The sequence below is a fragment of the Benincasa hispida genome, chromosome 5 (genome assembly GCF_009727055.1).
Source record: "Benincasa hispida cultivar B227 chromosome 5, ASM972705v1, whole genome shotgun sequence".
NCBI lineage: Eukaryota > Viridiplantae > Streptophyta > Magnoliopsida > Cucurbitales > Cucurbitaceae > Benincasa > Benincasa hispida.
This window is the reverse complement of record NC_052353.1, coordinates 46,681,502-46,825,680: the sequence shown is the minus strand read 5'-3', so window position 1 is coordinate 46,825,680 and position 144,179 is coordinate 46,681,502. Positions and strand designations below refer to the sequence as shown.

At 35.5% G+C, this 144,179-nt stretch overlaps 2 protein-coding genes and 2 long non-coding RNA genes across 14 annotated transcripts in view; 1 reads left to right on the top strand and 3 right to left on the bottom strand.

Annotated features, from left to right (window-relative positions):
* The window catches only part of LOC120077790 (protein RRP6-like 3), a 15,919-nt gene extending 12,519 nt beyond the window's left edge, over positions 1 to 3,400 (bottom strand). For all 10 annotated transcript variants that reach the window (XM_039031817.1, XM_039031820.1, XM_039031819.1 and 7 more), the window contains exons 1-8: positions 3,030 to 3,400; positions 2,390 to 2,631; positions 2,196 to 2,294; positions 1,889 to 1,972; positions 1,668 to 1,754; positions 1,285 to 1,402; positions 372 to 556; positions 231 to 275 (exon numbers count right to left, since the gene is read on the bottom strand). In XM_039031817.1, coding sequence (XP_038887745.1) covers positions 231 to 275; positions 372 to 556; positions 1,285 to 1,402; positions 1,668 to 1,754; positions 1,889 to 1,972; positions 2,196 to 2,294; positions 2,390 to 2,631; positions 3,030 to 3,243 — 1,074 coding nt within the window. In that variant the 5' untranslated portion in view covers positions 3,244 to 3,400. The remainder of the gene's footprint in view (positions 1 to 230; positions 276 to 371; positions 557 to 1,284; positions 1,403 to 1,667; positions 1,755 to 1,888; positions 1,973 to 2,195; positions 2,295 to 2,389; positions 2,632 to 3,029) is intronic.
* A 37,673-nt stretch (positions 3,401 to 41,073) lies between these two features.
* On the top strand, positions 41,074 to 67,074 carry LOC120078770. 2 transcript variants are annotated; one of them, XR_005482090.1, is made up of 4 exons: positions 41,074 to 41,521; positions 41,627 to 41,694; positions 41,978 to 42,047; positions 65,842 to 67,074. It is a non-coding gene; the product is annotated as an uncharacterized LOC120078770 (long non-coding RNA). The 2 variants fall into 2 exon arrangements; XR_005482089.1 differs by lacking the exon at positions 65,842 to 67,074 and having other exon boundaries at positions 41,075 to 41,521; positions 41,978 to 42,339.
* Positions 67,075 to 77,454: 10,380 nt separating this feature from the next.
* On the bottom strand, positions 77,455 to 89,744 carry LOC120077565. Its single transcript, XR_005481781.1, has 2 exons — positions 89,296 to 89,744; positions 77,455 to 77,743 (listed from the first exon to the last, which is right to left on the bottom strand). It is a non-coding gene; the product is annotated as an uncharacterized LOC120077565 (long non-coding RNA).
* Positions 89,745 to 96,834: 7,090 nt separating this feature from the next.
* Positions 96,835 to 97,520, bottom strand: LOC120078321. The gene has a single exon (XM_039032560.1). It carries the CDS (start codon positions 97,380 to 97,382, stop codon positions 97,014 to 97,016), a length of 369 nt encoding a protein of 122 aa, XP_038888488.1. The 5' UTR covers positions 97,383 to 97,520; the 3' UTR covers positions 96,835 to 97,013.
* Between the last annotated feature and the right edge of the window lie 46,659 nt (positions 97,521 to 144,179).

Sequence of the window (144,179 nt, the reverse complement as noted above, 5' to 3'; positions counted from 1 at the left end):
TACTTAAAATTTTTAATCGAAGATAACAAATTAGGAATAATTCAAAACAAAATAATAATAATTATTTTTTTTTGAAAGGGAAACAAGCCTTTTTATTTATTTATAAAAAGAAAATACAGGAGTTGGGTACTTGAAGCAAAAAGACAAAGGATCAGGAGGCGCACAAAATAATTATAAAAATTTTAAAGAATAATTATGTTTCTTGATTCTTTTTCGATAAAACTACTAACCATTAAGTCTCGCCAAGCACATAATCTCCTCACATGATCCTGAAACTGAAAGTTCAAAGTTTGGTGATAAAATATCATAAATTTGTATCGTGATACTGCTTCAAATGTTACAGCATCAAAGTTGTCAAGGAAACGGCTTACCTGAGTTTTACAGGAAACTAACATACTACCACCTTGACTGTTTAAATGACGGGAAGATATTGATGATGCAGCAGACTCTCCAGGAGAACCTTCAGTCTCTTTTGAATAGAGTTGCAAACAAGTCATGTTTGATCGCCGACTAGCCTCGAGAAGAAAATTGAATTTATCATCGGTGGAAGTGTTTTCTGATACATTAATGCATTTAGATATCTGATGATATGGAAGAAGGTATAATTTGAAGTTAACCAACTAAAATTGTTAACTACTTCAGCTCTGGCCAAAAAAAGTAAGCCTACATATGGAAAGTAAACATTTTCCCCCGAATGTTTGGAGTAATTGAAGATGACAATGTCAAAGTCATCACACGACATATGGAATAGTAGGAGTATAAGCATAAAGTCAACGTCAACAAAATATCAGGCCCTCAAAATTAAGAAAATATCAACAGAGATGTTGAATATCGAAGAACGTTCCTTAATTGAAAGTGTATAATTGGGGAAAAAAAATATAAAGAAAAGACGAACATAGTAAATAAAATTTTAATACCAATTGATAATTTATACAAACTTTATCCTAATCCTACAATCTATCTAACGACTATAAAAACAAATCCGTAGAATTAATTTCTAAAACCACTTTTGGATTAAACTTTTCACACTTTTACAAGATGAAAGAGAAATATAGTTCTCACCAAAATTCATGGGTAATAATTTCATCATCGAGTTTATTATGCAAATTGCACAAGGTTGAGTAAATAAAATCTTTCTGCACATTACTCGTGTACAATCCTATTTGCTTCCTTATTCTTTGAAATCAATAGTATTCACCTTTTCTCCACATTTGCATGTTACATGTAAACAGGTCATACAGCAAATGAATGACACCAAACACAAAGGCAAGATCCAAGACATACCATTAACCTGTTTCAGCTCAGAGAGTAAACAGTTTGCAATATATAGGAGATAGTGGGCATCTGTCCTAGCATATTGCACCATATCTGCAGGTAAGGGTCGTTGTCTCCAATCTTCTCGCTGACCATTAATGAGTAACCACAAATAAGCGAGACTGAAAATGTTATATGTACAACAAGATTGGATATGAATCAATTCTTACCTTATTCAAGTTGACGCCAAAAGTAGAATGGGTTTAATTAAAATATTAATCATTAAAACATGCTCTACCACCACTAGTGTAACTAGATAATAATGATTGAGTTATATCTGAAATTAGATTGTCAAGATGTTGATTTTGATACCACATCGGCAATTCAGTAAATTATAAGACAAGATGTCTAACCTGCAACATTTTGTTCGTAGCTACACCACAATAAGTTTCAAGTAAATAGGCCAATGATTTCTGAGGTTTTGATAACACTTCACATGCCTACATGTAACAACAAGCACAAGATGAAAAAAACAAAAAATGACCCCCACTCTTTCCATATCAGAAGTGCATGTTTCCTTTTTCCCCCTTTCTACAAAGGTAACATTTGTTTCCTTTGACCAGCATATGTTCACCTTTGCAGTATCAAATAAATTGACTACATATATATGAAAGTCCCTTTGTAGCCATAGAATGTCATTATCAGCACCGTGAAACACCTATAAACAAAAAATGATTTCATTAACCCAAGTATGCTAATACTAAATAAAATATTAATCCAAATAAGAGAATCAATAGATTTCCACAGAAGGAGTAATTGCTGCACTTTTTTCATCGATACCGAATCGATAGTGTTCTTAAACCTTTCTTGTTTTCAATTTAGATATCATGCTTTTCTGAAATCAAACCCTTAAACCAGCACCCAAGCATATATTTTGATACCTTGCAAATACGACTATTAGCAAAGATAGGACGTAGAAGACTCATTGAATCGTGTAGAGCTATAGTGTCAACCAAATAATCTTCCTTGGGTGTAGAAATCTGCTTCAAACAAAATAAAAAGGCAAACAATGTCCTTAACAATTAAAGAAACGGGGGTTGCATGGAAAGACTCATCGATTTATGCGTGAAAGTACCTGTATTAAAGCAGTGAAACCCAGAAAGGATCTTAGACTGTGCTGCTCGGTATCAACAGCGAACACCGTTTCTTTATTCAACACATCCAGGAGTTCTTCCAATTGGGACTCGGTTTCAACCCAAACATAAGTGTCACTCAAAGTTAAATCTGTTCTTTCACTAATAAAATCGAATTCAGGCTTCGAATTTTCTAGCAATGATAGTATTTCTGACTCGTAGGGATGCGAGTTTACATCAAGATCTGCAAAATAACCCATTTCACTCAGTCAACCTCCTTATAACAACATGACAACTCCCATTGCAAAATCTTTTACAAAAGTAGTACATGAAGATTGACGAGAAGACAAACAATAGCCATTGATGAAGACTTGTAACCAACAATCCTTACAGAATCCACTAACTATTTAATAATATATATATATATATATACAGAATCTTTCAGATTTCCATTTCCCTACATCCTGTTGCTCCATGGAAAATATTCAGCTTAAAAAGAACTTCAACCATCTTTTCCCAAACAAAAAATGAAAAACAACATTCCTTCAATAAATAGCCCATTTGCTACTAAAAACAGCACAGTCTCTGCAAGCTAAACACAATATCAAATTTGAAATAGAGTAACTAACAGACTATCTAGACCTTTATTCGGATTGAGCTTCAAGTGCTTGAACTGTGAATAAGAATTGTCAGCCAAGACACATTTAAATGCGTACTGAGGCTTCTGATCATCTCGTAAATAACACGAAGTACGAACGCTCCTTCGCTTCCGGCGCCGTCCGGCAGTAAATAAGATCGTAAGCGCTGCGAAAGACGCTACAACTAGAGCGATTTTGAGCTTGTGTTGAAGTTCCATTTGAATCAATGGCCTCCGTTTTCGTCTGGCCTGTGTTTCTTTGATTTGGAGGGAGGGAGTTCCTCTATACGGCGGCGGCGACGGTTTCGACTCCGGAACAAGATGTTACGCTGTCCCGGAACGGTGTCGTATCGAAATAGTTACTGACCTTTTCGGCGTGTTGCCCACGTCAGCGATATGATTTCTCATTTTCTTTGTATTATCTTATCTGCATTTTGACGACAAGTCGTTCCTGTGAACTCCTTTGCACGGCCTCAAGATGTAGAACCGATATGTCGTATTAAATCCCATTGTTCCTAGATTGTTCTCAATTTCAAGGTAGAGGTGTACATATGAGTTGGGTTGAAAGTATTTTTGGACCAACCCAAAAAATCAATTTGGTTAGGTTGACAACCAAAGAACTCAAATAAAGTTCTAACTCAATTCTTAAAAATTGGGTTGGGTTGTCAGATTATAACTTGTTTTTTTCTTTTTAATTAAAAATATGTAAATTTGTATACAATATATGACTAATAACTAAAATCTCATAAAATTCAAATGCTAAATATCAAATACCTAAAATATTTATTGCAAACTTCAAATAGAGACAAATATCATAACAATTTTTTTTAAAAATATATTTAAAATTTACAAAGTAATTAATACAAAGTAATCAAATTTTAAATAAAGAAAAATATATATAATATATTATATTTACATATATATAATTCGGAGTGGGCTGGGTCAACCCAATTTTTTTAGTCAAGGACCCAACCCAACCCAACAAAAATAGGAAAAGTTTAATCCAACCAAACCCATAAACAAAACTAACCCAACCCAACCCTTATAATTTAGGTTGGGTAGTCCGGATTGTTCGGGATATCAGGTTATTTGAACGCCCTTACCGCGAAGAATGAATCAAGCGTAGAAACAATGAGATAAACGATGGTTTTTAATTCATTAAAATATTTATATTCAAAATTTAAGATCATAAATTTTCGGTTTAATTTGTTTGTTAGGGTTGGTTTCGTAATTATTTTGTTTTTTTATTTTTGTTTGTCAGAATTAAGTTCATAAACACTACTTTCACCTCCAAATTTCTTCATTTGTTATCATTTTTTATGAATGATTTAAAAATTTAGGCCAAAATTTAAAAACTAAAAAAATGTAGCTTTTAAAAAGTTATTATTGTTTTTAAAATTTGGCTAAGAATTTAACCATGGTACTTAAGAAAGATGCAAATTATGATAAGAAATAAAGAGAAAATAGATTTAATTTTTAAAATTTAAAACAAAAAATGAAATGGTTACCAAGTAGGATCTCAATGTTTTCGAATCAAAATCTTATACATATGAAATAAAATAAAAAAGAAAATCTTTGGCTCTTAGAAAAAAAAAAGTTATGATTTCATAAAAAAACCTCCATTAAGAAATAGCTTCTCCTTTTCTAAAATAAATAACAAAAAGTTCTCACAAAAATCAAATTAAACAAAGGTGTTCCACTACTCTATATCCAACTTCCAATGCTGTAAACGTACCCAAAAGAAAAACTATTCACATGTTCCTCAAAATTCATCTCAAATGTATTCTATTCTCGATGTTTAATTCTAAACATCCTAGAAATTAGATGTTTCCACTCATTAGAGTATAACTAAGTAAAGCATATCTTATCTTTTTTAGATCAAACGTTGTATATTATCTCCCATTTTCAATCCTTGAAAATTTTACTCTCGAGTCATTTGATTTGATGTGCATGCTTTTTTTTCCATGAATGAAATTATCTATGTATACACTTTTTCAATAACTTTTCTTGATGTACTGAATAAATTGATAATGAAATAACCTAAAAGATCTTTTTGTCTGTTATTGAACAAAATTAGAAATATGGTCCCCATTGTCTTTTAACAATATAAATCAACATAATAGAGAGAGGAAAGGATTTGCAAGAGAAAACCCTAGCTTTTGTTATATATAATTGACGAGTAGAGTCCAACTACATATAGGAAAGCTTGGGACAAAAAACTCTTGCCCTACACACACTAAATTAAACCTCAGATAATAGAATTAAGAACTTCTGGAAAAGGAATCAGGCTTATTAACAACAGACATTTATAATATGGGTTTTTTACATAACACAATGGACTGAAAAAAAATGGGCTCAATGGGTTGCCTTAAGACCCCTGCAAACTGCATTAGCAGCAACAACATGAAGTTTCTTTTTTAGCTTCATAAAACTGGTAGCGGACAAAGGTTTGGTTAGGAAATAAGCGATCTGCTCCAAGGTTGGAAGATGTCGCACTATTATCTTCTTTTTAGATACAAGATCACAAACATCGTATATATCTAGTTCAATACAAGATCGCAAACATAGTATATATCTAGTTCTACATGTTTCATTTTCTAATGAAGAATGGGATTCACGCTTAAGTGGACAACACTAAGATTGACACACCACAAAATACGAAGGTGAGTTAAATCAATATAAAGTTCATTTAGAAGGGAACGAATCCATACCGTTTCAGTAGCCCCAAGCGCAAGGCATCGATATTCTACTTCAGTACCGAAATGAGATATAATGCATTGCTATTTGGAACCCCAAGCAACCAAATTCCCACAAAAAAAAAAAAAAATACACACACACAAATCATAGATAGATTTTCTATCATTCGAGTTAGAAGCCCAATTAACATTAGCAAATCTATACAAATTTAGCTCACCTGGAGCTTGAAGAAGCATACCATGAGATAAAGTTCCTTTTAACTAATTGCAAATGTAAAAGAGTAAGTGAGTGCATGAATTGACAAGTTGTTCACACTAGAAGAAATTTTTGGTCGTGTAGTAGTAGCATATTGAGGTGCTCCACCAATACTTCTATACAAATAGGGATCAGAAAAAGATTCACCTTGATGAGTAGACTTAATAAGACCACTTATCATAGGAGTGGCTATTGGTTTAGCCTCAACCATTTTTGTGCAATTCAATAGGTCCAATATATATTTGGACTGAGAAGGAAAAAGATCCCAATTGTAAGGTCGAACACTTCAATTCCTAAAAAGAAACTGAGACGTCCAAGGTCTTTTAGAGCAAAATTATTATTCGAAGAGTGAATCAAATCATTTATACCAGATGAAAACTGCCTAGAACAATGATATCATCAACATATATTAAAATATAAGAACAAGTAGCATAAGTGACATGCATTAGTAAAGAAGTGTCAGCTTGTGAAATCTTGAACCCAAGTTGATGTAAGCATGAACTCAGTCTCCATACCAAGCTCCTGAGGCCTATTTTAGCCCATTACGACTTTCTTAAGATAACAGACAAGAGATGTAGAACCAAAAACTTGGAAGCTAGGGAGTTGGTCTAGATAGACAGATTCATGAAGAAAATCAAGAACAAATGAATTATTAACATCAGGTTGATGAATAGTCCATCATTTCATTAATGCAAAAGTAAGAAATATATGAATAGAAACAATTTTCATGACTGGACTAAAAGTTTCAGTATAATCAATATTAGGTGTTTGATGAAAACCTAACTTAGCCTTATATTGCACAATGGAGCCACCTGAGATTCTTTTTATTTTGAAAACTCATTTACACCCTATAATTTTCTTATCAAAGGGTTTGGGAACCAAGACCCATGTATTATTCTTCATCAATGCATTATATTCTGCCTCCATGGCTTTCTTCTAATGATAATATTTTAAAGTCTCTTTAACATCACAAGGTTCATGCTGAGTGTAATCTATTGGGGTTGGTGCATTAAATCTCATTGTTCTCGTAGTTTATAAATTTTGTACACAAATTATTTATTTAATAAAATAAGGAGTTGTTTTATTTGACATTTAGTTTGCATTAACCTAATCTAATAAACTAAAATCTGAGGTTATTTTATGTAACTTAAATATGTATGTGATTGACATACAAGTGGATTATCTTTAACTAATAACCTAAATGGTCTATAGTATATAGATAAGGTTTGGTGCCTTATCCTGACGACACTATAAATATGGCCCACTTTGTAATTCTTACAATAGTTGTAAAGTGTTATAAACGATGTGATCCTAATCGTTTATGTGGAGATATGTGATATGAGAGATTACAAACTATATATTATATTATATGTGATATAATAAACTATAGGTTATACATTATGGTTTGAATTGTTTTAAGTTTGTTAATATTAATTTGAATTTTGAATTCAAAATAATTCTTTGGGATTTTTTTTTTAATTGTGAAGGGAGTTATTAACTCTCCCATTTATTCATCTCTCATAAGTGTGGCAGAGGAATTGATGGTGGGAAAAAAGATTCACTTTTAACGTGAAATCAATTTTGACAGAAAAAATTCTCTGTGTTTTCATCTTTTTCTCCTCTGTATTTTCTCTCAAAGAGAAGACTTCTTCCTTACACCAAAATTAACCTACAGAAGCCCACCAGACTTTTTGTGATCCTCACTTTGAGAATAACAAGGAAGTTCTAATGGTAGTATTTGAGAACTAATGTTTGTTCAATTATTATGTTTGTAGTGTTTGGGATCAAGAAGAATGAGTCTTGTTTGTGATCTCTTGCTATGGAGAGGATGTGTGAAGAAAGTGTTTCTTCAAGGGCATATTTTTCCTTATCCCTTTCCTCTCTATTTTTCCAGTAGAAAGCATGCTTAAGGGTGTATGTTTATCCTCTTATTTCCATCTCTCTGTTTTATTGAGTTTTACAAACAAAATTTAAGACACAAGGCATTCGTAAGCTTCCGCTATGGGAATTCCAGCCCCTTCATTAAGTGCATACCTTTGTCACTTATTAGTGCTCTTGGAGTACCAAATCGCATGAAGATATTCTTCAAGATAAATTTTGAGACGATTACAACATCATTCTTTGCACAAGAGATAGCTTCAACCCATTTTGAAACATAGTCAACCTCTACAAGAATGTATTGATGTTCGCATGAGAGAATGGTCCCATGAAATCCATCCCCCAAACATCAAACAATTCACTTTCATGAATAGATGTTAAAGGCATTTCATTGCGAGAAGAAATGTTATCAATTCGTTGACAGCGATCACATTTAAGAATAAACTATCTTGTATCCTTGAATAATGTAAGCCAAAAATACCCACATTACAACACTTTCACCGCAGTCCACTATCCTCCAAAATGACACTATATGGTGCTTCATGGTATTGGGAAATGATGTGCTGAAAGGCAATTTCAGGGACACATTGTCGTAAAATGTGATTAGGTCTGCATTTATAAAAATGAGGTTCATCCCAAAAATAAATTTACAATCATGTATCAATTTCTTCTTTTGCTGCAAGTTGAATTCTTCTAGGATCCGTTTGCATACTAAATAATTCACGATATCTGTATACCACGGGCCAAATTGTTGGGTTGTATGTCCTAAAACTCATGGTTTATAAACAATAAGCCTATTCTATTTTACAACAAAGTTGTTATTGAGGTTATTGATGGCGGGAAATTAGAAGTCAATTTTACTCGACAACTAAAATCCCATGGATGCGGTATGCGATGCATGTTCCTAAGATATGTGTTGATAGTCATGCGTCGATGGTCATACGTTGGACTGATAATGTGTTAATGAATGTATGCGATGACCATGCATCCTGTCACAAGTTTTCTTGCGCTGGAACCAAGTATAATTCCAACGCAAGTTTCTCGGGTAATCCAAGGTCGAACACAGGGACTTGTAGCTATATGTATGCGGTGATGTGCATGCGGCGGTTTAAATAAACGAATGGAAGAGAGGTTGCTAAGTTAATCCTACTCTTACTCTTATCTAACAGACAACGCAATGAGAATATGCATGAAAGGTAGAGATACGACATACCTTAACATGAAATAAATGTATGGGAAAATAGATAAAATGCAAAGATGATTTCATTGCAACCCTTAAGAGTGATCGCAAGGGCAACCTTAGTCAACGCAAGCTATGCGATTATGCAACACACATACAATAGTAAACCACCTCTCGGTGCGAATGCTATGGCTTCTAATGCTAGAACGCATGCGATATATGCGATAAGTCTATAGAACCTACACATAAGCCTCTATTCTCATTTATGCGATGACAAAGTGACACATACACAAATAAGGTGACCACATAATATCATACCTATCCTTAGGGTGCATGCGATGTAGTGTTGACAAACAGAGCTTATCTCTAAGTCCCTATCTCTTGCTTATGCCGATCTAATTTTGCTCTCTTGAGTCTAGATTCTAACCTAGCTCTCTCGAGTCATTAGGTTCTTTCTTTAGACTCTCTCTCTCGAGTAGTTCTAAAGGGGTGTTAGGCACAACATTAAACAAGACAAATGTATGAACTTGGTTGACGTAAGATTATTCCTATCTCTAGTGAAAAATGCATGCATTGCTTAATGTGTCCAATTACTTACCCTCCCGGGCAGTTGATTGTTGTTGACTTTACTCATAGACAAGTAATGCGTTAGCCTATAGACAGGCGTTGCAGCAGCTTCACACTAAGCAAATAAGATTACTCACACATTCACACAACGCACACCTCTCGGTGGGTTGCTACATGCTTCATATCCCTAATCCACATGACTAAGTATGCGATACCCAAGCAATCCCACTAAGTGTTGCAATGAAAATAAGATACTAAGCAAAGAAGATGGAGATGGAGTCAAAGGAACAGAGAAATGCATTGGAAACAAATTGTATTAATTCCTTAATCACAAAATGTCATACAACACAATATAAGAAAGAAAGGAAAAGGAAATGACCGACTGGAAGCAAAGACTTGCTCCCAGCAGATGTGCGTCAAGGCTGCCGGTAGTACCATGGATGGGCGAAGGAACTGACTCTCTCGAGATCTAGCTCCGGTCATCACTCAGAATGGATGAAGGAGGTGAAGAACTCTCAAACTTCTTCTCACGCGTTTTTCTGGATTGCAAGGATCCGCCTTAGGCGAACCTCAGGCGAAAACCTTGGATGACTTGAATTTCTACTCATGGGCTTCTATTTATAGATCTTGGGTTGCCGACAACATTAATTGGACTGCTCTGAGTCTGACATTCAGCGCGTTAGTCCTTTCTGAACCTCTGCCACTAACGAGATGGTAGGTGAAATGTCATCATCATCTTTTGGTTTTTCTCGAGGTAGATGCGTTGATGTGTTCATTCCTCCAACCTTGCATTGATTCCATTAATATGCGTTGTCGCGTAGCCGCAATCATTCAATGGCTGCATTCACTTAATACCACAACTCTACATGATGACCACAATCGCTTGACGAGTGCAACTCCCATACGATGGACGCATACGGCTGATTACCACAACATCCATGAGTTGATCGATGCGTTTACCTTTGCGATGGAGTGTTTCTCCGCATGCAGTTGTCTATGTGGTGGTCCAGTTTCCATGTTTGCATCCATTTCCTGTTTTAGCTACAAAAAAAGAACATTGAACGCATAATAACGCAAGATAACGAGTTAGCCAAGATTCAACATGCTGATTGACACAAGCTCACTTTTTCGTGAATTCCTATCATGATTGTCGCATATTCTGCCTAAAAACCTTCGTAATTGTAAGTAAAAGGCCTAAGATGACATGCATTTTTGCATGTCGTCACACCCCAAACTTAAAATCATGTTTGTCCTCAAGCATGCGTTATACTCAAGAAATTCTAACTCACCTTCATGCTTTTCTTTACGATGACCAGCTTCTCATAATATATTTGCACACACCTCTGACAATCACCGTAATGCTCTCCTCCATTTTGGCTACTTCTTCAAAAAGATCTCTTCTAAGTTTAAATCTGACAAGTCTTTTCTCAAAAACTTTTTCTTTATTCACCGCAATTTTGTGTTTAGCTTTTGAGAATGCGTTCATTCAAAAATACTTCAAAACTTTGCGATGGCTTATTCAAATGCGGCGTTGAACCTAGTTACGCCATTTGTTTTGGCTTACCCCCATGTGTGTCATGCGGGCATCCAACTTCGGTTGCATTCCATATTCAACTCAACTCTTGTCTCGTTTGATTTGGCTTGCACCAGACAGAGGAGCTATGCTTTTACGCTGATCCTGGCGACTTGCCTTCGTTTTGGCTTGTCCCCCTTTGTGTCATGCGGACATCCAACTTTGAGCAAGTGCCTTTCACAGCTTAACTCTTATCAACATGGGTTTCCTCATTGCATTGACAGTGGAGTTATTATTCCAAAAATCTCACTTCAATTTTTTTTTCAAATGATCGCAATATAATGAACGCAATTCTCCAAGACCGCTACCACCCCCAAACTTAGAGGTTGGCAGCGTTCTCACCGCAAAGCTAAAAACAAAACTACAAGAATGCGATAATAAATGTTTGAACACAGGTTTGTGCAAATAAAATATAAGACTTTAAANAAGTGCCTTTCACAGCTTAACTCTTATCAACATGGGTTTCCTCATTGCATTGACAGTGGAGTTATTATTCCAAAAATCTCACTTCATTTTTTTTAAATGACCGCAGTGCAATGAACGCAATTCTCCGAGACTACTGCCACCCCCAAACTTAGAGGTTGTCAGCGTTCTCACCACAAAGCTAAAAACAAAATTACAAGAATGCGATAATAAATATTTGAACAAAGGTTTGCACAAAATAAAACTTAAGACTTTCAAAATTTGAAGAAGGTAATAAAAGTAAAGAATATCTTGCGTTGATTAGTTAGAAGATGCAGCGAACTTATACGTACCATCATAGAAACATCGCAAAACAACGCAATCGGGAAAAAGAGAATTTCAAAAGAATAAGGCATACAAGATAACAGGAAAAGACCTTAGGTGGAACAACGCATGCGCTCATGCGTTGGAATCCACGTGATTGAGGTCATGCGTTAAAGGGTGAAAGGAATTCTTTCGTTGAACTACGAACCGAGGAGACTTATTGTTGCACTTACAAGAGCAAACGTACCACACCCAAGGAAACAACCATATATCCAAAATAACAATAAAAATAAAAAATAACCTATACTAAGAAACCAAAGTAAGGATAGAGTAGAAGACGTCCCTGGAAAATTAAGAGTGTTGTCACCGTAAGGAGCCTTCCATGCAGGAGATTGCTCTCAACTGCTTGGGTCAAGTTGCCTTGACCATTGGAACTTCCAGTAATTGTTGGGCACATGTTGGCCACCACGAGCTTAGAACTACCTTCAGCTCTTTTGCGACTAATTGCCCTTCTACCTTGGGGTCAACATTGGCTTTCAGCGCATCACCTACACTTCAATATTGTTTGCAACCTGAACGCACAAGCTGCAATACTCCTAAGATAAAAATTTTGCTCGTAGAGACATAAAAATTAACAAACATTTAGCTACCAAGTCTATGGCAACGGCGCCAAAAACTTGATGGCAGGAAATTAGAAGTCAATTTTACTCGACAACTAAAATCCCGTGGACGCGATATGCGATGCATGTTCCTAAGATATGCATTGATAGTCATGCATCGATGGTCATGCGTTGGACTGATAATGCGTTAATGAATGTATGCGATGACCATGCGTCCTGTCACAAGTTTTCTTGCGTTGGAACCAAGTATAATTCCAATGCAAGTTTCTCAGGTAATCCGAGGTCGAACACAGGGACTGGTAGCTATATGTATGCAATGATGTGCATGCGGCAGTTTAAATAAACGAATGGAAGGGAGGTTGCTAAGTTAATCCTACTCCTACTCTTATCTAACAAACAACGCAATGAGAATATGCATGAAAGGTAGAGATACGACAAACCTTGGCATGAAATAAATGTATGGGAAAATAGATAAAATGCGAAGATGATTTCATTGCAACCCTTAAGAGTGACCGCAAGGGCAACCTTAGTCAACGCAAGCCATGCGATCATGCAACACACATATAATAGTAAACCACCTCTCGGTGTGAATGCTATGGCTTCTAATGCTAGAATGCATGCGATATATGCGATAAGTCTATAGGACCTACACATAAGCCTCTATTCTCATTTATGTGATGACAAAGGGACACACACACACAAATAAGGCGACCACATAATATTATACCTATCCCTAAGGTGCATGCGATGCAGTGTTGACAAATAGAGCTTATCTCTAAGTCCCTTTCTCTTGCTTATGCCAATCTAATCTCACTTTTCGAGTCTAGATTCTAACTTAGCTCTCTCCGAGTCATTAGGTTCTTTCTTTAAACTCTCTCTCAAGTAGCACTAAAGGGGTGTTAGGCACAACATTAAACAAGACAAACACATGAACTTGGTTGACACAAGATTATTTCTATCTGTAGTAAACGATGCATACATTGCTTAATGTGTCCAACCACTTACCCTCCCGGGTAGTTGATTGTTGCTGACTTACTCATAGACAAGCAATGCGTTAGCCTATAGACAGGCATTGCAGCAGTTTCACACTAAGCAAATAAGATTATTCGCACACTCACACAACGCACACCTCTCGGTGGGTTGCTACATGTTTCATATCCCTAATCCACATGACTAAGTATGCGATACCCAAGCAATCCCACTAAGTGTTGCAATGAAAGTAAAGATGCTAAGCAAAGAAGATGGAGATGGAGTCGAAGGAATAGAGAAATGCATTGGAAATAAATTGTATTAATTCCTTAAATCACAAAATGTCATACAATACAAAAGAAAGGAAAAAGAAATGACTGGCTGGAAGCAAAAACTTGCTCCCAGCGGATGTGCGTTGTCTGCCAGTGGTGCCATGGATGGGCGAAGGAACTGACTCTCTCGAGATCTAGCTCCGGTCGAAGGCTTCGATCGTCACTCAGAATGGATGAATGAAGTGAAGAACTCTCAACTTTCTTCTTATACGTTTGTCTGGATTGCAAGGATCCGCCCTAGGCGAACCTCAGGCGAAAACCTTGGATGACTTGAATTTCTACTCATCATCTTCTATTTATAGAGCTTGGGTCGCCGACAGCATTAATTGGATTTCTCTGGGTCTGACATTCAGCGCATTAGTCCTTTCTGAACCTCTGCCACTAATGGCGTGGTAGGTGAAATGTCAGCATCATCTTTTGGTTTTTCTCGAGGTAGATTCATTGATGCGTTCATTCCACCAACCTTGTGTTGATCCCATTAGTATGCGTTGTCGCATAGCCGCAATCATTCAATGGCCGCATTCGCTTAATACCACAATTCTACATGATGACCGCAATCGCTTGACGAGCTCAACTCCCATGCGATGGACGCATACGGCTGATTATCGCAACATCCATGCGTTATCGATGCGTTTGCCTTTGAGATGGAGTGTTTCTCGGCATGCGGTGATCTGGTTTCCGCATTTGCGTCCATTTCCTATTTTAGCTACAAAAATAGAACATTGAACGCATAATAACGCAAGATAACGAGTTAGCTGAGATTTAACATGCTGATCGACTCAAGCTCATTTTTTCGCGAATTCCTATCATGATTTGTGCATATTCTGCTTAATAACCTTCATAATTCTAAGTAAAAGGCCTAAGATGACATGCAGTCAATTATTCAGTAAAAATGTCATTGAATATGTGAATTGCACCTATTTTAACCCTGAATCCAATAAACTAAAGAACCTCTAGCTATAGCATGAATACTTGAAGCATATGTGGAGACATAAAAGTGGATCAAGTTTGAGTATATAGCCAGAACGGTCTATAGTATAGGGATAAGGTCGGGTACCTTAACCTGGGGATACTATGGATGTGGCTCACTTTGCATTTGATACAAACAATGTGATCCTAAATCGTTCATGTGAAGACATGCAAGTGTGGCATCTTATATAATGAGTTTGCATAAGACCAGACCACGAAATAGTCAGTTTTACTTTATAAGACTGTTTACTGATAAGACTGACTATTTCAATTCAATGACCTAGATAACTTGATTTAAATCTTGATCTAACTATGAACTCCTGTTTATTCGGGATTATTCTTTAATCTACATGGGTGATAGTGGTTCAACAACTTAATGAGCCTCCTATTTTAGGGGTAAGAGCGGGTAGATAGCTGAGGACATAGTCCTGCAAGATATAATTCACTCCTATCCGATTCTAGGGATAATAGATAGGTTATTGTCTTAAGTGCTAACTCCGAGTCTTGAACAAGGGGCCTCGTCCTCTCATTAGCCCGAGAGGGACTCGATTTGATGGTTGGACCACAAACTAATTGTTCATTAGAGGATTAGTGGTACTTAAGGAGCAAGATATAATTACAGGGGTAAAACAATAATTTTGACTTAGTTGTAATTACGAACAACCTGTGAAGGATCGACTTACTAATTATGGTTAAATCAAGTGGGCAGAAATATATCTATAGTGAGGAGAGTGCAACTATTGGGTTTTAGTGGAGTATCCCGGTAGTTAACAAATGTTTGTTAATTAGGTTAAAAAGTTTAGTCGGTTAATCTCGAATTGTTAGAGCTCATGATCTATAGGTCCATTAGATCTCTCTACTAGCTCATATCAGACTAAACCTTAGGACGGTATGATGAGAGAATCTGAAACGTTCAAATTCGACTTAGGGAATTATAGTTAATTATATGTGATATGATAACATAATATATAGTTGAATTGTTGAATTAAACGAAATTGAAGAGTTGTAAATATTTAAATTTGATTAAATATTGTACGCGTGAATAAAGTTTCACGTTTGGGATTGGTCTTTTATTAATTTAACATATGATATTAAATTATTTTGTTTAATTAATTATTTAATGTTAATTTTATTTAAATTAATTATTAGAACTAATTTTATTTAAATTAGTTTTAATAAATGAATTTTATTTTAAATTAAATTTCATTTTAATTTGAATTTATGAAACTCTATTTTAAATTAAAATTAGAGTTAAGTGGGATTTTCCCATTTTCTCCACTATCTAAGAACACCTAACAATTCCACTCATTTTGCATGTTGATTTGGTGTCAACTTGAGATACAATTCATTTTGCATGGTTTCTTCTATAAATAGAAGAAAAATGAATAAGGAAAAGGTTCCTTTCTGCTTGCAGTTTGAAGGAGCATTGTTCTCCCAACGTTTTCAATAATAATAATAATAAAAAAAAACTATGACCTCATTCTAAGTTCCCTTCAATCTAATCACAATTTGGATCCCACAATCTGTTTTAAGGCCGGAGAATAATGGAGAAGACTTTAATGGTGGTCCATTCTCCTAGCGTAGATCTTCTTCTTGTTAATAGATCAATAAGAGTATCGTTCCGATAGATAATGATGAGTTCATGATCAAAATTAAGCAAGGGATTGCATTAATTTAGAAATCTACAAAGGTTGTATTTTTGAAACCTTAATTACTTGTTATGAACATGCATACTTTAATTCTAAAATTAATGTATTTAGAGTACTTAGAATCTTGTTTGCTTCCACATATGCATTGTATACTCTTTCAATTGGTATCGGAGCATGACTTAAGCACTCAATTTGCATTAATTTTAGCTTGGTGTGTATTAATTCATGTGATGAACATAATAGTTGCCGAAGTGGATATCTTACGATTTTGGTATCAAAATTTACCTTCAATTTTGTTGTAATTGGCCCCTTGTTTATGGGCTTTAATGAGTGAAGAAGGGCCTGTAAATTTGCTAGAGTCATTAAAGTTGATATTAGGTTAATTGGAAGAAACCGAAGCAAAGCACAACAAGAAAGCATCATGTTGCTGCTTCTGTCAAGTGGTGTCGTGGCGCTCCTTTAACAGCATCGTGACGTTGTTCTTCATTTTTTCTAAAAATGCGTGCACAGGCGAGGGAGTCGGTCCAACTGAACCAATCCGCCCTGGTTCAACTTTTTCTGGTCTGTTTCAGGCTGGTTTGGTGCATGGGAGGCGGTTCAAGGGTTTTTCAGCTTGTTTGGATTGTTCGAAGTGTTTGGGAGTGGTTCAGAGCAGTATCGATTTATTATTGTAATAATTTAGCCATTTGCTTACTTAGGATACCAAAATCGGTCCACTTCAGTATGTGTTTAATTAATAATGCATTATGAATGTACGTGTAATTAAATTAAATCATGTTTTTGCATAAAATATGTCATGTAGGTTTAAAATCCCACCATAGGAAAGCGTGTTACATGCATAGAAAGTATGTTTTAAGTGTTATAATATATAGTATGCATGTGTAGTTTTTCATGAGATTTAATATAAGTTGTTATGTTAAATTATGAAATGTATGATGTATGTTATGGATAATGTCTAAGTTATAATTGTTACAAAATTTGATATTTAAAATCTATAACAAAGATAAATACATGTTTACCTAGGGTTGACAAATGACGACTTGTTTTAATAGTTAAGATAGGTCGTTATCTTGTAAAACTTCGGTTACAAACTCACTCGACAAGATCTTATTTAAGGCTGGAGGTACTTAAGTTGATGGGTTACAAAACACCTACTATCTGGGGATTGAACTGGTTCTTGAGTTATGTTAACCCAATTTTATGAGCATGCGTGGGCGTTATGAGGTAATAAAAGGTTTATCCCTTAGACATCATAGATTAAATCTAGTATAAGAGTTATGCTCTGATAAACACTAAACTTAGGTTGTATTTAACTAACCGAAATATACCTAAGTAAAAGTTTACCCAAACCGTCTAGAACACTTCAACAGGAGATATATATGATATATTATTTTTAGCTCTCATGTCCCTGAGAGTTCACAACGTGAGATTCATGCTCAGCTTCGTGTCATTTTTATGCAACCGCTTCATTCAAAAAGTGTTTGCATGGATCAATAGCAAGGTGAATAAGGGAAGTTGTTCATGTAAACACATCACACGGTTTCCTTCATTAAATTGCACCATGAGATACCCATATTCCGCATGTGTGTCGTTTTTAGGAAACCACCCATTCGAAAGGTTATGACATGGGGATCAAAACAATGCAAACTCCAGAAATGGATAGGGTCTCTTAGATCCATCTTTAGCATTGTCTGCCCCTCGATAGCTAATTGATACCGATTATTGGGATCTGAAAATGACGTGTTACATTTACAAGAATTAAGTGTTATAAGTTCTTGACCAAAAAAGCGATAACTAAATGCTATAGGAATAAGAGTTATTCTGCTATTAGTATTTAGTCAAACGTTTCTTGGTTCAATGAAGGAACAATTGACCCACCCCTGGTAATGATTATACTGACTCATTGAAGTATCGTTGCAAATTAATAATGAGTTACTGGGGTACATTATTACTTTTTCTAAAACTTGATTGGATTTAATATCATTCATTAATAGAATTTGTTTATATTTTTCAGCATGTCTAATTCAATCAACTACTCACTTCGGATAAGTTTAATGGAAAAATTACTCAACATGGAAAACAAATATAAACACAATACTAGTACTTGATGATCTGAGAAATAGAGGAATGTCCTCCAAGTCTCGGCTCATCAGCAAACAAAAATGTTTGGGATGCCTATGACAAATGGATAAGGGAAAATGAAAAGGCACGTGCCTATATTTTAGCAAGCATATCTGATGTTTTGACTAAAAAACATGAGAGCATGATCACCGCTAAGGTGATCATGGATTCGTTGCAAGTGATGTTCGGACAACCATCCACATCTATCAGACACGATGCTCTTAAGTACGTTTACAACTCCTGCATGAAGGAAGGAACCTCTATTAGAGAACATGTTCTAAATATGATGGTCCACTTTAATGTGGCGAAGGCAAACGATGTTGTCATAAATGAAAAAAGTCAAGTCAGTTTCATTATGGAATTTCTTTCGAATAGTTTCCTGCAATTCTACAAATGTAATGATGAATAAAATTGAATATAATCTGACAACTCTTTTAAACGAGCTCCAAACTTACCAGACTCTTATGAAGAGTAAGGGACAAGAAGAATAAGCTAATGTTGTTATCTCCAAAAAGTTCCAAAAGGGATCGTGCTCAGAAACAAAGTTTGGACCTTCCACTTCACAAAATAAGAGTATTCCAATGAAGAATAAGAGCAAAGGGAAAAGAAAGGCTCCCACAAGAAGTAAAGGCAAAGGAAAAGTTGCAGATAAAGGAAAATGTTTCTACTAAACGAAGACGGGCACTAGAAAAGGAGTTACCCCAAATACCTTATTGGGAAGAAAGCTAAAAAGGTAAAATAAGGTAAATATAATTTACTCGTTGTTGAAACATATTTAATGGAGAATAATAACTCTACCTGGATACTTGATTCAAGGGCCACTAACCATATTTGTACTTTTATTAAAAAAGTAGTTCCTAGACACAGATTGTAGAGGGCGAGATAACTTTCAGGGTTGGAACAGGAGAAGTCATCTCAGTGAAAGCAGTGGGAGACCTAAAGTTTTTTTCGGAGATAGATTCATTTTACTTGAAAATGTATACTATGTTTATGATATGAGAAAGAATTTAATATCTATCTCTTATTTTTTAGAACAATTGTATAAAGTCTTTTTGTTGGGGTTGATGTCTCAAATCTCGTAGGGTCTTGTAGTTTATAATTGTATTGTACAAATATTTTATTTATTTAATAAAATATGAGATGTTTTATTTGACATTTAGTAGCATTAAACCCACAAACCAATAAACTAACATCTAAGGTTATCATATGTAGCTTAAACATGTATGTAGAGACATACAGGTGGATCATGTTTAAGTGATAACCTAAATGGTCTGTAATAGATGGATAAGACTGTATACCTTATCCTAGTGAAACTACGGATACAACCCACTTTGTAGATGTTACAATTGTTGTAAAGTGCTACAAATGATCTAATCCTGATCATTCATGTGAAGACATGTGAACGGGGGAGTTCTATGCAAAGGAATTTGTATAAGTCCAGACCATGAAATTACTAGTCTCGTTATATAATGTCGTTCATAATAGAGACTTACATTTCACCAAGATGACCATAGGTGAAATGACCTGAATCTTGAGTGAATTGTGAACTCCTGCCTATGAAGGCGATCCTTTGATTTGTATGGGTGAGAGTGGTTAAATTTCCGACTCAATAAGCCTAACATTTTGGGGATTCATTTAATTGGGGAGTTGGGTGTTGGGGTTGATACCCTAAACTCTCGTTAGGTACTGTAGTTTGTAAACACTTGTATTGAACAAATGCTTATGATATAATAATATATGATATTTTCTTCATTGTTGTCTATGAAACATGAGATGTTTTATTTGCTTTACCACAAACTAATAAGCTAAGATCTCCAGTTGTCGTTGTAACTTAAGTATGTATGTGGAGGCATATAGGTTGATCATGCCTTAAATGATAACTAAAATGGTTTGTAGTATATGGATATAGGAGGGAAACTTTATCCTAGTGACACTACAGATGCACCCGCTTTATGGATAGTTATAAGTGTTGTAACCTGCTACAGATGGTCTAATCTCGATCATTCATGTGGAGACATGCGAGTGAAGGTGTCCTATACAAAGGAGTTTGTATAAGATTGGACCACGAAGTGTTGTCACTAGGATGACCATAGGTAAAATGACCTTAATCCTGAGTGAGTTGGGAACTTCTACCTTTGAGGGCGATCCTTTGATTTGCATGGTACAAGAGGCCAGATTGCCGACTCAAAACTACCACTTTGTGGATTCGTCTGATTGGGGAGATGGAAACTCAGCTACACAAGATGGAATTCACTCCTTCCCCGAAATAGGTGTAAGTAGATAGATTGCTCCCTTAAGGGCTAATTCCAAGGCTTGAACGATGTAGTGCCACACACCTTCTCATGGCCTGAGAGGTGTCCACTCATAGTAGGACTATGATGTATTGTTCATTAGAAGGGCCAGTAGTACTTAAGGAGTTAGATGTAACTACAGGGGCAAAACGGTAAGTTGGCCCAGCTGTACTTACGAGCATCATTGAAGGGTTATCGTACTATTGACTGGTTATATCCGATGGACACAGAAATATATCTGTGGTGAGAAGAGTGCAGCTGTCGGTCTTTAGTGGAGTGCTCGGCAGTTAACAGATGGTGGATCTCGTGGCTAAAGAGTTTAATTAGCTATTCACGTACTGTTGGACCTTTAAACTACAGGTCCATAAAGTCCCCTTGGTAGCTCAATGGATTCAAGTTGAGAATCAGTTTTTGGGTCAGTTTGAAGTATTCAAATTGACAAGAGGAAGTTTGATTATATATGATATGATTAAACTAGTTCAATTATATATGATATAGTTGACATGATGTATGAGATACATTAATTGAAGAAAAAGGATATAAATATAATTTATATCAAGTAAAGGAGAAAAAGACTATGGTTTAAGTGTTGTATATGATGTGATATTAAAACTATAGGTTATAAATATAATATGATAAGTTAGTTATTATATTTATTTGTAATTAAAACAATTATAAGATAATTGTTGGCTGTTTTTTCCATAATCGTGCGTCAAAGTGGGAGGTTGCATTCAATTTTCATAACTGAAAGGATAAAATGAAAAATGTTTTCATTTTGCAAGAGAATCGTTGTATTGCTTGATAATTGCATATCATTTAGCTAACGAAAGCCTACATGACAGCTCAACGTGTTGTTTAAATGATTGTGTACACACGCATCTACCTAAACGATCGTATAGCTTTTACTAAACGATTGCGCGCCTGAGCAAGATTTACTTAATGATCAAACCTGTTTCCTAAACGATCGTGTACCTTTTACTAAATGATCAAGCACCAGTCTATATGATAGACTCTAAACTCTCCCACTTGCTTGGTCGTTGAATACGATCGTGTTTCCTTTTTCCCTCTACCAAATCCAACAGAGCCCACACCTCCTGGATTCTCACTCCGAGAATACCAAGGTCAATGAGTGGTAGTGTCCAAATTACTGCTTGTTTGTGTAGAATACTGTTCGTTTGCTGAGCGACAATGAGATTTGGTAAACGATTGGCTTGGCGTTGCAGCAACAGTGAGAGGTGCTATTCTTGACCAGAGCGAGAGATAAATAGAGGAAAAGTTCTTCAAATGTGAGTCTTTTGTTCCTTTGTATTTAATTTGTTGAAAGCATGCCGTAATTTGTTCTAAAATGCATAACGTGTATGTATATTTGTGAATGCTTGTATTTCTGTCATAATAAATTTGGAACGATCTTGCTTCTGCTCATAGGTACTCTTTGATAAGAGTTCCTTCAATTGGTATCAGAGTCAGTTTTTGATATTCCAAATCCATTGTTGTATAGAATAACATTTACACTCTTGGTAGATAAAGCATGTCTGCATTCTGTTTAAGTGTTAAATAGTTTTGTGGATTAATGGAGGTTTATGGGATGATGCCTCTGGTTATTTAATTATTTTACATTCAAAGTTAATGATGATGGGTAGAAATGCACGTCATTATAGGCCTTTTATTTATAATTATGAGGGTTGTTAAGTAGAAGATGCGGCGATTATACTTAGAATTCATGAGAAAATGAGTTTGCATCTATCGACATTAAGAATCTCGGCTAACCCACTATTATGCGTTATTATGCATTCAATTGTTTATTTTTGTAGCTAACGTAGGAATCGATCGCATGCGTGGGAGCTAGGCTATCGCACGGACGACCGCATGCGGGGAATCTCTCCATCGCAAAGGCAAACGCATACGTTCGATACATGAATATTGCGTCCATTAATCGTATACGGTGATCGCATACGTCATCGTAGGGAGATTGTAGCTACAAAGTAATAACCATAATAGAGGGATGAACGCAAGGTTGGTGGAATGCAAGCATGAACGCATACACTGGGATTATAAAAAAGATGATGTTGACATTTCACCTACCACGCCATTAGCAGCAGAGATTCAGAAACGACCATCATGTCGTGAGTGTCAGATTCAGAGCAGGTCCATTAATGCTGTCGGCTATCAAGCTCTATAAATAGAAGCCGATGAGCAGAACTTCAAATCATCCAAGGTCCCCTGCCTGAAGGGCATCCAGGGTTTTCTGCCTGAGGGTAGATCCTTGTGATCCGAACAAAGCGTGAGAAGATAGCTTGAGAGTTCTTCATCCCTTCAATCATTTTGAGTAACGACCGGAGCCTTCGCCGGAGTTAGAGCTCGAGAGAGTCTACTCCACCACCCATCCATGGTACCATCGGTAGCTTTGACACATATCTAATGGAAGCAAGACATTGCTTCCATCCGCCCCTCCATATCTCTTCTATCCCTGTATTGTATTGCATTTTGGCTTAAGAGATTAATACATTTTATGATCAATGCATTTCTATATTTCCTTCGATTCCATCTCCATATTCATTTACTTAGTATCCTTTACTTTCATTGTATCACTAAGTAAGACTGCATGAGTATCGCATACTTAATCATGGGACATAGGAATATGAAGCATGTAGCAAACCACTGGGATGTATGCGTTACGCGAGTGTTGTGAGAAAACCTTATTTGCTTAGTGTGAAGTTGTAGCAATGCTTTTCTATAAGCGGACACAATTCTTGTCTATGAGTAGAATCAGTAGAAACTAACTGCTCGGGAGGATAAGTGGTTGGTCGTATTAAGCAATGTAAGCAAGTGTTCACTAGAGATAGGAATAATCTTACGTCAGCCAGGTTTATGCGATTACCTTGTCTTATAAGCGCATCATTCATCATTTAGACATACTTGGGAGAGTAGTCTAAAAACAAAATCTAAGGCTTGGGAGAGCGGATTGGATCGCATAGGTAAGAATGGAGAACTTAGGAATAAGCCCCATTTGCTACTACACAGTGTATGCACCCTTTAAATAGGATATGGTGGTATGCGGTCATCTTGCTTATGTGTGAGACCCTTTAAGTAGGATATGGTGGTATGCGGTCATCTTGCTTATGTGTGAGAGCACGTGAGCGGGAATATAGAGGCTTAGAAATAGGCTTCTCGACACTATCGCATATACATCGCATGCGTCTACGTCAAGTGTGTATAGCATGATCGCATAGCTTTCATTGGCTGGGGTTACCCTTACGGTCAAGCTTAGTGTTGCAGTGAAGACATCCTTGCCTTTTCATCTATTTTTCCATGCATTTTACTACGCGTTAACAGTTGTTGCGTCTCTACCTCTTAATCATACTTCCATTGCTTTATCTGTTAGTTTGTAGTAGGAGTAGTGCTTAGCCCATAACCCTCATCATTCTTTTATTTCTTCGTTGCAAACACACTACCACATAACATTTAGCTATAAGCCCCTAAGTTCGACCTCGGATCATCCGAGAAACTTACAATCTTGTTATACTTGGCGAGAGCGCAAGAAAACTTGTGACAGGAATGCATGGTCATTGCATATGAGATTAACACATATTTCCCATTCCAACGCATGACCATTGATGCATGAGAACAAACGCATAACCTAAGACATGCATCGCATAATTGTGCTTCCAAATTTACGTCACCAGTTAATTGTAAGGGCCCCTGTGTTTTTAGGCGTATTAACTTGCTATCGAGTCTATAATTTAAAGTGTTTGAGTCACTGATAACGGGCAGAAATGCATGTTATTACAATACTAAGTTATTAAACAATGCAGGTTTGCATTGATAAAATATATAAGATTGCGTCCAAAAAGCATTAAGTTCATGTCATTGCGGTCTCATTTGTTCATCGCATGGAAACAATTAACTTTTGTATTTTTATGCAGAATATGCGTTGATGCAAGGCGGAAAATTTGATCACAAGAAATCAACGGTCGAGCGCAGCGCTACCACAAGGCTTTGCGGTGATTTGTGCTCGCAAATATCTGCTCAAGAAGGATTGCCGCATAGAGCCGGCGTAACTTGGTGGGCGCATCTGGGTGAAAAGTATAATAAATCACGATGGGACAAAAAGCTGATGTTGTTCGAGTCCGAATTAAGTTGACAAGCCGCTAACGAACTACTGTAGCAAGTACACTCAACTTTTTGGTGACAAATATTCAACGCATTAGACAGAAAATTAATGTCATCCCATTAGTGCAATCATAAGAGAGAAAAAGCCTTTCACCCCGAAGCTCTATAAATACCAAAGGCAACCTTCAGAGAAGGGGTTCAGTTCGTCTAGTTCGACAGTTAGATAATTTTCTCCATAGTTAGAAGTAGCCTTGTTCTTAGTTTTTCTTTTATTTAAGGCAGAAGCAAGAGAAGCGAGATTGTGCCAAGAGATCGTGTCGGTGAACTTGGAAGAGTTTCGGAAGCATCAAGATCATAGAGAGGGCCAACTCTTGCAGAAGCAGGAATATCTTTTGAACAGAATAAAGTTAATAGTGTAAAAGCCTTGGAAAGTAAGGGATTACTACCAGACTATCTATCCTCATTTTGCATTGTCATTTTATACTCAAACTTATCTATAGAAATGGAATTTACTTCTTTATATCTGTTCACTCTTTGTTTATTATGTATGAGTAGCTAAATCTGTCGAATGGGTTCAGAAGCACTTAGCTAGCATAACTGGGGATCTTCACTCTATGCGATTATCTTGTATTATGTATGCATCATTCATCCATTAGAGATACTCGGGAGGGTAGTCTAAGGACAGAATCTAGGCTTTGAAAAGTTAGGTTAGAACCTAGGCTCAGGAGAGTCAGATTATAACACATAATCAAGATATATCTCGTAGAAATAAGCACTGTTTACTATTAACGCATCGTATGCATCCTAGAGATAGGTTAAGATTATGTGCGATCAACTTGTTGTTGTGTGCATCTTGCATCATTGCATAGGAAAAAAGTAGAGAATTAGGAATGGCCTCTATGGAAATTATCGCATTCATCACATGCGTCCTAAAACTAGGAGCACCACATTTGCATTGGAAAATGATTTGCTGTCGCATGAGTGAAGCATGATCGCATAGTTTGAACGTATTCCCGAGAAACGCTAGCTAAAGGCCTTTTCAACCTGTTCCTCCGCATACTCAGTGTATCTATCGCATAATCAATCTTTTCTCAAATCCGCTGCATACTTTTTATACAATAAACAACAACCCAAAACAACTCTTTGATTTATTGGTTACCACAAAGTCTTCTTAAAAATTATCACCGCATACCGTTTTCCCTAGTCCCTGAGTTCAACCCTGGACTTACCAGAAAACTCGGTGGAATTTATACCTGGATTCTGCTGAGAAAACTTGTTGCTCAACGCATTCCAATCACCACAATTCCTTTCATAATTTCACCACATAAAATAATGCATCAGTCGCCCGTAATGAGGCTTCAAGGCAAGGAATTGCACTATACTTCAAGGATGAAGGCGACCAAGTGTTAGTCAGATCGTGTAAACGATGGGGTAAGTGATTGTTGAGTATGGAAAAATCGGTAGCAACGTGAACGCGTGCGCACTAAACGATCGTGTAGCTCAGCAAGCTTCACCCTTATTCACTGACTACACGATGAGGAAGTAAATGTTACTTAAGCGTCTGCTCTATCATCATCTACACGATCGTGCTTCACAGCTATGTAGTCATCTAAACGATCGTTTAGACTTGCGTGTTTAAATTTAGTGTGCTAAATGATTTGAGTGCCTCATGCTTCATCACATTGTAAATGGCACTCGATCGTAGCTAAACGATCATGGATACTCGGCCAGTTTACTAAATAATCAGGGAGGCTGCGCCTGGGCGGTTCAAGACCCGGTTCGCCTGTGAACCGATTCGCCTGTGAACCAGTTTGCTCGATGGATCTATGTAATAGATAGAATTTTATTTCTAGTTTTGAGGCTGATCATCTCGATCCATTAGTCTTTGGTGAATGTACATAGGATGTATGTTTGATTATATGTCATATGGTATGCCATATAGTTGAAATCCCACCTTATGTTATTAATTGGTCATGCATCATCTCTATATTGTAAATGTTATGATATAGTAGTTTGTATGACTTAAATTACATAAAAGCATGCTCATGCATCATATAATATAAGAGTTATATTTATGCATGCATTAAGGATAGACATGCATCTAATTGTTATAGTATAAGGGTGTATCGAAGCATGTTTGCTTAGTTCATTACAAAATATATAAGTGTTATATATAGTAATGAATGGACATTGCATGAAGCATGACACATAGGTTAAATTTATAAGAGTTATAAATACCTAGTTATGCATGGCAATGTGAATGGGTTTTGGTTGTTTCTTTTATAAGTGTTATAAGGAAAATTAGAACTAAAATCAATAAGAAAGACATGCATACGAACTTAGGCTTGAATCATGGTTTTAAAAAATTTTTAAAACTTGGTGGAGATAGACCTAAGATCATGGTTCTAATGAGATTAGCAACCTAAGGTTTAATCTTTTAATCAATATAAAAGGATTAAATTGACTAATAAAAGATTAAATATGTAGCAAATCTATGTATAAGGGTCCTTTTGTCAAAGGCGGGTTCTGTCTAGGCTGGGGTATTTAAGCTGACGAAAACAGAACACCCTTACTTGGGAACCTATCTGGAAAGGTGAATTAGATAGATTTGATGCATGCATGCAAATTTGAGGACAGTTCATTAAAGAGTTTAATGAGACTACTTGAACTTGTTTAATTTCAAAGACAAAACTTGTCTTTGAACAAATTAAACTGACTTACATAAAATCAGTAGTCGGATGGTCTAAGTTAATGAACCCCTAGGTAGAACATTCAGTGGGAGGTACTTGGGTATATGATACTTCATTTAAACCTCTTTGCGTTTATCCCTTTATGTTCACACTGTGAGATTTATCCTTGGCCCCGTGGCACCCTGGAGTGTCCCCCTAAAGGATGGTGTTTGGGTAAGTCAATATCAAGGTGAATGGAGAGAATGTTCATAGTAAGTGGGAGCAGGACGTGCGACAGCATATCCCACGATCTCTCTCATAAGGTTGGACAACGTTTTTATGCATCGTCTCGAGGCACCCTGGGAATGTCCCCCCTATAGGATGGCAGTTTTGCATGACTCTTTATCTGATCTTCTGTATAGGATAAGGTCGCTTTAGTCTTTTGTCCTAATCTGATTTTTCCCTATGGTGGGCGCATTAGGGCGAGACTCTAGAGCCGAAAATGAGGGGTTACATTTATGCGAAATTGTTAAAGGTTAACAGTTTTAGACTGAAAAATGGTGACTGTTAGAGTCAGTTACAAGAGTTGTTTCTGCCCAATAGTTGAGAGTGTCTCATCCCATTGAAGGGGCATCTGAACACTCCACCGGTGACGTTTGTCCTACCTCACTAGGGTATCATTGCGAAATAGATGTCGTTTCACTTAGAGTACATAGAAACTATTTTGCTAAAACTAAAATTGGTGTAATATTTGGTATTGCATAGACTTATTAAGTTTGTTCGTTTTTCAACAACGTAAATATGGCTACAACCACATTAGCTCTATTAAGTGCTGACAAACTGACTGGCGAAAACTATGCTAGTTGGAAACACACGATCACAACCATTTTAATCATTGATGATTTATGGTTCTTCCTTATGGAGGAGTGTCCTTCTATTCCACCCCAAAACGCCACTCAAAACGTTCGAGAGGCTTATGAGCGTTGGACATGAGCGAATGAGAAGGCTCGAGCTTACATCTCGGCCAGTCATAACGATGTTTTAGCCAAGAAGCATGGGCCTATGGTCTCAGCATGTGAGATCATGGAGTCCCAGCGAGGGATGTTCGGATAATCGTTTGGATAGCTCAAGCATGAAGCTCTCAAATGCATCTTCAACTCCAAAATGGAGGAAGGCACTTTTGTTCGTGAACATGTGCTTAACATGATGATCCACTTAAATGTGCTGGAGATGAATGGGTCATGAATTGTTGAGGGTAGCCAGATTAGCATCATCTTGCATTCGTTGTCGGATAGCTTCCTACACTTTGTTAGTAATGCGATACTAAACAAAGTGGACTATACCTTTACAACTCTCCTCAACGAGTTGCAGATATTCCAATCCTTGCTGAAAAGTAAGGAGAAGAAGGTTGGTGAGGCAAATATTGCCTCATCATCAAAGAATTTCCATAAGGGTTTGACCTCAGGAACAAAGTCTACACATTCTACTTCTAACACTTCCAAGTGAAAGAAGAAGAATGGTGTTAAGGGGAAGGGGAAGATACCTGCTAACCCATAACCTGTCGCGCAATGGGGTAGGCGACTAGCACCGGTTGACGATGAAGAATGTTTCATTGTAATCAAAATGGGCACTGGAAGCGAAACTGTCCTCGTTGGATCAAGAAGAAGAAGAAAGCTAAGCCCAAGGCAAAACAAGGTAAATATGATTTACTATTTTTGGAAACTTATTTAGTGGAGAATGATGATTTTGCCTAGATTATTGACTCTGGGGCCACTGATCACGTTTGTTCTTCGTTTCAGGAGGATTAGATCCTGATGGCAGCTTGAGGCTGGAGAGATGACAATGTGAGTAGGCACTGGGCACGTCGTCTCAGCTGTGGCAGTGGGAGGACTCCAGTTGACTTTATAGAAGAAGTTTATCATTTTGAATGATGTTTATGTAGTTCCCGAGTTAAAGCGGAACTTAATTTCTGTAAGATGTCTGATACAGTGTAAATATACTCTTAATTTTGAATTGAAAAAAGTGTTTACTCATAAATATGGATTTGAGACATGTTCAACAAAACTGGAAAAAAACTTGTACATGCTAAGACCGTTAGCAACGAGTTCCCTCCATAACATAGAGATTCTTAAAACTGTCGTAACTCAAAATAAACAACAAAATATTTCTCCAAAAGAAAATGTCAAACTTTGGCAACTTCGATTAGGACACATCAATCTCAATAAGATTGAGAGGTTGGTAAAGAATGGACTTTTAAGCGAGTTAGAGAAAAATTCTTTACCGGTGTGCGAATTTTGCGTTGAAGGTAAGATACTAAAAGACCTTTTACTAGAAAAGTTATCGAGCCAAAGAGCCTCTAGAGTTAGTGCATTCTGACCTTTATGGTCCGATGAATGTGCGAGCCAGGGGAGGCTATGAGTATTTCATCACTTTTATTAATGATTACTCTTGGTATAGGTATGTTTATTTGATGCAACGAAAGTCTGAATCTTTTGAAAAGTTTAGAAGTTCAAGGCTGAAGTTGAAAACGCATTGGATAGACGAATTAAGACACTTCGATCAGATCGGGGTGGAAAGTTTTTGGATTCGGTGTTCCAGAACTATTTGATAGAACATGGAGTCGTTTCCCAACTCTCAGCACCGGGTACACCTCAGCAGAATGGTGTAGCAGAGAGGAGAAACAGAACCTTGTTAGACATGTTTCGGTCAATAATGAGTTATGCTTCCTTACTAGACTTGTTTTGGTTTTGCAGTGGAGACTGCAATGTATATTCTCAACTGTGTTCCTTTCAAGAGTGTTGCAAGAACACCTTTAGAGTTGTGGAATGGGTGTAAAGCTAGTTTGCTTCACTTCCGCATATGGGGTTTCCCCACACATGTGCTTGGGCTAATCCAAAGAAATTGGAACCATGTTTGAGGTTGTGGCTCTTTGTAGGTTACCCCAAAGGTACACGAGGGGGTTACTTTTATGATCCTATGAAAAACAGAGTGTTTGTGTCGACGAAACTACTAAAACTTCAACAAGATTTGTTGAAGGGCCTGCTAACAATCAGTAAAGAGTTGTGATGACAATTCATCTGGTTAGGTCAATTCCACCTCAAGAGTTGAGGAACCTCGACGTAGTAGGAGGGTTGTGAACCCACCTATTCGCTATCTCTGGTTCTCACGGAAATGAGGGATGTTGACCGGGATGAATGGGTCAAAAGTCATTGATCTTGAGATGGAGTTGATGTACTTCAACTCAATCATAGGATGTAGATCAACCTGATAGGGGTAAAACCTATAGGTTATAAATGGATGTATAAGAGCGAAAGGGTGTTCGATAAGGAAGGTGTGCAAACCTTTCTAATGGCTTAGACTTGTGGCTAAGGGTATAACCCAGGTGGAGGATGTCAATTATCGGAACTTTCTCGCCTGTTGCTATGTTAAAGGTTCTATTCTGCATCCTCCTGTCCATTGCTGCTTATTATGAACTATGAATGATGGCGAAATGTGACCGTCTAAGACTTTCCTTCCTAAATGTAAATCTTCAGAGACCATTTATATGGTACAGCTCGAGGATTCATTGCCCAAGGCCAAGAGCAACAAAGTTCGCAAACTGAATCATCCATTTATGGTGTAACTAGGCGTCTCGATCTTGGAATCATCTTCGGTTTCGTATACTGGGATCAAATCGTATGACTTTGACAAAATGTTTGAGGACCTTGTGTCTACAAGAAATTCATCAACAGTTAAGTATTTTTCCTAGGTGTTGTATGTAGACGATATCTGCTCATCATTGGGAATGATGTAGGTCTACTAACATTAGTATAAAACTAGCTAACGACCAATTCCAAATGAAAGATTTGGGAGAGGCTCAGTTGTTTCTTGGTATTCAGCATCTTTCAAGATTGGAAGAACAAGTGCAAGCGCTAATCTCAGGCATCGTACATTGACAAGATTTGCTCAAGTACTCGATGCAAAACTCCAAAAGGTGCCTACTTCCTTCAGACATAGAGTTACATTATCTAAGGAAATGTTTCTAAGACACCTCAAGAGGTTGAGGAATGAAGAACGGGTCCCCTATGCATCTGTCGTTGGCAGTCTATTGATGTGAATGCTGTGCACTAGACCAGACATTTGCTACACTGTGGGGATAGTCAATAGGTATCAGTCTAATCCAGACAGTGTCACTTGACCGCAATCAAGAAACATCCTCAAGTATCTTTGGAGAATGAGGAACTACATGCTCCTTTATGGATCTAAGGATTTGATCCTTATTGGATACACGGACTCTGACTTTCAAACTGATAAGGATTCTCAGAAATCCATTTCAGGTCAGTGTTCACTCTTAACGGAAGAGCTATAGGTGTGGCAAAGTTAGCAACAGGTGTATCATCGACTCCTACGATGGAGGCCGATGTTGTAGCGGCTTGTTGAAGCTGCTAAGGAGCCGTTTGGCTTTGAAAGTTCCTGACTGATCTGGAAGTTGTTCTAAACCGATGAGCATCATATTGCTCCACTATGATCGTCTACCTCTAGTGTTTACACGATCGGGCAACCAACGCTATGCAATAGAGTAAACGATTTACCCCATCATTTAGCATTAGCTAAACGATCGTTTAGTAAATATTACACGATCTTATAGAAAAATCTACATGATCGATTAGATAAATCCCAACGGTCATTTATCTGAGGCTATACAAAACGACCAACTCTTGGTCTTCTTCTTCACTGAGAACCGCATCTCCATGCTTCAAAACTTCATCGCGAATGACTCAATTAACTCAAACACTTTGAATTACAGACTCGATAACATGTTAATTATGCCCAAAAACACAGGGGCCTTTACAAATTAATACTTTGTAATTTAAAGAAAGCTTTAAACAGAGGCAATCAAACTCGTAAACATCCATCAACGCCATCCATAAACGCATTTAACAATTAAACGCAATGCAGTAAACCCACCACGACTGTAAAAGAAGTTCAAAACAGAAGTGAAATTTAGAATATCAGAATAACCTGGCTTTGATACCAATTGAAGGAAATCGGACATGAGGATTTCCATGAGCAATGGAAGAATCGTTCCAAATTTTAATCGTATATGAACATACACAATTACAGTTACAAATAGAAACAATAGGCTATGCACAAAATGGAAATTATAGCATGCTTTATTAAACGATCAAGGGAAAGAACTAACATACCTTTGAAGAAGAACACGAACGCTTGAACAACCCGCAAGTCTGCAACACTCGAACGCTCGTACACCATGACTGCTACACTGCACGATCACAACGAACTCGAACAGAATGATCTCCAAGATTACGAACACCCCAAACTCCATGAACGGCCTCTATAGAACCTCGACGATGTCGAGTTGAGTATGACACCACCATAAAGGTTACCTTAGTATTCTCGGTGTGAGAATCTAAAGTGTGGGCTTTGTGTGGACTTGGTTAGAGACCATAGGAAGAATAATCATGTAAATGATTGAGTAAGTGGGAGATATCAAAGCCTATCGTATAGCACGATGCCTAATCATTTAACAAAAGCTATGCGATCATCTAGCAAAAGTTATGCAATCATTTAGCTCATCGACCAGCTGAGTGTCTATCATATAGAAACACTCTATGACCGTCTAGTCTCTCCAAGCTGTCGTTTAGTAAATCTAATTTACTTGACAACCTTTCCGTGAGAACTTTCCGAGAATGGAAATCTCAAATCAACAACTACTAAATTTAGGAAAACGTTTTTCCTTTTATCTCATGATTACTATGAAACCACTAATAACCTCCCACTCAATTGGTTATTAGAGAGAAAGAGATAATTATCCAATAATTAATATTATTATAAATATAAATGATAACCAACTTACCATACTATATATATAACCTATAGTTTTAATATTTCATCTCATGAAACATATAAACCATAGCTCTTTTTCTATTTCATGGTCCTTAATGTAAATCTCATTTACATTAATCCTCCACTAGATGTATCTCATACATCACACCGATCATATCATATATAATCTAGTTACCTCTTATCAATTTGAACATTTCAAATAACACCAAGAACTGATCCTCAACTTGAATCCATTGAGCTACCAAGGGGACCTTATGGACCTATAGCTCGAAGCTCTAACGGTACGTGAATAACTGACTAAACTCTTTAGTCCCGAGATTTACCATCCATTAACTGTCAGGCACTCCACTAAAGACTGACAGCTGAACTCTATTTACTACAGATATATTATGTGTCCATCTTAACTAATCAACAGTGCGATAACCCTTCACAGATCTCTCGTAAGTACAGCTCGACCAATAACTGTTATGCCCCTGTAGTTTCATCTAACTTCTTAAGTACCACTGATCCCTCTAATGAACATAAATCATAGTCCTACTATAACTGAGTCCTCTCTTCCAAAGAGAAGCTGTGACCACTATGTTCAAGCCCTGGAATCAGCCCTTAAGAGAGCAATCTATCTACTTACCCCTACTTCCAGGGAGGAGTGAATTTCATCTTATGTAACTGGGTTTCCAGCTCCTAAATAAGACAAGTCCCTAAAAAGGTAGGCATGTTGAGGTTGCAATCTGACCTCTCTCACCCATAATAATCAAAGAACCACCCTCAAAGGTAGGAGTTCCCAAAACATTCAGGATTGAGGTCATGTCACCTATGGTCGTTTAGGTGAGATGTAAGTCTCCAGTATCAACGACGTTATATAATGAGACTAATCATCTCATGGTCCGGTCGTATAAAATATCTTTGTATAGGACACCCCCGCTCGCATGTCTTCACATGAATGGTCAGGATCTACCATCTGTAGTAGTTTACAACACTTGCAACCTCTACAAAGTGGGTCGTATCCGTAGTGTCACAAGGATCAAGAATCCCTCCTTAATCCTTATACTACAGACCTATTTAGGTTATCACTTAAGGCATGATCCACTTGTATATCTCATATACATGCTTAAGTTTGATAATCATGAAGCTTTGTTTATTGGATATAAGTAAATGTCAGAATGAAATAACTCTTATTTTATTCATAAACAATGTGTATAAATTACAAACAACGAGACTCTGGGAGAATTAGGACACCAATCCCAATAGTAAACACTTGTTTTGAACAAATGCTTGTGATATAATAATATATGATATTTTTTTCACTGTTGTTTATGAAACATGAGATGTTTTGTTTGCTTTACCACAAACCAATAAACTAAGCTCCCTGGTTGTCGTTGTAACTTAAGCATGTATGTGGAGACATACAGGTAGATCATGCCTTAAATGATAACCAAAATGGTTTGTAGTATATGGATATATAAGGGAAACCTTATCCTGGTGACACTACGGATGCGGCCCGTTGTATAGATAATTACAAATGTTGTGACGTACTACAGATGTTCTGATCCTGATCATTCATGTTGAGACATGCGAGCGGGGGTGTCCTATACAAAGGAGTTTGTATAAGACCGGACCACGAAGTGTTATAGTCTCGTTATATAACATCGTTTATGATAGAAACTTCATTTCACTAGGATGACCATAGGTAACATGACCTTAATCCTAAGTGAGTTGGGAACTCCTGCTTTTGAAGGCGGTCTTTTGATTTGCATGGGTGCGAGTGCCCAGATTGCCAACTCAAACCTACCACTTTAGGGATTCATCTGATTGGAGAGCTGGAACTCAGTTACACGAGATCGAATTCATTCCTTCCTTAAAGTAGGGGTAAGTAGATAGACTACTCCCTTAAGGGTTGATTCTTAGGCTTGAACAATGTGGCGCTACACACCTTCTCATGGCTCGAGAGGTGTCCACTCATAGTAGGACTATGATGTATTGTTCATTAGAGGGATCAGTGGTACTTAAGAAGTTAGATGTAATTACAGGGGCAAAACGGTAAGTTGGTTCAGCTGTACTTACGATCATTTGTGAAGGGTTATTGTATTATTGACTATTTATCCAATGGACACAAAAATATATCTATGGTGAAAAGAGTATAGTTGTCGGTCTTTAGTGGAGTGCCCGACAATTAATAGCTGGTGGATCTCGTGGCTAAAGAGTTTAATAAGCTATTCACGTACTGTTAAAGCTTCAAGTTACAGATCCATAAGGTCCCCTTGGTAGCTCAATGGATCCAATTTGATAATCAATTTTTGGGTCAGTTTGAAGTGTTCAAATTGATAAGAGGGAGTTTGATTATGTATGATATGATTAAACTGGTTCAATGATATATGATATAGTTGACACGATGTATGAGATATCTTAATTGAAGGAAAAAGATATAAATATGATTTATATCAAGCAAAGGAGAAAAAGACTATGGTTTAAGTGTTACATATGATGTGATATTAAAACTATAGGTTACAAATATAATATGATAAGTTAGTTTTATATTTATTTATAATTAAAACAATTATAAGATAATTATTGGCGGTTTTCTCCATAACCGTGCGTCAAAGTGGGAGGTTGCATTCAGTTTTCATAACTGAAATGATAAAATGAAAAATGTTTTCATTTTGCAAGAGAATCATTGTATCACTTTATAATTGTACGCTGCCTATCGTTTAGCTAACGAGAGCCTACACGACAGCTCAACGTGTTTTCTAAACGATCGTGTACACACGCATCTACCTAAACGATCATATAACTTAGACTAAACGATGCGCTTAAGCGAGATTTACTAAACGATCAAACCTATTTCCTAAACGATCATGTACCTTTTACAAAACGATCAAACACCAGTCTATACGACAGACTTTAAACTCTCTCACTTGCTTGGTCGTTGAATACGATCATGTTTACTTCTTCCCTCTACCAAATCCAACAGAGCCCACACCTCCTAGATTCTCACTCTGAGAATACCAAGGTCACTGAGTGGTGGTGTCCAAGTTGTTGCTTGTTCGTGTAGAAGATTGTTCATTTGCTGAGCAACAGTGAGATTTAGTAGGCGATTGGCTTAGCATTGCAACGACAGCGAGAGGTGTTGTTCCTGACGAAAGTGAGAGATAAATAGAAGAAAAGTTCTTCAAAGGCGAGTCTCTTGTTCCTTTGTATTTAATTTGTTGAAAGCATATCGTAATTTGTTCTTAAATGCATAAGTGTATGTATATTTGTGAATGCTTGTATTTCTGTCACAATGAATTTGGAACGATCTTGCTTCTGCTCATAGGTACTCTTTGATAAGAGCTTCTTCACTGGGAACACAAGTACACAAGAATGCTCATTCTCTGATGTCGAGGTAAGTAGATAAATCGGTCTCTTAAGGACTGATTCTGGGGGCTTGAACAATGTGGTGTCATACCCTCTCCTGGCCCGAGAGGGGTTTGTTCATAGTCGAACTATGATTTATTGTTCATTAGAAGGATTGATGGTACTTAAGGAGTTAAATGTAACAACAGGGGCAAAACGGTAATTTTAGCCTAACTGTACTTACGAGCAATTTGTGAAGGGTCATCGCACTATCGACTGGTTATATCCAATGGACACAAAAATATATCTATAGTGCGAAGAGGCAGCTGTTGGTCTTTAGTGGAGTGCCCGACAATTAATGAATGGTGAATAATTTAATTAATTTAATTAAAGGAGTTTAATTAATTATTCAAGTGCCATAGAAGCTTCAATCTACAAGTCCATGAGGTCCCCTCTGTTGCTCAACAGGGATTTATTGAGAATCAATTTTGGATTAATTTGGATTGTTTAAATTAAATGAGGGAATTAATTATATGTGATATAATTAATTTAATTTAATTATATATGATATAATTACTATAATGTATCTGATACATTATAATATAAAATTTAACCGAGAGCAAATAAATATTGGAATATGATTCAAATATTAATTATGTGGATTGGATTCATATAATTGAATTTAATATAAATGGGATTTATATTAAATATCATTTATGAGAGAATTAAAATTATAGGTTATATTATATATGATACAATATTAAACCAGGTTATATGTTATATATGATATAACATATAGTAGTTATACATATATATGATAAGTTAGTTATTATATATGTGTATATAATGGTTTAATTTTTAAATTAAAATTAATTTGTTAATTATATGAATTTTGATTTTGATTTTGAATTTTAAGGAGGGAAATAACTTCCCTCCCCTAATCTCTCTCAACTCACATAACTAGTGGGAGGTTACGTGAGATTTCGTGTGGGGTTTTTTTTTATAGGAGAATATACAGTTTCTTCTTCTTCTACGTTTTTACAAAAAACAGAGAAGTGTTCTCTAAGAAAAAAAATCCCAAATTACTCTCCCTCGCCTCTCAATTTCCTCTCCCTCTCTTCCAAAACTAAGAGTCCACATAGTCCTTAGTGATTCTCATCCCATTAGAAAATACAGGAGGCTTCAATTGGTGGTGGTCATTTTAGATCGTTCGTGAATTGTTCGTGACAATTTGGAAGAGGAAGTTCGTGAAGAAGATCGGATCTTCAAGAGTAAGGTTTCTTAAACCCTATTTTTCCTTTTCTTAATTTATTAAGCATGTTGTGAATTTTATTGTTTATTGCATAATTTTATTTTGTAATTTTGCATTCTGTTAAATATTAAAAATTGGGACGATCCACATTTCCGCTCAGGGCCTTCACAGGTTCTTTCACTTTTGATATTAATGAAGAGTTCATTAGCTCAAGAGGTGTTCAAATATGTTCTGAAAAACTTCGAAACAACTTATATATATCAAAATCAACTGAGGCTAAATCTATTTTGAATACTTAAATGTTTGAAACAACTGAAACTCAAAATAAAAGGCGAAAAGATTCTCCTAATACCTATCTTTGGCACTTAAGATTTGGACACATAAATCTCAACAGGATTGGGAGATTGGTAAAGAGTGGACTCCCAAGTCAGTTAGAATACAACTTTTTACCTCCATATGAGTCTTGTCTTGAGGGTAAGATGTCCAAAAGATCATTTATAAGAAAAGGTCTTAGAGCCAAAGAACCTTTAGAACTCGCGCATTTGGACATCTGTAGCCCAATGAATGTTAAAGCACGAGGAGAGTATGAATATTTCATTAGTTTTATTGATGATTATTCAAGATATGACTATGTTTACCAAATGCATCATAAGTCCAAAACCCTTGAAAAGTTCAAGGAGTATAAGTCTGAGGTTAAGGACCTACTAGTTAAAACAATTAAAACACTTTGATCAGATCGAAGTAGTGAGTATATGAACTTTAGATTCCAGGACTATTTGATAGAGGATGTGTTCGAGATAAAATCGATGTCGTTAATTCACTTTAACCCAAAGCAAATGAAATTTATGATGCTCAAAGAACAACTAAAACTAACACGTAGTTATAGCGGAGTAAGAGGTCGATCCACAAGGAACCTCTATTAATTGGTAAGATTTTGATTATTGAACTCCAAAATATAACAAATGGAGGGTTTGTTTGTTTTAAAGAAACTAAGTACGATCAAAGTAAAAGCAATTGTAATAAAAACTTTCTCTTTTTTAAAATAAAGAACTGATAGAGAGAGATTCTTGAGAAATCTTTATTAACTAGGTTAATTCTATCATTGATCTTGAACAAATAGCCCTAATCTAACTAATTAACATGTACCATACCAATTAGCCCTAATCTAAGTAAAAAACACTTCACTTTAACAAATTCATGTTCTTTTCTTAGATTGCTTTAGAAACTAGGGTTCTTGTGATTATGACATTCAAGAAACATATTAGAGTAAATTTCAAGAACGATTATTTGAATGCTTCAAATTAAGAAGTTCAAGAATTAATTTTAGAAAAAAATTCCTAACTAAAACAAGAAATCTTAATTTTTGCAACCTATCTTACTATTATGCAACAGTGCCAAGTAATATTTGCATACAAGAAATTAATAGAATCAATGCATCAACTATTTTTCATTAATTTCTATTCAAATTCAACATAAGAACATTCAAGAATGCCGAAAATTCAAGAAAATACATAAAAGATCTCAAGAAATTAAACCTGGACTAAAGATTTCCCAAGAAATTTACTTACCTCACCATAAATTGGAGAAATCTTAAAGGAATTCGTTGAAAAATTGATGAAATACATGAAGAAATTCACAAAAATACTTATGAATTTACAAGAAAGCTCTCAAGAAAAAAGTAAATTTGTGGTTTTCTCTTTAACTTTCAATTTGAAATTTCCCTCTCTATCAAAAAAATGAATTTTGTCTCGTTGAAATCTGGAAAATCTGAAGCATTTAACTGATGAGGGTCACAGCATCGCGACCCTAGCTTGACGCTGGCTCCAACATTTGGTTGCGCAAAGGAGCACGCATGTTTTATTTTTTTCGTCAACTTCCAGAGCGTTACAATGTTGGGTATAGCGTTGCAATGCTATCCTGTTTTTGTAGCGATTTGGTGTTTTCTGTCTTATAGCATTGGACTTAGTATTGTTGGGAGTGTTACGACACTTTGAGTGTTGCATGTGACGTGAAAATTTGAATTCGTTGAGGGATAGAATGGTAATTTGCCATTGCCTCTTCTTCTTAGTTAATTATTTGGTTTAATTTGGCTCCATTTAGCTCCAAACTTCTTGTGATGACTCCAAAAGTGGATTAGATTTTACATACAAAATGGACAATTTAATCAAATAAATAACATAGAATTAGGAAATTAACATAGAGAACATAGATCTTTTCAAGACCTACCAAAATACCCCTAGCTTAGCTATTGGCCGTCTCAATCAAGTTAAAAACTAAAAATATGCATGCATTCAAGCAAAATGTGAATTTGTTTATTGTTTATTGAGACTGTTCAAACTTTCATTCACGTATTCAAATTGTTCATATGCTCAATTGACTTACAGAAAAGTTGATTCTCATCTCTTTTCTCAACAATCAAGGAAGTAATGATACAAACATATATTTAGAAATTTAAAATTTGCTAACAAAGAGTTGAAATTTATTTTTGAAGAGAAAAGGTATGTTTCTTGAAAAGTCATAAAAGAAAATACTACAAAGTTTTAGTTTGTTTAAAGGCCAAAACTAATGGAAGGTGATATCTAACTCTCAATTCCTGTTCGCCCTACACTAGCCCATTTATCAGTCAAAGATGTATCTAACTTGCATTTGAGAGAGGAAATTCTAAGACAAGGGTGCCTTTTTAAAACTCACGCACATAAAACTTAATTGACATTTCTTTTACCTAGAGAGGTAGCTTCCACACTCACATCGTTGAGAACCTATCACTCTCTTCTCGCGGACCCTAACAAGACACGATGGAGGTAGCTCTTTTCACCTCTTTTCACCCCAGATTTTGGAAGGGGATTGGTGAAATTCTTTTGAATTGAAAATGTTAAGGTAGAAGGGATTAAAAGTTTGGAGAAAGAAAATAAAAATAAAATAAGGTAAAACATAATAGAATAAAATAAGATAAGATATTTATTTTATTTTATTCCTTTATTATTTTTTTATTATTATTATTTTCTTTTTCTTTTATTTCCTTTTTTTTCTCTTCCTCTCCCCCCTTCCTTCTTCCAGCTGCCAGATCCCCCCATCTCCATCTCTCTTTCTCTCGCGTCTCTCCCTCTCTACAACCCATGTCGTGCGTCTCCCAGTCAAAACCACCACCTGCCCAGCGCTGCTCCTCCACGCGCTGCACGTTGTTCACTAGCCATCTAGCACCGCTACAATAGTTGTTCCCTTCGCCAAGTCATCTGCAACTGAGCCGCCACGTTAAATCCGTTCGTCCAGAGTTCACCCAGCCACATCCCAATCGCCCGCTCCCTTACACCACACCGGACGCCGCCCCAACCGCTTGTGTCACCTCCTTCAGTCTCTATTCATCGCAGCCATTGATTTAGATCGACCCTCGACGTCAGCTTTAAAGCCTGCAGCTATTCACCGTCCCCAACACAGAGGGTTGTCGAAATCTCTATGATTTTGGTGAGGTTTCTTGAGTATTTTAAGATTTGGGGTAGTCAAATTCAGATTCTATCTAGTGGGGGCTGTAATCTTTTTTTTTTTTTTTTTTTGGATGTTTGATTGAAGGAATTTTGGAGCTTTGGAAGGTGCGAGGTACTGTCCAGTAATTGTTGTGGTCATATGACAATTTATTGGTAAGTTTTGGGATTTTAACCCTTTGGGCTCTTTTAGATTAAGGGAGATTGTTGATAATGTAGTTATTAAACTTTGGTTTTGATTTATGATCAAATTGGACAAATAAATTAGACTTTGGGACCGACTTTAAACAAAACCATGATTTTGGTAAGATAAATTGTGGACATTTTTATTTATTTAATTGGTCAATTGGATTTAGACCCCAATGGACAAGTTTAAAAATTTAGGGATGCATGATTTTAGGCCATGGTTGCTAAATTAAATTTGGCAATGTTTGTTTAGGATTGATTCAAGTTTTCCAAAGATTTCAAAGGAGAATAATTTGTGGACTAATATTTTTACCAAATTTGAGGTAAGTAATCTTACTATTGGAATTGCCCACGGGCCAGGCACTAGATGTATGCTAGAATGACAGAGTGATATTATGACAGAACGATAGCATGATAGACTGATAGTATAGTATAACCGATGTATGTTCTCGTATGAGGATCTGAAGGATTTATTTGTGCACATAGATATTTGATTCCATGTGGTTGTATTTGATCTTAGGATGTTGAGATGTATATGTATGTTGTAGAGCCATGATGTTGAGATGTATATGTATGTTATAGAACCATGTTGTGATACTTGTGATGTTAAGATTGTGATAATGTCCTCACTGATTAGTTAGATGTTCACTAGATGTTATGTTTCCTCTGGGATTCACTAAAGGTAGTGTTATCCTTTAGGGTTCACCAGAGGTTGTGTTTCCTTCGGGATTCACAAGATGTTTTGTCCCATGAGGACTAGAGAAGATTATATGTTCCACCAGAGGTAGGCATCTAAAGAACATAGATGCCTAACCTGACCCCAGGGCTCTCAAGTTGTGGCTGTCAAGGAAGATAAACCGATCTGTACTACTTGTGGTAAGCGACACTAAGCCGTTGCCTAGCCGACTCTGGGGTTTGTTTTCGATGTGGGCAGAAAGGGCATATGTCAGAGAAATGCCAACGAAGAAACGTGCCTGAACCCAGGGGCCAGCCTGTAATCTCGTTTCAGGGAGGCTCGAGTCGTCAGCAGCAGCAGGGTAGAGTGTTTTCTACCACTCGATGCGAGGCCGAGAAGTTAGGCATAGTTGTGACATGTACGCTTCCCATTTTGGGGCACGATGCTTTAGTTTTGTTTGACTCTGGCTCTTCGCACTTGTTTATATCCTCCGTATTTGTAAGGCATGCCATGTTAGAGTTAGAACCTTTGCTTTTTGCACTGTCTATTTCCACTCCATCAGGAGAGATCATGTTAGTTACTAAAAAGATAAAGGCATATCAGGTAGAGATAGCAAATCATACATTAGATGCGACCTTGATAATTCTAGATATGCATGATTTTGATGTAATACTGGGCATGGATTGGTTAGCTACTAATCATGCTGCTAATCCTGTAGGAAGTCATCTTTAACCCTTCTACATGATCCTGTTTTAAGTTTAAAGGGGTTGAAACCGTGGTCTTACCTAAAGTGATTTTAGCATTAAAGGTCAGTAGACTGTTTGACCAAGCCTGAGGCTTTATGGCCAGTGTGGTTGACACTAGAGAGGCTGAAGTCATCTTGACTTTAGAACCAGTAGTAAGATTTTCCAGATGTTTTTTAGAGGATCTTCCCAGACTGCCCCTGTAGCGAGAGATAGATTTTGCTATTGAGTTGGAGCCAGGCACAACCCCCATTTCGAAGGCTCCATATAGGATGGCACCAGCAGAGTTGAGGGAACTTAAGGTCCAATTGCAGGAGTTATTAGAAAAGGGTTTCATATGCCCTAGTGTGTCATTATGGGGTGCACCTGTTTTGTTTGTGAAAAAGTAGGATGGATTGTTACGTCTGTGCATTGATTATAGAGAGTCGAACAAGATGACCGTCAAAATTAAATATCCACTCCCCAGGATTGATGACTTATTTGACCAGTTGCCAGGAGCTACGGTGTTCTCAAAGATTGATCTTCGGTCAAGATACCATCAGCTGAGAATAAACAGCAGTGACATACCCAAGAAAACTTTTCGTTCAAGGTATGGGCATTATGAGTTCATAGTGATGTCGTTCGGTTTGATGAATGCCCCATCAGTGTTCATGGATTTGATGAATAGGGTGTTCAAGGAATTCCTCGACACCTTTTTATTGTTTTTATTGATGACATCTTGGTTTATTCCAAGACGGAGGCCAAATATGAGGAGCATTTGCAAAAAGTTTTGAAGACGTTGAGGGCCAATAAGCTATATGCTAAGTTTTCTAAATGTGAGTTTTGGTTGAGGCATGTGTCTTTTCTAGGGTATGTAGTATCGAAGGAAGGAGTCTCTGTGGATCCTGTAAAAATTGAGGCAGTCACGAGTTGGGCTCATCCAACCACAGTCAGTGAGGTGCGTAGTTTCCTAGGGTTAGCAGGCTACTATAGACGATTTCTAAAGGGCATCTCTCGCATAGCCGGCCCATTGACTCAGTTGACCCAGAAGGGAGCCCTTTTCGTTTAGAATGAGGCTTGTGAGAGCAGTTCTCAAGATCTCAAGCAGAGGCTGGTTTCAGCCCCAATTCTAATAGTACCAAATGGATCAGGTGGTTTTGTCATTTATAGTGACGCGTCCAAAAAGGGGTTGGGATGCGTATTGATGCAACAGGGCAGAGTAGTTGCTTATGCTTTACGTTAGTTAAAGAAGCATGAACAGAATTATCCCATACATGACTTGGAATTAGCAGCAGTGGTTTTCGCTCTCAAGATCTGAAGGCACTACTTATATGGAGAGAAGATACCGATCTTCACCGACCACAAAAGTTTAAAGTAGTTTTTCACTCAAAAGGAGTTGAACATGAGGCAAAGAAGGTGGTTAGAGCTGGTGAAAGATTACGACTGCGAAATTTTGTACCACCCAGGAAAGGCAAATGTAGTGGCAAATGCCCTAAGAAGAAAGGTGGCTCATTCAGCAGCCCTCATTACTAGATAGATTCATTTGTGCAAGGAGCTAGAGCAGGCAAAGATTGTAGTGACAGTGTGGAAGGTCACGATACAATTAACGCAGTTGTCAGTGCAACCGAGTCTAAGGCAGAGAATTATAGATTCACAGTGGTGTGACCCTTATCTGGAGGAGAGAGTTTGTAGGGTGGAGTCAGGCCAGGATGGCAAATTTGCTGGGGTTGATGCCTTAAAGTCTCATGTCTTGTAGTTTGTAAACAATTTGTACGAACGCTTATGATGTATAATATATGATATTTTACTTCACTTCTTGATTTTGCTCAGTTGTTTGTTTTATTTTCTTTACCACAAACCAATAAACCAAAAATTCCTGGTTATCTGTATGTAACTTAAGCATGTATGTAGTGACATACAAGTGGATCATGTCTTAAGTGATAACCAAAATGGTCTGTAGTACAAGTAGATAGATAGCTCCATTAAAGGCTGATTCCAGGGCTTGAACGATGTAACACCACACATCTTCTCTTGTGCCGAGAGATGTTCACACATAGTTGGGCTATGTTGTATTGTTCATTAGAGGAATCAGTGGTACTTAAGGAGTGAGATGTAACTACAAGGACAATATGGTAAATTGGCCCAGTTGTACTTACGAGCATCTGTGAAGGGTCATCGTACTCATGATTGGTTATATCCGATGGACACAGAAATATATCTATGGTAAGAAGAGTTCAGCTATTGGTCTTTAGTGGAATGCCTGACAGTTAACGAATGGTGGATCTTGTGGCTAAAGAGTTTAGTCAACTATTCACGTATTGCTGGAGCTTCAAGCCACAAGTCCATAAGGTCCCCTAGGTAGCTTAGACAAAGTCGAGAATAAGTTTTTGGGTCAGTTTGAAATATTCAAATTGACAAGAGGGAGTTTGATTATATATGATATAATTAAACTTGTTAATTATATATAATATAACTGACTAAATGTATGAGATACATTATTTTGGAAAAAATTAGATATAAATATGATTTATATCAAGTAGAGGAGAAATTACTATAGTAGATATACGATATCAAACTATAGGTTAGGAATATAATATGATTATATTCATTTATTAATTAATTAAGGCGGTTATGTGATAATTGGTCGGGAATTTCTCCTAAATCGTGCATAAGTAAGAAAATCAATTTTGGTTATTGTAACTGAAGAATAAAATGAAAATTGTTTTCATTTTTGCAAAGAGTTCGAAAAAAAATCACTCACGGTGTGGAAACATCACGATCGCTTAGTTGAGAGCCTATACGATAGGGTGGAGAGTAGTCTAAAATCCAAATCAAAGACTCAAGAGAGCGGATTAGAACGCATAAGCAAGAATGAGGAACTTAGGAATAAGCTCAATTTGCGATCACAAAGCGTATGCACCCTACGAAGAGGATATTGCATGCGTCCAAGAAGTAGGATATGGTGGCTGTATGCGGTCATCTTGACCCTTTTGCATACACATCGCATGTGTGCCTGAATTAGGCTCTAGTGTGTGTAGCATGATCGCATAGCTTGCATTGGCTGAGGTTGCCCTTGCGGTCACTCTTAAGGATTGCGATGAGACACCTTCACATTTTATCTATTTTCCCATCATTTATTTCACAGTCAACAGTTGTCGTGTCTCTTACCTCTCATTCATACTTCTCATTGTGTTGTCTGTTAGTTAGGAGTAGGAGTAGTGTTAGCATAAAAAAACCCTCCATCATTCTTTTATTTAACGCCCGCATACACATTACCGCATACGTCTAGCTACAAGTCCCTGAATCGACCTCGGATCACCCGAGAAACTTGCTTTCACATTTAACTTGGCGTGAGTGCAAGAAAACTTGTGACAGGAAAGCATGGTCATCGCATACATTCATTAATGCATAGTTCATTCCAAGCATGCCACCGACGAATGAAATCAACGCATACATTAATAACATGCATCGCATATTGCGTTCACTTAATTTTGTCTCAAGTCCTTGACGACTTGTAACCTAATTTTTCGTCATCACTATTCATTCGGTCTTATCCCCAAAATGGTAAGCTTATTGAGCAGAGGTAGTTGGTTATTCTCACCGTTTGTAGATCAAAGGATAATCCGAACAAACAGGAGTTCATAGTTAGCTCAGGATTAAGGTCAAGTTTCCTAAGTAATCACTTTTAAATAATCAATCTTAAACAGTAAACAGCATTATAAAGTAAGAATGACTTAGTTTCGTGGTCTAATCTTGCATAAAACTCATTTGCACAGGTTACCCCCACTCCTCATGTCCCAAACATGCACGAAATTAGGATCACTTCGTATGTAGCACCTTTATGGACTCTTTGTAACAACTACAGAGTAGGCCGCATTCTAATAGTATTACTAGAATAAGTACCCAACCTTATTCATATGCTATAGAATCCATTTTGACTATTTACTCGAACCTGATCCACTTGTATGTCTCCACATAAACTTCAAGTACTCATATAATAGTTCAAGGACTTAGGTTATTGGATTTATAAAAAACAATATATTCAATAAAACTTTATTGAATTTTCATAATAAGTTCTATTGTTTACAAACCACGAGTTTTAGGACATAAAACCCAATAAAATCCCACTTGACTAAAACTCCAGTGGTAAATTATATATCCGATATATAAGACTAAGTTTCTGAGTTTTTATAGAGAAATACAATAAACTAGGGCATCACATACCCAATATTTTACCATTCGGTATCTCATACCCGATATTTCTCCCACTTGCCCTAGGTTATTAGCCTCTGGTATTTCTAGGTCTTACTAGATGATTCTCAAAACACTTTAGCGAGAGAATCATTGTAAACATATTAGGTGTCACAATAGGCTTTTTATTAAACTATGTCGGGAATGCATCTAATTCTCAATAATGGCCAGGAAGCCAACTTTCTCCCACTTACATTGAAGTACTCTCAATTCTTTGATAAGATGCGTTGACCTGCCCTTAACAACTCTTGTTAACAGTCAGATCTTAGGATATTTTTAAACTTATTATACTTCGACTTTAGCCGTTAAAATGCTGAATATTTATAAATGGCTTTTAACAAATTTGGATTCTTAACAGGAATTATATTAGATGCGAAACATATTTTTCTGAATGAACATTTCATTCAAAACAAAAAATATGGCCAGTTAATATGTTCATTTCATGATACAAAAGTTAGGTAATAACTCTTCAATCAACAACTTCTCCCACTAGATGAGTGAGCAAATTGGTCTCTTAGGAACTAAATAGCCTTTTATACCGTTCTCTGCTCTTTCTGCAGCATATTAGGGCAATTTCTCTTCATGCCCTTCTTCAATGCAGTGGAACAATTCCCTTTCTCTTTTAGCGCATTTTCTTGCTTTTCTTGCCAACAGGGCTTCTTGCTTCTTTTCCCCTGTTGTCTTTTCTTCGCTGGAATACTCTTACTCTGCGAAGAGGAAGCGCAACATGAGGCTTGGGGAATTCCTTCTTTTCTTAACAAAAGCAACATTTACTTCTAGTTCCAAACCCATAATTTCTAACATGGTCTGGAAAGCTTGAGCTCATTTAGTAAGTGGTCAAGTTGTATTCAATTTTATTCATCAAGCAGTTTCGTATAGAATTTCATATAAAACTCTTTGAGAGTATTCTAGAATCAAAACCAACTTGGCTCTCTCATCATTCATAGCGCTGCTGTTTACTTCAACCACATTAAAGTGAACCATCATGGTTCCAGGATATATTCGACTAACATTGGTCCATTTTTCATTCGGACTATTGTAAACGTTATTTGATTAGCAATCATACACTCAGGGTGAAGGACGGTTGTCCAAACATCCCTCTCAGAGATTCCCATAATTCACTTTGGCAATACTTCATATCCTTTGTTTTTTTCGTCAAACCGTCAGACAAGCTGGCGAGAATATAAGCACAGTACTTATATCCATTTCGCCCCTGATCGCATCAATCAATACTTTGTGGAACAGTTTTGGTTGGAATTAGAGCAAGGAATGGAGAACATCCGTATGTGTAAGACAAATTCTCAAATCTTATTTATAGATATCGTGTCCAAATTCGATTTCATGTGGACATTGGTTATCCCCAATCAGTTTTTTTTTTTTTTTTATTTCTTTTTCGAAAGCCAAAATTGTATACTTGAACTTTCATTTCTAAAATTATTAAACGAATTCTCTATAAGTGAATTACTTTATTAATCCAATTAAAAGGTTTTTAGCAAAAGGTGATAATTGTACTCATAATCATTATTTTATGCAACGATACTTAAAGTGATTTACGAACAAATGCTACGTGGGAGGCAGTCAAGGAATTCCTTTCACAAAAACAAGTTAGTTCTTGACCAAATACTATCTCCCAGAATAACTATATTCGATAGTCATTTAGCTTATCATTTTTGGTTCAAGATCATTACTAACACTTAGTTAAGTTTTGTAAGTGTAATCACACCATTTCCAGATCTTATGGGAATGATATGAGTATGCCTCTGAAATAAGAGAGCAATACTCAAGACAAAACTATAAGACCCTATTATTTTTACTAAAGCCTGGATTGTTCCGAATCTATGTTACAACCCTCCGAGGGGATCGCGCGATTAACAACTAAGCTATGTGCACCCTAAAAACGATAGTAGGCCAACATAGGGAAATCTCACTGGTTCAAACTAATAGAGGAAACCATAGGACAATGTTTGAACACATTTCCATTCACCACTTACTATGAAGACTTCCCCCCATACATCTTGTTATTGACCCCATGGCAAACACTTTCCGTATTGGAGCAGGCGAGGTGAAATCGACAAGAAGCGCGAGGTGGATCTCACGGTTGTGAACTCTTGAGGACATGAAGAGCTTAATAATTTGTATTCCCACTGAAGTGTTTCTAAATGTTTGGGTATATTATACTTAGGTTCTTTTCGGCTAATAAAAAGCAACCCCTAAGTTTAGGTGGTTTAATCCAAGTATTAACATTTATAAAATGGATTTATAAACCTACGATGTCTAGGTGCATAAACTTTTTATTACCTCACATGCTCACAAATGCTTCTAAAACTGTTTACCAACACTCGAACTTATGTCGGCTATTAATCCCCAGGTGAGGTGTTCCCATAGACCATCACTTAATACCCCTAGCCTTCCATCAGAATTATATTCCGGTTGAGTTCTCGTAACCTAGTTTTACAGTTTTAACGACCTATTCTTAACTATTAAACAAGTGGTTAACCTAGAGTGAGGCATGCAACTATTCTTTGTTTATGAATTTTAAACGTCTAAACCAATTTATTAACAGTATAAATTTTAGTTATGCTAAACATCCACAACAACAACAAAGGAATTTAATATCTAACTATACTATTATATAAATAATAAGAAACAACTAACATGCATACTTATATAATAAAGGAAACCCTAACATGCATACGATCTGTTATTAGAGGTAAATGATCGCGTATGCTATCACTTAGCATTCCACGCATCGTTTTAGCTCCGCGATCAAAGGTAAACGATTCATGGTAAGCGATCAGTACATGCAGCGATTATGTGTAGTGTTATTAAATCTGAACAAACAGAAGTCATTAGGTTTAGCTCAGGATTTAAAGTCAAGTTACCTAGGTCATCGATTTGAATAGTCAGTCTTTAAACAGTAAATAGTTTATAAAAGTAAGAATGATGGTTTTGTGGTCCAATCTTGCACAAAACTCATTGACAGGACACCTCACTTCTTATGTCTCAACATGCACGAACTTTAGGAATCACTTCGTACGTAACACTTTACACTCTTTTGTAACTGTTGGGATTGGTACCCTAATTCTGTGTTCTGTAGTTTGTAAACTGTTATATATGAATGCTTGTGTATGTATAATATAATGATATTTACTTTCACATCTTGATTTTGCTCAGTTTTTGTTTTTATTACTTTATCACAAAACCAATAAACTTAAAAAATCTCTGGTTAACTTGTATGTAACTTAAGCATGTATGTGTGACTATCAAGTGGATATAGTCTTAAGTGATTAACCAAAAATGGTCTGTAGTATAATGATATATGAGGGGAAAACCTTGTTTGGATAACGCTATGATTGCAGCCGTTTTGTGGGAATTGGTCACAAAGTGTTTGTACTTATCATAGATGGTTTTGACTTCATTCGTGTAAGGCAGACATGGCGAAGACGGAGAGGTCCTTATACAAAGAGTTTGTATTAGACACTGACCCGAAGTGTTAACGTCTCGTTATATAACCACCATTTCATGACAGAAGACTTCCACTTCATAGGATGACCATAGTAACATGCCTTAATCCTTAGTGAGTTGGTGAATCCTCCATTGAAGCGGTCCTTTTTGATTTTTATGGGTGCAAGTGGCCAGTCGTCGATTTCAAACCTATGCATTTTGGGGGATTCGTGCTTTGATTTGGGAGCTGGAACTCAGTCTACACAGATGGAATATTCACTCATTCCTGAGGCAGGGAGAAGTAGATAGATAGCTCCCTTAAGGCGATTCCAGTTGGCTTGAACAATGTTGGCGCCACACACCTTCTGCTTGGCCCGAGAGGTGGTTCACCAATAGTGGACTATGTTGTATTGTTCATTCGAGGAATCAATGGTACTAAGAGTGGAGATATAATCAGGGCAAATAATAATTGGCTTTAGCTGTATTACGAAACATCTATGAAGGGTTCATCTGTACTCATGCTTGTATATCTCGAGGGCACAGAAATATATCTGTGGTAAGAAGAAGTTTCAGCTGTTCTGTCTTTAGTAGAATGTCTGGCAAGTTATTCTGTGGAGGAGAATTACTATAGTGTATTATGTGATATTCAAAACTAGAGGGTCAGAATATAATATGATATATATTCATTATTATGTAAATTGCGTTAAATTATTATGATAAATTGACAAAAACCTCTCTCGTCGTGCGTTATGGATGAGATCCGGAAGAGCGGTTTTTTCGGTAACCCGATAAGATAAAAATGAAAATTATTTGAATTCATTTTTGACAAATTAAATAAAAGTTTAGAAATTATTTCGCATAGTGAGTGTGTTCGAAAACGAAAATGATTGCCTACTTGATGAGCTAATATACAATATATGTACATATTCTATTATCAACCATGCACATCTCGTGAAGTCGCCTAAAAAACAGTTGACAGATGTTGTCATACTATCGCTTAGCTTTGTACATATATACTATTCTGACTAACTAGTTGTTCGCGTTTTACATCATCAATCTAATACGGTACTACCTGTTTATCTAATCCATGAAACCGATCGGCCATTTGTCGAGACTACTTATACCCTCGAGTGAAATTGTGCATCCTTTTTCTGAATACGGACCTCGACTAAATACACACAATCTACTTCTTTTTTACACTATGCTATAACACTAAAATGACGTTACGATGCTGTCTTTTTTACTTGCTACCCTCTATACTAAATTCACGAAGACCAACCAAACAATTTAGATATATCTACATACCACAGTGGACATACTATCCAGGACATCTGACAACATAAAGGAAAAGTTTCTACATATCAGGTTCCAAAGACTTGCTGTCCTTTCAAGAGTGTCGAGTCTCATTCTGCTTCCGTTATTCGTGAAGTCATGTAAATGTATCATCTCGTCGTCTACGTGCTGTGTAGGTCACGCAATACGTAGCTCGGCTGCCTCGCGCGATGGTCTGGCCGATTACAACGTTTGTTAGAGGTTCTTCTGGCTGCTTTGAGTCGACCTTTTTGAAGGAGTCTTCAACTATATGAGAAACTCTTTACCTTTATTGTTTCATTGTTTTCAAGCATGCCAGTAATTACTGTTAATTTGCATAAACTACCTGTTTGAAATGTAGTGTTGTATATTTCGGGTCACAATGAAATCGAGAAAGATCGAACGGTCATGGATGCTCTTCGTAAGAGTTCCTGATCAATGTTATCAGATTATATTCATGGAGTTACTCTTCGTTAAGATTAATTTTGGCAGAAAAGAAAATATGTTTCAGCAGAAATAAATGGGTTTCAAGACATACCTTTGAAGAACTTTCTCTAAGCTTGAAATTAGCTGCAAATCTCCTCTCAATCTTGTTGTAGACCACCCCAAGATCTTCCCTACTATTCTCTTGGTGCTCTAGATTGAGTAGTGGGACTCAAGATAAGCTGGAATTAAGGGAATTTTGAGAAACTTACAGCAGTAACCTAGCAGAAGAACAACTTCTTCTCTCGAATTTTTCTCAAAAATTTGTTCGGTTGCATTAACTTAAAAACACTCCAATCTCTTCCATATATTGCAGACATTCAAGCAAAGAGATTTGCTGCATAAGATGCAGCTCATGCTTGGAGTTAATGAAGACTTAAAGTGGGTTGTTTAGTGAGCTACTTGGAAGAAGACAATGGAAAAACCATTTTTCCAACTTTGTGATTTTTCCACTTTTTCAATTTTAATAAATTGATTTCATAAATCAATTTTATTTAATAAAACTGAAAATATTATTAATTTTACATAATAAATAATTATTTAAACAATTTAAATAATTCTAATTAATTTAATATCAAATATTAAATTAATTTTTACGCAATTCCATCTTCAAATATTTAAATCATATTTAAATACTATTTCTCCAATTTCATTTAATTCTAATTTGAACACTTCAAATTAACTTATCACGTTATTCTAGAGTTAAGCTATTTACGTGCTAGTAAAGGGACCTCACGGATCTATAGATCATGGGCTCCAACGATCAAGATTAATCGGCTAAACTCATTAGACCGATCTAAGCTGAACTACCCTCACTGTAGATATATTATATCCATTCGATATAACCATGATTAGTAAGTTAACCCTTAACAGATTGCTCGTAATAATGGTTGGGTCGAATCTCTATTTTACCCCCGAAATTACCTTTTGTTCCTTAAGTCCCACTGATTCCCTAATGAACAATTGATTTGTGATCCAATCAACAAATCGAATCCCTCTTGAGCCAATGAGAGGGTGAGGCCTCTTGTTCAAGACCCAAAATCAGCACTTGAAGGGAACAACCTCTCTATTAACCCTAACCGGGTAGGATTGAATTCCATCTTGCACCCTATGTTTCCAACTATTTGATGACATGCAGAAATGCATGTTGTCTTAGGTCTTTTATTTAGAATTATGAAGGATGTTAAGCAGAATATGCGGCAATTATATTAGGAATTCATGAGAAAATGAGTTTACGACGTTCAACATTGAGAATCTCGGCTAACCCATTATTATGCGTTATTATGCATTCAATTGTCTATTTTTGTAGCTAAGTGGACGCAAATGCGGAAGTTGGACTACCGCATAGACAACTGCATGCGGAGAAACTCTCCATCGCAAAGGTGAACGTATACGATCAACGCATAGGTGTTGCGGTGATCAGCCGCATGCATCCATCACATAGAAGTTGCGATCGTTAAGCGATTGCGGTCATCGAGAATGCGGTCATTGCATGATTGTGGCTACACGATAATACATAATAGAGGAATCAACGCAAGGTTGGTGGAATGAACGAATCAACGCATATTTTGGGAAAATCAAAAGATGATGTTGACATTTCACCTACCACGCCGTTACCAATAGAGATTCAGAAAAGGACTAATGCGCCGCGAATGTCAGAATCAGAGCAGTCCATAAATGTTGTCGACGATCCAAGCTCTATAAATAGAAGCCGCCGAGCATAATTTCAAAGCATCAAGGGTTTTCGACTGAGGTTCGCTTTAGGGCGGATCCCTGTGATCTAGACTAACACATGAGAAAGAAGCTTGAGAGTTCTTCATCTCCTTCATCCATTCCGAGTGACGACCGGAGCTTCGTCGGAGTTATATCTTGAGAGAGTCAGCTCCACCGCCCTTCCATGGCACCACCGGCAGTCTTGACACACATCTGCTTGAAGTAAGACATTGTTTCCAGCTGGTCTTTTCATTTTCTCTTCTTTTCTTATATTGTATTATATTACATTTTGGATTAAGGAATTAATACATTATGTGTTCAATGCATTTCTGTGTTTCCTTCAATTCCATCTCCTTCTTTCTTTACTTAGCATCCTTAACTTTCATTGCATCACTTAGTGAGATTGCTAGAGTATAGCATACTTAGTCATGCGGATTAGAGATATGAAGCATGTAGCAAACCATCGAGAGGTGTGCGTTGCGTGAGTGTGTGAGAAAATCTTATTTTCTTGGTGTGAAGCTGTAGCAACGCCTATCTATAGGCGGACGCAACGCCTGTCTATGAGTAAAGTCAGCAACAACTAACTGCTTGGGAGGGTAAGTGGTTGGTCGCATTAAGCAATGTAAGCTAGTGTTCACTAGAGATGGGAATAATCTTACGTCAACCAAGTTCATGCAGTTACCTTGTCTTATGAGCGCATCATTCATCATTTAGGCGTACTTGGAAGAGTAGTCTAAAATCCAAATCTAAGACTCAAGAGAGCGGATTAGAACGCATAAGCAAGAATGAGGAACTTAGGAATAAGCTCAATTTGCGATCACAAAGCGTATGCACCCTACGAAGAGGATATTGCATGCGTCCAAGAAGTAGGATATGGTGGCTGTATGCGGTCATCTTGACCCTTTTGCATACACATCGCATGTGTCCTGAATTAGGCTCTAGTGTGTGTAGCATGATCGCATAGCTTGCATTGGCTGAGGTTGCCCTTGCGGTCACTCTTAAGGATTGCGATGAAGACACCTTCACATTTTATCTATTTTCCCATCATTTATTTCACGTCAACAGTTGTCGTGTCTCTACCTCTCATTCATACTTCTCATTGTGTTGTCTGTTAGTTAGGAGTAGGAGTAGTGTTAGCATAAAAACCCCTCCATCATTCTTTTATTTAACCGCCGCATACACATTACCGCATACGTCTAGCTACAAGTCCCTGAATTCGACCTCGGATCACCCGAGAAACTTGCTTTCACATTATACTTGGCGTGAGTGCAAGAAAACTTGTGACAGGAAAGCATGGTCATCGCATACATTCATTAATGCATAGTTCATTCCAACGCATGACCACCGACGAATGATAATCAACGCATACATTAATAACATGCATCGCATATTGCGTTCACTTAATTTTAGTCTCAAGTCCTTGACGACTTGGTAACCTAATTTTTCGTCATCACTATTCATTCGGTCTTATCCCCAAAATGGTAAGCTTATTGAGCAGAGGTAGTTGGTCTACTCTCACCGTTTGTAGATCAAAGGATAATCCCGAACAAACAGGAGTTCATAGTTAGCTCAGGATTAAGGTCAAGTTTCCTAAGTCATCACTTTGAAATAATCAATCTTAAACAGTAAACAGCATTATAAAGTAAGAATGACTAGTTTCGTGGTCTAATCTTGCATAAAACTCATTTGCACAGGATACCCCCACTCCTCATGTCCCAACATGCACGAATTAGGATCACTTCGTATGTAGCACTTTATGACTCTTTGTAACAACTACAGAGTAGGCCGCATCTAATAGTATTACTAGAATAAGGTACCCAACCTTATTCATATGCTATAGATCATTTTGACTATTTACTCGAACCTGATCCACTTGTATGTCTCCACATAAACTTCAAGTACTCATATAATAGTCAAGGGACTTAGGTTTATTGGATTTATAAAAAACAATATATTCAATAACAACTTTATTGAATTTTCATAATAAGTTCTATTGTTTACAAACCACGAGTTTTAGGACATAAAACCCAATAAAATCCCACTTGGACTAAAACTCCAGTGGTAAATTATATATCCGATATATAAGACTAAGTTTCTGAGTTTTATATAGAGAAATACAATAAACTAGGGCATCACATACCCATAGTTTTACCATTCGGTATCTCATACCCGATATTTCTCCCACTTGCCCTAGGTTATTAGCCTCTGGTATTTCTAGTCTTACTAGATGATTCTCAAACACTTTAGCCGAGAGAATCATTGTAAACATATTAGTGTACAATAGGCTTTTTATTAAACTATGTCGGGAATGCATCTAATTCTCAATAATGGCCAGGAAGCACACTTTCCTCCCACTACATTGAGGTACTCTCAATTCTTTGATTAAGATGCGTCTGACCTGCCTTAACAACTCTTGTTAACAGTCAGATCTAGATATTTTTAAACTTATTATACTTCGATCTTAGCCGTTAAACATCTGAATATTTATAAATGGCTTTTAACAATTTGATTCTTAACAGAAGTTGATATGAGATGGAAAACATATTTTCTGAAAATGAACATTTCATTCAAAACAAAAATATGCATAATATGTTCATTTCATGATTACAAAAGTAGGTAATAACATCTTCATCAACAACTTCTCCCACTAGATGAGCTGAGCAAATGGTCTCTAGGAACTAAATAGCCTGTTTACCTTTCTCTGCTCTCTTCTCTGCAGCATATTTAGGGCAATTTCTCTTTCAGTGCCCTTCTTCAATGCAGTGGAAACATTTCCCTTTCTCTTTAGCGCTTTTCTTGCTTTTCTTGCCAACAGGCTTCTTCTTCTCTTTCCCTTTGTCTTTCTTCGCTGGAATACTCTTACTCTGCGAAGAGGAGGCAACATGAGGCTTGGAGGACATTCCTCTTTTCTTAACAGAAGCAACATTTACTTCTAGTTCCAAACCCATAATTCTCAACATGGTCTGGAAAGCTTGCAGCTCATTTAGTAGAGTGGTCAAGTTGTATTCAATTTTATTCATCAATGCATTCGTATAGAATTTCATAAAACTCTTTGGAAGAGATTCTAGAATAAAACCAACTTGGCTTCTCTCATCCATCATAGCGCTGTTTACTTCAACCACATTAAAGTGAACCATCATGTCCAGGATATATTCACGAACATTGGTCCCATCTTTCATTCGACTATTGTAAACGTATTTGATAGCATCATACCTCAGGGTGAAGGACGGTTGTCCAAACATCCCTCTCAGAGATTCCATAATCACTTTGGCAATACTCATATCCTTTTGTTTTTTCGTCAAAACGTCAGACAAGCTGGCGAGAATATAAGCACAGACTTTATCATTCGCCCTGATCCATCAATCAAATACTTCTTGAACAGTTTGGTTGGAATTAGAGCAAGGAATGGGAGAACATTCCTATGTTAAGACAAATCTCAAATCTTTTATTGTAAGTATCGTGTCCAAATTCGATTTCCATGTGACATGGTTATCCCCAATCAGTTTTTTCGAAGCCAAAAATTGTATACTTGAACTTGTCATTCTAAAATTATAAACGAATTCTATAAGTGAATTACTTTTAAATCCAATAAAGGTTTAGCAAAGTGATAATGTACTCATAATCATTATTTTTGCAACGATACTTAAGTGATTTAGAACAAATGCTACCGTGGGGCAGTCAAGAATTCCTTCACAAAAACAAGTTAGTTCTTGACCAAATACTATCTCCAGAATAACTCATATTCCGATAGTCATTTAGTTATCATTTTTGGTCAAGATCATTACTAACACTTAGTAAGTTTTGTAAGTGTAAACCTACCATTTCCAGATCTTATGGAATGATATGAGTATGCCTCTGAAATAGAAGACAATACTCAAGACAAAACTATAAGACCCTATTCATTTTACTAAAGCCTGGATTGTTCCGAATCTATGTTACAACCCTCCGAGGGGATCGCCGCGATTAACAACTAGCTAGTGCACCCTAAAAACGATAGTAGGCGCAACATAGGAATCTCACGGTTCAACTAATAGAGGAAACCATAGGACAATGTTGACACATTTCCTTCACCCACTTACTATGAACGACTTCCCCCATACATCTTGTTATTGACCCATGCAAACACTTTCCGTATGGAGCAGACGAGGTGAAATCGACAAGAAGCCGAGCGTGGATCTCACGGTGTGAACTCTTGAGGACATGAGAGCTAATAACTTTTATTCTCCCACTGAAGTGTTCTAAATGTTTGGGTATATTTATACTTAGGTTCTTTTCGGCTAATAAAAGCAACCCTAAGTTTAGGTGGTTTATCCAAGTATAACATTTATAAATGGATTTTAAACCTACGATGTCTAGGTGATAAACTTTTTTTATTACCTCACACTGCTCACAAATGCTCATAAAACTGGTTACCAACACTCAATTATTCGGCTATAATCCCCAGGTAGGAGGTGTTCCATAGACCATCAACTTAAATACCCCTAGCCTTCATCAGGATTATATACCGGTTGAGTTTGTAACCCTAGTTTTACAAGTTTAACGACCTATTTTAACTATTAAAACAAGTGGTTAACCTAAGTGAGCATGCAACTATTCTTTGTTATGAATTTTAAACGTCTAAACCAATTTTATAACAGCTTATAAAATTTTAGGTATGCTAAACATCCACAACAAACAACAAAGGAATTTAATATCTAATATAACTATTATATTAAATAAAAGAAACCCTAACATGCATACTATATAATAAAGAAACCCTAACATGCATACGATTGTATAGAGGTAAATGATCGCGTAGTGCTATCACTTAGCATCTCCACGCATCGTTTAGCTCCCGATCAAAGGTAAACGATCATGGTAAGCGATCGTGCAGCGATATCGTGTAGTGTTATAATCCTGAACAAACAGAAGTTCATAGTTAGCTCAGGATTAAAGTCAAGTTACCTAGGTCATCGATTTGAATAGTCAGTCTTAAACAGTAAATAGTTATAAAGTAAGAATGACTGGTTTTGTGGTCCAATCTTGCACAAAACTCATTTGACAGGACACCTCCACTTCTTATGTCTCAACATGCACGAATTAGGATCACTTCGTACGTAACACTTTACAACTCTTTGTAACTGTTGGGGTTGGTACCCTAAATTCTAGTGTTCTGTAGTTTGTAAACTGTTTATATGAATGCTTGTGTTGTATAATATATGATATTTACTTCACATCTTGATTTTGCTCAGTTTTTGTTTTATTTACTTTATCACAAACCAATAAACTTAAAATCTCTGGTTAACTGTATGTAACTTAAGCATGTATGTGGTGACATATAAGTGGATCATGTCTTAAGTGATAACCAAAATGGTCTGTAGTATATGATATATGAGGGAAACCTTGTCCTGGTAACGCTATGGATGCAGCCCGTTTTGTGGAATGGTCACAAGTGTTGTGACTTATCATAGATGGTTTGATCCTGATCATTCGTGTAAGGGACATGCGAGCGGGAGAGTCCTATACAAAGAGTTTGTATTAGACCTGACCACGAAGTGTTAACGTCTCGTTATATAACACCATTCATGACAGAGACTTCACTTCACTAGGATGACCATAGGTAACATGACCTTAATCCTTAGTGAGTTGGGAACTCCTGCCATTGAAGGCGGTCCTTTGATTTATATGGGTGCAAGTGGCCAGGTCGTCGATTCAAACCTATCATTTTGGGGATTCGTCTGATTTGGGAGCTGGGAACTCAGTTACACAAGATGGAATTCACTCATTCCCTGAGGCAGGGGGAAGTAGATAGATAGCTCCCTTAAGGGCCGATTCCAGGGCTTGAACAATGTGGCGCCACACACCTTCTCTTGGCCCGAGAGGTGTTCACACATAGTTGGACTATGTTGTATTGTTCATTCGAGGAATCAATGGTACTTAAGAAGTGAGATATAACTACAGGGGCAAAATAATAAATTGGCTTAGCTGTATTTACGAACATCTATGAAGGGTCATCGTACTCATGATTGGTTATATCCGATGGGCACAGAAATATATCTGTGGTAAGAAGAGTTCAGCTGTTGGTCTTTAGTAGAATGTCTGGCAGTTATATCTGTGGAGGAGAAATTACTATAGTAGATATGTGATATCAAACTATAGGGTCAGAATATAATATGATTATATTCATTAATTATTAAATTGGTTAATTATATGATAATTGACCAAAAACCTCTCCTCGGTCGTGCGTTAGTGGGAGAATCCGAAGCCGGTTATTGTAACCGAAGAATAAAATGAAAATTTGTTTCATTTTGAAAAAAGTTTGAAATTTCGCAAGTGGTGTGAAAACGTAAATGATTGCCTACGTTGAGAGCGTATACAATAGTGATATCTAAACGATTGCACACCGGCGCCTAAACGATTGCATGTTTGTCACTATCGCTTAGCTTTACTAAACAATCGCATAGCATGCCGCGTTTTCTAAACAATCGTCTACCTTTTATTAAACGATCGCTTAGTAAAACCTACACAATCGATAAGCATCCCTGCTATACGATAGCTCTTTCTCTTACACTTGCTTATCATCTACACGATCTGTCTTTTCTCCTACCTCTACTAAATTCACCGAAGACCACACTTTAGATTCTCACTCCAAGAATACCAAGGGCTCCAACTGGTGGTGTCGTCTCTTCTGCTTCCTTATTCGTGACTATTCGTGTTTCTGTCGTTCGTGTGGACGATCGTGCTGCCGCAGCCGACTGGTTTGCTGGGCGATACAACGTGTAGAGGTTCTTCTGCTGCTTTGAGTTCGACATTTGAAGAGAGTCTTCAACTGATATGAGAACTCTTTCCTTTATGTTTCATTGTTTTAAGCATGCCAGTAATTACTGTTAATTTGCATAACTACCTGTTGGAATGTATGTGTTGTATTTCGGTCACAATGAAATCGGAAAGATCCGAACGCGTTCATGGATGCTCTTCGTTAAGAGTTCCTTCAAATGTTATCAGAGTTATATTCATGGATACTCTTCGTTAAGATTACTATAGTAGATATGTGATATCAAATTATAGGGTAAGAATATAATATGATTATATTCATTAATTATTAAATTGGTTAATTATATGATAATTGGCCGAAAACCTCTCCTCGGTCGGGCGTTAATGGGAGAATCCGAAGTCGGTTATTGTAACCGAAGAATAAAATGAAAATTTGTTTCATTTTGCAAAAAGTTCGAAAATTCGCAATCGGTGTGAAAACATAAATGATCGCCTAGCTTGAGAGCCTATATGATAGTAGCTCATTATCTAAACGATCACACACTAGCGCGTAAACGATCGCATGTCTGTCCCTAAATGATTGCTTAGCTTTCCTAAACAATCGCATAGCGTGCCACGTTTTCTAAACGATCGTCTACCTTTTATTAAATGATCACTTAGTAAAACCTATATGATCGTGTAACTTCATCTAAACGATGAGCATCCCTGCTATACGATAGCTCTTTCTCTCCCACTTGCTTATCATCTACACGATTTGTCTTTTCTCCTACCTCTACCAAATTCACCGAAGACCACACTTTGGATTCTCACTTCGAAAATACCAAGGGCTCCAACTGGTCGTTTCGTCTCCGCTACTTTCTTGTTCGTGACTGTTCGTGTTGCTGCCGTTTGTGTGGATGATCATGCTGCTGCAGCCGACAGGTTTGCTACGCGATACAATGTGTAGAGGTTCTTGCACTGCTTTGAGTTTGACGTTTGAAGAGAGCCTTCAACTGGTATGAGAATTCTTTCCTTTATGTTTTATTGTTCGAAGCATGTCGTTAATTAGTGTTAATTTGCATAACTATCTGTTGGAATGTATGTGTTGTATTTTGGTCATGATGAAATCAGAAAGATCCGAACGCGTTCATGGATGCTCTTTGTTAAGAGTTCCTTCAAATGGTATCAAAGCTAGGTTCTGATATTCCAATTTCATTGTTGCAATGAATTATATATACGTTCTTGGTGGGTGCATATTTGCTCTGTTTAATCGTTAAATTTCTATGGATGTGCGGATTAATGGATGTTCTCGTGGATGTTAGCCTTAGTTTGAATTAATTCTTTTACATTTTCGGTTGTTGTAAAGACTCCTGCATTTTTGGGCATTAATAATCGTTATCGAGTCTGTAATTCAAAGTCTATTTGAGTCTTGAGTCGTTCGTGAAGAACATCGAAGCAAGGGTTGCAGTTCTTCGAGGAAGGAGACGATCAAGGGTTGATCGGGTCATGTAGACGATGGGGTAAGAGATCACTGAGTATTGGGTCGTGTAGACGATGGGATGCTCACGTTCAATTTAAGCCGTGTGCGCCCACTAGGACGGATCGGATTTTTCTTTTTCAGGGCAAGCTTTCATCGCTTAGTCAAACTGAGACTAAAAACGGACTTTAAAGCAACACAAGTAATCGACTGTTTTATTTACAGTTCTATTGTGAATCGGCCTCTTTGAGAATGAACATGCTTCACTAAACCTCCGTGTTCATCATAAACACGAATCGATTAAGCCCTTTTCGCCTTATCAGTCTAGTGTGCTCTTGGCGATCGATTAACCTTCCCGGTGTTTGCTACATGATGATAGCCTTCTGGCCGACTCCAAGACCATTCTGCCATGATCCGATCCTCGCTCGATAAAAAATGTAACTAAGTGATAGGGTTATTTCCCTTTCCGGTTTTTCTTATTAAAGGCTCCAATCCGAATCCACTCTCATCCCTCTAGTTTATTTAGCTGCGATGTATAGTTTATATATATGTCATATTGGGTATGGCACTCATAGTAAACATCCCACTTAGGTATTTGCACATTTGATACATGCATACTCTTTATCTTAAATGTTACTTTATTTACGAGAAATCTTTAGATATGATGTTAAAGAGCTGTTCATGCATCATCATAATATAAGAGTCTCACTCTTACATGCATGCATCACAAAGCCACCTTAAACCCCCTCGATGCTCATCTTATTTATATAATTATCTGTCCCTATCAGCTATTAAAGGGCGATGCAATGGAAAGCATGTTTGCATTGGTATCTATGGTAAATAAATTAGTTGCTATTGGCATAATAGTAATGACAGGAATTGCATGAAGCATGACACATAGGTAACTTACAAATGTTTATAAAACTCTCTGTTGCCTGCACGTTTTTAGTTCTGTTTTTCTTCATTAAAAGTTAAGAGCAATTAAACTTAAAAGAAAATAAGGAAAGACATGCATGCTCACTTAGTTTAATTCATGTTTTTTATAATGTTTTAAACTGGATCACATTAACACTAGATCATGGTTCCTAATATGATTAGGCACCCTAAGCTTTAATCTTTTTTTTTATCAGTTTTAATAGGATAAATTGGACTAATAAAAGTTAAAGTTATAGAAAAACTCTATACTATAAGGGAGCTTTTGGTCTTAAGGCGGGTTCTGTCTAGGCTGGGGGTATTTAAGTTAGACGAAAACAGTATAACACCCTACTCTGGGAATTACCTGGAAAGGGTTGAATATTGATAGATTTGATGTATGCATGCAAGTTTAAGTGACAATCCTTAAAGTGTTTAAATGTAAACTACTTGAATTTGTTCATATTTATAGACAACATTTGTTTAGATGAGGCAGTTTATTTTTAAAAAGACGACTTAACTAAAATTAGTCGTCGGAATTGTTCCTTAGGTTAATGAGCCCCTAGCGGTTAGAACATTCAATGGGAGTACTTGGGGCATAAGATGCTTCACTTAACCTTTCACATCTTCTCTTAAATAGTCTACATCGTGTTACCTACCCTCGGCCTCGAGGACTTTGGCGTGTCCCCTAACGGATCGGTGTTTGGGTTAGGTCAATATCAAGGTGGATTGAGAGAAGTGTTTCATAGTAAGTGGGAGCGGAAGTGCGGACAGCATATCCCTCAGTCTCCCTCGTTGGATTGAATTAAAGTTTACTGTGCATCGCCTCGAGACATTCTAAGAGTGTCCCCCTAAAGGATGGCAGTTTTGCGTGTTTCTTTATTTTGATCTCCTGTAAGAGGATATCGTAACTTAGTCTCTTTGTCCTAATCTACTTCTTCCCTTGATGGGCTAATTTAGTGCAAGACTTAGCACCGAAAGCGAGGGGTCACACTTATGTGGAATTGTTAAAGGTTAATAGTTCTGGACCAAAAAGTGGTGGCTATTAGGTTCAGTTCCATGAGTTTTGTTCTGCCTAATGGTTGAGATTGTCTCATCCCAGCAAAGGACATCTAATCAACCCACTAGTGATGTTTGTCCTGCCTCAATGGGAGCATCATTGATAAATAGAAGTCTTTTAACTTAGGTACTTAGAATTATTTTTTGCAAAACTAATTGGTTAAATGTGATATGGAAAATCTAATAAAGTTTTGTTCGTATTTTCAGCAACAAACTATTTCAAAATGGCAACAGCCACGTTAAGCCTTTGCTAAGCGCCGAAAAATTAACTGGGACAATTTCTCGACATTGGAACACATTGATTACGCACGATCTTAATCATCGAGGATCTCATGTTCTCTCTTACGGAGGTTTATCCTCCTATTCCAGCTCCAAATGCCGCTTGAAATGTTCGAGAGGCATACAAGCGATGGAAACGGACGAATGAAAAGGCTCGAGCCTACATCTTGGCAAGTCTTTCTTAAGTCTTGGCCAAGAAACATGAGCCCATGGTCTCAGCGCGTGAGATCATGAAGTCCCTGCAGGGGGTTGTTTCGACAACCGTCTGAACAGTTTATGCATGAGGCTCTTAAATATATATTCAACTCCAAAATGGAAGAAGGCACCTCTATTCGTGAACATGTGCTTAACATGATGGTCCACTTCAATGTGGCGGAGTTGAATAGGTCTACCATCAATGAGGATAGCCAGGTTAGCACAATCATGCATTCTTTGCCGGAGAGCTTCCAGCACTTTACTAGTAATGTGTTTCTTAACAAAGTGAAATATAACCTTACAACTCTCCTCAAGGAGTTGCAGACCTACCAATCTTTACTGAAAAGTAAGGAGAAGAAGAAGGGTCCGACCTCAGGAATGAAGTCTACACCTTCTACTTCTAACTCTGCAAAGGTGAAGAAGAAGGAGGGTGGTAAGGGAAAAGAGAAGACGCCTGCTAACCCACCACCTATCGCCACAAGGAGGCATCCACCTGGTTGAAAAAGAAAAGTGTTTCCACTGCAATCAGGATGGACACTGGAAACGGAACATCGGACGCCACGCTAGATCCGATCGTCCAGAGTTCGCCCAGCCACGTGCCTCCCTTGCGCCACACCGGACGCCACCCCAGCCGCTTGCATTACCTTCTTTAGTCTCTGTTCATCGCAGCCATTGGTTTAGGCTAAGCCTCAATGTCAGTTTCGAAGCTCGCTACTGTTCACCGTCCCCAACACAGAGGGTTGTCAAAATCTCTTTTATTTTGGTGAGTTTTCTTGAGTATTTTAAGATTTAGGGTTGTCAAATTTAGACTCTATCTAATGCGGGTTGTAATCTTGATTTTTTTTTTTTTTTTGGGATGTTAGATTGAAAGAATTTTGGAGTTTTGGAAGGTGCAAGGTGCTGTCCAGTAAGTGTTGTGGTCATATGGCAATTTATTGGTAAGTTTTGGGATTTTAACCCTTTGGGCTCTTTTGGATTAAGGGAGATTGTTGAAAATGTGGTTATTAAACTTTGGTTTTGATTTATGATCAGATTGGACAAATAAATTAGACTTTGGGACTGACTTCAAACCAAACCATGATTTTGGTAAGATAAATTGGGGACTTTTTTTTTATTTAATTGGTTAATTGGATTTAGACCCTAACGGACAAGTTTAAAAGCTTGGGGATGCGTGATTTTAAGCCATGGTTGCTAAATAAAATTTGGCAATGTTTGTTTTAGGATTGATTCAAGTTTTCCAAAGATTTCAAAGGAGAATAATTTCGTGGACTAATATTTTTACCAAATTTAAGGTAAGTAATCTTCCTACTGAAACTACCCACGGGCCAGGCACTAGATGTATGCTAGCATGACAGAGTGATATTATGACAGAACGATAGCATGATAGACTAATAGTATAGTATAACCGATATATGTTCTTGTATGAGGATCTGAAGAATTTATTTGTGCACATAGATACTTGAATACTAGCATGAGATGATATTTGATTCCATGAGGTTCTATTTGATCTGAGGATGTTGAGACATATATGTATGTTGTAGAGCCATGATGTTGAGATGTATATGTATGTTATAGAACCATGTTGTGATACTTGTGGTGTTAAGATTGTGACCTTGTCCTCATTGATTAGTTAGATGCCCACTAGATGTTGTGTTTCTTTGGGATTCACTAGAGGTGGTGTTTTATCCTTCGGGGTTCACCAGAGGTTGTGTTTCCTTCGAGATTCACCAAGCTTGTGTTTCCTTCAAAATTCACTATATGTTGTGGTTTCCTTCAGGATCCACCAGAGGTTATGTTTCCTTCGGGATTCACCAGAGGCTATGGGTCCTATGGGACTTACTAGAGGTAGTGGGCATACTTAACTAGGATAAAAATCAGTTTTTCATGTATGTATGTGTTCCATGAGAACTAGAGAAGATTATATGTTCCACCAGAGGTAGGCATCTAAAGGACATGGATGTCTAGCCTGACTCCAGTAGTGGGGTTACTTACTGAGTATTTTGTACTCATCCTTTCTCATGTTGTTGTTTCAAGTAAAGGTAGAGATGCATCGACGATTGACAAGCGGAATCCATGATCGAGCCGCTGGGACTAGTTTTATGCTTCCGCTCATGATATTTAGATTTCTTTTCATGTTTTTCAACTTTCAGTTTTGATGTTTGAAACTTACGATTAATATTTGTTTTCAGAACTATTTATTATCATTTATGATTTATGAGTACCCTATTGTTTGTTTTTAATATTTAAATTTAATGAAGGTATTTTGAATTTACCTTATTTATTTAGCATTTATTTCACTATAAAAAGGGTGTCGTTTTAAGTTTCATGCATGCATGTGTTTAGTAACGGCCTAGCTTGAGTCCTAGGGGGTCAGGTCGTTACAAAAAATCATTTGAAAATATATAAAAAAAAAAAAAAAGAGTAGTGATTTTTAAATTTTGAGTTTCTACGCATTCAATCATTCATGCATTTATTCATTTAAGGCAAAATGATTAAAGAGTCAAAAGATAGTCTTTTGGAGCACTAAGAATTCAATGGTTATGTTCTCATAGAATCAAAGTTATGCTATCAAAATGTATCAGAGCCTCAAATATATCAACATATATCATATTAGAATCACAACATCTATATAACCAACCCAAGCTCAGATGCTCAAGGGTTCCAGACATGAATTGATATCATCAATATATATCATAGAGCAAAAAATTTTCAGTAAGGCTCATTTTTATAACCTAAAAATTTAATAAAAAAAATGTAAAAAACATGTAATGTTTCCCACCCCCAACTTAAAAATGGATTATTGTCCTCAATATTTAAACTATGCATATATGTTCAAGAACAAAAAGTAAGGGGTGTAGAAAGAAACTTCCCTAGTTTTTGGGATTGATTATTCTTTTGCTTTTGAGAGAATTCTTTGTTTTTGTTTTTGTTGAACTTTCTTTTTTCTTCTTGAGATGACCTACCAAGAAAAAGAAGAATCAATAATTCTTTTTATTTGAAATGCTAAAATAAGAAAGAAAGAAAAAAAATGGAAAAGAAAAGGAGAGAAAGAAAATTGAAAATGAAAAGAAAAAGAAAATTTGTACTGTGGTTGCAAATGTTTCGCGTTGCTTGCTCGATGTTGGGAAGAGAGGTTTCATGTGTATGAGAGATTAGTAAAACTTAAGTCCAATTGAACTTGGTTTACATGTCCTTCGTTGTAGATTTTAAGCCTATGTCGTTCACCATGAAAAAATTTTTGTTTCAAGGAACATCAAAATTTTTAGTCTTTTTAGGCTCTATTTTCTTGGGATTCTTGAAACAACTTCCAAAGAATTTGCTCTTCTTAGGAGATGAAAGAGTCTTGAGCTCAATCCCTTTTAACTGTGCTTTGAAAATAGAGCAAATATTAGAAGCCTTATTTTTATTTTTAGTATTATAAATAAATTTTGAATTAGAATTTTCAGTTGAAGGTTTTTCATTTAAACAAACTTTTTTTTTAGATGTTAAATTTATTTTTAAAGTATTAACATTTTGGAAAAAATTGTTAAGGAATTTAAATCATCGTCTTTTGAGGAAGATTGGTCATTTTTGCAAATTTTAAAAGAGAAATTAGAAACATGATTTTTGTTTGAAACATTATGATCACAAAAATTAATAAATGCATGAGAAGAATTATGGACAATCCAATCAAAGTCATAATCTATAGAGGGAGCTACCAAACAATTAAATTTTTCATACAACATGGAATCAATAACATCATCTATCTCATCATGCGTACAATGGAGTAAAGAGACAAGTACTCTTCTGGAAATTTCATGGCATCATAAATGTTGAATGATTTTGCTTTTCCATCAAATTCTACTGACAAAGACCCTTTATCTACATGATTCTAGTTTTTGCAGTTTTCATTAATGGTCTACCTAATAAGATAGCAGAAGAAGTAGAAGTGTAAGGCTCGTCCATTTTCAAACTCTTAACAAGATATCCTCTACTATGTCTAGGGATTGAATATATAACATATCAGCTAATTGTATGCAAACATTAGTTTTTTGTAGGCCATTCAATTTTAGGTCTTCATAAACATGATAAGGCGTTGATAGAGTAAACTAATGTGTAGCGGAAGAAATCAGAATCAATAAGCACTACAATTACACTTAATTTGAGTTTATAAAGCATGCTAAAGTAGCTTTTGCATAAAAGAGGATTTCATATTTGAATACCTTTGATGAATAGAAAACTTCTTCTCTTCTATGAATTGGGCCTTCAATTTGATAGTAGACCACCACAAAGGTCTTCTCTACTATCTTCTAACTTGGATTGTGTGGTGGAAACATATATTGAGCTTAATTTGATGAAGAAAAGATGGGGGTTAGAGAGGAGTCGTAGATTTCTGTCTTTCAGTTTTGTAAGAGTCCAAATCTGATCATATTAGATTAATTTAAACAAGTTAATTATGCAAACATCTTAATCTCAGCCAAAAGACACCTCAAGCTACTGATTATGAGTGGGCTAAGTGATTCAATTGGGTGAAACTACCGTAATTAGAAAGGAAATCTTGGATAATTCCACTCAAAGTGGAATTTTCCATGTAAAAATTCATTTTTTTAAAATTAAAATAAAAATTAAATCAAAACTATTTTTTTATTTTTAAAAAAATGAATTTTTATTTAAATAATTTTAATTAATTAATTAATAATAATTTAACATCAAATATTAAATCAATCAAACACCTAATTCATACATGAATCCTATTTATGTAAATCAATATTTAAATCAATATCTAAATATTATAATCTCTCCAATTCCATTTAATTTAAACCAAATTGAATGTTTTAATTATATCGAATATTATTAATCAAACCCTAATTTGATTTTGAACACTTCAAATTCAAAACCCCTAATTTCAAAATTGAACAATTCAAATCTACTCAATTCATTATTCTAATATATATTTTACAAGCTAGTAGAGGGACCTTATGGACCTACAGATCATGAGCTCCAACGATTTGAGATTAATTAGCTAAACTCTTTAGACTGAATTTAATCAATGTTCGTTAACTACCAATACACACCACTATAGCTCGATAGTTGCACTCTCTTCACTATAGATATATTTCTATCTATTTAAACCATAATTAGCAAGAAAATCCTTCACAGGTCGTTCGCATTTACAGTTAGGTTAAAATTGCTATTTTACCCCTGTAAATACATCTTGCTCTTTAAGCTCTCACTGATCCTCTATTTGAATAATTAGTTTATAGTCCAACTTATAAACCATGTCCCTCTCAATCACGAGAGGGTAGGGCCCTGTTGTTCAAGACCAGGAATCACGCTTAAGAGAACAACCTATCTGCTAACCCTAAGTTAGGTAGGATTGAATTCCTTCTTGCAAAACTATGTCCTCAGCTATCTATCCAATCTTATCCCTAAAATGGGAGGCTTATTGTGCAGTGTTGTTGGATTACCCTCACCTATGCAGATCAAAAGATAATCGCGAATAAACAGGAGTTCATAATTAACTCAGGATTAAGATCGAGTTACCCTAGGTCATTGGATTTTGAAATAGTCAGCTTTTACAGTAAATGGTCGTTTACAAAGAAAAGTGATTATTTTGAGGTTCGGTCTTATGTAAACTCATTGCATAGAATGCCTCCACTCACATGTCTCTACATGAATGATTTTGGGATCACATCATTTGTATCATTATACAAAATGGGCCACATCCAGTAGTGTCACCAAGATGAGGTACTCAATCTCATCCATATACTTATAGACCATTTTGGCTATATACTAAAACTTGATCCTATTTTATGTCGCCACATAAAGTTAAGTTTTCATATTATAGCCATGGGTTCGTTTATTGGATTTTTACAACAGAACGCAATATCAATAATAATTTATTGAAAAAATACTCAAAAATACTTTTATTGATAAATAGAATATGTTAACAATATTTACGAACTACGAGTTTAGGGCATTCCCAGAAGACATGACATTTATTGAAGCACCTAAATCTAGCATAGCATGAGTAATAATTCTATCTCCTATTTTGCATGGCAAGGTAAACATTCCAGGGTCTCGACATTTTTTAGGCATGTCTTTTTTTAATAGAGTAGATACATTTTTACTAATCGTTACTTTATTTTTACTAATCGTTAATCTTTCCACTTCCTTCCCTTTTCTTTTCTTAGTACACAAATCTTTCAAAAATTTAGCACACTTTGGTATTTGTTGACCAACATTAAGCCAAAGGGTGTTGATTTGTACCTTCTTGAACATTTCAATAAGCTCTAAATCAGTATCTTCTATCTTAGGTCTTGCTAATCTACTAGGGAATGGTGCCTTAGGCACATAGGGTTCTATTTTAGGAGAGTAATCACATACCTCTGGAAAAATAGGAGTTTTCTTTGGTTCACTTACCTTGCTCTCTTGTTCATTTATTACCTTTTTTTGCTTCTTTGAAGGGGGTTGAACCGGATTTGCATCTTGAGAGGAGGAGGAATTTCCTTTCCACTCCTAAGAGTAATTGCACTTACATTTGCATGCTCCGATTGAGCGGGGAGCTTACCGGATTATTTACTCTCAAGTTTGCTTACCATAGTTGTAAGCTGAGTGATTTGAGTGCCCAAGTTTAAGAAGCCTTATCTTGTTTCTTATTGAAAAGGATTTGCTCTCTTGTTGGAGTTGAATGTTGTCCTTTTGCAATTGATGGAATTCCTATTGAAATTTTAAAGAACGGTCAACTAGGGATTTCAAAAGATCTTTTAAAGACATACTTGAGAAAGATGATGAGGAAGATTGGTTCCGATTTTTAAATTGTCCTTGAGATCCCCATCTGAAGTTAGGATGACCTCTTCACCCTTGATTGTAAGTTTGTCCATGGGGGTCATATTTCCTCTTAAATCCTCCAATGGCATTTACTTGGGCTTGTGGGCAAGCCTCGAAAGTATGTCGGCTAGTCCACACGTTCCGCATGTTTTGACTTGAGGAAGCCTTCCCTAATGAAGGAGTAAAATAACATGCAACGAAATAAATAAAAATCAATAAGCACTCTAACTACTCTTAATTTGAGTTTTAAACATGCTATTCAAGTGATATTCATAAAGGGTTTGATGCAAACATTTGAAGACTTAATCCACGAATTCAACAGAATTACTCCAAGATTGAGCTTAATACTTCAACAAGACCACCATCAAGGTCTTCTTCACTATGTTCAAGAAGGAATGTGTGGTAGAAACACTCTAATCAAGCTGAATTGGATAGGGATTTGGATGGGTTTTTTTAGAGTTTTCAGAATTTCAGCACTTCATTCAAATTTCCAGAAAATCTCTACCAAATCCATGCATGAAGATTCATTATATAACCTGTTTTCATGCAGGGAGAGTAGCTTGCATGGAGGGCAGCTCCTACTTGGATCTGATTTCAAATTGGAGATGGAATTGGGTGACAAACCACCCAAGAGATAGTTAGTGGATTTTCCCAAAAATTGGAAAAGTCCACTAACCCTAAAATCAATTTTTAAAACTAAAATTGATTTTATAATTAAATAAAACTATTTTATTTAATAATTACTTTTATATAATAATTCAAAATTAATAATTAATAAAACTAATTTCATTTTTTTAATTAAACCTTTTAATTAAAATTTATTAATTTAATATCTTAATATTAAATTAATAAAATACCAATTCTACCAATATGGTTCAATTTCATATTTAAATCATAATTTAAATATTAATTGATTCTTCAATTTCGTTTAATTTCAATTAAATTAAACGTTTTTAATTGTATTAAATACAATCAATTGAAAACCCTAAAAATTGAATTTGAACATTTCAAATTCACAACCCTCATTCCAAAATTCATCCAATTAATACTCAATTTCCTATTCTAGTTTATGAGCTAGTAGAGGGACCTAATGGACCTACAGATCATGAGCTCCAGCGATTTGTAATTAATCAGTTAAACTCTTTAAAACCGAAGTAATTACTATTCGTTAACTATCAAGGCACACCACTATAGTTCGATAGTTGCACTCACCTCACTGTAGATATATTTCTGTCCATTTCAACTACAATCAGTAAGTCAATCCTTCACAGGTTGTTTATATTTACACTTGGGTCAAAATTACCATTTTACCCCTGTAAATATATCTTGCACCTTAAGCTCCCACTAACCCTCTATTGAACAATTGATTTATAATACTTTTTATAAATCATATCTCTCTCTAACAAGATAGGACACGGCCCTGTTGTTCAAGATTAGGCATCAACACTTAAGAACAACCTATTGGCTAACCCTAAGTTGGGTAGGAGTGAATTCCATCTTGCATTACTATGTCCCCAGCTATCTATTCGGTCTTATCCCTAAAATGAGAGGCTTATTGAGCATTGTTGTTGGACTACTCTCACTTATCCAAATCAAAGGATAATCCCATAATAAATAGGAGTACATAGTTAGCTCAGGATTAAGATCGAGTTACCCTAGGTCATTTAGGTTGAGATAGTCAGGTAGTTATCAAAGAAAAGTTACTATTTTGAGGTCTAATCTTATGCAAACTCATTGCATAGGATGCCCCCCCTCCCCCTCCCAGATGTCTCTACATGAATGATTAGTGAATCACATCATTTGTATCAGTTATACAAAATAGGTCGCATCCAAATAGTGTTACTAGGATGAGATCCCCAATTTCATCCATATACTTATAGACCATTTAAGTTATATACTATAACTTGATTTTGCTTATGTCACCACATAAAGTTAAAGTATTCATACAATAGCGAAGGATATGTTTATTGGATTTTCTAAATAAAATGCAATATCAATAACTTTATTGAATAATTTACTCAATAATAATTTATAGAATGTTTAACATGAATTATAAACTGCGAGTATTAGGACATCCTCAACACCAGAGCTACCTAAGTAAAAAGAGAAACAATATTAGATACTTGTGATCTTAGCTCACCTACTTCACTGGATTGAGCAATAGTGTAATTGAGAGTCCTTGTTCCAAAATCCTGAGAGTTTTCCGCCATAGTAGATATGAGTTGACTTGCTTCAATGGAGTCTTATTCGCAAGAGATCCTCCAACGACAACATCAATGTTGTTCCTCTCAGATGGAAGTAAACTTGAATAGAAATATTGGATAAGATATTGTTCAAAAATTTGGGGATGTGGAAATGAAGCACATAATTATTTATATCTTTCCCAATATTCATAAAGTGACTTTCCTACAACTTGCTTAATGTCATATATTTCTTTTCTTATATTATGAGCTTTAGATGTCAAAAAAAAAATTCTAAAAATTTCTTTTTTAAACTGCTCCATGTAGTAATGGAACCCGTCGGCAGGTAATATAGCCAATCTTTAGCCACATCCTTCGAGGAGAAGGGAAAGGCCCTAAGATTGAGTTGCTCTTGTGTTACCCCGTGTAGGCGCATTCCATCACATACTAGATGGAACTCCTTCATGTATTTATGCAGGTCTTCGCCGGTTTTCACTCTGAATGTAGGTAGGAGATGTACAAGCCCCGATTTGAGTTTCAAACGGGACGGTCGTCTCCGGATATACAATGCACAATGGTTGTTGATTATAATCTGACTCCGCTAGTTCTCGCAAGGTTTGTTCCCTTGCTTCTCTCATAATGTCTGATCGAGTCGGTTCTTCTTCTTCTTGTCTTTAGCTCTTGTTCTCTTCCTTTGTATCCGCCTTTCCTCACGGCCATTGTCTATAATCAAATCACAAAATACACTCCGAGAGGAGTGGGTCATGCACAGAGGGAAATTTAATCACACTAACTATTTTTTTTAGGTTTATTATTTCTCTTCTTTTTTTTTCTTTTTTTTTTTACTAAAAAGAAATCAAAATTCAAGTAAGCCAATTTGTTCGGGATAAAATCGGTGTCCTTAATTCACTTTAACCCAAAAAAATGAAATTTATTATGCTCAAACAACAACTAAAACTAACATGTAGTTATAGCGGAGTAAAAGGTCGGTCCACAAGGAAATTCTATTAATTGACAAGATTTTGATAATTGAATTCCAAAATATAACAAATAAGGAGTTTGTTTATTTTAAAGAAACTAAGTACAATCAAAGTAAAAGCAAAAAACTTTCTCTTTTCTTTTTTTTTTTTCTTTTTTTTTTTTTTTTTTTTTTTTTTTGGTAAAGAATTGATAGAAATAGATTCTTGAGAAATCATTATTAACTAGGTTAATTCTATCATTGATCATGAACAAATACATGAAACTTCAACATCCCATAATCCAATAGGATAAAAACCCTAAAGACCTAATTAGCTAATTAACATGTATCATACCAATTAGCCCTAATTTGAGTAAAAAACACTTCAATTAAACAAATTCATGTTCTTTTCTTAGATTGCTTTAGAAATTAGGGTTCCCGTGATTATGACATTCAAGAAACATACTAGACTAAATTTCAAGAATGATTGTTTCAATGCTCCAAATTAAGAAGTTCAAGAATTAATTCTGAAAAGAAAGTCCTAATTAAAACAAGAAATTTTAATCTTTGCAACCTATCTTACTATTATGCAACAGTGCCAAGTAAGATTTGCATACAAGAAATTAATAGAATCAATGCGTCAACTATTTTCCATTAATTTCTATTCAAATTCAACACAAGAACACTCAAGAATGCAGAAAATTCAAGAAAATACACGAAAGATCTCAAGAAATTAAACCTAGACTAAAGATTTCCCAAGAAATATACTTACCTAGCCATAAATTGGAGAAGTCTTGAAGGAATTCATTGAAGAATTGATGAAATACATGAAGAAATTCAGAAAAAGGCTTGTGCATTTACAAGAAATCTCTCAAGACGAAAGTAAATTCGTGGTTTTCTCTATAACTTCAATATGAAATTTCCCTTTCTAAAAAAAATGAAATCTATCCCCCTGAAATTTGGAAAATCTGAAGCATTTAACTGATGAGGGTCGTAGCGTTGCGACCTTAGTTTGACGCTGGCTCCGACGCTTGGTTGCTCAAAGGCGTGCGCTCGTTTTATTTTTTTTCTTCAACTTCTGGAGCGTTGCACTACTGGGTATAGCATTGCAACGCTGCCCTGTTTTAGAACTATTTGCTGCTTTCTGTCTTATAGTGTTGAGGTAGTGTTGGACTTAGTTTTTATGGGAGCGTTGTGGTTCTCTGAATGTTGCATGAGAATTGAATTAGCTTAAGGGTAGAATGGTAATTTGCCATTGCCTCTTCTTCTTAGTTGATTCTTTGGTCTAATTTGGCTCCATTTTGCTCCAAATTTCTTGTGATGACTCCAAAAGTGTCAGGATTGGATTTTGCCTCCAAAATGAACAATTTAATCAAACAAATAACATAGAATTGAGGGAATTAACATAGAGAACATAACTCTTTTCAAGACCTATCAACATAGAATAGTTTGTTCAATGATGAGCTATGCTCAATTGCTTAATTCGTTTTGGGAATATGCAGTACAGACTATGATATACATTTTGAACATGGTTCCTTTAAAAAGTGTTATTGAAACACCTTATGAATTATGGAGAGGGCGTAAAGGTAGTTACGTCACTTTAAAACTTGAGGATTCCTGACACATGTGTTAATACAAAACCTAAAGAAGTTGAAAGTCATTCAAGACTGTGCCTATTCGTAGGATCCCCCAAGGAAACAAAAGGTAGTCTGTTTTATGATGCTCAAGATGACAAAGTGTTTATATAGACAAGCGCAACATTCTTAGAGGAAGACCACATGAAAGATACTGTGAAGCACAATTGTCTAAATGCAACGCATAACACAAACCTTAAACGATCATCTAAATGACAACGATGCGGTGAAGCACAATTGTCTAAACGATCGTTAAGCAAGTGCCAAAGTATCGTATACCGCGTGATCGTGTAGTCAGTGACTATGCGATGAGGCATGCTAACTACACGATCGTTTAGTGCGCGCGTCTTTTATTAAACGATGAGCAACAAATGCTCCCACTAGATCGTTTACCTCGAGTGTCCACACAATTAGGTAACCAATGCTACGCGATAGAGTAAACGTTTTACCCCATTATTTAGCATTAACTAAACGATCGTTTAGCCTAATCCCAACGATCGTTTACCTAAGGCTACACGATATGACCAACTCTTGATCTTCTTCCTCGCTGAGAATCGCACCTCCATGCTTCAAACTTCATCACGAACGACTCGACAAACTCACACACTTTGAATTGCGGACTTAATTGCATGTTAATTATGCCCAAAAACATAGGGGCCCTTACAAATTAACACTTTGTAATGAAAATAAAGCTTTAAACAAAGGCAATTAAACCGTAAACATTCATCAACACTATCACACCCTCTCCCAGACTGCCTGCTAGCTTAGTCAGGGAGATGGCGTGAAGCCAACAAATATCGTCCTCCTCTAACGATACCTATTGACCCTGATGAATCGTTGAACCTGATAAACATACTAATCTTAGATATAAAATACTTTACATGTAACACAACATAGCGGAATCCCTGAAAACCTTTAGACACACATGAAATGCAGTCCTGACATAATTCGGTTTGGAAAATAACCTGATAGAGATATCACAATCAAAAACATATCCAACTGGGGTTTACACAACCACGACATCTAGTGCTTACACAACCATAAACTATCCAGTTCTTACAAAGACATTTACAATATAAACAGACACAATGTACAACTCCACCCACGTATGAATCTTGATCTGGAAGCTTTTAGGAGAAAATAGACTTTGGCAGTTATCAGGCATCGGGAGCTCGATCTCTACCTGAAAAGTGGGAAAATATTTTGAAAGAGTGAGTTACGAAGCCCAGTGAGTGACTAAATTTAAAACTGTAAATCCGCAAATCAGAGCATGTGATAAACCTTTAAATGTATAAATCTATTCAATCAAAGCGTTAAACATAAACATGTAACGCTAAAAGCTTTCTCAAATGTTCCGCAAGTACGTCATTAAAATCTAGCAAGGATAGTCAAGTATATAAAACATTTTAACTAACATGACAAATCAACATTGTGCAGGGCACGTCCAGTACAACCAACGTTTACTAGCTCTACAATGAGTAGGGCTCACCCAACACTCTCATCGTCTTTGTCGTAGTGGGGCCCGCCCAGCACTCCTGACAGTATCGTTGTCATGGAGTACACTCAACGTCAACAACGGAATATAACCTGTGTGCACACGGTACCATATAGCCTCGGGCTCAATATCTTAGTCATGTAGTCAATATAAGTCTTAGAAAACCACATGAAAACATTAAAACATGCCTGCTTATCTTTATCTTTCGTAATACTCAAGCTTACTCGACTTGCTCGTGAAAAATTGAAAATCTTTAAACAATATTCGCTAATACATACTTTACCTTAAATGGTATCGTTTCAACTACTTTTCAAAAAGTCAATAATCACGTGCTCGTATATAAACCTCATTAGAAAATCTAAGCTCAAAACTTATGCTTGAAATCATTTATAGAAATCATGTATCATTCATAAGTTCATATTCAACCATGTAAACCATTTAAGCATAAATTACAGTTTAGAAATCATTTTTGAAATTTGTTTTGTCACTCACAGTCTTGGCTGGTTCCCTGGTCTATAGACTCAGCCTATTTCCTCTTGGCCTGTCAAACAACCGAAACCGAGCATCAAAACTATAAATCGTCTTGTCTTTCCATGCTCATGAATTCTAAATTCTAGAAATAAAATTACACTTCACATTTTCTTTCCAGATTTTCTAGAGTCAATATCCTAACTTCCTTAATACTTAACCAAAATTAATGTACTATATATCAAACTCTTCATTTTGGAAACCTCTACAACTTACCTGAAGGAATAAAAATGAGATTCCTAACAGATTTGTCCAGAAATCCCTTAAACTCAGTGAATATAGATTCGTGCTTCTCTACTACCCTCTACCTTTCTCCTGAAATTGAACCTACTTCTACTCATTTTTGGCTCACGAATTCTTCATGAAAGTTATAGGAATAGCTTTCCAACCATACCTAATTGAGCTTCTAATCTAACCTATACACCCCAGAATGTTCGAAAAACCAGAGAAAAGCAGAGATCTTTCTGATTTGCACGAAAATTCTGTGCTCTATTTTCCTTTTCAAAAACCATTAACTTAACATCAGATTTAGCTCAAGCTTCCTTCATGAAATTTTTTAGAAAATAGGTTAAATTTCAAGAAAGTCAGGCCTCACCTCTTAGTTCTTCTTGTGTAGCTCAAACCGACTTAAAAACCAGAGATAGGTAGGTTGAACCCAAATTCTTCCATGGTTGCACTTGCATGAGCTTTTTCTCCCTTCTTCAACCTTCAACCTGCAACAACTTCTTCTTCCTCTTCCTTCACTCTCTCTTTCGAAATGCTCTGAAAATTTAATGGGAAATGATGGAGAAATGGGCTGAAATGAGTGGGTTCTCACTTTAAACCCTAAGCACCGAATGGGTTTCCAATTTCTTTCATTTTCTTTTTTTTTTCCTTTTTCCTTTTCCTTTCCTTTCCTTTTCTTTTCTTTTCTTTTCTTTTTCTTTATTCCCTTTCTTTTCTCTTCTTTATTTATAAATTCCAAAATTATTAAAGATAACTTCAACCAAAAGCTTTGCCATTTTCTTCAATAATGAAACAACAATAACTTAAATCCAACATCCTACAATGTGTGACAAGAGCAAATAATCCAAGGAAAGTCTCGAGTTTACAAACACCATCCACAAACGCATTTAACACTTAAACGCAAATGTAGAAAACCTACCACGACTGTAAAAAGAAGTTCAAAACATATGTAAAATTTGGAATATCAAAACAACCTGGCTCTGATACCAATTAAAGGAAATCAGACATGAGAATTTCCATGAGCAGCAGAATGATCGTTCCAAATTTCGTTCGAAGTTGAACATACACAAATACAGTCAAGAAACAGAAACTTACCGGTCATGCACAATACGAAATCACAACATGCTTAACAATGAGATCAAAGGAAAGATTATACATACCTTTAAAGACTCATGCTTCAAACTACCTCAATCACGAACGCTCGTTCAGTCTCCAAGACAGAAACACATGAACGCTCGAACACAAAGACCGCAACACAACACGATCAATCAGCAAACACGAACTCAACGAACCCCAAGATCATGAACCCAATGAACGGCCTCCAAAACCTCGAACTCAGCCGAGTTGAGTAAGACAACACCATAATAGCTACCTTGGTATTCTCGGTGTGAGAATCCAGAAGTGTGGGTTCTGTGTGGACTTGGTTAGAGGAAGAGATCGAAAAACTAACAATCATGTAGACAATTGAGCAAATGGGAGATGACAAAAGTCTATCGTATAGACGAATGCTCAATCATGTAGACGAAGGCAAGCTATCGTATAGCAAATGCCCTGTGATCGTTTAGCTACGGCCAACTGAGTGAACTATCGTATAGTAACACTCCACGATCATTTAGTCTCTCTTTCAGCTATCGTTTAGTGAATCCAATTCACTTGACAGCAAACCGTGAGTTCCTTTCCAAGAATGGCAACCCTTCTAAATTTAGGAAAACCTTTTTTTTCCTTTTATCTCACGGTTACCATAAAACCACCAATAACCTCCCACTCAATTGGTTATTAGAGAAAAAGATATAATTATCCAATAATTAATATTATTATAAATATATATGATAACCAACTTACCATATTATATTTATAACTTATAGTTTTAATATCTCATCTCATGAAACATATAAACCATAGTTCTTTTTCTATTTTATAGTACTTAATGTAAATCTCATTTACATTAATCCTCCACTTGATATATCGCATACATCACACCGATCATATCATATATAATCGAATTTCCTCTTGTCAATTTGAACATTTTAAATCAACACCAAGAACTGATTCTCAACTTGAATCCATTGAGCTACCAAGGGAACCTTATGGACCTGTAGCTTGAAGGTCCAACGGTACGTGAATAATTGACTAAACTCTTTAGTCATGGGATCCACCATCCATTAACTGCTGGGCACTCTACTAAAGATCGAAAGTTGCACTCTCCTCATATAGATATATTTTGTGTCCATACCAACCAATCAACAGTGCGATAACCCTTCACAGATCGCTCGTAAGTACAACTGGGCCAATAATCGTTATGCCCTTGTAGTTACATCTAACTTCTTAAGTACCACTGATCCCCCTAGTGAACATAAGTCATAGTCCTACTATGACTGAGTCCTCTCTTCCAGAGAAGTTGTGGCCACTATGTTCAAGACCCAAAATCAGCCCATAAGGGAGCAATCTATCTACTTACCCCTGCTTCGAGAAAGAAGTGAATTCCATCTTGTGTAATTGAGTTCCCAACTCCCAAATCAGACAATCCCAAAAAGGTAGGCATGTTGAGTTGGTAATCTGGCCACTCTCACCCATACTAATCAAAGAACCGCCCTAAAAAACAGAAGTTCCCAAAATACTCAGAATTGAGGTCATGTCACCTATGGTCATTTAGGTGAGATGTAAGTCTCAAGTATCAACGGCGTTATATAAAGAGACTATTCATCTCGTGATCCGGTCTTATACAAACTCTTTGTATAGGACACCCCCGCTCGCATGTATCCATATGAATGGTCAGGATCAACCATTTGTAGTAGTTCACAACACTTGTAAACCTCTACAAAGCGGGTCGTATCCGTAGTGTCACCAAGATCAGGTATCCCTCCTTAGTCCTTATACTACAGACCTTTTTAGGTTATCACTTAAGGCATGATCCACTTGTATATCTCATATACATGCTTAAGTTTACATACAATAACCATGGAGATTTGTTTATTGGATATGAGTAAATGCCAAAATAAAATAACTCTTATTTATTTATAACAATGTGTACAAATTACAAACTACGAGACTCTAGGAGAATTAGGATATCAATCCCAATACAATCTACATGCTTCTATCTCTATTGAGTTCGATAGCGGCCATATAGAAGAGAAAACACGCACATTAAGTTCTAGGATTCAATTCCGTCGATTAATTGTTAAGATAGCTTACTCAATTAACCGATTTTTCTTGAAATCTAGTAATTAGTGCATCCTATGATAGCCATTAAACACACAATTACTATTGCCTCTTGTAGATCTTTGTTAGACATTCTATCGAACACATTAAAGACAATGCATTCAATCATGATTATGACAAAACTAAGCATCTAAGCTAAACATGTTCAAGATATAGATCATTCAACATGCTTCAAAAATTAAAATCAGATTCAAGAATACTCAAATCATATTGCTAATGATAAAGACAAGTAGAAAACTCAAAAGAATTTGCAATAACTTTTAAAATATAAACAAGATTCAATTACTTCACAAATCCATAAATAAATTCATAAAGAATTACAAGTTTTTTTAGTACAATTCAAAAAGAAATCAAAATTTAACTTAAGTAGGAAACAAAATTACCATAGAGACTAATTGATACAGAGAGAAATTGCAGTCTCCATTCAAATTGTGCTTCCTCTCTTTTCAGCAAAAATGAAAGAAACACTATTTATACTTGCAGGGTAACATCACGACACTGAGGTAAACGTTGCAACGCTAAATCGAAAAAAAAAACCAAGAAGCGTTGCGCTTGAGACGTGATGCTATGTTGCGGGAGGCGTGCGCGAGGGATGAATCGAGTCAAAATCCAAACCGTTGCAGCGCTGCCCTGTTTTGCAGAAGAAATGAGCCTTCTGTCTTCAAGCTTGCTCAATGCTTCTCCTAGGGTCATGACGCTGAAACTCGATGGCATTACTTGATACTCGATGGTATTTTGGTAATTTTCTGATTCTCTTCAATTTAAATGATTTTCTTGGTCATTTTTATCCTTTTGGCTCAATTTTCTCTTAATGACTCCTAAACGCCTCAAAGACCAGTTTACCTACAAAATTAGCATTAAAAGCAAACAATCAACACAATTTTGGGGGAATTAACATGGAAAATATATATCCTTTAAAATCTAACAGTGGTCCAGCTCTATTTGTTTGTTTATGTCCTTGCTATTTTATCTGTTGTTGATGATTCCCACCCTGGGATGGTTTCTCCATCCAAGATTATAGGCATTTGAATAAGAATCATTCCTATGAACTACACGAACTGCGGATTTTGTGAGCACATATTAAATGTATATGGTTCTCTACATCTAACACATCCCATATCAGCAACTTGGCTCACCGCATTGACCTAATTGTTGCTTCATGTGTTGACTTGACTTAATGTTGTCATTTCTAATAAGTTAGTCATAGAAGCTATTTATGTTTGTAGCACAATGGCTGCATCAGCCTTAATTGCTTCCGGATTGCTCCTTTGTTTGTTTGATCTTGATCCATAGCCATTATCTTCGTAGTCTTCATGGTTTCTTGAGATTCTATCTAAAATGGCCTTCGCCTCAACATACATTTTGTCTAACAATCCCTCGACGATAGCAACATTTGCTACTGTTTGTGATGCTCCATTAAATCCATCATATAAAATTTCCATTTGTAAACTATCTGGTAGACCATTACATAGGCAATTTTTCATAAACCTCTTGAATCTTGTCCACGTGTCACTGAGAGTCTCCTTATCCTTCTATTGGAAATTGGCAATGTCTCTTCTTTGTTTTGCATTCTCAATAGGTGGAAAATATTTCTTCATGAATTTCTTAACCATCTGCTCCCAGGTGGCGATCTCACCTGGTTTTAGTTAGAGTGTACTCAGGTTGGGTTGGGTTGGGTTGGGGGTATTTTTTGGACCAACTTGAAAATTCAGGTTGGTGAAATTGGCTACCCGAGTAACCCGAATAGGGTACCCAACCCAACCCTTAAAATTCGGGTTGGGTTGATGGGTTGTGTTTATTTTTTTCTCCCTATTTTTGGTATAAAAACATTGATCCAAGATAAATGTAAACTTAAAATAGTCTTTAAACATTAATTGACATATTCATAATCCATAGTCACAAACATATCCGAAAATCAAATTTCTAAAACATAAAGTACAATATATCCATATCTGTGAAACCACATATCCATGAATCCATAGTTACTAGTTAGCCACAAACATAAAGTACAAAATTAATAGAATACAATACATAACCACATAAGTTCTTAACCCTATAGAATTACATAACGACAGACAACGACTAAACTATGAACCAAACTTCTAAATCCACAATTATTAGCATCCTGAGCATTTAACTTAGTCTTGAAAATTTAAAAACATTTCAAATTAGTTTAAATAAAATAAACCAACAATTAAAAATAAAAAGATATATCATATAAATACTCAACTTACCATGAAAATTATCAACCCATGGAGTTTCATTTTTGTATTGTGATGGAGGGTTGGACATTATTTAGAAAAACAATATAAAGGTATATAATGCCATATAAAAATGCAAAATTGTAACAAATGAATAACAATTAAGTTGGAGGCACCACTTACCACTCTCAATTTTTTTCACAAATCTCCATTTCTTCAAGTTGTGGAGGAAGATCTAATAAGGACGTTTTGCCACGGATCTAATTTTGTGTACAAATCAAAGCTTCCACTGTTTTTGGTGATAATGAATTTCTAAAAGAATAAAGAATCCTCCCTCTTGTACTAAATCTTGATTCAGAAGCCACAGTAGACATTGGAATGACAAAAACATCTCGAGCAATTTTTTATAAAACTTAGTATTTATGGCCATTTAATTTCCACCAACCCAGAACATTAAAATGATCACTTAGCTCTTCACAAGGATCATACAAATATCAATCCACATCATTACTCAATTCTAAAGTATGCTTTTCTTCCCTTCTTCACTTGTGTCGTGATAATACAAGATCACTCGGGTCAATCTCAACAATAATTCCCGAACTCAATAGTCTTGAACTATCACTTGATTCAACTTGTTCATAAACACAACTTTGGACACTCAAATCATCACCAAAGTTATCAACTTGTGACTTGTAAAAATTATTCAAACACATCAAATAAACTTCAATCCCATCAACAAGAGCTTTAGCCATAACATCATCATAAACACTTTCAAAGCAAAAGCATACGTAATCCAATCTGTAACGTGGATCAAGCACCACAGCTAGAAATATAAGCTTATTAATTTTTTCAAATGAACCCCAATATTTGTCATATTTTTCCTTCATATTTACAACAATAGTAGCAAAATAGAGTTATGTTCTTTGCTCCAACGAGTTAAAAGCTCATTAGTACCCCACATCTCATGAAAGTAAGAATTTTCAATCACATATAAAGAACCACTTATCATCGTAGTGACATCATAGAATACCTTCAAAAACATGACAAACACTTCAATATTTTTCTAATCAGAATTACTTGGTGGTCCTACCCTCTTTTTTCCATGGTCATCTTTAGCAAAATAGTCCTGATAATCCAGCTCCTCTTCCTCTAATTTTTGAAAAGCTTTATCAAATTTGAGTGCATACTCAAGCATAAGATAAGTAGAGTTCCATCTTGTTGCCACGTCCAAACAAACAAGAGCTTTGCATTATATTTTCTCTTGCTCCACACAAGCTTTAAACTTTGTCAATCTCTTAGGAGAGGATCTTACATACCTTACAACATTACGAACACTAGTGATGGAGTCATACATTTCTTTCACACCATCATTCACAATCAAGTTAATTGTGTGAGTACAACATCTCATGTGTAACGATTCACCTTCCAAGACTAGGGTTTTCCAACTTCTAAGTTTTTTTCTCAACATACGAAATAGCCACATCATTTGAACTTGCATTATCAACAGTTATGGAAAAGACTTTATCAACCCCTCATTCCAACAAACAACATTCAATGACCTTGTCAATCGTCTCACCCTTATTGTCACACCCCATCCCAGACTACCCTCTAAGTCTGAGAAAGGGCGTGACTGCAGCAGTTATCAACCCTTTTGTTGACACTTACTGCCTAATAACTCTTGCAGAAATAATTCTGATACCAATGAAAAAATTCAACAACCAACTGATTAAGTAGGCCCATTTTATTACAACAACGTAATGTTTATATAACTTCAAGACTTAACTACAAAGTTTACAACAACTATAAAACCTTCCGGAAGTGTAACTGTGGCATGTGGTAGACCTTGACCTTGGCAGTAACCTGGAATTTCTCACCTTTCGCTACCTAGGGAGGGGGGGAGGGGGGGAGGGGGGTAAAACATGAAACATGGAAGACATGAGCTATAAAGCCCAGTGAATGGTGCCTTTAGATAAACAAATAACTTTGTCAACAGAAATATACTTTTTGGCAAGCAATGCATAGTCAACAAGAACATTACAACAAGTTCAATATTATTTTCTAGCCAAACCGCTAGACAATCCCCAGCTTGACCGCTGGTTATCACATAATAAAAACATCCCCAGTTTTACCATTGCTTATCCCTGGCATGATCCTACATTTTTCCTAGTACTTTCACACGTATACTAAGACAACAACAATTCCTGTGAAAACTTTCCCTGTACTCTACTATCCCGCCAAAGTGCACATCTACTATTTTCCCGCTAGGATGCTTAGGTAATTTGACTATATTTCCCGCCGGTCGTCACCAACTATCATTTCCCGCCAACCAAAGCCGACTATATTCTCCTGTCGACTATATTTTTCCGCCAAGTACCTTTTCAAGCATGCTAACTATATATCCTGGGTACAATTCTAGTTTCCAACACAAACATACAAGCAATATCTTAACAAGCATAGTAACAAGATAAACTTATATCCCTGATCAAGCCAATTTAACATTATCCCCTATATATATTTACCTATATATATAGAAATTACATCAACAATACAACACACAATAACTACTCACCTTGATCGTTTAGGAAACTTTCTCTTTAGAAGTTCCTTGGTCACCTCGGGCTCCCTTTTCAACCCTACGATCCAGATTCAATTTAAAGCTTAGATTACTCATAGTTCTAGAACTTATTTTAAGATACTTCCTTCTGAAAAAATGTTCTAAAATGTCTCTGACAGCTTACCATAAAATATTAGCTCAAAAATTCTGGCTTTTTGGCCGGAATCATCAAAAAATCAAGACTGGCCCAACTTACCCGATAGTTCGACCCCTCTATCTTGTCCTCATTCTCCATCCCTATTCCTTGGAGCTTCTTCTCCAGCAGCTCTACCCTGAAAACTAGACTCTTTTAGCTTTCAGATGGCTTTGAAATCACTTCAAACACACCTAGTATTCTGGGAGAACTCCTCGTTCCAAGTTGATGCTATTTCCTATCTTTTCTGCCCGACGGCATCTCCCCTCTTGGAACTTCTTGACCAATGCATAGTCTTGCTACCAATGCATGCATTCTTCCATCAGTGCATAATCTTCTCCTAATTAGTCCTCACACACTCTTCTTTATGTCTTTTGAAGAGAATTTGAGTTCTTATCTAAAGTCCTTGGCTCTATTCATAGGCGTCCAAGATTGCTCCACGACCGACACCTTCTACTTGGCCGCATGTCCAAGTGTCTTTTCCTCACACCATCAATGCATTCTTACATCAATGCAAGCCAAAGTGTCTTCTTCTCCTTTCACCAACGCATAGCCCTCAACTTTGCATGTCTTCTTATGCATCCACCTCTTTTACTTAAGGCTTAAGAATTCCTCCTAATAAGCCACATGTCCGGATGACGTCTTTGAATGCATTCATCCTTCATACGTGTTCATCCTTCATATGCGTTCACAAACCCTTGAATGTTCAACGCATAGTATGCCATCAGCGCATAGTTGGCCATCAACGCATAGTCTATAATCAACGCATAGTGTAATAATCAACGCATAGAAACCCTTGGCTCCACTTGGTTTTCAACTCAACACCATCACATCTTCTACAATGCAACCCAACTCACTTACTTTGTCACTGCAAGCCTTAACAATCACAAGAGCAAACCACCATCAACGTATAGGATGGTCGATCGTCCTTGATGCATAGCTCACTCGGCATCGACGCATAGGTCGCTTGGCATCACAGCATGGCTCGCATGGCATCAACGCATGGGCGCTTGGCACTGACACATGGGACGGCCGCATGGCACCCTCCAGCGCATGCCTGGCCCCGCATCCTCGCACACCCTGCGCCCCTGACCCTCGTGCCATTCCAACCTTCCAACGCATCACTTTCAACTTTCTTCCTTCAGCCGTATGGACACATACCACCCTTCCAATGCATCCAACGCTTCCAATGCATAGCAATGCCTAGTCCAACACTTAGCCAATTTTCTCCTTGGCTTCCAACGCATGACAACTCTTAGCAATGCCTCTTGCCAATATTTTGGCCAATCATGCGTCTAACCTTACAAACGCATGGTTGCCTTTTCAACTTATGCGTTAATGTCTCTTAATACTTCACGCATGGGTCCTTTTTGACCTTACACTTAGCCAAATTTCACCAATTAAAGCTTAACTTAAAACTACTTAAGGAAAATCTATTCAACACTTAGAAATTTCCTTCATTTCAACATAGAATTTAACTTCCACCTACTTAAGTAGGAAAAATGAAAATCTGGGTTTCACACTTATGGTTAGCAACTTGACAAAAGTTCAAAATAAAATTATGCAAAACCCTTTCTTAATTAATGAAGCATGCAATGAGTACCATGTAGTTAACATTTTGCAATGAAGTCCATGTGTCAGTTGTAAGACTGACCCTTTGGGAATTGCTAACTAAAAATGATCTCAACTTCTTTTTTCCTTAAGATAAAGCTGATAGATGTCTCTAGCAATTGTTACTCTCAAAGGAAGGTCAAACTTAGGACAAGACACACTACAAAAATGGCTAAAACCCTTATTCTCTATAAATTTGAATGCCATTCATCAACAATTAACATCTTAGCACATGTTTGTTTACTAAAAAAATGTAGTCACAAAATTACTACCACAATAATTGTACGTGCACCTAGTACTATTTTTTTCCAACTTTTTGAAGTGATCCTATACAGTGGAGGTTGTCTTAGTAGCTTTAGGCTTCTTCTTAGTAGGTAGTGGTGGTTTACTTGAATTCCCAATTTCAATTATGTTAGCAACGACATGAAAAAGATCAGGAATAGGGCTAGGACTAGGACTAAGACTTGTTTGGCTAAGATGTCCACTACTGCTGTCTATAAACTATAAAAATTGAGAAACTATAGTCAAAGACTCAAAACAGAATAATCACCAAGCAAAAAAGGAAAAATCTAAGACTATTTATAATTAGACATTCAATAAACAAAGCAAGTAGAAAAATCTAAAACAACAACCAACACAAGTACTAAAAAAATCCACCAACAATCCAACAAAAAAAATAAACAAAGCACACAAAGACATTTTTACAGACCTTGAAATCTGTCACTCGAAATCTGAAATTTAGGCAACGGTCTTGGAGACGGAGAAGTGGAGATATGAAATTAAAAAAAGATGGCAAAGTTTAGACTTAGAGATGAATCACTAACTAATCAAAGTAAAAAAAATGGAGACAACAAAATCGGAGACGAAGACGGAGACAACCAAGACGATCGGACGAGACAACTGGAGACGGAGATGGAGACGGTCGGAGACAGAGACGATTGGAGACAGAGACACAGAGATGGACACTGACAGTCGAAACAAAAAAGAGTCGAGACAGACGGTCGGACACGAAGAGTCAAGACGATGGAGATGGAGATAGTATGACAGCGATGGAACGGCGACGACGGAGGTTGAGTCATCAAGGTCTTGCTTGAAGCCTTGAAGGTGAATGAGATTGAGAGGAGAAGTGGAGAAAATTGAACTTTGAAGAAGAAGAAACCCTAAAATATATATATATATATATTAATATTTTATTTCTTCCACTAATATTTTATTATTATCAAATATATTTTTTAATATTATTATTAGAAATTCGAGTTGGGTTGAGTCAACTCAAATTTTTTAAAATCTCAACTTGAGATCCAACCCAACCCGAAAAATATAAAAAAATAACCTAACCCAACCCAAATTTTAAACTAACTCAACCCAACCTTCTAATTTGGGTTGGGTATTCTGGGTTGTTTGGGTTGTCGGGTCCTTTGAACACCCTTAGTTTTAGTCTTGCATTTCAATGAAGCTCTTCAAATGAGCATGAGGGTCCTCGCCTGGTGCACCCCTAAATTGTTTGACATTTTGAATCATTTGAAGCATGACTAGTTTCATTTCAAATATAGCTCCTCAAACACTGGGCGCATAATCCCGGGTGAGAAATCATATAAATTTGGTGATGTGTACTCTCTTATAGGATGATCATGTGCAAGGTGTATTGGATTGGTATGTGCCAATACATTATTGGCATTGTTGGTTGCATTTGGCACCGCAAGATTGTTCTATTGATCCTCTATGGTCCTAGATCTTTTTCGTTGTCTTCTTCACCAATTTGATCTAATTCTTCTTCTAAAAGTCCTCTTGATCTCTAGGTCAAATAGGAGCTCTAGCGGTGTGCCTTCACTCATATACTGTTTGTTATGCTTTCGGCTTAGGCATGCAATACACCTTCAATCGAGTATCTACGAAAATCAAATACAATTCAAACACTAGTTAGTTAACTAAATCCCTGGCAATGACATCAAAAAAAAAAAAAATTGTTGCGTGTACAAAAATATTGATTGCTTTATGTTGTACTCGTGTAAAACTAATGAGTTGAATTATCTAAGTGAACACAAGTTTTCCCTAATTAAACCCAAATGTAAGTTCAACTAGAATTTTCTGGTGAGTATAAGGGTCGAACATAGGGGCTTGATATAACTTAAGTAAGATTGGTTGACTGGCTTTCACAATAATTCGTAAGTATCATGCGTCTAGACTAATTGTGAGGTGAACAAGACTAAATGATGAATTACATGGAGAGTATGTGTCTAGTGGTGTGTGATGGTGATAATGCATGGAATGATGGTGATAATGGTGGTGGTGATGGAGATGCAATCACTAATAAAGCAGCGTGCATTGAAATGGTGAAAATCAGTTGAGAAGGTTTACTAACATTCTCCTAAATAATAAATAAGTATACATTCATGTCACTAACTTATAAAATGAAGAAATCACCTCTCAGTGTTTCATGCCTGATGCCACATTTACTCTATCTCTAGGAAGCATGCTTAAGTTAATTATATGACAAAAGATTGACTATATCTCTAAAGCTACGTCTTTCCTTGCTTAATGAGTTCCACAGTAGTTAGCTAATTCTACTTAAACCTATTTTTCAGATGGATTCAAGCAATAGATTAAGCACATACTAAACAAGATGAACTTTAACTTATGCAAAATTTGTGAAAAATGTCAGTTTAATCTTCTCAACCCACTAGAAATTTAATTGCTCGTGATGGAGAAAATTGGAAGCATGGAAAGATGAGAGATAATGGAAATCATATTTATATTAAGAAATATTGAGTTTCTCAATCTCAAAATTTTAATACAAATTGCAAATAAAAAGAAAATGGAGTAAAGTAGGGAGATGGACATGTCAAGTCACCGGTTGCAATCTCTTGCTCCTTTTGGCTTTGATGGTGGCTGCTTCAAGGTGGTTGCAATGGATGTTGGTGGCGCACTTTCCCTGTTTATAGAAGAAGACTAAGCTCTCACTCAAAATTCCTCGGAGAGAAGCTCAAGAGGTGGAGACAATGGCGGTTTGAGGGGAATTTTTTGTAGAGCTTCGGCCAATTTCTTGGCAAAAGGTTCTACACTTGAAATGAAGATCTTTGGGCTATTTATAGGCGTCAAAAGAAAGATTCTCAACCTCTTTCTAATGATTATTTGACACAATGCATTTAATTTCATGTCCTACTATGTCAAATCTTTGCATCACAGATTCATTGGTAATATCGTGACAGTCTCAAATTAGCTACTAACTTGCACTTTGATTTGATGACCACCGCTCATGCATTTGTCATTTTTCTTTCCTCATATTTCTGCTTAACGCGTGATTCTTTGCATGCAAGATTGAAATTGATATGATTTCTTTATGCATCCACGACTACGGCTTATGTTTCCTTAGTTGATTTTTGCTTCTTTTTATAAAAATCATGCGTTCAAAGATGTTAGCTTTTATAATTCTCAAGATAATGAATTTTGTAAACGCTCGAACACAAAGTTTATCTATTTACTCGATTTTCATATCAAGTTATGCATTCTCTAGATTTCCCTACTTATTCTTATTTATAAATAAATAAATAAATTATTTATTAAAAAAAAAAAGAAAAAAGAAAAAAACCCTACAATATATAAAATCCTATGTTCTCGAAAAGGAAGGTAAAAAAATTTGACTCTTCTTGAAAGCTCCCGTTATCGAGAAAATTGGTAGTAAAATCTGTAGTACTAACATAGTACAGAAAAAATATATATATCAAACATTCATTGTTATTCAGGAAAAGAAAAATTAAGAAGGCAAATAAAATAAAAAAAATATATCTAAAAAAATCCCAGAAATATATACTACAATAATTTTAGAAATTTTCATGCATTAACCTATCAAAATAAAAATTGACAAGAGATTCATAGATACTTGTAAAATGAATTGAAAATGTTCACTTACCTTGGTCCTGCGTACAGATTTGAGATATTTGGAGTGCAGTTCAAATACTGAGGTTCTCGCCATATGTGAAAATTTTAATAATTTAGGAGTTTTAAAGGTAGATGAAATGTAACCTAATAATAAAAGATAAATAGTACACTGTGAACAATAATTAATACTATTAAAGTTCGATTAAATCAAACCCAAAACAAATGCATATCTACTTCTCAAAAGATTATTATTTATTTTTGCGAGAAAGGTGAAAGTTAAGACCGAAAAAAAAAATCAACTATTTAAGTATTCAAAATTTTACTATAAAATTATCAGAACGAGGGGCAAATATGTACATCTATATATCTATCTGTATTGAATTGTAAGTTATTGTTGCTAAGCACCATTTGAATGAAAGTGGTTGGTCTTCTTCTAGACATCGGGGCTCTCATCTTTCCCTTTGGAGGTATATTTGTCAAAATGTTGAGTTGACTGACAGTTGTGTCCACCAACATATCAGTAATGGTTCTATTACCTCTTTTTGGATAGATCTTTGGCTCGAGTGTGGTATTCTATCCACTACTTTCTCTCGTCTGTTCTGCCTAACCCTTCGTCCTAATGATATCTAGATTGTCGAAACTGAATCCAGGGATCTTCATCTTCATCGTAATCTTAATGATCTGGAAATATCTGAATGGGCCACTTTATCACATCAATATATCTGTAAATTAGCTAATTTAAATCACTAGTGTGGTTGATGTCCAATTTCCCCATGGGACCCAGGGTGGAGGAAAAAATTCTCATAAGGTAAACGAGGATAGGGATGGGGAATGCCGCCCCCAACCCCGAATCCGCCTCGATTAGCTTTTACATATTTATTTAGTATAGTTATCTAATGTTATGTTATTATTATTATATAAATATTACATTTAAATTTCAAATTTAATTATTTTTTTAGAAAGATAATGAATATGTTTAAATTTATATTATATATGTGAATAATTTGATTTATATTTATTTCTTTCTACTAAAAAAATTAATTAGCTTTTTTAGACCAAAATTTGAGTCATTTATCTTTAAATTCAAATTGTCATATAAAACTAACCATAATAAAAAATTAGTGATAAATTTAATTATTTAATTAAATTTTGCTCACGTTAGTGATTTAAATTAATGAGCTTTTTACAAAAAGAAAAAAAAAGGTAACTGGAAAAAAATTCTCGTGGGGAACCCAATCCCCGCGGAGAATCCCCACCCCAATCCCGTGGGGAATAAAATGGGAATGGGGAATAAAATGGGGAGCGAGGACGGGGATGGGGAATGACATCCCCGACCCCACCTTGTGGACATCTTTAGATTTCACCCCTCTACTGATATTTAGATTCTTCTAGTTATTATACTGTCAAATCTCTTATGGTTGACTTGCTAGGTTCTGTCATGGGAACTCAACCTTGGAACCATAAATATAACGGATCGATTGCATTGTCATATGCCTTACATGCTTCTCTCTTCCTCTTGGTGCTCTATGTGTTGTCGTAATTCTAAGACACAGGCTCATTTGTTTGCTCATTACTCTTTTGCACAACTAGCTAACATTATTAAACAAGGAAGCATTAAAAGATGGAAATATAGGCCAGACAACTAAAGCAGGAAGGCAATTATCAACATACTTGACCATTAGCTACTGCCATACAGATATCGAGGAACGAACCTTACAAGATAATTGATCTTTAACAACAAATCATAGCCTGACTAACAAACACTGTTAAACAAAGGAGGCCTTAAGAAGTGGAAATATATGCAAGATACTTAAAACAGGAGACGAATTATCAACATAGCTAACTGTTAGCTACGGCCAAAAAAGAATATTGACTATTGAAGGGTGAAACTTTATGTTGGAGGAAGATGGAGGGAAAATGATCATTGAAAACAAATTATGATTACGACCTAACTAGCAAATATTGTTTAGCAAAGGAGCATTAAGAAATAGAAATATATGCAAGGCAATTAATACAAGAGAAGACTTATCTACATGGTTAACATTTAGGTTTAGCCAAAACAGGGTATTAAGGGACGAAACTTAATGTTGCTAGAAGCTGCAATGGAAATGATCTTTAAAAACAAGACATGGCCTAGCTAGCTAAAATTGATAAACAAGGAGGCATCAAGAAATGGAAATACATGCATGGCAATACAAGCAAGAGAGGTATTATCAACATAATTAACTCAGCTATTGCCAAAAAAGAATATTGAGGAATGAAACTATATATTGCAAGAAAAACAAATCATGGCCTGACTAGCTACCATTGTTAAACAAAGTGATAGAATCCGGATATATTGAAATATAAAAGATAACATAAATACAAGATAAACCAAGTGTTCGAGGTACTTGGACCCTCTCAATCTTGAGATAACTCTCAAACCCTAATTCATATGCAAAATATTGTTTACCTCCTCCATTCTCCTCTCCCTCTATTTATAACCAACAACTATAACTAACTCTCTATCTAATTCCTATTATGACCTTAATACCCTAATAATCCCCTAATACCGATTCTATCACTACCGGCCCCTAAAACACACCTTGTCCTCAAGGTGTGGGTACACAACAAAGGAGCATTATGAAATGGAAATATATGCAAAGCAATTAAATCAGGAGAGGAATTAAACATAGTTGATGATTAGCTACTGCCATAAAAGGATATCAAGGGACGAAAATCAAGTTGCAGGAAGATGCAATGAAAATTATCCTTAAAACCAAAACGTGGCCTGACTGGCTAATTGTTAAAAAAGGAATGGAAACATAAGCAAAGCCATTAAAGTAAGAGAGGAATTATCAACCTAGTTAACGTCTGACTAATAACTATCGTCATACAAGGACATTGAGATATGATACTGCAGAAAGGTACAAAGAAAATTGTCATTAAATACAACTCGTAGCCTAACTAGCTAACAATGTTAAACAAAGGAGCATTAAGAAATGGAAATGTATGCAAGACAATTAAGGCAGGAGAGGAAATAAACATAGTTGATTAGCTACTGCCATAAAAACACGTTATGAGATGAAACTTCATGATGCAGGAAGATGCAATGAAAATTATCCTTAAAACAGAAAACGTGGCCTAACTAGCTAACATTGTTAAACAAAGGAGCATTGAGAAATGGATATATAAGCAATGCAATTAAAGAAGGAGATGAATTATCTACTGAGTACTGCCATAAAAGGATATCAAGGGATGATATTGCAGGAAGATAAAATAAAAATTATCGTTAAAAACAAATTGTGTTCTAATTAGATAACATTGTTAGGAAAAAAAAAAAGAAAAAAGAAAAAGCAGCCTTAAGAAATGGAAATGTACGTAAAGCAATTAAAGCAGGAGATGAAATAAACTTAGTTGATGATTAGCTACTGCCATAAAAGGATAACAAGGGATGAAACTTAAGTTGCAGGAAGATGCAATGAAAATTGTCCTTAAAACACAATGTAGCCTAACTAGCTAACAATGTTAAACAAAGGAGCATTGAGAACTGGACATATAAGCAGTGTAATTAAGGAAGGAGATGAATTATCTACTAAGTACTGCCATAAAAGGATATTAAGGGATGATGCTGCAGGAATATACAATGAAAATTATCAATAAAACAAGTTGTCGCCTAACTAGCTAACATTGTTAAACAAAGGAGCGTTACGAAATGGAAATACATGCAAGCCAAATGAAGCATGAAAGAAAATATGGTATGTTAATGTAACCAACGGAAGATGCCACTCTCTTAATAACGATTCACCCTATTGATCTTTCACAAAGAAAAGTAAAAATCCTGAAATGCTAGAAGCACAGTCAGTCTCTTTCCTATTTCTTATAGGATGACAAGATCAATTGCATCGCATTGGTATTTGCAAACCAAGTCATGCCAGTAAAGAGCAATAAAACCTAATTAGAATTAGACTTGAAGTTAGAAAGTAAGCATTTATATGTGGTATTTGTTTATCTTAAACTTGCGGACTAAAAACTCGGGCAAGATGGAATAAATATCTTCGAACAATTTATAACACCATCAATATAGAATTGAAGGCGTGGATCATTCAATGGCCAAAAACCCTTGATCCACATAACATTAAGATCAAATTTATAACTACAGAACAGTTGATGAACAAACCGAGTAAACAAGAGAAAACAGACCCGCATTATTGGTGACATGGCTGGAAGAAGATTGCAAATGCTTCCAACCCTTACTATGTCAGTCGTGGACCAAAGTTGACCAGAAGTTCAACATAAGCCCTAGATTAGAGAAGTTCAATAGAATGGCGCAGATAAGATAACCAAATACGAGTTAAAAAAAATCTAAATCAGTGTCGTAAACACAATGGATCGAGAATATGATAGATCTTATTATTAAAATCCGGTCAAAATCAAGAAAAATTTTCACAATCCATCATCAAACACTACCTACAAAAGGTATCATGTATTACAGATTGATATTAATTTCACAAAGAAAAAGATCGATTCACAAGTTGAAACTATTCCATACACAAAAACTTATACAATTCACCCCCCTAACACTTCAATAACCGGATCAGGCGGAGAATCGGGTGTGAGATTGGTAGGGCTAGAAGTGAGGAACCACAAAGACTTAGAAGCCAAAAGTTTCTTCCGCTGCAAGCAGAGAGGGCCGTACACCCTCCCAGCAAAGGAAGGGGAAGCATCAACAATGTTAACCTGAAGCAAACCGGAGTCGATGGGTATAGTGGAAGGATACGAGGAGGAACGAGTGGAGTAGATCTGAGAGACCAAATTGACCCGGTTGAATCGAGCGATCATCCGAGAATTCCGAATTTGTGCTAGTGCACCGGGTTTTAGATACTTGTGAAACGTCTCGGATTGAGAGTTCCCCGATCTTCTGGATCTTCGATTCATGTTGCAGAGATGAAAGGAAGAAGATGAAGATGAGGATGAGGGGAAATGGGGATTTATGGAGTGAGGGAGTGGGCGGGAGAAGGAGCATTGAGAGGAGAGAGATAGAGAGAGGAGAGGCGGGAAAGGAGTGGAGGGAAAATAAAATGGGAATACAGAGAAATATAGAATTTTTATTATTATTATTATTATTATTATTTTTTTTTTGCGCTTTTGAAAGAGCGGGCTAAACAACATGGGGAGTTTTGGTTTTTTCTGACCTAGTTTTCATGTCATCTTGACACGTGTCTTTGCTTCTCCAAGGGCCTTTCTGATTATTTTGCTTTCTTTGCATGTGGATAGATTACTAAAGATGCGTTTGTATTTCATGAAAAACGAATTTTTAGTGGTAGAAATTGATGTTAAATTATATTTTCACATATCCAAAAAAAAAAATGTTAAATTATTTACGTAAATAATAAAAATATATATATATTATATATTGCAAAACTTCTATTAGTTTCTATTACTAATAAACTTCTATGAGCTTTTATCAAGTAAGATTAAATTTTGTTATTTGGTGTAAATAGTTTTTCTTTCTTTCTTTTTTTTTTTTTTGAAAATCTCGCTTATAATAAACTAATTCGAGAAAGAAAATGTTGTCTTTTCATTATAAATTTGTAAACATGTTCACATAATGTAATTTCTAATTTGAAAGTTATTGTTATTATTTAATCAATTTAGATTAGATTAACTTTGAAAAGGTAAACGGAAGGTTTATTGAAAATATAAAGACCCAAAATTGGACATTTTCAAATAGATCGATAAAATTTGAATAAATTTTATAATATTTGTAGTTAAAAATATAATATTTATTGAATCCTTAAAATTCAATGAGAATTGTTGTCATTAAATTTGTAGATCTAATCGTTTCAACATGGATTTTCAATGGGGAGTTAGTCATTTGTGTTGTGGTGATGTCCTAAATATCATGGTCTTCCAGTTTGTAATTGTATTTGTACAAACAATTTATTTATTTAATAAAACAATAGGTATTTTATTCGACACTTAATTGCATTAACCCAAAAACTAATAAACTAAGATCTAAGGTTATCTACTGTAATGTAAAGATGTATGCGGAGACATACAGGTATATCATGTTTAAGTAACAACTTGAACGGTCTATAATAGATGGATACAGTTTGGTACCTTATCATGGTGACACTACGAATACGACTCGCTTTGTAGTTGTTACAATTGCTATAAAGTGCTACAAATGACCTGATCCTGGTCATTCATGTGGAGACATGTGAGTGAAAATATTCTATACAAAAAGTTTGTATAAGACTGAATCACAAATCTCTCTATATAACACCGATACTATAAGAGACTTACATCTCACCAGGATGACCATAGGTGACTTGATCTGAATCTTGAGTGAGTTGTGAACTCCTATCGAAGGCGATCTTTTGATTTGCATGGGTGAAAGTAGTCAATTTCGCTGACTCAATATGCCTACCATTTTGGGGTGTCTGATTGGGGAACTGAAAACGTAGTTACACAATAAGGAATTCACTTCTCCCCTAGTGTTAAAGTAAGTGGAGAAATTACTTTCTTGAGGGATGATTATAGAGATTGAACAATATAGCACCACACTCTCTCCTAATCCAAGAGAGGTTCAGTTATAGTTTGACTATAACTTATTGAATTATCAGTAGTACTCGAGGAGTTAGATATAACTACAAGGGAAAACGATAATTTTGGCCCATTTTTACTAACGAGCAATTTGTGAAAGGTCAACACACTATTGATTGGTTATATCCAATGGACACGAAAATATATATATAGTGTGAAAAGTACAGTTGTCGATCTTTAGTGGAGTGACCAATTAATGGAAGTTGATTGATTTGATTAAAAATTTTAATTAATTAATCAAGTACTATTGAAACTTCAATCTATAGATCCATAAGGTCCTAGCTCGATAAGGATTAATGAGAAACGAAATAATTTTGGACTAATTTAAATAGTTCAAATTAATCAAAGGGGATTAATTATATGAGATATAATTAATGTAATGTATATGATACATTATCATATAAAGTTTTGTTTGAGAGAAATAAATATTTGAATATGAATATGATTCATATTAATACGATAGGTTAAAATTAATCATAGTAATACCATAGGCTAAGTGAAAGATTAATACACTACATGTTATATTATATGTGATATAGTATTAAAATCAATCATATGGTTTGGTATTTATATATATTAAATTAGTTAACATATATATATACACACACAAATTATCGATTAAAATTCAAAATTTTGATTTTTGAAAATTTTGAAAATAAATAAACAGGAGAGAGTTATTTTTTTAATAATTTCCCTCAACCCCTCGTACTTTTTCGTTTTAAAGTGGGTGGCAGGGAAGGGGTTATTGTAATCTTCTTCTTCATAGAGTCTCACTGAAGAAAAATCTTAGAGAACTCGTTGCGTGCAAAAAGTTGCTTTATGTGAATTTTTTATCTCAAAAAGCACAAAACTCTCCTTTCAAAAATTGATCACTGAAACCCACACCTCTCAAGGATTCTCATCCTTAAGAATTGCAGGGAAGAGCACTTGGTAGTGTTCGTTCTTGTTGTTGTGATTATGTGTTCATAAGTTTGAAGGAGAGTTTAAATTGTTCGTGCAGTACACCGAGAGAGGATTCTTGAAGAACCTGGTCTTCAAGAGTAAGTGAATCCTCTAATCCCTTCTTCTTCTCTAAATTGTTAGAAAAATATGCTTAATTAGGTCTGTTTAATATTAGTTTCCCTCCATTGTTTGATTATTGTTATGTAAAATTTAAAATTGGGGCACGATCCTTCTGCTGTAGGTATTCACATACTCCTTCAATTTGAAGTATAATCAAACTCTAAAGTTAATTTTCCTTAAAAAATAATATGAGATAAAATTTTATTGGGGAATTCAGATGGTCAACTCTCACGAGGAAGCCTTCATTTGGATCTCTACATAATTTAATGAATAATTCCATGGATGATAATGAGTTAGAGGGTAGTCTAATGAAAATGATTTGAAAACCTTAAAGATTAGCACACTTTTGATGGGAAGCAAATAGAAAAATAACTTCTGGTTCAAAGTTGAATCATTCAACGAGGGTTGTTGACCATGTTTGGATGTTTACCCTAAAGCCTCATAGTTAATAAGTTATTTAAAACAATGATTGATTATTTTATATATGCAATTATCTATTAAGGAAAGATCTAAGGTTATTTTATGTAACTTGAACCGTATGTGGTAGACATATAGGTGGATCATGTTCAAGTAATGACCTAAATGGTTTATAGTATGAGGATACAATTGGGTGCCTTATCCTGGTAATACTATAGATACGACTCACTTTGTAAATGTTACAAAATTTGTAAGTGTTATAAACAATTTGATCCAAATTGTTCATGTGGAGATATGCGAAAGGGGATAACATATACAAAGAGTTTGTATAAGACCTGACCATGAAATGAATAATCTTTCTTTATAACAATGTTGACCAAAGAGATTAATATTTCATTGGATGACCATAGATAACTCGACCTCGATCCTAAGAGAGTTATGAACTCTTGTCTATAAGAGCAATCATTTGATTTGTATGGGTAAGTCTAGCCCGACCCACCGACTCGATGAGCCTACTATTTTGAGGATTTGTCTAAATATGAAGCTGGAACATAGCTTCACGAGATGGAATACACTCTATTTTGTCTTTAGGATAAGTAGATGAATTGCTTTATTGAAGACTGATATCAGATCTTGAACAACGAAGCGTTATTCTCTCATTGGTCTGAAAGACATTTAGTTTATAGTTGGATTATAAATTGATTGTTCATTAGAGAAATCGGTAATACTTAAGGAGTAAGAGGTAATTATAGAGGTAAACGGTAATTTGACTATGTTGTAGTTACAGACAATTCGTGAAGAATTGACTTACTGGTAATTAGTTATATCCATGGACACAAAAATATATCTACAGTGTAAAAAGTGCAGTTATGGGTTTTTAATGACTGGCACACAGTAACGAATGTTAGTTAGTCTCGTATCATTGGAACTTCTAATTTGTAGGTCCATTAGGTCCTTTTGCTAGCCACTAAGGATCGAACAAGAAATATTTAGTTTTTGAAGAATTTGAAGTGTTTAAATTATAAGAAAATTTAAATTGATTATATATGATACAATTAATATAATATATGTAGATACATTATATCGTGTAGTTAATTTTGAATAAGATTAAACATTAAACTATATAATATAAGAGAATATTGTATTTGAATAAGAGTCAAATTATTAAATAATATGAATGAGGTTCATATTATAACTACAGGTTAAATTTAATATGAATAAGATTCATATTCAAACTATATGTTAAGTTTAATATGAATGAGATTTGTATTAAAATTATAGGTTAAATTTAATATGGATGAGATTCATATTAAAACTGTAGTATATGAGAGGAAAATATATTTGAATATGATTCAAATATAACGTTAGTTAAATTTACGATATCCAATTAATTAATATTAATTAATTAGATTAATTAATATTAATTAATTAGATTAATTAATATTAATTAATTAGATTAATTAATATTAATTAATTTAATTTAATTTAATACGGTTTAATTTAATTTAATTTAATACGGTTTAATTTAATTGAAAAATTAATTCCCCTACCGTTATAAGGGAGTTAACGTGACTTATTGTGAGAGAGGGAAATTATCTCTCTCCTCACTGCAAATGCAAAATGGTTATGCATCGATGAAAACATAAAAGAAGAAAAGTTCTTATTGCTAAAAAAGATTCACTCTCACCACTAAAAATCTTTCATCACTCAAACGTTTCAAAGAAAAGGTTATTTGCATAAACTTCTTATTTTTTTCTAATCTTCCAAAAAGGTTCCCACAAACATTTTCTTTGTCGGAGAATAGTGAGGAAGACGTACTGGTGGTGTCCTGTTTGTGAGATCGTTGAGAAGTTGTTGAGATCGTGATCACAGTGTGGAATTGGAGAAAATTGAAGAATTATCTTCAAGGTAACTATCTTCTCCTAGAAATTCTTATGTTTAAAGCATGCTCAATTAGAACGTGTTTATGTTCTCTGTAATTTCATGTAAATTTAAAATATTAATTGAAAGCACATGCGTTCACACACTTCCATTGTGGGATTCAATCAATTCAATTGGTATCAGAGTCAACTCGTGCTTTTAATACTATTTTGGATTGGAAAAATATAGAAGATACAGTTTTTTTCTGCATAATGTATATGGGTTTGCGTAATAGATATTTACCAATATTGGCACTTAGTTTTACAACTTTTTACTTTGATTTGAACAATGTACGGTGTTTTGGGGCATTTATTGTGTAAATTGACATGAGTCCGGGTTGTTCAAGGCAAGGTGTTTGTTGTGAAAAATGCCAAAATCTGAGTTGAAAAACAAAATTCGGAGTGCATACCTAAAAGGTTTCTGTGCAAAACACCGTTCATCGTCTTTTAAGCATCACAAAAAGATTCTTACTGATGTCCATCATTGTTCGTGCGTCATGGAAAGACGAGTGGTAGTTTTTCTTAAGCATAAGCGCGACAATTTTCAAACCCGAAAGCGGAAGTTTTCTTCCAACAGTTCAAGGCAGTTTATTGTGTTTTAAATTAAATTAAATATTAGGGGTACCAATATTTGTCTATTATTGTTATAATATAGTTTTAATATGCATGAGATGTATGTTTAATTATATTAATTATAGGTTTGCATATAGTTTAAAATCTCACCTTAGGTTAAATATATTCATGCATTATATCTCAATATAAATGTTCTATTATATGACTGCATATTAGTTAAGCATGTCATGCATCATTTTAATATAAGTGCTATATTATATGATAACATGCTTATTGTTTTAATTAGATTATAAGAGTTATATTAGTTAATGAAAATGCATGATCATGCATCATATTTAATATAAATATTATATTTAAAGTTTAAGTTAATTTCTAAAGTATATACATGCATGATTATACTATATAGTTTACATGGTTATAATATAAATGTTATATTATATGTTTGAATTTATGACTAAAAGCATGCCTACTACATAGTTTACATGGTTATAATATAAGTGTTATATTATATGTTTGAATGTATGACTAAAAGCATGCCTACTATATAGTTTTTAGTTAACATTAATCTAAGAGTTATATCATGTATGTTAATGAAATTTGATATGCATGAAATATGATTTTATTAATTAGTTTATAATTGTTATATTCAGTTAATAATATCATAATATGCATATCATAATTAGATTGCATGCTAGCCTAATGCGATTAGGATAAGATAAATTAATTTATTGAGATGGTTTAAAATTTGATCAATTAATCTTCAAATTTATTTCCAATGAGATTAGATTTAAAACAAATCTTTTATTATTTTTTCTTTTAATAGGATTACAATAGAACATAAAATATTAAATTTATAAAATACTAACTATAAGGGACCTTTTACTAAGGAATGTTATGTCTAGGTTGAGGTATTTAAGTTGACCGTAAGGAAACACTCTTACCTGGAAATCGACCTAAAAAGTGAATTAGTCAAAATTTTGTAAAACATGCGATGATGCGATTAAATTTATTGAAGTGTTTAAAATAAATGTTAATCACATATTGCTAAACTATCCAAAATAAATGCTATGTTGGGCAAAGTAATTTTCACTTAAATAAATGATTTAGCCTAATTTACCTAAAGTGAACCCTCAATCTTAAAATATTTAGTGGGAGAAAAAGACTTATATGATATAATATTTTTCTCTCGCACTCTTCGTGATAGTTCACATTGTGAGATTCATGTTTGGCCTCTGTGGCGTCCATAGGAGTGTCCCTCTACGGATGGTGAGGTGAATAGAGAAAGTATTTATAGTAAGTGGGAAAGGGTCGTGTGTCAACACATCCCGCGGTCTCCATCATTGGTTAACAAGTGAGATTCATGCTTGGCCTTGAGGCGCCTTTAATGCATCCCTCTACGGAAAGTGTGCTTGGGTTGATACCAAGGTTAACTCTTGAAAAAGATAGGATTGTAATTTTTGTTCTCAATATTGTTATTCCCTTCGACAGACTTGTTAGGGCAAAATTATAAATTCCAAAATAATGAGTTACACTTACAAGAATTCATTAAGGTGGTAAATGAAATTCTGACCAAAATAATGGTGACTAAATTTTGTAGGAATAAGAGTCATTAGTTGAGAATGTCTCAATTCAGTGAAGGAGAAACTGACTACCCTATGGTGACTTTTATTCTAAATTACTGGAGTATATCATAGCAATAGACATTTTTAATTAATATGAATAAGATTTATATTAAAACTATTGAGTTCTCTTTAATTTCTATGTTGAATTAGAATGGATAAAAGAATGCATGTAGTCAGATAACACGTTTTATATATTTCAAGGTCACGTCAATTTCTCTTAGGGGTTTTAGTTATTGATATAAGTAAAAAGTTTTTATAAATAAGTTGCTTATAAAACATCATCAACACTTAATGGTGGTATAATTTTAAATTTGTCTTGTATTTAGGAGATGTTCTGAAAAGGTTGTTGCCAATCCTTGAAATGTTCGTGAATTATAAATGAAGAGATAGCTTACTTTTATCCTTTTATCATCTAGTTAACATATAATGTATATGGATTAAAAGATAAAGTCACAATAAAAACATATTGTATGTTGGAGTCACTGGAAGCTAAATGACATCAAAAGTTAGTTGTTGCCAATCCTTGAAATGTTCGTGAATTATAAATGAAGAGATAACTTACTTTTATCCTTTTATCATCTAGTTAACATATAATGTATATGGATTAAAAGATAAAGTCACAATAAAAACATATTGTACGTTGGAGTCACTGGAAGCTAAATGACATCAAAAGTTAAGTGTTATCTGAATCCAAGAAAAAATTATATGACTAGAGTCAATCAAGAAAAAGTTTCCAAATTAGCTTGGGACGTCACACGGTGAAGAATTTTAGAAATACCTAAAAAAAAGAAAGAGAAATAAGAATAAAGTAAATTTAATTAACTAAGTTCTTGGTGGAGAATAAAGATTCACATCTTGATGGTCGAATAAGGATTTACTATCATAATTTTTCTTTTCATTACAAGTAAACTGTGTTTCTTGGCAAATACTCAAATTATTAGAATAGCTTATACTAATTGGTAACAAGAAGTTCATCCCAATTATAGTAGTGGGAGACATTAAAATGTCATTTTTTTATACTGAATATGGTGCTTTTATCATCATAAGAGAATTTCAATTTCCCTAGACTTTATTACTAAATAATTCATAGAGTACGAATGGTTTTTAGTGATAATACATGTTTTCAAAAGTTGTTTGAAAATATGTTCAACTTTAAATAAATACATTTTTGCCATGAGTTAACACAACTGGATACTAAATTGAGAGATAGTAAGAATCAATGAATCCGAAAAGAAAGAAAAATTCTTTTATTCTAAAAGAATACCTATCTTCGGACAAATTCTTTTATTCTAAAAGAATACCTATATTTGGCATTGAAATAGCAATTTCTGGTAATTCTCCAAGAGTTAGAGTTAAATTACTATTACCTATCAAAAGTCTTGCTTTTCATATGAGAGTGTCATTTAACCTTATTAAATAATGCTACCTAGCCAAAGAACCCGTTGGGTTTACGATTTTGACCCAAGTGGTCTAGTTGTTAAAAGAGAGATCATGGCATCATAAATATGTCATCAATATGATTGATAAGTATTTATGAGTAAAAGTATCTTAATTTAATGCAACTTGAGTCTTATTTTCTTTGGAAACGTTCAAAATAAATTAGACTAAAGGTTAAGTCATTTAGGCAAGTCTACTGTGACATTATAATCAAATCATAATGATTAGTACAAAAAATTTACTATATTATGCCTAATTGATAGAAATGAGACTAGATCTCAGCTTCAAGCATTAGGTACATTTGGATGAAATTGTGCTACGACAGGAGAAATGTGGCCTTGTTAAACTTAATACATGTTAAGTACTTTATTAACCATATTCATTACACCGATGTCATACTCCACTAAGGACATGCAATATAGATTGCAATTTTGATCATTATTCCCTAAAAAAAAATATTTAAGAAACAATTTTGGATTATGAAAGCATCGAAAAACTGGTTTACGACATTTCAGTATGTGGGTAAGTTGAGATACTTGTGTAAAAATGAACGCTTAACAAATACGCTTGACGAAACGAATGTTAAAAAATACATCAAAATATAGGTAATTTTTTAGGAGTTATAAGATTGCCTTTTGTATAGTCCAAAATAAAACAATGTATTTGTGTGACAAATACTAGTTTTATTAGTAACAAGTATTTCCATTTATTTTCATTTGAAAGTCAAAAATCTAATTGTCAAGCACATAAGTCTTTATCATAGTGGGAGAGTTATGAGATAACCTTTAAAAAGGCTCACTTGAAGTCTACATTGTTATATTAGATGATAAGATAAAAACTTATAAACCTCAAAAGTAGCATGAGAGTTATATGATGACCCAATCTTTGTTATGACTTGTTGAAAATCAAAGTTGTCATACTGGATGACAAGAACTGAAGGGTGTTGACAAAGGATATTATGTCAAAGTCATAAAACTTGAGATAAAGTATGTGTACTTAGTCTTAGCCTACTTTTATAGACTTTCTTGAAGGGATAAAATCCATAATATATGGATAAATCAATAAAAAGGAGGTTTGGGACTGTAGAACTTGGAGATAGAGATCTTCAAAGTAAGACTCTTGGCGTAAGGTGGAAACCAACACTGGAACTGGTGGATGAGAATAGACCATGAGTCAATTTTCTCACTAGTTGCTATAATAGAGTCTTCATGTATTATTTGATTCATTACCGCATAAGAGATATATAAATATGAACTAATTCTTTTATGAAGAGAAGTTCAATGCATTTACACAAATCAAGAAAATTTTCAAATATTGAATTGCAAAAGGTGTGCATAATTTTGATGTTCATTTGAAAATTAAATTTCACACTTAGGATCTTTGAGTAGAAGAGTATAATATAGTATCATAACTCAGAACTTTGAACAATGACAATGTTCTTGTGCGGATAAGAAAATGAACAGTATGTATTTATCTATTTTATATTGATATTTACCCATTATGGATTAAGTAAAAATCAATATGAAAGTTTGACTAGTTAACCAATTTCTAATGCATTGGTTTAAGAATGGATAGCTCGTCATTGTCGATCTCAGTGTTACCTATGTTAGTGTTAATCTGTTTCAACAACATCTTATGCTTGTCATTGTTCAGGGCATTCCTCTGCTGGCTGATGAGGCTTTTTTTACAAATGTTTTTTTTTTTTATATTTGGTCTGAAACTTTTTTAGTTGGAAATTGCATCACACAGGTTCTTGCTTCTGAATCATGAGCTTTGCGTATTCTATTTTTGCTCTACCGATCTTATGACTGAAGTTATTATTGAGTTGTTATGGTTATTTGTTATTTGTGTAAATGTGGCTTCTATGTCAGGGCCAGATGCTAGAGCTTTGGGCATGTGTTATATGATATTTGATATTGGCTTTGATTATTTTTGTAAGCCAAACAAAAGGGAGAGAATGAGTGTGGTCGTTGTAAACTGGGTTTGATTTCTTTGTCTGATGGTTTGTGGTTGTGATTGTTGATTTGATCTATCTGATGGTTTGTGGTTATGTGTGTGTGGCTCTAGCTTGGTTGGTTTTCTTTTGTTGTCGTGCCTTTCTGATTGGTTTGTTTTGCCTTAAAAAACTAGTCATATGAAGATGCAGTGTGGTTGGCTGATTTTATTAAAGGAAAAACTCGAGAAACATATTATGCACATGTCAAAGACATTGTCATAAACATTATTACATGTTTGGCAGCAAATTCTATAGAATATCTTTTCCATATCTATCTGTGTGATTTGTAGGTTTTCGTATCTGTCTTACTTATTTTCTTGAAGATAATATTTATTCACTCCTAAAAGATATTCACAAAGCTAGCCTTGTTTATATTGCACTATTGTTCAATTTTAGGGTTAGATGCCTTATTAGAAATGTGTGTACCGAGAGTTTTGAGCTTGAGGTTTGTCTAATCTCTAGCCTCCATGTATTGTTATTGTAAATTTTTGTATTTGTCATTGAGAATTTTGGTTTGACAACCATTTTAGAACTCGGGAGGAGTTTGATTTGATATTTTATTTAGAGGGAACCTAAGTACGTTGAAAATTATGAAAACTCATATTTAGAGGGAGCCTAAATATGGTGAATTTGAGGGGACTCTAAAGAGGAGCCTAAGCATGTTGTATAGAGGGGATCTCATACAAAGCTTGAAGAAGCATTATTGTGGAAGTGAGGGGAGCTTAAACTTAAAGGGGGTCTAAGTTGAAACTAAAGAGGAAGCCATACATGAGTCACTGAAGAGAGAGTCTATCATATATGTACTTTCGTTGTAATTACTGAACTCTTTGTATAGTGAATTTCTGTTCCACCGGGCACACAATCCCCTAGACGTAGGTGATTTTGTTCTGAACTGGGTTACCAATCTCTATGTCATTATTTTTTTTTTTTTTTGTTTTCTTTCATATTGCCCACTCGTCATACGTATTATTTGTGACATTGTGTTTGACACTGTATTATGTGTTAGATCCACCTCTATTTTTCAATTGGTATCAGAGCAGGTTGACTGTTGTTCATTGAGTATTCAATGGAGTCGATCAAGGAAGGTGGACCAATACTCATCTCCTTGTGCTTAATGGAACTAACTACTTCTATTGGAAAATTGGAATGATAGCTTTCCTTAAGTCCATTGACAGTTAAACTTGGAATGCAGTTATCTTTGGATGGACACATCCCCAAATTGTTGACGAAGATAACAAGATCTATCTCAAGCTCGAGAAGGACTGGACTGAAGCTGAGGATGAGTCCTCCCTTGGAAATTATCGTGCTCTAAATGCTATTTTCAGTGGAGTTGACAAGAACAATTTTTTACTTATCAATATATGTGTTTTTGCAAAGGAAGTGTGAGAGATCCTTGTTGTGGTGCATGAAGGCACGTCTACGATGAAAATTTCAAGGTTGTAGCTCTTTAAGATGCTCGATGAGGAAATTATTGCAGAGTTTAATGTGTGTCTTCTGGACATTACCAATGAATTTTGCCCTTGGAGAGAAAAATTTTAGAGGAGAAGCTTGTTCAAAAATTTTTGTGCTCCCTACCTAAAAGATTTGATATGAAGGTCACAACTATTGAAGAGGCCTATGATATTACTAACATGAAAGTTGATGAATTGTTTGGATCCCTTCGAACATTTGAAATTTCCCTTGAAGATAAACCTGAGAAGAAATACAAGGGAATTGTATTACAATCCTCTGTGACCAATAAAAGTTATAAGAGCAAGAACAAAGAGACTGGTGAAAATCTAGATGAATCAATTTCCCTTATGGCAAAGCACTTTGGAAAAGCTCTTAGACAAAGGACAAGTGTTCAGTATCACATGGAAACTATGTGTCTTCCCATGTCAAGGACATTAGTAACATCAGCAGTAACCTTGATCTAAAGCCCTCAAAAGTTTCTGCAAATAGGATAGAAAGTGAGAAATGAGCCAACAATAGTCAAGGTGTCAAAGGATAAAATGTTAGATGTCGAGAATGTGAGGGGTTTGGACATTTTCAAATTGAATGTCCAAACTTTTCGAGAAGTCAGAATAAAGGATATTTTGCTACCTTATCAAATGATGAAACTAAGTCAAGCAATGACTTTGATAAGGAAATTCAAGCTCTTATGGGAAGTCTCTTTTGAATGTTCTATTATGATTGATCCTTCTAATAAATGTCCTTTTGTAGCAGGAAAGGAAACATAATGAAATGCAGTTACCCCTAAAAACTTATCTTTTTTAAGAAATCTATCAATTGTGGATGAAGGACTTTAATGTCTTGACAATTCAAAATGAGAGAATAGAAAAAGTAATGAAAGATAATTATCGTTTGTTAAACACCATTTCTGAGCTGAAGAAAGAGTTGAAGGCATTAAAAGTTAAACTTGAATCGATGTCATAGTTTATTCGTATGTTGGACTCTAGCGCCGATGGTCTCAACAAAATCTCAACTACAGGAAAACATGTGTTAGATAAAAAAAAGGTGTTGGGTCTAAAAAATTTGACAAATGAAGTTACAAAGTTAAGTTCTCTTCCCATATCACATTCATTCTAGCTAGACACTATCATATGTCTGAACTGAAGTCAACATGACCCACTTCTCATCTTTCAACCAGTGGCATGAAGAAGAAATGGGTGTGTCGTTTTTGTGGTAAGAAAGGTCATATTTGGCCTTACTACTTTCACTGCTATGGAATATCTGTATATAGAGCTCATAGGTATACTTTTACAAGAGTCAACCCTGCCAATCAAAATACTAAGAGTGCTCCAAAGAATAGGTTTGAATGGCGTAGAAAAGGGGAATTATCCTAAACTGACTTTAAATGCAATGTGACTTTTACCTTTCTGCATTCTTCAACTAGAGATGATTGGTATTTTGACCGTGGATGTTTTCATCACATGACTGCCAAAAAGCCATTTATCGCCAATGTGCAACCATGCAGTTCTAATCATGTTACCTCTGGAGATGGAGCAAATGGGAAAATAATGGGAAAAGGACAATTGTTGTACCCTGGTCTTCTAGCACTAGAGGATGTCATTCTTGAAGGGTTAACAACAAACTTAATTAGCATGAGTCAGCTATGTGATCAGGACCTTACAATAAGCTTCTCAAAAGATAAATGTTTGGTGCCCAACAAAGACAATGTGATTGTCATGTCGGGTACACGCTCATCTAATAATTGTTACTTGTGGACTCCTAATGTTATTCATCATGTTGGAACAATTCTAGGCACAATGAAGTTGTGCTTTTTCCCTAGAAAAGTAGAATAGTCGAGTGCAAGAATATTATTTTTCAGAAGATGACTCTTGATATGATTCAACTTCAGATTTTGCAAACTAAGTCTAAAATGAGTATAATCAGAGAACTTACTTACTCTCTGGGATATGATAATAAACAAACAAAAGTTGTGGCAATAGTTCAATTTGAATCCATCAGGACATTTTTAGATATGTGCAAATTTATCTTATAACAACCAAATATTTTTTATCAAGAAAAATCAAAGTAGGTTAAGTTAACCTCTATAAGTAGGAAAATGTTGATTGTGATTACTGAAAAGAACTAAGGTTGTGAATGGTGACCAAATAATGTTGGTAGTACTGTGATAGAACTATGAATTATATTGATCATGTTGTGTCTATTAAGGCCGTTGTTGATGTTAACCATATTGTTAATCATGTTGAGTTTTTTGATGTTTTGATTGTTGCTTCTGCTAAAACTGTTATTGATCATACAGTGGCTGCTGAGATATTTGTTGAGACTTATATTTTGGATTAAGCTTAATTATTTAAATTAATTAAAGGGAATTAATTGTATGTGATGTAATTAATATATGTATATGGATACATTATAACATAAAGTTTAATGAGAGAGATCAATATTTGAATATGATTCAAATATTAATTATATGAATGAGATCCATATAAAGCTATAGGTTAAAAATAATATGAATATGGTTCATATTAAAGCTATAGGTAATATGAAAGAATATAAAGTTAGATTATATTATATATGATATAATATAAATTGTAGGTTATATTATATGAGATGTAATTTAAAGTTTTGATTTAATTATATTATTTTTAATATAATTAAATATATAATAACTCCATTGGGAGCTGCATAATGATAGAAGTTACGAAAATAACTTCCCTCATTCTCTCTTATACAAAAACACTGATGAGGTTTTTTCCCCCCTTTTTAAGAATAGTTAGTGAAACTCACAGTAGTGAAAAATCTCTATAATTCTTCCTCTCAAGAAACTATCTCAAATGAATTTTCTCCTCCTAATTAAATAAACGAGCTCACGTCTCTGTCTCGATCCTTACCTTAAGAATAGCCAAGGAAGACTTTGGTGGTGATGTCGAAGAAAAAGTTCTTTTCTTGTTGTGTTCGTGAGGATGAGTTCATGATCATTTGGAGAGGAGAACGTGAAGATTGTTTTTCTACAAGGGTAAGTTTCTTGTCTTCCCTTTTCTCTCTGTAATCGTTTTTGACGACATACTTAGAATTATGTTTATCCTTGTTATATTATGTATTTTCTCTGTTTTTATGTCGTTTTCCAAAAACAAATTCATTAACACAAAAGGCGATCACTTGCTTTTGCATTGGGATTTAATTCCTTCAATTTTATGTAACTTGAATAGTATGTGCTAGACATACAGGTAGATCGTGTTCGAGTAATAGCCTAAATAATCTGTAGTATAAGGATAAGATTAGGTGTCTTATCTTGTTGACACTACGGATACGACCCACTTTGTAAATGTTACAATCTAAATCGTTGATGTGGAGACATGCGAGTGAAGGTATCCTATAAAAAGAGTTTGTATAAGATCGGACTACAAAATTATTAATCTCTTTTTATAACAACGTTGACTAAAGAGATTAACATTTCATACGATGACCATAGGTAACTCGACCTCAATCTTGAATGAATTATTAACTTTTGTCTATGAAGACAGTCTTTTGATTTATATAGGTGAGAGTGGCCTGACTCGTTGACTCAATAAGCCTACTATTTTAGGGATTTGTCCGAGTAAAGAGTTGGGAACATAGCTTCAAAAAGATGAAATCCACTCATTCCCGTCATTAGGGTAAGTAGATGAATTACTCCCTTAAGGGTTGATTTTACAGGTATTGAACAATGAGGCTCCACCCTCTTATTGGCCCGAAAGGGGATTAGTTTACAGTTGAACTATAAAATGATTGTTCATTAGAGGGAGTAGTGGTACTTAAGGAGTAAGAGGTAATTATACGGGTAAAATGTTAATTTGACCTAGTTGTAGTTACGAACAATTCGTTAAAGGTTGACTTACTAATAATTAGTTATATCTATGGACACAAAAATATATCTATAATGCGAATAGTGCAGTTGTGGGTCTTTAATAGAGTGACTCACAGTTAATGAAAGTCGATTAGGTTAATTAAAGAGTTTAATTAATCTTGTACCATTGGAGTATTTGATTTGTAAGTCCATTAGGTCCCTCTGCTAACCCACTAAGAATAAAACAAGGAATATTTAGTTTTGAAAGAATTTGAACTATTCAAATTATGAGGGAATTAAAATTAATTGTATATGATACAATTAATATAATGTATGTAGATACGTTATATCACATAGTTAATCTTGAATAAGATTCAAAATTAAATTATATAATATGAGAGAATATTGTATTTGAATAAGATTCAAATATTAAATAATATGAACGAGATTCATATTAAAATATAGTATATGAAAGGAAAAAATATTTGAATGTGATTCAAATATAACATTAATTAAATATATTATAATTAATTAATTAATACTAATTGATATTTATTTAATTAAAAAATTAACTCCCTTGCAGTTATAGGGGAGTTAACGTGGATTATTGCGAGGGAGGGGAGTTATCTCCCTCCTCACTGCAAATGCATAATGGTTTTGCATGGATGAAAACATAAGAGAAGAAAAGTTCTTTTTGCTAAAAAAGATTATCTCTCAACACTAAAAATCTCTTATCACTCAAAAGCTATGGTGAAAAGGTTTCTTTGCATAAACTTCATCTTCCCTTAATCTTCAAAAAAGGTTTCCGCAAACATTTTCCTTGCCGGAGAATAGCAAGAAAGACATAGTGGTGGTGTCCCGTTCGTTAGATCATTGAAGAGTTTATGAGATTGTGATCATAGTATGGAATTGGAGAAGATTGAAGATTTTTCATCAAAGGTAAATTTCTTGTCCTATAATTTCTTTTGTTTACAACATGCTTAGTTAAGCATATGTTTAAGATTTCTCTGCTTATTCTGTTAATTTGAAACATAAATTAGAAGCACACACGTTCAAGCGCTTTCACTGCAATCAATCCCTTTAGACCAATCAATGCTTGAATACATATTTCAGGTTTTGAACAAGCAAGAGACATGTTTTCACAACTAGCAAATCAATGTTCATAGCCAGCAATAATGTTAACCCCATCATATTTAAGGAGATCGACATTTGTTTGGGAATTAATCATTTTCAATCCTTTGAGCTCTATCTCGGTCTTCCTTCCCACGATAGTCGGAATAAGAATCGTGCTTTTGGTGAAATTGAGAGCAGGGTTTGGAGGGCACTACAAAACTGGAAAAGTAAAATGTTTTTAGTATGAGGAAAAAATGTATTGCTCGAGTATGTGGTTTAAGCCATCTCTAGCTATTACACGAGTTGTCTCAAACTTCTTGAGAGTTTGTGCAAAAAGTTGAATGTCATGTGTTGCAAGCCTTGAAGGAGGTTTGATAAATGTCACGTAGTGCATGATTTTGGTATATATTTTGGGACTTCATCAATAAAAGTAGACCTTTTCATGTTATTTAAAACCTCAAAGCGACTAATTGGATAGAATGCACTAGCTGTAGGAATTTGAATCTCGGTAAAAGTGTGTGATCGCTTTCTTTAATTTCTTGAAACAATTAAAAATACAAAATAACAAGAAGATGTTAAGTACCATATCGTTGCCGATACGTTACCACAATTAATTCTTCTCTTGAAACTGGTTACCTTCTTGAATTCTTCTAATTCCACGAGATCTTCCTTGTTATGACTTTGACAAGGATCTGATTTGTGGGAACCGCTTCTTAAAAGAATAAAGGAAATGTTAGGTTTTATGTCCTAAAAACTCGCAGTTTGTAAATAATAAACATTTTCTATTATCAATATACTTGTTATTGATCTCATAAATTGTATGAAAGTCTAAATCCAATAAACTAAGACCCATGACTATTGTATGAGTACTTGAACTTTATGTGGAGACATAAGAGTGGACCGGGTTCGATTAAATAGTAAAAATGATCTATGGTACATGAATGAGATTGGGTACCTTATTCTGGTAACACCATTGGATGCAGCCTACTCTGTAGTTGTTACAAAGAGTTGTAAAGTGCTACATACGATGTGATCCTAATTCGTACATGTTATGACATGAGGAATGAGAGCGTCTTATGCAATGAGTTTGCATAAGATCAAGACCAAGAAATAAGTCACTCTTACTTTATAACGTTGTTTACTGTTTAAGACTGACTATTTCACCTAGATGACCTAGGTAACTTGATCTTAATCCTGAGCTAACTATGAACTCCTGTTTATTCGAGATTGCCCTTAGATTTGCATAGTTGAGAGTTGGCTCAACAATGCCGGCTCAATAAGACTCCCATTTTAGGGGTAAGACCAGATAGATAGTTGGGGACATAGGGTGCAAGACGGAGTTCACGCCTACCCGATTCAAGGATAGGAGAAAGGTTGTTCTCTCAAATACTGAATCTAGGTCTTGAACAAGGGCCCTACCCTCTCACTGTACTGAGAGAGTTTGGTTTAGTGATTGGATCACAAACCAGTTGTTCATTAGAGGATTAGAAGGGAATTGAGAAATAAGACGTAATCTTGGGGGTAAAACAGATATTTGACCTAGCCGTTATTACGAACAACCTGTGAAGGGTCGACTTGCTGATTATGGTTAAATCATGTGGACATAATATATCTACAGTGAGGGAATGCAACTATGAGCTTTAGTGGAGTGACCCATTGTTAACGAATGAGGATTAATTTGGTCTAATGAGTTTAGCCAATTAATCTCGGATCGTTGGAGCCCATGACTTGTAGGTCCACGAAGTCCCCCTACTAGCTCGTAACAGACTAGCTCTAGAATAGCGTGATAAGTTAATTTAAAATGTTCAAATTAGAATTAAGGGAATTAGTAATTATATGAGATATAATTACATGTTTAATAGAATTAAACGGAATAGGAGAATTTATATATTTAAATATGATTTAAATATATAAAGATGGATATGTGTTAAAATTAATTTAATATTTGATATTAGATTGATTAAATTTTATTTAATAATTAATTTATGAAATTAATTAATTTTTCTTTTTTTAAAATCAAGATAGATTTTTTAAATCAAAATTTGATTTTATGATAAAATTGAAAAGGAGAAAAAAAAACAAAACACTAAATGGAAAAAAAGAGTTTTTCCATTATCCATCTTTGTAGTTGCTCACACATGATGGATTTGCTTGACCTCATCTTCTCCAAGCATGAGCTGTAACTCATGCAACTCTTTTTTTTTGCATGTTGATTTGCAATATAATGAAAAGATTGGAGTGAAAATCGGGTATGCAATCTATAGAGATTTTGAGAAAAAAAATTGGTTTGAAGAAAGAGTTCTTCAGCTAGTTTTCTGCAGAGAGCATTTCTCCTTCTACCCTTGATTCAAGCTTGTTTTGAGTCCCACAACTCAATCTAGAGCACCAAGAGAATAGTGGGAAAGATATTGAGGTGGTCTACAACAAGGTTTGGAGAAGATATCAACTGGTGAAGGAGTTTTGAAGAAGTTCCACAAGAGGTATATCTTGAAACTCATTTGTTTCTGCAAAAATATGTTTTATATTTTGCCAAAATTAGTGAATTTGAGTGCTTAGATGATCCTTGTGCTTCCGCTACTGTTGATACAATCCTACCGAAAATTGGTAGAATAATGTTCTTAGATATTTTATAAGAAAATTGGGAGAATTTTAGAATAATCGCAGAGATTATTCTTGTAGAGAGTATGTTCTATGAGGACTCCTAATGACCTTATTTATAAAACTCTATAAGTTACTCCTAACTATATTGGGACAACCCTTCTGTAGAGATCTTACATTAGATATTTAATCATATCTAATATTAATAAATATCTACCCAAATAATATCTCATGTTAAATGATTTAAAATATTTAAATCATATTTAAATATTTATCTCCTGTAGAATCTTTAATTTGAATACCATACAAGTTAAATAATTAATGATTTGTATTAAATTCAAATAAATTAATTAATTCTCCCTCCTAATTATTTAATTCAAATTCTATTTAAATTAAATAACATATTTATATGGATTTCATCCAAATAAATAATCAATTTTTTGAATTTCATTCAAATAAATTAATTTTCAATATTATATAGTTATTATTTGAAACTCATTCAAATAAACTTTATAATAAGTTATATATTAATCATATCCAATACGATTAACATTTTCCCTAAAAAATTTTGAGCATTTCAAATTTTCTTTCGATCATAATTGATCCTCGTTGGTCCATAATGAGCTAGCAAGGAGATCTTATAGACGTACAAATTATAAGTTCCAATGATCCAATGTCAATTAACTAAACACTTTAACTAAATTAACCTTCATTCATTAACTACATGGAAAATCACGACAGACCCGCAATTGAACTCTTATGCATTATAAGACAAATTGTGTCCATAGATATAACTAATATAAGCAAGTCGATCTTTCAAGAGTTGTTCATAAGTACAACTAGGTCAAAATGTCTATTTTACTCCTTTAATTACATATTTTCCTTAAGTCCCACTAATTTCTTGAATGATCAATTTTTTTATGACCCAACCATAAACTAAGTCTCTCTTGAGCCAGTGAGAGGGCGGGATCCTTTTGTTCAAGACCTGAAGTTAGCACTTAAGGGAACTACTCATCTGCTTACCCTATATGGGAAAGAAGTGAATTTCATCTTATGAAGTTATGTTCCTAACTCCCTATTTAGTCAAGTCCCCAAAATGGTTGACTTATTGATTCCGCAACTTGGGCCATTCTCACTTATGCAAATCAAATGATCGACCTCACAGACAAGAATTTATAAATCATCAAGGCTTAAAAACGAGTCGCAAATGATCACCATATGAAATATTAATCTCATCAATTAATGGGTTTATAAAGAGAGATTAAATATTTTATAGTCTGATCTTATACAAACTCTTTGTATAGGATACCCTCACTCACATGTCTCCACATGAACGGTCTGATCAAACAATTTATAACTATTATAAACTGGGTCATATCCATAGTGTCACCAAGATAAAACACCGAACCTTATCCATGTACTATAGACCTTTGGGTTATTTCTCGAACATGATCCACCTGCATGTCACATACATGTTCAATATTTCATTTGAATTTTCTGATTTATTGGATAATATTATGCAAATGATAATGAACATAAAATAACAACTTATTTTATTTATTGATAAAAAATTTATTTACAACACTATGACCTTTAGGGCACAAACCCCAACTTAAACCATATAAAGTTCGTTTTTACTGTTTTAAACTGAATTTACATGTTTTTACATATGTTTTAACTGCCTTACAGAAAATGTAGGTGATGCGCCTATGTCCCTTTAAACGATGTGACCGCATAAAAAACAACAATTTTCTAGATCGTGTCAGACGTTCATAAGCAATAAATTTCTAGATCGTGTCCAGTCGTTCGTGGTTGCTTCTTTTTCGATCCATGGTCGTTGTTCAATGCCAAAATTAACTGGAGAGTGTTCAGGGCATGATTTTCAACCCTCATCTCAACCACCCTAGTCTTTGTAAAGAAGTTGATGCCTTCTTCTTTAGGCATCACGAAATATATCAGTCCTTAAAATAATTCTCACCACACTCATTTAACAAAACCTTTAAGAACAAAAGTTTGTGCGAGAAACCCTAGTTCTAGGTCATTTTTACCCAGTGAGAGCATGTGTAAAGAGAGGATTCACCCTTGAAAGAGGAGGAATCCAACCTAATGAGCTTAGAAAGTGATGAGAGTGAGATCTCATTTCAAGGAGTCTTCTTTTTGTATTTTTACAACATTAATCTAACACTTTCTTTTCATTTAATTTTGTATTTTCCATTTTTTTTTATTAAAACAGTAACTCCTGGCTTTGAAATGAATGAAGTTCTTTTATTTGTTTCTAATTGCTAGCTAAATTTCTAAGAAATTTAGCCATGTGGATATCCTTATACCTTATGATTTGAGTTTATACTAATTCATCATGTTGTCGTGATCTTTGTATTTCCTTTGTTGAGTTTAATGTCGACTTGTTAAGTTGAATTGGTCGCTTGATTTAATATATTAGTGAAGTCTTAATGTTGAGAATGTTGAGATAAAAATTGATTTCACTAAGGAATATGGGACTAAAAACCCAAAGAAAGAATTGTCATGTAATCTTAAAGATAAAGTACACCATAGGATTACAAATTGCATCAAATGGTCTAAGATTTACTAATCATGTTAATATAAAATTAGCTACATAGGCTCCTAAAGAAAATTGAGAACAAAACCAAATAGGAAAAATTTTCTGTCCATGTTGAGTCAGTGTCGGTGTGATGCGGCTACATAGCTTAAAGCATAAAGCCTAACGATTAAAGCTTGATTGTAAATACTTGTTTCCATTTTCTGTTTACTTCTATGTTCTGCACAACATCCAAAATCACCCACATTGACCCTCTTTATCATTGGGTTGTATTGCTAGTATTGTTTGATGAAATTTTGAGTTGCATCTAGTTTTTTGGGAAACAATACTTGAAATACTTTTAAGTGTATTACTTATTGATAGTGCATACTTGCACTATACTATTCTTATTTAGATTTTTACCACATTCACACATTTGATCGATTAGAGTTCATCTAAATAAAATAAGAAAGTTCACTAGAACAGTTGGAATTGTCTATGCGTGTGAATAAACTAGATGGAGACATGAGTTTTAGAGTTTTTAACGTTTTAACCCAGTCTTATATTTTTACCACCGAAGTTTTTTAGATTTTTACGTTGGCTAAGCATAATTGGAAACATTGTGAGAAACTCCAATAATTTATTGACTATAATTTTAAAGGGTCGTTGCTTTCCTCATGGTAACTTCTTGAAAGCAGGGCATGATTGCAATCCATTCCCTAACTTTAAGAAGTTATTCTATGAGATAAAGTTATGTTTAGAAAATGGAATATATGGAGAGTGGGGAATAGTAGACATACTTTTATAGTTGATGACTTATGGATTCCCCAACTCAAGAAATATGAAGTCGTGTGTGATAAAAAAAGAAAAAAAAGAAAAGAAAACTATATACAAAAGCAAGTGGCCGATCTCATTTCTCTTAGAGATGATCTTAGCAGAGATGAGAAACACAAAAAATTGGTAAAAGAGTTATTATGTTCGATGATTGTATTCCCATGGGAGAGTTTAGATTAAATACAAGAAAAAGAGAAGACTAGCACAATAGAAAAGGAAAAGACAAGAGAGGAGTAGATGAACAACTCTGACTAAACCATAGACCTACTACCGAAAAGACAATACAAACCCTAAATCAAGGAGCTATAGTTAAGTAAAAATATTAGATATCAACTGTGTTGTAACATCCCCCTCAAACGAGTGTTGGAGCTAGAAAGGTCGAGTTTGTCCAGAAAATAGTGAAGGAAATCAAATCACGAGGATTTCCATGAGCAACGGAAGGGATCGTTTCAAATTCCATTCAAATTGAACACAAACAATTACAGTCTAAAATGGAAACTAAAAAGTCATGCACAACAAGAAATTACAACATGCTAAACGTGAAGGAAATCAAGCACGAGGATTTCCATGAGTAGCGGAAGGATCGTTCCAAATTCCATTTGAAATTGAACATAAACAATCACAATCTCAAAACGGAAACTCACAGGTCATGCACAATACGAAATTACAGCATGCTTACAAAGAATATCAAGGGATAGAGTATGCGTACCTTTAAAGAACCATTCTTTAAACTCCCTCGATTAATCTGATACGTCCAAGAATAGTAACACTCAAATGCAACGACTGGTGCACAACACGATCAACAACACGAACACAACGAACGACCAATGGCTCACCAATCGAGTTCAGTGAAGACACCACCACAATGATTACCTTGGTATTCTCGGTGTGAGAATCTAGAAGCTGTGGGCTATGTATGAACTTGGCTTGAGGAAGAGACTGGAAGACAACAATCGTGTAGACGATCGAGCAAGTGGGAGATAGGAAGTTGTTTATCGTATAGACGACGTGCTTGATCGTGTAGTAAATGGCAGCCTATCGTATAGACAAAGTCACGCGATTGTTTAGCTACGATCAGCTGATGAATTATCGCATAGTCAAACTCCATGATCATTTAGTCTCTCTATAGCTATCGCTTAGTGAAACATTTTCACTTGATAGCTTTCTCCAATGGTTCTTTCCAAAAGTGGCAACTCGCTAAAATTAGGAAAACATTTTTCCTTTTATCCCACGGTTACCATAAAACCACTAATAACCTCTCACTTAATCAGTTATTAGAGAAAAACATTTTATTTATCAAATAATTAATATTATTATAAATAAATATGATAACCAACTTACCATATTATATTTATAACCTATAGTTTTAATATTTCATCTCATGAAACATACAAACCATAGTTCTTTTTCTATTTTACGGTACTTAATGAAAATAATATTTACATTAATCCTCCACTTGATGTATCTCGTACATCACACAAATTATATCATATATAATTGGATATCCTCTTGTTAATTTAAACACTTCAAACTAACTCTAAGAATTGATTCTCAACTTGAATCTATTGAGTTACCAAGGGGTCCTTATGGACATGTAGCTTGAAGCTCCAACAGCACATGAACAACTGACAACTCTTTAGTCACGGGATCCACCATCTGTTAACTATCGGGCACTCCACTAAAGACCAACAGTTGCACTCTCCTCACTACAGATATATTTCTGTGTCCATATCAACCAATCAACATTGCAATAACCCTTCACAGATCACTCGTAAGTATAGTTGGGCCAATTTACCGTTTTGTCCTTGTAGTTACATCTAACTCCTTAAGTACCATTGATTCCTCTAATGAACATAAGTCATAGTCCTACTATGACTAGGTCCTTTCTTCCAGAGAGAGGATGTGGCCACTATATTCAAGACCCGAAATCAGCCCTTAAGAGAGCAATCTACCCCTGCTTCAGAGAATGAGTGAATTCGGTCTTATGTAACTGAGTTTCTAGCTCCCCAATCAGACAAATCCCCAAAAACGTAGGCTTGTTGAGTTGCCAATCTAGCCACTCTCACCCATACTAATCAAAGGATTGTCCTCAAAGATAGGAGTTCCTAAAACACTCAGGATTAAGGTCATGTCACCTATGGTCGTTAAGGTGAGATGTAAGTCTCAAGTATTAACGACGTTACATAAAGAAACGAATCATCTTGTGGTCCAGTCTTATACAAACTCTTTGTATAGGAAACCCCTATTCGCATGTCTCCACATGAATGGTCAGGATCAGACCATTTGTAGTAGTTCACAACACTTGCAAACCTCTACAAAGCGGGTCGTATCTATAGTGTCACCAGGATAAGGTATCCCTCCTATATCCTTATACCACAGACCTTTTAGGTTATTACTTAAGGCATGATGCACTTGTATATCTCATATACATGCTTAAATTTACATACAATAACCACGGATCTTTGTTTATTGGATATGAGTAAATGTAAAATAAAATAACTTTTATTTTATTCATAACAATGTGTATAGTGTTTACAAACTACGAGACTCCGGGAGAATTAGGACATCAATCCCAACAATCTTCCACTTGTCCTAATGCCTCAGAATACTAATATACAATACATGGAAAAACAAGTACAATATACAATAAAGTAGGGCATATTCTATACCCCAGTATCATCTCTCACTTACTCTAGACAAGATGTCGCATGTCCCATAGACCCAGACTCTCCAGATGACCCTCGAACACTTTAACCGTGAGAGCCTTTGTAAACGAATCAACAACGTTGTGCTCTGTTGCGATCTTCGTGACTATCACATCACCGCGATGCACAATATCCCTGATTAAATGATATTTCGATTCTAAATGCTTGTCTCTGCGATCACTCAGAGGTTCCTTTAAATTTGCCACAGTCCCACTGTTATCACAATAAAGAGTGATTGGCAAAGACATATTTGGAACAACTTCCAAACCTGTAAGGAATTTTTTCAACCAAACAGCCTCCTTAGCAGCTTCACAAGCGGCTACATATTCGACTTCCATAGTGGAGTCCATGATGCATCCTTGCTTGATGCTTCTCCAAACTACAACCCCTCCATTCAGAGTGGACACTGACCCTGATGTCGATTTCCAAGAATCTCTATCAGTCTAAAATTCAAAATCTGTGTATATTGTAAGGATCAAATCCTTATCTCCATACACGAGCATGTAGTCCCTCGTTCTCCAAAGATACTTGAAGATCATCTTGACCGTCGTCCAATGATCTAATCCTGGATTAAACTGATAACGACTGACAATCCCTACTGCATAGCAAATGTCAGGTCTAGTACATAACATTGCATACATTAAGCTTCTAACAGCCGAAGCATAAGTAATCCATCTCATCATCTCAACCTCTTGAGGTGTCTTAGGATATTGATCCTTAGACAATACAATTCCATGTCGTAAGGGTAACAAACCCCTCTTGGAATCCTACATCCTGTATCTGATCAACCTTTGATCAATGTATGATGCCTGAGACAAGGCCAACCTCTTGTTCTTACGATCCCGAATGATCTGGATCTCTAGAACATACTACGCCTCTCTCAAATCTTTCATTTGAAATTGGGCGACTAGCCACTTTTTAATGTCAGTCAGAAAGCCTACATCATTCCCAATGAGTAGGATATCATCTACATATAGTACCAGGAAAACTACTAAGCTATTGATGATTTTCTTGAAAACACAAGGCTCGTCAACATTTTGATCAAAGGCAAACGATTCAATCGTACTGTCAAATCTAATGTTCCACGATCTAGACACTTGTTTCAGCCCATAGACCTATTAAGCTTGCAAACTCTTTGCTCTTGATCTGGAACAATGAACCCTTCTGGTTGAGCCATGTAGATGGTCTCCTCAAGATTACCATAAGAAATGCAATCTTGACATTCATTTTCCATATCTCATAGTCATAAAATTTGGCTATGGACAGGAGTATCCTGATAGACTTCAGCATGACAACAGGTGAGAAAGTTTCCTCATAGTCTACTCCCTCGACCTGGGTATACCCCTTTGCCCCGAGTCTAGCCTTAAAAGTTTGCACCTTTCCATCTATACCTCGTTTTTGCTTGTAGATCCACTTACACCTTATAGGTTTTACCCCATCAGGCTTATCCACAAGTTCCCAGACATTATTGAAGTACATAGACTCTATTTTCTGGTTCATGGCTTTAATTCACTCATCTTTATCAACATCCTCTATTGTTTGCTTATAAGACAATGGATCCTTGACCCCATCATAAAAAATGATGTTTTGGGCTTCATTCAAACCCATGTAGCTATTGGGAATGATGTCCTAAACTCTTGTTGGATCTTGTAGTTTGTAAACACAGTTTTGAACAAACACTTGTGATGTAATAATATATGATATTTTCTTCACTTTTGTCTATGAACATTGGATGTTTTATTTGCTTTACCACAAACCAATAAATTAAGATCCCTGGTTGTCGTTTGTAACTTAAGCATGTATGTGGATGTTGGGATTTGTGCCATAAAGTCTCGTGTCCTGTAGTTTGTAAACAATTTTGTATGAATGCTTGTGATATATAATATATATGATATTTACTTCACTTCTTGACTTTACACATTTAAATGTTTTTATTTTACCATAAACCAATAAACTTAATATCCCTGGTTGTCTTTATGTAACTTAAGCATGTAAGTAGTGACATACAAGTGGATCATGTCTTAAGTGATAACCAAAATGGTCTGTAGTATATGGATATAGGAGGGAAACCTTATCCTGGTAACACTACGGACGCGGCTCACTTTGTAGAATAGTTACAAGTGTTGTGACTTGTCACAGATAGTCTGATCCTGATCATTCGTGTAAGGATATGCGAGCGGGGGCGTCCTATACAAAGAGTTTGTATAAGACCTGACCTCGAAATGTTAATGTCTCGTCATATAACTACGTTCATGACAGAGACTTCACTTTACTAGGATGACCATAAGTAATATGACCTCAATCCTGAGTGAGTTGGGAACTCCTGCCATTGAGGGCGATCCTTTGATTTGCATGGGTACGAGTGGCCAGAGCGTCGACTCAAACCTACCACTTTGGGGATTCGTCTGATTTGGGAGCTAGGAACTTAGCTTCACAAGATGAAGTTCATTCCTTTCCCGAAGTAGGGGTAAGTAGATAGATTTCTCTCTTAAGGGCTAATCCCGGGGCTTGAACGATGTGACGCCACACACCTTCTCATGGCCCAANGGGGTAAGTAGATAGATTTCTCTCTTAAGGGCTAATCCCGGGGCTTGAACGATGTGACGCCACACACCTTCTCATGGCCCAAGAGGTGTCCACACATAGTAAGACTATGTTGTACTGTTCATTAAAGGAAACAGTGATACTTAAGGAGTTAGATGTAACTACAGGGGTAAAACAGTAAATTGGCCCAGTTGTACTTACGAGTATCTGTGAAGGGTTATCGTACTGTTGATTGGTTATATCCAATGGACATAGAAATATATCTGTGGTGAGAAGAGTGTAGCTGTCTGTCTTTAGTAGAATGTTTGGTAGTTAATGGATGGTGGATCTCGTGGCTAAAGAGTTTAGTCAACTATTCACATACCATTGGAGCTTCGAGCCATAGGTCCATAGGGTCCCCTTGGTAGCTCAATGGATTCAAGTTGAGAATCAGTTTGGGTTAATTTGAAGTGTTCAAATTGACAAGAGGGGGTCAGTTATATATGATATCGTTGACATGATATATGAGATACATTAATTGGAGGAAAATGATATAAATATGATTTATATCTAGAGGAGGAGAAAAAGACTATGGTCCATATGTTGCATTTGATGTGATATTAACCATAGTTTAATGGATATAATATGATTATATTTATTATTTAATTTTAATGATTATGGGATAATTGTTGCCCCATTTTTTCTCCGTAACCAAATGAGATAGTGGGAGGTTGCTTTCAGTTTTTGTAACTAAAGGATAAAATGAAAATTGTTTTCATTTTGCAAAATAGATCAGACATTCATTCACCGAAGTGTATATTGCCTATCGCATAGCAAACCGAGAGCCTACACGATAGCTCAAAGTTTCTAATTGATCATACACACGCGCGCGGTTTACTATTTTTTTCCTAAACGATCACGCATCTGAGCATTTACTAAATGATCATCTATATGATCGCGACCCTTTTACTAAATGATTGTGTACCTCTACCTAAACGTTCAAGCATTGTCTATACTATAGACACCCGACTTCTCCCACTTGCTTGGTTGTGGTATACGATTGGCTTTTCCTCCTTCCCTCTACCAAATCCAACAGAGTCCACACCTCCTGAATTCTCACTCCGAGAATACCAAGGGTTCCAAGTGGTGGTGTCTTCCCTGCTGCCGAGTTCATGAGGAGTCCGTTCGTGGGTAGACGATTTGGTGGACGATTTCTCGGACGTTCTCGACGAGAGCGAGAGTAGCAATCCTTGGACGAGAACGAGTTTTGAGGCAAAGAACGGTTCTTCAACTAGTATGTATTTTATTCTATTGTTGTTGTTAAAGTTCAAAGCATGCCTATAATTTGTTGTTAAATGCATATCTAGTCTGTTTGATTGTGAATGCGGTAATTCTGTCACAATGAGTTTGGAACGATCTCGCTTTTGCTCAGAGGTACTCTTTGATAAGAGTTCCTTCAATAGCGATGCGGTGGGTTCACAACCTCTCACTACGTCAGGCAGTCTCAACTCTTGTGATGGTTGACTAGATGAACCAACATCAACAACTTTTGTTGATCTATCAGTCTGTTCAACAACTCTTGTTGAACCCTCAGTAGTCTCACTAGAAATCTCATGTAAAACAAGTCTGCTTCATGGTTTATGATCCCTGATATGGTCTTCTTTCAAGAAGATAGTATTTTTCGACACAAGCACTTTGTTCTCACTCGGATCATAGAAGTATCCACCCCTCGTTTCCTTAGGGTAGCCTACAAAGAGGCAAACTTTCAAACGTGGTTCCGACTTCTTCGGGTTAGCCACAAGCACGTGGGCAGGACATCCTCAAATCCTAAAGTGGCGTAAACTACCTTTACGACCTCTCTACACTCAAAAGGTGTTTCAGAAACACTTTTCGAGGGAATGTTGTTCAAAATATAACACGCAGTCTTCACTACAAATCCTAAATAGAGTCTGGAAGATGAGCATAACTCATCATTGACCAAACCATGTCCAACAAGGTTCTGTTTCTCCTTTCTGATACACAATTTTACTGAGGTGTACCTGGGGCCAAGAGTTGGGACATAATTCCATGTTCTATCATATAATACTAGAATTTGAGGTCCATATACTCTTTATCACAATCAGCTCGTAGTGTTTTTATCTTCTTACCTAACAAGTTTTCAACTTCAGCCTTATACTTCTTGAAATTGTCAAGGGCTTCAGACTTATGTTGCATTAGGTAGAGATATTTGTATCTTGAATAATCATCTATGAAATAAAAGAAATATTCATACCTGCCTTGAGCTCTAACACTCATCGGACCACAAAGGTCTGAATGTATAAACTCTAAGATTTCCTCGGCTCTGTAACCTTTTCCAGTAAACGATCGTTTGATCATCTTGCCTTCAAGGCATGATTCACACACCGGAAAGAAGTTTTCTTCTAAACTCTTTAGAAGTCCATATTTCACCAACTGCTCAATCCTATTGAAGTTAATGTGACCAAACCTTAGATGCAAAGGTAGGAATTTTTCTTAGGAGAAACCTTTGGTCTTTTTTCAGTTGTCGTCGTACTAAACATTTTAGTATTAAGCAAGGCTTTTATGACTAACGGTCTTGGTACATACAAGTTATTTTTCATTGAACCAAAACCAATCTCCATATCATTCTTGAAAATAAACACTTTACTCTCAGAAAAGAAGACGGTATAGCCTTGTTTAATGAGACAAAAAACTGAGATTAAGTTCCTCTTGATATGAGGAACTATAAAAACATTATCCAGTAACAAATAACGTTTCTTGTCCAAAAATAACTTCAGCCTGCCTACAGCAACAACTGAAACAACCACACCAGTACCAATTCGAAAGAGTCATCTCTCCCTGTAGCAACGTTTGCCAGGAACTAAATCCTTGGTAGGAAGAACTGACGTGATTAGTAACCCCTGAATCAAGGACCTAGGCAGAATCATCATTCTCTACCAAACACGTCTCCAAGACCAATAAATCATATTTACTGTCTTTAGACTTCCTCCTCTTTTGGAGAGTAGTGGGATCAATATCAGAACCTTAATAAGCTCTAACTTTCATTTCAGAGAACACTTCTCATCAATGAACTTTATCAGAGTCAGCAACACTTGCTTTCTCTAACTGGAGGTTATCATGGGAACTAACACTACTGGTTTTGTCATCCATCCCTTTGTGCTCAAAAAGTAAGAACCGACGTTCAAACAATTATTGCAATGAGTCCATGATCTCACGTGCAATGACCATGTTCTCAACCCTTTTGGCCAAAGCATCAAGTATGCTAGCCAATATGTGAAGTCAGGCCCATGAATTAGCCTTCATCTACACCCCATATGCATTACGAACACTTTGCGGTGCATCAAGGGTTAGGACTTGAGGACATTTCTTAACCATGACAAACTCGAGGCCGTTTACCATGAAATATATTTTAACGGTCTCTTTTCACTATATGTAATCGGTCAAACTAGAGGCATTTAACGAAAAAGCATTCATGTTTCTGAAAAACAAACACATTGACCTACATTAGGTTTTAAGCCAATGCTCGTTGAAAAACATATAACATCCAATACGATTTAGCAAAACTCAAATGAACCCCGTGTGACATCTAGTTTCGCAATGACGCTTCAAAGGTTTAGGACAAAAGTTGTCGAAGGGTGGTCAATTTATCCATCCTCTGAATTGAGACATTCTCAACCAGTCATTAATACCAGAACAACTCTTGGTTCTATAACGACTAGCCATCATTGATTTGGTCAAGAAATCATTAATTTAACAATTTCCCATAAGTGTGACCCATCATTTTAGGCCCTAGAGTTCTGCCCCAAGCAGCCAATCCGATGGGAAAAAGTCCGATTGGGGCAAAAACTAAAGTGACCCTATCCATTTCTGGAGTTCACCTTGATATTGATCAACTGCACAAAACCCATCCGAAGGGGGACACTCCCAAGGAGCCACGAGGGAGTGCAAAAATGATCTCATGGTACGAACCAAAGAAAGAGACCATAGGACATGTTAACACACACCCTTCACCCTCTTACTATAAGCACTCTCTCTGTCCACCTTGATATTGACTCATGCAAACACCGTCCGAAGGGGGATGCTCTCAGGGTACCACGAGGCCAAGCGAAAATCTCACGGCGTGAACATTCAGGGAGAAATGTGAGTGGAATCATTGACGTATCATATATATTTCTTCCTCCCACTGAGTATTTTATAACCTCGGGTTTAGTTTACTTAGAAAAAACAGGGCTAAGAATTTTAACTAAGCGACTTATTAGGTTTGCCCAAGAGTAACTTTTACCTTAGAAAGTTGAACAACTTTTGATCATCATTCATTAAACTCTTTAACGAAGTCTTTGATCAGTTGTCGCATGCTTGCAGAAAATCTATTTAATTCACCTTTCCAGATAAGTTCCCAGATAGGGGTGTTCTGTTTCTATCAGCTTAAGTACCCCAGCCTAGACAGAACCCGCCTTAGACAAAAGGTCTCTTATATATAGATTTAATACAATTTCAATCTTTTATGCCAATCAATTTAATCCTATTAAACCGATTTAGAAGATTAAACTTAGGTTTCTAATCCCATTAGAACCTTGAACTTAGGTCTATCTTAGTCCAATTTTAAAACCCTTTTAAACATGAGTTTACCTAAGTCTACATGCAACTCTTTCTTATCGATTTTAGTTCTAATTTCCATTATAACGCTTATAAATGGAAACAACCAAAACCATTCACAACGCAAAGCAAACACATACAAGGCATTCATAACTTTTATAAACAAGCCTAAGTGTCATGCTCCATGCATTGTTCATTCATTGCTACTTTGATATGACACTTATACAACCAAGCAACGAACCAAGTATACATGCTTACATATACCCTTATACTATAACTCTTATAATATAAAGATGATGCATGAATATGCTTACTGCATGCATAAATATAACTCTTATATTTCATGATGCTTGTCATGCTCTCTTGTAATTTCTTCATACCATATTATAATACTTATAATATATGATGCGTTAATAATATAATAACCTAAGGTGGGTTTCAACTCTATATGTCATACACTATGACATATAAACCAACATACATCTCATGTTTTTTAAATAAAAGTTGATGAACTGGGATAATTTGCCTCAAATCCTCAAAACCAAAACTAACTATTACAAATAGCAAAGAGTCTCTAGTTCAAATAGGCGAACCGGGTCTTGAACTGTCCAATCAAAGTCCGCGTCTCCTTGATCATGTACCAAATCCCTTGTGATCGCCTACATGAAAGAGTAAATGCTTTACTCAATCCTTTACCAACGCTTCCTGAGTAAAACAATCGTGTACCTTTGACTATGTGATGAAGCATGAGGTCGCGCGATCATGCAACGCAAGCCTTAAACGATCATCTAAATGACAACGATGCGGTGAAGCATAATCGTCTAAACAATCGCTGAGAAAGTGCCAAGGTATCGTATACCGCGTGATCGTGCAGTCAGGGACTATGCGATGAACATGCTAACTACACGATCGTTTAGTGCGCACACCTTTTATTAAACGATGAGCATCAAATGCTCTACACGATCATTTACCTCCAGCGTCCACGTGATTGAGCAACCAATGCTACGCGATAGAATAAACGTTTTACCCCTGCTAAACGATCGTTTAGTAAATACTACACGATTGTGCATAACTTTTCTACATGATCGTTTAGCCAAATCTCAATGATCGTTTACCTTAGGCTACACGATACGACAAACCTTTGGTCTTTTTCCTCGCTGAGAACCGCATCTCCATGCTTCAAAACTTCATCACAAACGACTCAACAAACTCAAACACTTTGAATTACAGACTCGATTGCTTGTTAATTATGCCCGAAAACGCAGGGGCCCTTACAAATTAACACTTTGTAATCGAAAAGAAAGCTTTAAAAAAAGGCAATTAACTCGTAAACATTCATCAATACATCTACAAACGCAATTAACACTTAAACACAATACAAAAACCTTAAACCCACTACAACTGTAAAAGAAGTTCAAAACAGAAGTGAAATTTGGAATATCAGAACAATCTAGCTCTGATACTAATTGAAGGAAATCAAGCACAAGGATTTCCATGAGCAACGGAAGGATCGTTCCAAATTCCATTTGAAATTGAACATAAACAATCACAGTCTTAAAACATAAACTCCCAGGTCATGCACAATACGAAATTACAGCATGCTTACAAAGAATATCAAGGGATAGAGTATGTGTACCTTTGAAGAACCATTCTTCAACTCCCTCGATCAATCCAATACATCCAAGAATAGCAACGCTCGAATGCAACGATCGGTGCACAGCATGATCAACAGCACGAACACAATGAACGGCTAATGGCTTCTTGAAACCAATCGAGTTGAGTGAGGACACCACTACAATAATTACCTTGGTATTATCTGTGTGAGAATTCAGGAGTTGTAGGCTCTATATGAACTTGGCTTGAGGAAGAGACTGGAGGACAACAATCGTGTAGACGATCGAGAAAGTGGAAGATAGGAAGTTGTCCATCGTATAGACGATGTGCTCGATCGTGTAGTAAATGGCAGCCTATCGCATAGACAAAACCATGAGATCGTTTAGCTACGATCAGCTGATGAACTATCACATAGTAAAACTCCACGATCGTTTAATCTCTCTATAGCTATCGCTTAGTGAAACATTTTCACTTGATAGCTTTCTCCGAGAGTTCTTTCCGAAAGTGGCAACTCGCTAAAATTAGGAAAACAAAATTCCTTTTTACTTTACGGTTACCATAAAACCACTAATAACCTCCCACTTAATTAGTTATTAGAGAAAAAGAATTAATTATCATAATAATTAATTTATTATAAATAAATATGATGACCAACTTACCATATTATATTTATAACCTATAGTTTTAATATTTCATCTCATGAAACGTACAAACCATAGTTCTTTTTCTATTTTATGGTACTTAATATAAATCATTTTTACACTAGTTCCTCCACTTGATGTATCTCATACATTACACCAATTATATCATATATAATTGGATTTCCTCTTGTTAATTTGAATACTTCAAACTAACCCCAAGAACTGATTCTCAACTTGAACCCATTGAGCTACCAAGGGGATCTTATGGACCTGTAGCTTAAAGCTCCAATGGTACGTGAATAGCTGACTGAACTCTTTAGTCATGAGATTCACCATCCATTAACTATCAGGTACTCCACTAAAGACCAACAACTGCATCTCATTACAGATATATTTCCACGTCCTTATGAACCAATCAACAATGCGATAACCCTTCACAGATAGCTCGTAAGTACAGCTAGACCAATTTACCGTTTTGCCCCTATAGTTACATCTAACTCCTTAAGTACCACTGATTCCTCTAATGAACAATAAGTCATAGTCCTACTATGACTGTGTCCTCTCTGAGGATGTGGCCACTATGTTCAAGACCTGGAATCAACCCTTAAGGGAGCAATCTATCTACTTACCCTTGCTTCGGGGAATGAGTGAATTCCATCTTGTGTAACTGAGTTCCCAGCTCCCCAATCAGACAAATCCCCAAAAAGGTAGGCATGTTGAGTTGGTAATGTGGCCACTCTCACCATACTAATCAAAGGACCGCCCTCAAAGGTAGGAGTTCCTAAAACACTCAGGATTAAGGTCATGTCATCTATGGCCGTTTTGGTGAAATGTAAGTCTCCATTATCAATGACGTTATATAAAGAGACTAATCATCTCGGGTCTGGTTTTATACAAACTCTTTATATAGGAAGACTTTACTCGCATGTCTCCACATGAATGGTCAGGATCAGACTATCTATAGTAGTTTACAACACTTGTAAACCTCTACAAAGCGGATCGTATCCGTGGTGTCACCAAGATAAGGTATCCCTTCTTTATCCTTATACTACAGACCTTTTAGGGTTATTACTTAAGGCATGATCCACTTGTGTATCTCATATACATGCTTAAGTTTGCATACAATAACCACGGATCTTTGTTTATTGGATATGAGTAAATGCAAATAAAATAACTCTTATTTTATTAATAATAATGTGTACAAAGTTTACAAACTACGAGACTCCGAGAGAATTAGGAACCAATCCCAACAGATAGTTGAAGAGAGAGATATGTAGGGGCTTGGTGAGATAATTAGTGACTTGATCAATAGAAGAAACATACCGGATATCCAGCTGATTAGTTAAAACTTGATCACGAATAAAGGGAATATTGATTTCGATGTATTTGGTTAGCGTATGAACCATAGGATTGCGAGCAATGGCAACAACACTAAGATTGTCACACCAAGTAATGGGAGGAACAATCAAAGAGATAGACAACTCATCTAATAGAGATTTGATCCATGTAAGTTCACAAGCAACATGAGCAAAGGCGCGATATTCTAATTTAGTGTTAGAGTGGGCCACAACGTGCTTCTTTTTGGACGACCAAGAGATAAGAAATGAGCCGAAGTAGACACAAAACCCTCCCACAGATTTACGGGTAATGAGGCATGCAACCCAATCGACATCAGAAAAGCCAGATAGAGTAAAGGAATCAGTTGGTCGAAGGAGAAGGCCAAGGTGGGGAGAGCCTTGAATATAGCGAAGTATTCGTTTGAGGGCCTACCAATGAGCAACAGTGGGAGCATGAGAAGCTTGACTAAGTTAATTGACAGAAAAAAGCAATATGAGCGAGTGAAAAAAAGATAATGAAGGGAACCGATGGTGCTGCAATAGAGGGAAGGATCGTGGAAAGGCTTAGACTAAGGAACGGAGGAGAGGGATTGAGAGGTTATAAGGGTGGGGGCTGGTTTAATATAGGTGAGAGATAAATGTCGTAAGAGATCATTGACATAAGTAGGTTGAGAAAGGTGAAAGGCACAAGGTGAGCGATGAATATGGATACCCAAAAAGTAGTGAACAGCCCCAAGGTCACGAATGACAAATTTTTTATGAAAACAACATAAAAGTTGATTGAGAAGTTGAGGGGAAGAGCCAGTAAGAAGTATGTCATCAACATACAAGAGGATGATGATGAAGTGTTGAAAGGTACAAAAATAAAATAGAGAAGAATCGACTTTGGATTGATGGAAGTGCCATTGAAGTAAGGTGATGCAAAGTTGGTCATACCAAGCCCAAGGGGATTTTTTGAGGCCATAAAGAGCGTTCCGTAACCGAAAAACGTAATGAGGGTGAAGAGGATCTTCGAAGCCTTTGGGTTGAGGCATATAAACAACTTCCTTCAAGGGAACGTTAAGAAAGGCGTTACTAACATCCAATTGTCGAACAGGCCAATTCAAAGTAGTAGCCAAAGTGAGAACCAATCATATAGTCACAGGTTTGTTCACGGGGCTGTAAGTTTCATGGAAGTTAATGCCAAGCACTTGAGAGAATCTCTTGGCCACCAAGTGAGCCTTATAGCGAAGAATGGAACCATCAACAACGCGTTTGATCTTGAAGACCCACTTATTACCAACAAGATGTTGAGAGGGATCAGGAGACAAAAGATCTCAAGTGTGCTTGCGTGTGAGGGTCTAAAAGTCTTTAGTCATGGCCTGATGTCAAACAACAATGGGGGCAGCATTATCAAAGCATTGAAGTTCTGTTTGTGCCCAATCAATAGGTGTGTTTATGTGAGATAAATAGCAAAAAACTTGTCGAGGTTTAGAGATTCCAGCTTTTGCCCAAGTAACCATAGGGTGATTGTTGACAGTAGAGATAGTGGAGGATGAAGGCTCGGAAGGGGAGGTGGGGTGATTGGTAACAATAGGAGAGTTCAAGAAGAGGGGGGGTATGGGGCGAATATGAGAAGTTCGGGAGTCAAGTGATGGAGAAGCTGTTGGATTTTATGTCCTAAAACTCGTAGTTTGTAAATTAATAAATATATTCTATTTTGTTTTTCGATAAAGTTGTTATTGAAATTGTAATCTTGAATCCAATAAACTAAGGTTCCGAGGCTATTTAATGTAATTTGAACTTTATGTAGTGACATAAATGTGGATCAAGTTCAAATATATAGCCAAAATGGTCTAATAGTAATATGAATAAGGTTGGGCGTCTTATTCTGGGGACACTATGGATGCGGCCCACTTGTAGATAGTACAAACGATGTGATCCTGAATCGTTTATATAGAGATATGTGAGTGGGGGTATCCTATGTAAAGAGTTTACATAAAACTGAACCATGAAATATTCACTTTTTACGTTCTAAAATACCGTTTTATGTATAAAACTGACTATTTCGTTAATTGATGACCTAGGTAACTTAATCTTAATCCTGAGCTAACTATGAACTCCTGTTCACTCAGAATTATCCTTAGATCTACATAGGTGAGGGCAGCTCAATATCGTTGGCCCAATAAGCCTCCCATTTCAGGGGTAAGATCGGGTGGATAGCTAGGAACATAGGGTGCAAGACGGAATTCACTCCTACCCGTTATAGGGACAATAGATAGGTTGTTTTATTTAGTACTGAATCCAGGTCTTGAACAAGGGGCCTCACCCTCTCCTTGGCCGAGAGGGATTCGGTTTATAGGTTGGACCTCAAACCAATTGTTCATTACAGGATCAATGGAACTTAAGGAACAAGATATAATCTTGGGGGTTAAAAACGTTTTTATGACCTAGCCGAGATTACGAAAAACCTGTGAAGGATTAACTTACTTATCATGGTTATATCAAATGGACACAAATATATCTATAGTGAAGGGAGTGCAACTACGGGACTTTAGTGGAATGACCCATTAGTTAACGAATGTTGATTAGCTCCGTCTAAAGAGTTTAGCTAGCTAATCTTGGATCGTTGGAGCCCATGATCTATAGGTCCATTAGGTTCCCTACTAGCTCATATGGAATAAACTTAGAACAGTATGATAGAATAATTTAAATTGTTCGAATTAGTAGGAGAGAGAGAAACCGACAAGTATATGTGATATAGTGATCGGGTTTTTTTTAGCTTAGAGATACAACTTTAATATTTAAATGTGATTTAAATATCAAGAATATGAATACGTTCATATTCGGAAGCTCGAAAATGATGGAAATGGTCAAAGTTGTAAAAAGTCAAAGAGTTGATTTTTGACTTTGAAAAGTCAAAACTTTGACCGACCTTATATTCAAATGTGATTTGAATTTCGAGAAAATGAATGTGGATTCATGCTCTGGAGGTCAAAATTAGTCAACATGGAAAAAATCATAAAAAGTCAAAATGTTGACTTTTTGGTCAAAGTTTGACTTTGACCAAATGACTATTTTGCCCTTTGACTATAGTTAGTGGGAAAGTCCAAACTTTTGTTGGATAATTTCACTAACAAAATAGTAGGCTAGGTGTTGACTTATAGTGGAGACATTAAGCCCACTAAGTGAGTGGATTCTAGGTGTTGGGTTTTTTGTGAAGTTTTTTCATGCAACTGTTGCATGTCTTTTTTCTATAAATTGAGCTTTTCAATTTAGTTAAAAGTTTTTTGCCATTTTGAAAATTTTTTTTATGATATTTGGGCTGGAAAATTACAACTTTGTGAAGAAAAAAGGAAACACCCAAACCTACTCAAAATTTCATTCCTTATTTTCATCTCTTTTCTCTCTCTCGGTTCTCTTCATCCACCGGGTCCCACAACTCGATTCTGAGTCCAAAGGATAGTAGGTCAACTCTAGTGGTGGTCCAAAAGAGTTCGGGTCGAGATTCAACAAGGAGAAGCGGCTTTCAGGAGCTTCAAAGGTAGCATCTCTACACTTTTAATTCACTGTTTTTCCTTCAATTGCATGCTATTATCCTTTAATTTAGAAGCAATTAGAGTGTAATTAGGTCACAATTCCGCTGCGTATGTCTCATATTCCATCAGAAGCTGGAGATAAAGCTTCTAATGATGAATGGGAAGGAGAAGTGGAAGAGCTTGGAAAATGTGTAGTAGGGGTGGGGCTGGTGGGTAAGGAATCAATATCATCATTGGAGGGAAAATGGGATCGAACAGGAAGCCAAGATAGAATGGATGAGGAAGGTTGATCAGTGGATTTATCGAGCTGCTGAAAGAGGGTGGTATAAGAGAAGTCATTCTCATTGAAACAAACATGCCGAGAGGTGTATATATGGCCAGAAGAGCTAAGACACCTGTATCCTTTGTCTATGTGGAAGTTGAATTTATGAAACTGATATGGTCTAACGCATGGATAACAAGTGGTGCCAAATATGTGAAGATCATGATATTCAGGTTGTTTGTGATGAAGCATAATGAAGGGAACTTGACCTTTGAGAATGGTAGTCAGGCGTTCGATTGATAAGGTAAACGATCATATGAAAGGCCTCCCACCAATAAGTTTAGAGGCATTTTGGTGTGGGCAGGAAGATACAGACCGATTTTCACAATGTGTCGGTGCTTTCTTTCAACTCTACCATTTTGGATTGAGCTATATGGACACAAAAGTTATTTTAATGCTAGAATCTGAGGAGAAATATATCAAGGGCTTGAATTCACCACCTTCATCACATCAGATTTCTTTGATTTTTGTATTATACAAGTTTTCAACTTGTTGTCTGTATTGTCTAAAGACTGTAATAACATCACTTTTAAACTTTAATGGGTAGATCCATATATATTGACTGAAGCCATCTACAAAACTGATATAATAAGAATAACCATTGATAGATTTCGAGAGAGTTGGACCCCATAAGTCTGTATATCAATTCTAAAGGTTGAGATGCATGATATAGAGAATGAGAGAAGGGTTATTTGTGCGATTTTCCATACTGGCAAGTCTCACAAAAACTATCTTTTTCATTCATCCTTACTTTAACATTACACGAAGATAATATTTGGTCCAGAACTTTAGATGGGTGGCCCAATCTACCATGCCAAACATCTTTAGAGCAATACAAAACATGACTGTTTGGGGTAGTAACCCAGATGGGTTTTTTCCCATTCTTATCTTTAAAATAACAGGAGACAAAATCAACAAAAGGGAAAGTTGGACTACAAGCTTTTTGTTTAACATTAGATGAGGCTGCCTTGACACCACTGAGTTAATAGAGACCATCTTTAGTTGTTCCTTCCGGAAGAACCTCCCCCATTTACTCGTCCTTAATTGAACAAAAGGAATCATTGAATTCAGCAACCACAGAGTTATCCTTTATTAAATGAGAAACACTAATAAGGTTTTTGCTAATTAAAGAAACATGCAGTAGCCCCTGCAGAATAAGGTCTTTAATATTTCCTCTAATATAAGAGCTACCAATAAAGTGAATGCGCAGATGATTTCCGTTCCAACAGTAATCATTTCATTACCTCCATATTCGGATTTGATAGACGGACTTGCAAGATCAGAGGTCAAGTGATTGGTAGCTCCACAGTCTAAGTACCATGAGGAATCATGGAGATGTTCTGGTGTTGCTACGAGAGCAGTAGGGTTGAGATTCTTGTTTTGATTGTTGAAGGGTGAAGCATTTCCAGTATTCTGAGAAGTATTAAAGTTTTTTTTTTTTCAAATTGATAGTAACAAACAACAGCCGTATGTCCAGTCTTACCACGCACCTGACAAATAGGTTTGGAAGATCCACCAGAACGCCCTTGGCCTCTACCACAGAAACTCTTCGAATTGAAGGATCGAGACCGGTGCCGATTGGAGGAGGATCCTTGTTGTGGGTTAGTGGTGGCCACATTGACTGAAGGCTGCTTCATAGAAAACAACCCCTTATAGGTCTGCAAACTATTCTTGACGATTTTCATAAGTCAGCAAGCGGTTTTGGACAACGGTCCAACTCAGTTTCTGGTTTTGTAAAAAACTACAATGGGAGTGTACTCCTTGAGATTAGATTTTTGGTACTAGTGAGGGAACCTGTCAAATACAAATTATTAGCAAAGTTTTTCATTAAAGCTAGATAATCAGCCATCTTGGTACTCTATTTTCTGGTTTGTTGAAGCATTCTCTTAAGGTAGTCTTGTTGAGATGAGGTTTGGAGTCCATAGAACTTCTGTAAGGCTTCCTACAAATCCTAAGTCGTATCATATTCGGTGACTTGAGAAGCCACTTCTGCTGTCATGGAGTTGTATGGCCACCCAACAAGAAGTTGACGGCTGCAAGCCAAATATCGCGGTTTGGAAGCAATAGGCCCTGTGGTTCATCTTCTGATGGAGGAATTATAATAGACATGTAAGAGCACACATCCTTAACAGTAAGATGGTCTTAAATTTTGTATCTATGAAGGATGGGTAGAGAAATATTTTGCCATAGTAGAAAGTTGGTGCGATCCATTTTGATTGAGGTCACTTGATTCAACAAGGTAGCAAATGCTGGGGTACCAACTAGGCATACTCCAGCCCTGACTTGATACGCATCGGGGTTTTTCTTAACATAGGCCGATTTAGTGGTTGTTTTAAGAGACGATGGATTGGGACCAGGGTTTTCAAAAACAGAGAGTGGATCGTTGTTGACGTTCATCATTGGGTCGCTCTGATACCAAGAAAAATCTTAGCAGAGATGAGAAAAATTAAAAACTGGTAATAGAGTTGTTGTGTTTGATGATTGTATTCCCTTGGGAGAGTTCAGATTAAATACAAGAAAAAAAGAAGACCAACACAGTAGAGAAGGAAAAGACAAGAGAGGAGTAGATGAACAACCCTGACCAAATCACATACCTATTACCGAAAAGACAATACAACCCCTAAATTAAGAAGCTGCAGTTAAGTACAAATATTTGATATTGAGAGTATTGTAACACTCTTGAAAGCACTTGGAACAGTATGACTTATGTTCAAAATGGTTCGGTGTCGGTTTTAACCCATCTTCACAAAATGTGTTTTGCGACTGAGGTGGGACAAAGAATAGGCAAAATGACAAAGAGTGAAGATGATGGTGGCAGCTAAAGTGTAAAACGACGAGAAAAAGAAGCCAAGACGACGAAGATGGTGCTCGATGAAGAAAGAAACCGACATAACAAAAAATTACGGTGGAAAATAAGTTATATGACGACAAATTATGGAAGATGGTGCAAAGGATAAAGAAGTTGATCATGGTGCACAAAGGAGAATGAAGTCGCCACCAACAATGCCAATTAGGAGTGTAAATAGTTCGGGTTGGAAGATTTTTATGAACCAATCTAAAAATTTGGATTGGCTAATAATAAACATTCTGTATTGGAGGGTCAACCCAATCTAAACCAAAATTTTCGGGTTGGGTCGGGTTGGATCACCGGTTCTTTTTTAAATTTGACTGTTTGTTTAACTTTTATATATATATTCAGGTCGGGTCGGGTTGACCCAACCATGAAATGAGATAACCCGAGATCCAACCCGAATTTAATATTTTTTAACATTTTTAATCTAATCCAACTCAATTCTTGTGGTTTGGATTGGGTAGTCCAAATTGGTCGGGTTACCGGGTTTTTTGAACACCCCTATTGCAAATGAAGAGAAGTTTTAGAGTGAGAGAGAAAACAAAAAACCAGGGAAAAGTGATGAAGGAGGTGCATGTTGGTTAAAATGGAATAGAGAGAATCGAAATTAGGGTTAAATGTTATTTAAACAAATGGGCCTTTATGAGTTGTAGTTGGACTATTTAAAAAGAGTTGGGTTAGGAGTGCATGTAACTTATGTACACAGCCTGATAGGAGTACTAACAGTCACCATCAGTCTAACATACAACATAGAACATCAAAATTTTGTATCAGTTGTTTTAGTAGGTTCAAAACACTCTTTTGAAATTTTGTGTAAATATTTTTTAGATTTTTCGAGAATATCTCAAATTTTAATTTCAAGATAATATGAATATTTAATTTTGTTAAAAGTAAATCCATCGATAAAAAATAATGAATAAAATAATATTAAATTTAAAGATTTCAACCATATATTAGAAAATAAATTTCTCGATGATCAAAACTTCATACTACCATCAATATCATTATCATGATGATTGTCGTGCATTTATTGGAACATTTTTCAATATTTTGTAAGATTTTATTGATGATGCTATTATCTAAAACTTTTTGTCCCTTCAAACAAATAAACAAAAAAAAAATAGATAAAAAGTTAGAACGGATAAGTCATAGTTAAACTCTCAATTTAAAAAAAAAAAAAAAAAAAAAATCATTCCCAACACAACCTTATAAGATAATTGAGATTTCGATAAAATCAATCTACAAAGCATAAGAATAATTGACTACGTGCAAGAACAATAATAATCACACAAAATTAAAAAAAAACAGTAAATTATAAGAATTTAAATTTCAAAATAACACAAATATTTATTACGGTTGAAAACAAATCTACTAATCAACAATTATCAAAATTTAAAAATACTATAAATATTCAATATTATGAAAAAGTTTGACCAAAGGATATGATCGACTTTATGGAATCCACATTCTATCGATCAAGAAAATGATAAAACTTGGTCAGAAAACAACTAAGCATGGAAAGATGAGAGTTTAGGCCATGACTCAAGCCGACCTACTTTGCCTGCCCTCGGCCAAGGATGAGTTCGAGACCAATCCTCTCAATTTGATGAATGGGACCATGTTGTGACCTATTTGGGACTTTGGACAGGAGAATAGAATGGGTTAAAACCCCAATAGCCTCCTTGCCCAAGGATGAGCTCGAGGCCAACCCTCCCCATTTTGATGAATGAGGTATGCTAAATGCTTGTGCCTTGACCCATTTGACTTGATAATTAACCTAATTTGCCCTGCTATGGATGTCCCTAGGTCAGAATTTCAATATAAATACGCCATTGTGACTTCATAAAAGATAAGTTCGTTCTCGTCCCTAAAACTCCATGCTACAATCTAAAGCTTTTTACTGACTTAGGCGTCAAATGTGTTGTGACAAGCACCATATCGATGTTCATATTTTTCTTATTTTGCATGTCTACCATTCAGATTTTGACATCAAAATTTTGTTTTGTTGAAAATAAATCTATGAGCATTAACAAATCAAAATTTAAATACGAAGACAACAAAACTTTTCATTAAAAGGAAAAAACAAACTTTTGGATGATAAGGCTCCATACAGACATGAGTTCCATGGTCGTGCATTTATTGGTTCATATTTTTTTTTCTTTAATTTTTACTTCAATGACCTTTCTAGTAAAATTGGACAATTTCAAGAATTGACATGGTTTGAATTGGTAATGGAACATCTACAATCACCCTTACCAAAGCAATCATCCACCAAACGATTGCAAAACGGGTTATTTGAAAGTTCCCATTTTGAAAGTCTTTCAAAAATCTCTAAAGTAGAGAAATCTAAAACCTCTCAAATTTTCAATTTTAATTCTCTTAAAAAAGATTCAGAGATTTTTTTATAAAAGATTTTTATTATTATCACATGACATTCTAAAAATGGAGATGAAGCCAAAGCAAATTAGGTATAGAAATTTTAGTTATTACTTGAAACAAAATGTTGCAATTATTATGTAAAATTGTGTGTCTCTCTATGATTTTTGAACTCCATGAAAGCATTTTCTTTAAAAGAAATTACGTTGGAAAGGCCTAAGTTCAAGTATTGTGAAGATAATGAAAATTGTCAAACTTCGAAAAATGGGAATGTTAAGATTTTTTATTTATAGACCATTTATATATTTTATTATTTATTATAGATTTATAGATCATAAAGATCAAATCATTTGTAACATTATCATTTTAAAATCTTGTTTGTAATTTTTACATTGCTTTTAGATTTATGTTTTAATCTTCACGTTAAATAATTTTAAATTTTTTTACAATTATCACGTTAATCAATTCAAAAGTTTAGATTCAAAATAAATTATTTATCTTTGTTTTTTAATTACTTTTTCATCATTTTTAGATTTATTTTTTAATTTAAAATGGCTGTTTTTGTTTTTTTAATTATCTATGATCACATTAACCCATTCAAAATACTGGATCAAATAAAATCAAATGAATATTTGAAATACAAATGTCATTTATAAATAGTTAAACTAAACGTCATTTTCCACCCACTATCTTCTCTTCCTTATTTATTATTTTTAAATTTTGACTTGCTTCAATTTTGTACCCATTTTTTTAGCTCCATGCCCATGTTCAGTATTTTTTTTTTTTAATTTTAATTTTGAACTCTAGTTTTAAAATTATTGATTTCTTACAGTTAGGTATTTCCTGTTTTTTTTTTTAAATAATAATAATAAAAAAATATATTTCATTAGCCATCTACCTTTGTGTCATTTCTTCCTTAAACTTCATTTTTCCCTGAAAACTTTTTTTATAAATCAAACTTAAGCTCTTTCTTTTCGTTTGATAGATTCAGATTAAACTAGTATTATTATTATTTTTTTAAATTGAGGTCTATGATCCTTCAAAGTTTCATTATAATGTTTCTATATTGTTATAAAAAATATTTATTTATTTTAAAAATATATACATCTATTTTTAAGGTACACGTGTATATTCATATGTTTACTTTACAGAAATTGAGTTTTAATTATATAAATCAAACAATATTTCATTAAAACTGGAATGTAGTCGAAAGTATTCAACTAGTTTTTTCAAAATGGAGTTT

Excerpts from the sequence above, each read along its gene's own strand:
- LOC120078321 (XM_039032560.1), bottom strand. The coding sequence starts at position 97,382 with ATGAATCGAAGATCCAGAAGATCGGGGAACTCTCAATCCGAGACGTTT.